We start from the raw sequence: 108,738 nt of genomic DNA on the forward strand, positions 1-108,738 counted from the left end.
ATAAGTTTCAAATTGTTTCTGTTTTTTTTTCTGTCCAAAACCCCTTCAAATTACTGACCAGCAAATATTCACATTGTATAAGCTGCAGCTGGTGCTAATCACCAATGTGGCCTACTCACAGTGTATGTGTGGGTGGTGGTGGTTGTGGTGTGGTTGTTGGGGTAAGGGAGAGGGAGAGGGAGAGGGAGATACTCACATTTTGATGCGGTGCTTCTGATGGAATCCAGTTCGCGTGAGTTCCGCGCTGTTTGTCCCTCTCCTCCTCCCGTACCGACTGGATGCTCATCACATGACCGGGCGGCTGCTGCTGCTGCTGCTGCAGCTGGTGCTGTCGAGCTGTCACATTCAGGGTGAAGTGTCAACAACACAGTCATAGTTGGATTCATTCTTATTGTGTAAGTATCGACGACTTTACGTGTTGATCAGCGTTCGTTGAAGTTATCGACCCCCTCGTTTCTAACAGCTTGTTTGGAGGGAGGTTGGATACAGAAGGCGAGACCTGCTACTGTTAGCATTGTCCAGCTAACGTCAAATTATCTGTTCAGTAGCCACAACAACGGCGACCAGCGTTACACGAATACAACAATACATAGGTTATATTTGAATACACAATGCAACGTTATATGCAGATGTTAGACACCAAGCAGAGCTAACCACAGCTGCTCGTACAGATAGGTTTGTATTTCGCTGACTGCGTGGGTTGGATAAACAACATGAGTTTGTTGGGGATATGAAGTAGTTCACGTTAGCTGGAAAAAACATGTAGCATGTTCATTTTAATGAGCATTTAATAGACGATCAGTCAACTAAGTTAGTGCAAGGCCAAACACTGTAAGATGTTTTATGTCCACGATTGGTGCAAATCGTAAAAGTGTGTTTGTTATATTTTAACCTAGTTACCCATAATTCAACCAGATGTAGCTTTCTGCGAGTGGATTGAATTCAAATCAAACTCTTTTGCTAAATGTGTACATGTAGTATAAATCTTATTATGTTTTTATAAAGTAAAAAAGAAGTAACTATAATTATGCATTAATAAAAGAGAAATGGTTGAAATACACTCTCCTATCGAGGGCACATGTCTGACTTCCAGTAAATCTTCTCTGTCTTACTCATCAGAGTCCCAGGATTTTCTCTGGCGCAATGGAGCTACTATGGGGTGGGCTGCAGCTGCACACCCCGTGACATGTGGACCAAAGCAGGACCCTCCCACCTTGCACCTCTTGTCCAACACCATCATATCTGACTGTTATCATGGCCTCCAGCTACCCCTCCCCCTTCGAGGGCACAGGTGAAGTGAAGGAGGGCTTCCTTTGCCCTCTGTGCCTGAAGGACCTCCAGTCTTTCTACCAGCTCCAAGACCACTACGAAGAGGAGCACTCTGGAGACGACCGCCATGTCAGGGGACAGCTCAAGAGTGAGTCATATTGTATATTGTGCTTGTCGACTTCACAGCCATATGAATCCAATGTGCGAAGCGTAAATAAATGAAAATAACAAAAAAGCAAGCAGCTCATTGATATAGATAAAAGGACACTGCAGTATAGTGACGAGCAGGCGAAGCTGCTGCCAGGATGAACTGGCAGAAAATGCTGCTGCAGCTTCTCAGGGAGAGAGAAATCACTGAAATAGTGATGATTGAGTGCATTCAAATAAAAATATTAATTGCCTCTGGTGTATACAATGTAATATCCTTTTTTTTTTTCTTCTTTTTTTTTTTACATTTTCTGCATATGAAGTCAGTTGTTCCCCCGATTTCTTTGTGCACAGGTTTGGTCCAGAAGGCAAAGAAAGCCAAAGACAAGCTGTTAAAGAGAGATGGAGAGGACAGACCAGATACTGGCAGTTATGAGTCCTTCTACTATGGAGGAGTGGACCCCTATATGTGGGAACCTCAGGAACTAGGTGAGACCATTATATTGTTTCCAGAGAATCTAATGGATTTTCTTGTTTTAAACTAAGTTAAGATATTTGTCTTAAAGAGTGCACTAATTGCTTTCTCTCTTTTATTTTGTAGGAGCAACTAGAAGTCATCTAGATGTATTTAAAAAACACCGGGCAGCCAGAATAGATCATTATGTCATTGAGGTCAACAAGCTCATCATCAGACTGGAAAAGGTGTGTTTAACAATAGTAAAACTCATTCAAACCATAATTTTCATCCTGTAATTAAATTAGATTTGAGATGGGTTTAAGATTGCCAGTTCATTTGCAATGAAAACTGTCGTTTCAGTTGACATCGTTTGACAGGACCAACTCAGATGCTGCAAAAATCAGAGGTTTGTTTCCGCCACAAGTATTAAATCTCTAAGTCTATGTCAGTAACGTTTATGCAATTTTATGAACTAATGGGCATTGATTCTCCTTTACAGCCATTGAGAAGTCTGTAGTTTCATGGGTGAACGACTCAGACGTCCCGTTCTGTCCCGACTGTGGAAACAAGTTCAACATTCGTAACAGACGGCACCACTGTCGCCTCTGTGGGTCCATCATGTGTAGGAAGTGCATGGAGTTCGTCCCCATACCTTTGGCCCGTACGTATGAGCAACAGGTGGCATTTTCAAGTGTGCTTTTGTCATAATGTGTGTGTCTCATTGGTTGCGACTTGGTCTTTACCTTTCGATCCGTTCACAGAAAAGCTGATCAATGGGACACGAGAAGCTCTGTGCGTGCACGGGAGCCCCGGTCAGTCCCAGTCTCCCCCGGCTGCAGGTGGCGGTGGCGGCAGCAGCAGCGGCGGCGGTGGTGGCATGGGCTCCAGGAGAGGCAGCATCAGCAGCCTGAGCAGCGTTACCTCCATGCTGGAGGAGAAGGATGACGAGAAGATCCGCTGCTGCCACCACTGCATGGACACGCTGTTGAAGAGACAGCAAAAGCTGGAAGAGAAGGACCACACGCCTGATATTGTGAAACTTTATGAGGTTGGTCAATTAAAGGGAACTCAACTCACAATCTACCACTTATTCTGGTCCCAGTTGCAGTGCAGTAAAATCTGTGTTTTCTATTCAAGCTGTCTTCGGTTTATTTTCCTATATCCTTCCCGTCAAGCCGTGTTTTTCTTTTGGGGTTTCCTGTTGTTCACTTGCTTAAAACTTGTCTTCCTGTCAGAGGCTGAGGATGTGCATGGAGAAAGTGGACGAAAAGGCTCCAGAGTACATTCGAATGGCCGAGTCTCTCAAGTAAGTCTTATATAAAAAAAGTAGTTATTGGATAAGCGTTTATCATTTTCACTGCTCACGGTCATGGCTGCATGTTCCCCCAGTGCCGGAGAAACCACATACAATCTTGACACTGCTGGTGGACTGAGACTGGAAGTACAGAAATACTATGAACTAATCGATGCTCTAAGGTAAATCTCTGTCCTGAATGACTGTTTCAGAATTGAACAATGTTTGTCAAACATTGAATTTTACAAGCTGCTTCCTGATGATTCTCTTTTATTTTCTTTTTTTTTAATCAGTAAGAGGATTTTAACACTGGGAGTTAAAAATGACCCACCACCACGTCCAAAGGCGGTCCAGCTGCAGAAGATGATCCGGTATACAGCCACACTATTTGTCCAGGTGAGACCAAGAAGAAGATATACTGTATGACTAGAAAAGCAATCACAAAGAAATGGCTTGAGCCAGACATCCCATCTATTGACGAATAAAATATTATTAATGATATATTTGTGATGAAAAGAATCACTTTCTCAATGAGGCTTCAACAATCTAAATTTGAAGACATCTGGAAGCAATGGGAAATGTATATTTCCCTGAAATGCCCTTCTTTTGTTTAAATTATTATTATTTTTAAATATATATATTAAGGTGTATTTGTTGTTTATTCCCCAGTATTATTATAATAGAAAACACCCCATGTTCATGTGTTATTTTATAAAATTCTTTAAAAAGAAAGAAGACATGCCACATTTAGACAGAAAATATTAGAGGAGAGTTCACAGAAGTCATCCTTCCTGCGTCTTTCTCAATGTTGATAAGGCGATGGGTTGATAGTAAGAAAGGCACTGGTGCAACAGTGTTAGACACATGTACTGTAGAGTTCAGCTTCACCAAAGTACAATAATTAACACCAAACCATCTATAATATGACACAACAGCTCAGTTGATAAGCTGTGTGGTCGTTGTAAAGTTTATTTTCCACGTTGTCCTCCATTGTATAAGTATAAGTCATCTATTAGGTCAGTAAAATCACTTTCTTCTAACTTGCAGCGTCACTGTAACACTTTGTGCTGAGCTTTGTTTAAAATTCAGACAAACACTTTATATCAGACTTGTCTAATGGGAGGATTGGAAAGTTTCTTGGAAAACAAACCAATGAATTTAAATCAGACCAACACAACTAAGGCTGAAATCAACCTACCTTCCTCAGAGAAATTAATTATGTATCCTCCAAATATTATTCTCTTGCATTTATACAGCATGTCTGCTACGTACATCTTTCTCCCTGGATCCACTTATTCTTTTCTGTTTATCCCCCCTGTTGTAGGAGAAGCTGTTAGGCCTCATGTCATTGCCCACTAAGGAGAAATATGAAGAGCTGAAAGAAAAGAGGAAACAAGAACAAGAGAAGAGACTTCAACAAGAAAGACTGGTGAGATTATGTACTGATATGACTCACTTGATTTATCGTTGGTCAAAAAGAAAAAAAAAGAGGAACTTATAGGGATAGTTCACCCAAAATTGAAATTTCACTCATTATCTACTCACCCTCATGTCGACTAAGGGCTGGGAGAAGTTTCAGAGTTATCCGTGGCTTCTCTGAGTTACAGGGGGTCTCGGCATAGCAGTGCATGTCCATATAACGGTTGCAAATGGATACCAACTGTCTTCGTAACAAAAAGACACACCAAAAAACATCCAAATACCTCCATGCTGCTTGTATGTAATGTCCGTCTTGTATTGAAGCCCCGAAATGCGAAATTGTCCCGAAAAAAATTTAATAAGTCTATATTTCAAGCTTGTTTTGTAGCGGAAGTTTCTCGAAGCTCCTCTTCCTGGTTTGTCAAATTTGGACGAACTGGGAAGAGGACGGACCCTGGCTCGTCCAAATACGGGAAGAGGAGCTTCCGCTACAAACAAGCTTGAAATATAGACTTATTTAATTTTATTCGGGACAATTTCGCATTTTGGGGCTTCAGTACAAGATGGACATTACATACGAGCAGCATGGAGGTATTTGGATGTTTTTTGGTGTGTCTTTTTGTTACGAAGACAGTTGGTATCCATTTGCAACCGTTATATGGACATGCATTGCTACGCCGAGACCCCCTGTAACTCAGAGAAGCCACGGATAACTCTGAAACGTCTCCAAGCCCTTAGTCGACATGAGGGTGAGTAGATAATGAGTGAAATTTCAATTTTGGGTGAACTATCCCTTTAATGTTTGTACTTCATGTGCCGTCTCGCCCCAACAGGCAGCTCAGGAGGCTTTGAAGAGGAGGCAAGACTCTGAGAGAAACCGTCCACCCGTCAGCAGCACCAACGGCGAGCTGCCGCAGCCGCCTCGAGGGCCGCCGCGCATGACCAAAGCCGGCGGCTGGTTGCCGTCCGCAGACTCTGTCCACACGCGCAGCGAGCTGGAGGACCCCCTGCTGCAGCAGATCGAGAACATCCAGTCGTTCCTCCGTCAAGCCCGGGAGGCGCGGCGGGCGGACGAGGTGGCCATGCTGGAGGAGAACCTGCGTCAGCTGCAGGACGAGTACGACCAGCAGCAGACCAGCCTGGCCATCGCGCTCTCCCAGAAGCTGGCGGCGGAGGAGACCCTGCAGCAGGGGGAGTTCAGCCGCCTGGAGGCCCGGGAGCGGGAGGAGCGGGAGCAGAGGGGCCCCGCCGCTCTGGGCTCCGCCCTGCCCCCCGTCTCCTGGGCGAGGTCGCTGGACATCTGCCCGGCCGGCGGCTTCCAGGAGGAGGAAGACACAGCATACGCAGCAGATGATCTGACGCCTACAGCTGAGAGGAGTCCGTCGTCGTCCCTGAGAGCGTTCCCTGCTCTCACGGCTCAGGAGGAGTCGCCGCCCAGGTTGAGGAGCTTGGGGGGCCACGTGACCCCCCCCGGTGGCGAAGGACAGAACAGCGCCTCCCTAAACCCTTTCGATGAGGACGAATCCCCCCTCGAGGAGGATCCGTCCAACCCTTTCTTCGAGGACATCAAGAAGGAGCACAAAGAAGTAACCAACGGGAAGAAAGAATACAACCCCTTTGATGAAGACGTGGAGGAAGAGCAACAGGCCGAGACCGTTCAAGGAAACCCGTTTGAGGAGGAGGACGACGACGACAACGCTGACTCGGGAAACCCTTTCATGGAGGCGGCGGGGAGTTCTCCGGGGGTCTCGACCAATCCCTTCGACGGAGACGACGACGACGAGGCTCTGCCCGATCTGGACATGATCGAGGAGGAACTGCTGCTGCAGCAGATCGATAACATTAGGGCCTACATCTTTGACGCCAAGCTCAGCGGCCGTCTGGACGAGGTGGAGCTGCTGTCAGAGAACCTGAGAGAGCTACAGCACACGCTGCAGGAACAGAAGAAGAAGAAGAAGAAGAAGCACTGACACCTTTTCTTCACCGATCACCTGCTACTTACCAAGTCCTGCGAGGCGAGCTACCTTCACATGACTGATGAGCCCACTGGTTTTAGTTTGGGTGAGGTCTGCTGCACCACAGGAAGGTTAGATTAGTCCTGAAATTATAGGGATAGCTCACCCAAAATTGAAATTTCACTCATTATCTACTCACCCTCATGTCGACTAAGGGCTTGGAGACGTTTCAGAGTTATCCGTGGCTTCTCTGAGTTACAGGGGGTCTCGGCGTAGCAGTGCATGTCCATATAACGGTTGCAAATGGATACCAACTGTCTTCCTAACAAAAAGACACACCAAAAAACATCCAAATACCTCCATGCTGCTCGTATGTAATGTCCGTCTTGTATTGAAGCCCCGAAATGCGAAATTGTCCCAAAAAAAATTAAATAAGTATATTTCAAGCTTGTTTTGTAGCGGAAGCTTCTCGAAGCTCTCAAATTCGGACGAACTGGGAAGAGGACAGACCCTGGTTTGTCGGGACAATTTCGCATTTCGGGGCTTCAATACAAGAGGGACATATTTGGATGTTTTTTGGTGTGTCTTTTTGTTACGAAGACAGTTGGTATCCATTTGCAACCGTTATATGGACATGAACTGCTACGCCGAGACCCCCTGTAACTCAGAGAAGCCACGGATAACTCTGAAACTTCTCCCAGCCCTTAGTCGACATGAGGGTGAGTAGATAATGAGTGAAATTTCAATTTTGGGTTGAACTATCCCTTTAAATGTACTACAAGATCAAGTAGTCTGGAGTGACTACTGTGTTAACTCCCAAACGTCTTTCTAAACCACTTATCCTGCACAGGGTCACCGAGGGCTGGAGCGCATCCCAGCATGCACAGTTTTTTTTAGCACCACAAGTAAAAACGCATTTGTACAGAAAGTGTTGCTGAAGATATTAATACTGTTGTATCAGTGCAAACAGGAACAAATCAAGAATGCCACTTTTTTTAAAAAAGGACAGTGGGTTGAGTCTTGTGGAAGTCAGGATGTGTGATTTGGCTCTCTGGCAGAAACTTTGAATGTTACAATAGCTCAGCTTTTTTTTTTTTTTTTTTTTTGCAGTTAAATTAAATCAAGAGCACTCGACCAGTTAAACGTTGCACTGTGACCAGATTGATGCATGAAAACCTGAGATGTGATCTTTAAATTCCATTCATTTTCTCAGAACGTAGTGCATACATCTATAACAGCACACCTATCACGGTTCAGAGATTTTTCTGTTACACTAGTTGTGGCAAATTTTTAACTCCCAACTTAACAGATTTAGTGCAGCTCCCTCTGGAGGCACAAAAGACTTAAAACACATTTTCACCTATCATCAGTACATACTTCTAAACTTCTAAAATCTGTCAAGTTCCTTTTTTAATTCCTACAACTTCAATTAATCTGTGGTTAATGAACTTCCTGCTGTTCATTTGACTGACGCCAAAGAACCAAACCATGCACAACTGTCCAAACAGGGCCACAGACCAAATAACCACCTCATTGATTAATGAGAAACAAATGGAATCTGACTTTTGAGACTGTTTTTCTGCAGCCTGGTGTTTGGAGGAATCGGATCATTACTAATTCAGTCACACCACTTGAACCTCTCATTGTTGCTGTGGGGAAGGGACACTAAAAGGCTCATTACACACACTATAAAGCCATTTTTGTTGCTGGTCAGTCATGTTGATAGTGATGCATCTTTATGATTGTAAGGGAACGCTTTCAATCAGTAATCACACTGCAAATAACTACAGGTACTTTTATGGTAGAAAACACATGATAAGTTTTTGTTCAAACAGTTTCAAGTTCAGTTTCAGTGATTTTTTTTTCTTCTTTTTTTTCTGCAAAACTGAATTCAAAGTGAATGCTAACCTGTTCCTGTTAGGCGACGCTTTCTGTCTGCATGGTTGAAACGATCTAACAGATTCAGTTTCTGTGCCTCTGGTTTTCACAGGGTTGCATTGGAGACCTTTCATTTTTCTAAGATGCCACAGAGAGCCAAGTGAACAAAAGGCCCCCCACCCCCCCTCCCCAAATGTCCCGTCCTATTGTGCGACCCCTGCTGGTTGTGATCTTGTTGTTTACAGTGGCACTACTGATCCAGCTGAGCACAGGTTGCATGATTCACGTGTCCGTGGCGTCTTTTGAAGTGCTGTTTGATGCCGGTCTTCAACATCCAGCTTGTGGCCAAGCTCGTCTTCCTGCTTTTGTTTTTCTATGAATTTAGACAAAGTGATAAAAATCTCAACAAGTTGCTCTTGTTCTGTACCGTTGACTTAAGATCTGTATGTAAAGCATGTTATCTGTTCAGTAGATTCATCTGACAAGTCCATTCACACATGTACATACTGAACACTATCTGCCAAGGCACACTGTAGGCAACTTCAAAAAAAAAAAATGCACCAGAAGTCACTGAAATTCCAGTGTGTACAGAAATGAAAAGACTAAATCAAAAACTCAAAGCAACATTTTAGACATATTTACACTACATGAATGCCAGCAAGTATTACTACTCACAGTGCCGAGTCCTCACATGAATCTCACTGTGCTTTTCCTGTCAGACTAGTGTCCATATTTCTCTTCATTGACCGAAGTGTTCTGTGTTGTCCGTTAAGCAGCGTGTGATCATCTGGCTGGGCAAAACATGTGACAATAAGTGTTTTGTGACGGTGTGAGTTTAAGTCGAGGAGCTTCTTACTGTTAGTTAGCAGCTGGTTTTAGCTTTGGAAATAATTTGACTAACGCCTCTGCATTTAGAAACAATAACTGCAAAAAATAAATAAAAACTAAAATTTTGGACACAGACATCGATTTATTAACTTTAGAAAAATCCATCTCGGCACCAATAAAAAGTTGTCTACGGTAAAATATGGTTGTTTCTCTTTTTTTATAGATGTGGTAAACCTCTGTTTAATCAATCTAAACTTGATGCTGCTGTTTAGATTAAAGATATTATGGGTATCATTTCTCAAATTTAGGTTTTATTTGAATGTTTACATCGCAATATTCAGCTCACGTGAATGTGAGGAGTCTTCAACCGGGTATCGTCACGTACAAACACAAGGTGTGATGTCAGGAAGTCCAAACCTGCCTCAACGTATCAACGCTGACAAGTGTTTGTGCTGGATTTATGATGGGATGAGGCCTGTCAGTCCAGGAACTGACGATCTTCAGTGCACGCTGAATAATGGTACCCAGTCACTTGTGCATATTTTTCAACGTGTTAGTCCTTTTATGTAACTGTACAAAATCAAACCCAACAATAATAATAATATAATAACATAGTCCAGTAAAGTCAACAAGAGACTTCTCTCCTTCTCAGCCTCTTACTCCTGTGACGCTGCCATCTGGGCTCGATATTTGCCCGTCATCTCTTTGGGCAGCGGCGTGGTGCCAGGACACGGTACTTGGCCGTCCACCTCACAGATACACTCCCTCAGACAGTACTTCTTTGGGCCGAAGTTGGCAGGATTGGACGCCTGCATCTTGGCACGAGCCTCAGCTTGTAGCACCTCTCTGTGGGTACGGAGAGAGTACAGTAAATACACAGACCGGTCCTCTGGTCACCATAGGAACAAGCCTTTTTCACAGGAAGACAGGTGTAAATAAAGAAGATAAATCATGGTTGAATTCCATCAGTGCATATATTTTATGTGTTACTTTTACTTGGGCTTCAAGGCTGAATCCCATTAAGTTACAGTATATACAGCGGGGAAAATAAGTATTGAACGCGTCAATAGACTTGCATGGTGAGCATGCATAGAGGCCATGGTGGTTAAATGCATTACTCATTGTTTTTTTTTTAAATAACTGTACCTCTCTAAATCTCTCTGTCAGGGCTCCTCAGCTCTTCGACAACTCTTCTTAGTTTTCTTGTGATTGGTCGTGGCCAGTTTATGGTAAAATGTTGTTCTTTTTAGTTCTGGATAACAGCACTAACGGATAAAACGGTGCATTCAGACACATCATCTGTAATTGATGCCATCAGTATGTTCTGCAAAATTAGTTTCTGAAGGTCTTGAGAAGCTCTTTGCTTTTCCCCATCATGAGATGCCTCTGGTGTGACACCTTGGTAACGAGAAAGCTTTTTATAGGCGTCAATTTGGACTAAACCAGCTGATATTACTTTACACGGATTAGGAGACAGGATTACTTTCTAAACACTGACAGACTCCAGCTGCTTTCTTGACTTTCCTTCTTTAGCTTTTTTGCACCTCCTTTTCTTCATGTGTTCAATACTTATTCCCTGTGTCATTTCACTTTATTACACATTACTAAATTTATGGACATAAATGTTTGGATTTCTTTGTATGTATGCATTAGTTGCTGACATCTGGTGAAAATTTCATGTCAATAGCTCTATTAGAAATATATTGAAATATATATTTGGAGAAAAATGTTGACGCGTTCAATACTTATTTTCCCCGCTGTAAATTACTGAAGTGATTCGCCTTAGCAAAGTGAAATGAAATTACAACCGCGTTACTCATGATAAAATAAAAGAGTCCTGATCACAAGTGTACAGTCATGTAGGTGTTAGGAAACATGGTCCACATTTAAATACTGAATATCTTACTCTGATTTTCCCAAAATCTTCTTCACATGTTGTGAAATTTGTTTTAGGTCCTTCCCTTCTACATCCACCAGCACCTGCTCTCCGTCATCTACAGGAGAGACAAGAGGTAAATGCATACATCTATTATATAACTGTAGAAATAATGATAACAATTGAGAAAACAAAAATGATGATGATGATGATTATTAGTGTTGTTATTGAACATGTTGAAAAAAAGTGCCAAACTACGAACCGAGGTAGAACTTCAAGAAGGGGGACGGCGTCATATTTTTGAACATCATCACTTGGACCCACGGGTTTTTGTACTGAATCTGAGGGATATTGAAGAAAACAAATTTTCTGCAAAACAAAAAGAGAGAAAGTTTTATAAAACAGGTGTTCAGTCTTTCTTCATCACTTTTACAAACAAACTGTTATAAAAAAATATATGTTTTTTAAAATTCCTGGACTCCTGAATAAACCACGCCATAAATGTTTAATTTACCTGCCTTGACCCATTTTTTTTAAATTATTTGACACAAACTATATCACAGTATTGAAACACACATAAAAATAATAACAATGCTCCTTTTTAGGGCAGACAGTGACAAGATTATACAACCCTGCTTAAAAACAACATGCACTTATTTTAATGAATTGACTTGTACAAAGGCCGTTGCATACTTGTACTGTAACAGTCATTTTGTCAAAATTCAAACAAATTAAAAAATCACGTCCACAATGCTCATGGGGATTAAATGGTCTTTTTAACACAGTGGTTTTTACGTCAATGATATAAAGATATAGAAAAAAAAAAAACAATAATAGCAGCGGCATGTGCAAAAACCCAGCAGAATACATCCAACATCCAGAATATCCAATGATTCTCAGTGGAAAACTTCAATTTGTGCTTCTTTATATATTTCATGTTGGATTTTTGTTGAGGTAGCCAGACTCAGAACTACATATGCATAGTCTGTAGTACAGACTAGAGTATAGCTTTTTTTCTGGGCTAACTGTGGTGCATTAGAGCAATGTTTATTGTTGTGCACTGTTAGCTGATAAAATAAATACATAAAATAAAACTCACTGTGTCATTTGCTGCCACTCAAACCCCAAGGCAGAATATTTCCATGTACATGCATTATGGTTGCAAAGGTGGCCAAAATGCTTAATTTTAACTTCATCTGTTCACAGCACGTGTTTCTTAAACAACTGTGGATTACCCAGATGTTTTTTGTACACTATAGACTCTGAATGTTGCGTCTCAGCTATTGGTTTTCCCTCTGATGACTCGGTCATGTAGATTTAGTTTGATAGTTTGTACATCACAGCACATCTCTATCAACTAAACTTCCCTGCTCCTTCGCAGCCAGGTACAGTTTCATCTTGACCTCCCAGATCTTGTTTTTTTTTTACTCCCACAGTATTTCCTACACTGCTATGTCTTGATGACATTTCACACAGTGGATATCTTGAACTGGTATCACATTGAACAGATGTTTGATTCAGCTTTGGTCCTAATTCAGTTTAAACCCAATGAGTTGCTGGTGTAGCCGTCAAACCTTTGCACAAACCACAATTACAGCTGGTTTTTTGTCTAATTAATTGTAAGTCAATGAAGTAAGAGCATTTAACCTCTTACAATGTCTCATCTGTAAATATCTGCTTTTTGCAGCTTTAGCCTTTAGCTCTGACCTTGCTCCGTCGCTCAGCTCTCCATGTGTGTTGTAATTCACCGTCATGATCTTGACTCTGTTTTTAAAGATGATGTCGCCCTTCTGCAGATACTCCAGGGTCCTGCGGATCGGAAACCTTCCTTTCATCGGCATTTTAAACGCTTTCTAAACTGATTATTTACACGATAACGTTTGAAACCTGCCACCAGCAGCAAGTCGCACAAGCACACGCTATCCAGTCGCGTTTTGATGACATCACAAGCGCGTTTCTTCCGGCAGAGGATTGTAGTTCTTTTCTTTTTTTTTCATTTACTGCCAAAAAACAGCAGCTCCCCGCTTGGAGACATGAAGACTAATGATAAAAAATAAAAAATAAATAAAAACAATTTTGTAAAAGCACAGTAACTGTCTTAATAATTGAATTGTTGATTGATTTTAACAAAAACTACAATAAATTCCTACATTCATGATCATTTCTTATACTCTTTATTTGTGTCATGTCCAACAAATGCATAATTACGACCCAAGAAATTCCATTGTGTCTGTTAGAGGGACAAATAAAATCCTTATTATGGCGTTTGTATCTATAAACCAAAAATAAAATTCATTCGATAACTGTTAAAAAAAAAAAGTAAATGTGAACAGACCAGACTCAGTCTTGTCATATTTCATGAATAATTGTTTATTTCTTTTATAATGTGTGGCTTCAGAGAAGCCGGCCCCAAAGACTGGAATGCTGATAAAGGAGTTCAGTTGTTAATACATTTGTTTTTATATCTTCATTGGAGTGAGGTAGAAATGTAGGGTTGTGACAAACTTGAGCAAAACATGAACGTTTAAATTGCTCAATCCAAAGGTCTGAAGAAATACATTTTAAATGAGCAGAGTATGTACATACGGTAGTATAAAATTTTACCCATGGGACACTCAATCCTCACAGCTGAAAAAAAAGCTCTAACATCCTCTAATGTGGGAGCTGCTCATAATAGATGTTTTAAAGCCACAACATTTAAATCAACGTTTTTCATACAGCATTTAATAAAATGCACTTAAGCAAGTTCTTCATGCATGGCAATGCACTATAAAAAATTATAACAATGCTCCTTTTTAGGGCTGACAGCGACAAGATTATAAAACCCTGCTTAAAAACCACATGCACTCATTTTAATGAAATTACACGTACAAAGGTCATTTCACACCAGTGCCTTAACGAACAAACCATCTGTATGGGTTTTAAACCCAATTCTTACATCTGACATTAAATTCACAAAGACATATTATTGAACCATAACCATTCTTTACATCTTCATTATCATTCATGTTGCTGTAGATAATTATTCTGAACCATTATACAAGTGTGTAGGCCGATGCATAACTCTGTATGGTCTTCAAGACACTGATGCACTAGAGACTGACTTTCCAGAAGAGCTCTTGTTCTTTTTTTTTTCTCTTTTTCCAGGGAAACCTGCCCAAAAGTACTTTAAGTACACTTAGTATGCAACAAGCAAATTTGTTCACAACAAATCAAAGTTTTTAGAAAACATACAAAACACAAACTTTTAGTCAGCATGAATGTAGTGGAACGCCACCAAAGCTGATTGATGTGCAGAATACAAATGCAAACACAAGTACAAAAACAGCAGCATAGCTACACATAGTAACATTTTTGAACCAATAATCTTTGAGATAATCTAATTCTTTAAAAGAAATAACTGCCGCATTAAATACACAAAATGCAGATTGAGACGAACAGTTGTGACACAGATGCAACAGAACTAAATAACATATGATTGATTGTCATGAAGAGAAAAGTGATGAGGTGAGGTGATTGCACGGCTTATGATGCTGCAGTAACATATTCAAAATAAACCAGAGATACTCGTGTACCTAAACATAAAAGACCTAAACTCTCCCCAAGATGTCATTCAATATTACAAAATGACATGCGATCAACTTAACTGCCTAATGTGGCTCACATGATTTTATGAATATCAATTGAATGTGGATCAAACCTGAAAAGCAGAATAAAATCAGACATTGTGAAGAGCTATGTAGTATATGTACTGTGTGGCAACTCAAATGTTGTGACAGCAAGTGCATATAATTACATAAAGGATTGAGGTTTGAGTTAGCTCTTGTACCTGACTGAAGGGCTCGTTCCAGCTATTAACTAAAATTAATAAGGGTACGGAACAGTTCATTCATGTTGATTGTGTCACTTACAAAATTGAAAAAACAAACAAATAAAATTACAATTACGTAATATTTTGTCATTGTTAAAGCCTGAATTCTCAAATTCAACAGCATAGCCATTAACCATATAAGATTATACTGGGCCAATGTTCACAGAGGCCAACATAAATAAATACTTAACAGTACAAGTAAATACTCAGATTTACTTTAGGTTTAAGATTAAATACATGAGATTCCACATGTAAATTTTCTATTTGTGATTTTTAGACTCTGGACTGTGTTTATTACTATACAGTATCTAATCTGATATCTGCAGGTTGTGTATGTGATCAACGTGGTAAGGTTTTGAAAAAAAAAAAAAACTGCAATCATCTGAAAGGCTTAGGACCAAAGGTTAAAGTTCGATAATGAGCCTGAAGTGCTATAAAGACATTAAAGGAGACGAGCAAAGTTGCAGCTGCAGAAAATCCCTCTTTCATTTAGTTCAGAGTGACTGAGCTCAGGCCAGAAACTCAAAATTACCACGCTGCGCCAGCTCCAGAGGACCTTCGTTCCAAGTGTCACGCTGGCTGCTCTCCGATGCCAGATAATCGTTATCTACCAAGGATTCCTGCATGACTTTGCACCATGCATCAGTTTTAAAATCGGGGGCTGCTGCGAGATTCTGGACTGGGATTCAACATCAAACCCCTCGAGAGATTACCATCTTTAAATCAACAGTTCTAGGTCCTGTATTGATGCGATGTCATTCTGCGGGATCAGAGTCCTGGCTGTTATACTCAGCCGTCTCCATCTTGAGGATGTAGGGAATGATGCTGTCGATAGAGACGTTACCTATTAAGCCGGTGAAGAAGAGCTCCTCCGTGATGCTTGAGTTCATGAGGCGCAGGGCAGGGAGACGAGTCAGGATACGGGTCAGCCTGAGGAAACACAAAACACTTACAGTTGCATTGACGATCTATGTTTGCTGCTTGTTTATTCTCAAAGAAGAGTCAAATTTGTGTCAATTTGCCACTTTTCATTGAGACAAGTAAAATCCACATCTGCATTTTACCTCAACAAACTCAAAGCACCACTGTGTACAGGCTGACGGTGGCTGGTGCAGCCACAAGACTTAGTGGTGGTTCAATCCCCCAAACATTATATTAAAACAGATTGTTTTAACAGGACTAGCTGTGTCGTGACAGATGGCACCTGAACACAGCATGCCACTAGTGTAATACTGGCAGATACCACTGTGGATTTAGTGGCATATGCTGCAGCTAAATGTTGTATGTCACTGCTCCGGTCCAGATAACTATCACTGATGTGATAAATACTATTCATGTCTGGTAGGTAGTGGCAATAAGCACCATTTCTTCATGGTGGAGAAAATTATTTTCTACATCTGTTTATAACATGTTTGTCCATCCAGTGATATGAGAAATGTGTGTTATCAAATAAATATGGCTTAAATTAAAGCAGATATCAGTGGAATGTTTTTGTTAATATAAGTCCTAAATAGTCCTCTTTTCCGTCAGCAATCACTTACATGAAGTATTTCAGCCTAAACACGAGTCTCTCCGTCACTCTGCTCTGCTGTAACCCGAGGAGAAAATTTTCCTTGTGGGATACAAGTGTTATCCAATGAGGGGAGAGAACGGCATGAAGGGCTGTGTGTGCAGCCAAGGGATGCGCGTGAATGTGGTGACGTAGCACGAGGACCAATTGATGCCTGACAAGGGCGGGGGCTGCTAACTCATGGTGCGTTCAAGGAAACTCGTACTTTGTGTTTTTCCTTCCTGTGAAGTCATACCAGTTCGATCTGGTACGAGTTCACGGGTCGGAAGTTACGAGTGGCCGTTATAGAGAACTTTCACAGACAACAGGACGGTAAAAACACGAGCTACGGGTTACCTGGAACGCTACCAAGTCGTAGTTGTGACTTGAAGCTGTAACTTACGGTTTCAAAAGCCTGCCTTGAACACAGCATTAGCCGAAACGGCCGTGCCGATGATATCTGCTTTAACTATAATTTTACTCTATTATTGGATTAAATAAATGCACGTCAGTAGCATATGACAGTAAAATAAACACCTAACCATTGTAAATCAGTGATACTGCTTTACAATGGGGTCAGGATGTTGTGCTGACTGGTTGGATTGGGAGCATGAATGTACCTGTATGTATCATCTGGATAGGTTTTCTGCACGTAGTCCTGCAGCTCCATCAGAGCCTTCTCCTGGAACTTCTCGATCTGCCCGCTGCTGTCCACCCCGGGGTGATCTGATGAGTCAAACACACAACTGTCATTAAAGGTGTACAGAAATGGCCGTTTGTCCTGTTTGTCGCGCCAAGTTGTCACGAGCTGCAACACGAGTTTACCCGAGTAAGGAAAACGAATTTGATTGGTCGTTATCGAGCAGGCGGGATATTCAAAGCTTGGGGCGAGCCCGAGCTCCGTGTGTGTGTGCGTGTCTCAGACGTTTGAATGACGGATGACGGATCCAATATCAGTGGCTGATGAATCGTGTACAGGCTGATGTATAATCCGTGCGCCTGCATTATCCAATGCGGAAAAAAAATACACACTTTCATCCTGGATTTACTCAAAAATAGAATTTTGCACAAAGTTTGGCCTACATCGTCTGAAAGATGAGTTATTACATTAATTTTATGATCCAGAGTGGGCTCAAATTCAATTTTCTTTTCTGTACACCTTTAAACAAAAACACAAATACAGGTTTTTTTTGTTTTTTTTTAAGTATATTTTTCGGCTTTTTGCCTTTATTTGATAGTGATGACAGTAGAGATAGACAGGAAATGGGGAGGCAGAGAGAGGGGGAATGACACGCAGGAAAGGTCTGCCCGATGCGGGATTCGAACCGGGGACGCCTGCGGCGAGGACTGTAGCCTCTACATGGGGCGGCCGCTCTACCCACTGCGCCACGCACCGCCCCACAAATACAGGTTATTTATACATTTTTTACACTTTACACTTAAAAAAAAAAAATCATAAAATAGAGCAAAGTCCGAATGAAATACAGCAATAAAACAGTATAAAACACACAGTTATATATTAAAATTATTAATTAATTTAAAAAGGTGAGTTTTGAGCATGGTCTTGAATGTTGGGAGGTGTGTGCAGGTCAAAGAGGACGGTTCTCAATGTTACGGCGTGTTCACACCAGGCGCAAGGCGAATTGTTCACGCGATAAGATTACATACAAAGTCAATTTACAGACGCGAATGGACGCAAATTTGTGCCGGCGGCGCAAATGATGCGAATGGCACGGCGAGAATGAAGCGAACGCGCAAAATTTGCCTGTTCGCGTAATATTTGCACGAATGCCGAGAGTAAAAACATACATTCCAGCGGGCAAACTCGAGCGAGTAGAGCGCGGCGAATATTTTACTCGCGCCCGGTGTGAACGCACTGTTATGCCTCTTATCAGTGATCAGATATCAACTTGATGAAGAAAAGACAGTCACAGACTCACCGGGGCTGAACAACACAATGGCCTTCAGGTAGGCATATTCGTAGCTGTCGGTCTCTAGCCTCGTCATGCTGTTGCAGAACTCCTGGAACTTCCAGATGTGCTCCATCACCTGCTTCACCCTCTCCCCTGAAAGTTTGTCTAAGATGGAAGAAAATGCAGAATTTGTAATTTGCTATTTATTATTAAATTAAGAGTTATTTAAAGAATCAAGAAAAACTTGTCATCACCATCAAAAGTTGCAACTCTGCCTCACTTTTTGTTCAAGACGCATTTTGCCATGTTGCTGAGATACAGTATGGTTTCTTCAATTAAACCATCAAGTCAGTTGTTGGGAGATGTATAAATTTCATAATTTTTCCAGTTTACAATCAAAATTCACCCTCTGGTATTGAAGCCAAAATGTCTTTTTAGAAGAAGTGTAATCCTGGAAATGTAACAACATGGTGGTAAAAATTTCCTATCTCATAATTTTTCATCATCTTATCAACAATGGCGACAATGTCACTACTCTTCAGGTTGAGTTGTTATGCAATAACTCTAAACAAAACATTTCTTCTCTCCTGTTTATAAATGTGTGAGTCCTACTGTGAAGGGATGACGGGGTCTGTGGTCCATACCATCCTGGATGGTGCTCTGAAGGTGATTGATGATGGCAGTGAGGATGGTCGACAGGTTCATCACATGAGCGCACTGAGCAAGACCCAGAGTGAAGAGCTCGTTCCAACAGGCCCGCACCAGACTGGTGTTTGCCTCCTGACTGAAAAGGGCAGACGAGGGAATAGAAGGAGGAAAGATGAGTGTGAGCTTGTGGATATGGGGATTACATAACATGAATAATAAATATGTTCTCACCCGAGAGCTGAGAAGGCAGGGATGGAGCGTGCCCAGTGCATGGAGAGAAAGAGAAGCCTGGAAGCCGACTCACAGATGTAGTGCACATTCAGATACTCTGGCATGGGGTTGGGCATCGTCAGCTACAGACAGAGGGGGACACAGGAGGATGATTTAAGGCGGGTAAAAACATTTGAGCTTCTAAGTATTTGCCAAATGACTACCGACAGATCTCAAGAAAACAAAGACCGAAAAGGGATCAAAGAGCATGTCATGCCACAGCCCTCTCAGCCCACACTTCCGGTCTTTATCCCTGCTTTTATCATCAAATAAAAAAGGCAAAACAATCCAATCCTATCCCATGGCCCAACACTACAGATGTGACAGACAGAAGCACCTCCTAAAGCGCGAGACTTTCTGGATCTAAACATTGAAATCCACATCATATCACATCGAGTCTTAATGGGGAGATGGATTTTTCTTCTTTTTTGTGAAATAATTTGAATGATATTTCTTGATAATGTTGTCTGCTGTGTTTATCTTTTAAATGTGATGTTTCTGATCACACCCTAACCCTTATTTTTTTGCTCCTGATTCTTAGGCTACATTTATACGTAAACGATCCGAACAGAAAACGCAAAAGAGGCGACGCATCTTCACTTTTTATTCCGCGTTTAGACAAGCGTTTTTGGGGTGGAAATCTGCGTGCATACGGTAACGCAAAAGTCTGTGGAATTCATGCACGCCAGGCGCCTAGGTGGCAATGTGCCACACAACACCACCAAGTCCGCACGCCTGTGTGTTTTCCTCTTCTTCTTCTTGATTTCTGGCAGGCTGTACGCCGGCGATCATAATGCTGCCCTCTGTGCCCTCCACAGGTCATAGCAATCAGAGCAGACTTTTTGCGTTTTCACCCTTTACATGGGGACGCAACGGCGGAGCGTTTTTAAGATTTCCACTCCGGAGGGTGGTTTCACTTTTTTGCATTTTCAAGCCCCCAAAACACCGTCGCCATCTAAATGAAAGGCACATCCGATGAAATATTTTGCCGTTTTCATCCGCGAGTGTTGTCGTGTAAACAGGGCCTTAGTATGGGCTCTATATGATTTAAAACACCTGTGTAATCCGTTGGCTCATATCCTGATGAAGACTTGTTAAGTCGAAACGCGTTGATTATCCCTGACAATTAAAGGATTTTTATATTACCCCAAAGTCCCTCGGACCTTTCCGTTTTGGACTGCCTTTTACTTTGAAACTCGATCTGCACTAGGACAGTCGTTTTGCTGTTTTCTTTTTTTTTAATCTATGATCCTATCTGTCCTTTGTCCTTGAAGAGCACCTGAGTGGCTGGTTGTTCTTACTCTGACCCAGGGCAGCACTCACATTTGTCTATTTTTCTACCATCTAATCCTAATTGATAAATAAGTTCTACTTTGTGTGAACAGACAACAACAAAGTGTCTGTTACTGTGGCTTTTAGCTAATTGGCATGACTCTGCCCACCTTGAAGCCAACATGGCTGTCGGTGAGCAGCGGCCCCTCCACCTCAATGATGGGGGTTTCCTGGTCTCGACCAATCAGCTGGATCGTTGTACCACCGACACACTGCAACTTATCCGCAAGACCCTGTCCACCTGTGTCTTCAGGGGGGTTGAAGACTTTGGCCAGAGTGTCAAAGGCACTGTGACACAACAAACACACACACAACATAAATATGTTATAAACGCACACACAGACATTATAAATGCATTCTTGAGTGAGTTGCATCAAATGATAATCTCTCACAATAACACTCTCCTCCTCCCTGTGCACTGCTGACTGACCGTGTTATCTCGCTGGCAGACTCGTCCTCGTGTTGGTTGTCTGAGGTGTCACCATTGTTTAGATTTTCTCTTAATGAGTCACTCAGGTTGGCCAGTGATGTTACCACGTTGGCTAGTGTCCCCAGGTCCCCCTGCCCAGACTCCATCTGAAGACAAAACATACAGTGCAGATTATTACACCAAAAAAGACCAAGATCACCTACCAAGCTATCCACTCCATACATGCAAAATCAGTGGCATGTTATGAAAATGATGGAAAATGCTTCTTAAAATGCACTGAGAGGCAAAATACAGACTGAATCTGCTGCAAATCAATTAAAAAACAAACCTGGCTTTTCTATTTCTTTCATATGGTTATTTTATTTAACTTGCATTGTTTTTGTATGATTTGATTCTGTATGATCTTGGCATTGTTTTTACTTTGATATTTACAAATTCATTTTTTTTTTTTTGAAGTGTTGAAGTGAATCCTGAAACCCTGACATTTGCTGTTAAAATGCATCCAAGGAAAACTCAATAAAAAGAATTTTGAAAGAAAAAAAAAAAACATGGCAAAAAGCATTTAAAGGGACAACGTGGAGTTTCTATTTGGTTATAAAAAAGTCTCACGTTAATGTGGATGAATCTACACTACCCACACTTGTTAATGGGCCCATTTTCGATAAATATATCGTTTTGTCTCTATCGTTATTTTGTTATTATTAGTGGTGGCGGAAATGCTGGTCGAGCTGACCAGCGTTTCTTTACTTTCGGTTTTGCGGCAAGTCATGAGAATAACGCCGCCGAATCGCCGTTTATGGTCGGAACTACGACGGTATCTGATCGTCTTCGAACCTCTGACTTTAATTCTTGATGAATGAAAACATGAGTCTGTCTTGCGCCGGTCAAAGAATTTCACGGTGCGCACGGAGGCTCATAAATGTAGTGTGAAAACACTTTGCTTTTCCAAAACTCCTCGTTGTCCCTTTAATAAAAAAATTTAAAAAACACGGATGCTATTTATAAAATAGACAGGAAGCAGAGCAGACAGATGTTATATTTACTGAGTCTGCACACACATCTGTACCTTTGGGTTTGTGGCCAGCAGCAAAGTCCCATCACTCTGGATAACGGGCTGCTGAATGTTAACCAGCATCCCCTGGTCCAGCAGGCTGGATCTGCACATGACAGAGCACACCATCAAAAACACAGCTGAGAAGTGGAACAAGCACAGAGCCACGGTGAGGTGAGGTGTGTCTAGTCCCGATTCCCACTGACCTGGAGCCATCTGTCTCTGTGTCAGAGATAAACGTCGGCGTGGCGATGAGAGGACTGTTCAGGTCCTTGCGAATGTAGATCTTTTGGGTGGAGGCAGCACAGTTGGTGTGCTTCTCTCTGGGCATTAGGTCAATGGGTTTTCTCTCACTCTGCACAGCTGAGGACCAACAGTAAACAGACAGACTCAAATTACTATTTTCCCAATAGTTAGATTATAACACCAAAAGTGATCCCAGAGGAATGTTGCTTTTTAATCGCCCTTAAACCCACATTAGTATCTGCAAATATAATACTTTATTAATCCCAAAGGGAAATGGGAAACAATAATAGAAACGCAGAGTTTTGCTGAAGGACACAAGGTCATTTTGGTCTGAATGGTTAGAGTTATTTAAATTTGTCAAAAAATGTAAGTGCTTGAATCTCGATTGCTTGGTGAAAAGCAGGCCTCCCTTCTCTTTTACCCAGTAAATGCAGAATTAAGGGTTTTTAAACACTGCAGAGGACTTTTATGGAGGAATATTATTTTGTGCCATTTTCAGTAACTTGTCAGTAAATGAGAGAAATCCAATTAGGAGAATAAAGTCTATGATAGTTTAATAAATATAACAAAGTTTAGTAGTAGTAGTATAATCAATGTAGCCTTTCTGTGATAGAAAATGGATAGATGTATTAAAGGGACAACGAGGAGTTTTGGAAAAGCAAAGCGTTTTCACACTACATTTATGAGCCTCCGTGCGCACCGTGAAATTCTTTGACCGGCGCAAGACGGACTCATGTTTTCATTCATCAAGAATTGAAGTCAGAGGTTCGAAGACGATCACATACCGTCGTAGTCCCGACCATAAACGGCGATTCAGCGGCGTTATTCTCATGACTCGCCGCGAAACCGAAAGTAAAAAACGCCACCACTAATAATAACAAAATAACGATAGAGACAAAATGATATATTTATTGAAAATGGGCCCATTAACAAGTGTGGGTAGCGTAGATTCATCCACATTAACGTGAGACTTTTTTATAACCAAATAGAAACTCCTCGTTGTCCCTTTAACCAATAAAATAAAATATTGTTGGTACAGATCTGATGGTGCCGCTTCCATTATGACTTCCTGTCAGACTGGTCTCATTAGTATGTTGTACAGTATGTGCATTGCATACATGACGAGCAGACTCCCTGATAACACCATTTCATTTCATTTCATTTATTTAGATCTCCATTAGCTTTGGCAAAGGCCATCGCTATTCTTCCTGGAGTCTACTTTCACAGATGAACTGTCCATTGCAGTCGATAAATACGATAAATACACCAAACTTCTTTGCAACTGTATCTTGTCTTCATGTGTAGTGTCCTGGATTGGGAAGCAAACTCACATTCAGTCTTCATCCCCATATTAAGGCATTTTCTCAACCGGCAGAACTGGCAGCGATTGCGATGGTGTTTGTTGATGACACAGTCCTGTTTGCTGCGGCAGCTGTAGGTCAGGTTCTTCCTCACGCTTCGCTTGAAGAAGCCTTTACATCCCTCACAGCTGACTGCTCCATAGTGACGCCCTGAACACAGAGAAGAAGACTCAGTCAGTCTCAGTCGGTGGATGTGAGTGAGGAGGCTGCTGACAATGTGAAGCTAAACATACAGTCATTTTATGTCAGGATGGATCAGTGAAAATACAAACTAAATACCACATGTGCAAGTAGTAGCGCAGTTATTGTTGTTATTGTGCAGTGCATGCCTACATATACGTATGTATGCATGCACTGAACTTGCCTTATTTTTCTATATTGTACCGTGGACATTGTCTTTGTATGTATGTATGTATGTGAGAATGGGACTTATACACCCACTGCTAAGTCTCCAATGTCTTGGTCCACTCTAAGCAGCAGGAGAGGGCCATCGCATTTGGATCCATCCATTTATCCATGCACTTTATCTATTTAAACTTGCACTTGCACTTTAAAAACTGGCACTTTATAGAATTCACGCTGACATTACTGCACTTTATGTCTACGTATGAATGTGTATTTGATGTGAATTACTGTTTAACTCTTTGTGTATTTTTTTCTTCTTCTTTTTAATTCTACCTCTTATTCCTCTGTCTGTCTGCGGATGTAAATTAGCAGGCTTGCTAACTTCGACACATTTATTATTTATTACATTTGTATTCACATACTGATGTGCATTAATGTGTATTGTCCCTTTCAAATAAATAAATAAATAAATAAGTAAAAAATAAGCTTTATTACCTGAAGCCTTGTCCCCACACACCAGACAGTACTCCACTGGCTGTGATCGGCTCAAGTCCCCCGACTGACCTAGCAACCGCTCCATTGACACTGGATCTGTGACAATCTGAAAAGCAAAGTCAAGCAGGTATGTGTCATAGTTAGTGTCTACAATGTCTGGAAATAGTAACAAGACCAAGATTTTGTCAATGGCATCACCACTTTATTCAGCAGAGGGTGATATTCCTGGGAAAACTGTACCTGTATCCTCCCTGGCATCAGGCTGTCTGCAGCAGTGAAGATGAGCTGCTTAGTGTTGTGGCTGTCTGGTGAGGCCAGGATAACCTTGCCCGCCCCTGAGCTGTCAGCCGTAGTGAGAATGAACTGCTGCTTGGGAGCATTGGACGGATTCATCGCTGTTACTATCTGGATCTTCTGACCTGTCTGCTGGTCAGTTACAATCTGGGGGAGGGGAGGGGTGGAGATGGAAAAGGAAGACACAGAGAGAGAGATGGGTGGTGGTGGTGGTGGTGGAAATGAACACAAACCAATGGTTTAAGGGAGGAAAAAGCAACACTGAAGACATTGGAGAGTTTAGTCACATGTTGTAACATCATCAGCGTGTTCATTGCTGCTGTTAATGCACCGAAAGAGGACAACAGACAGAAAGCAGCGTGTCTGAGGGCCAGCTGTGGTTACCTGTATTCGCTGTGGTGTTGTGGCAGGCTCAGTGGAGATGACCTGAAAGCGCTGAGGAGACTCACTCATCACCGACTCTGACGGAGAGGATGAAGCCTATGATTTGAAAAACATTTGAACAACATACAAATTAAAATAAATACCCCTACAACACAATTAGATTTCACTTGGGGGTCCTTGCATATTGTATTATTTTAAAAACACTTTTATTTAAATACAAGAGGGAACCGTCTCTACATGCAAATATCCAGAAACAAACAAATGCAGCATCTGCTAACAAGAGAGTTTCCTTCAAATAATAATAAAAAAAAACCTTCATTAGCTTTACATGGAACAACTTAGCAGGCCAGCAGACATGTACATCACAAATCTCTTTCTCTGCACTGCACACTCACCTCTGCCTCGTGCTCAGAATCCACTTTCTGCTGAGACAGCAGATTCGGGTTGGCTGTCATGATGATGTAAGGTCATTAGTGAGGTCTGTTTGGAAAGATGGCACACGCATTAACCAACCAGAAAGGTGCAAACGGTCACAGAGGAGCAGGAAAAGGCCGGGACATTTTTAGAAAAAAATGATATTAATGCTAAAGTAACATCAAGGATTATGACATTAAAAGTTAATGTGCAGAGATCTGTCTGTCTGTCTGTCTGGGCTTTTTGGGCAGTGGCCACATGGAAACCTCCCCTCAGTGATAGTTTACCAAAAAAAAACCCTAAAGGACTCCCAGACTGTGAAAGTGTGTCCCACTTTGGCCTGTGAGCTCTTGCCAGCAGTTTCCTTAACTTCACTGCTTGGTTTTTGCTCTGATATGTTGTATTTGCCACTGTGGAACCTTATATTGACAGTCGTGTGCCTTTTTCTAAATCGTGTGCAATCAATTGAATTTACCACAGGTGGTGCGGAAAGGTGTTAAGATGATCAAGAGAAATGAGAAACACCTGAGCTACATATCAAGAGGCATAGCAGCGGGTCTGGATAATACACTGCCTGTCACACACTCACACTTACATACGGCATGCATTTGCTGTGCCATCGTTTCAATAAGCTTCTGCAATGTCATAATATTTATTTCTGTGCAGAGTTGCATTCATTTTTAAAAGATTCTGGACTCTGTGGTCACATTGGACCACATTTCTTTTTTGAAGATGATGGTTCCCCACTGTCCTTCCAGTTTTTAATAATGCGTTGGACAGTTCTTCTTAACCCAATTTTAGTAGTCTCAGCAATCTCCTTAGATGTTTTATTTGCTTGATGCAGTAATTTCAATAATTTGACCCTGCCTTCTGAAACAGATTAACATATTTTCTACCACCACAGGATGTGTCTTCTGACATGGTTGTTGTGGTTGAAATGAGACTGCATCAGTTCGGGTTAAATAAGTTGTTGCCGGCTGAAACATAATCATCCATGCAGTAATTATCCAATGGGAGGCTTTTACCTATTAGCTTAGTTAAATCCAAGTGGTGACTTTTTTTTTTTTGGATGGGCAGTGTATAATGGGATATTCCAGTTAAAGTTAAAAAAAACTATTATGTTTTGACATGACAAGGCTACACTGATGTTTGTTTAAGGTGTCTGAACAGTTTTTGAATGGGCCATAGTGTATATCCACTACGCCTCACAGCTGCGTTCTCTACTACTGATGCTTTCATTTTTTTTCCTTCAGCAAACAGCAGGTAACCAAAACATGGTGTTGTTTTACTTCACACTCTATTATACAGTCAACCTGTTTAGTATGAGCTGCTGAAGATTTCTGTTCCCTGGAAACAACACTGACTGTTATTGTAAGCAGAAAAACTCTGCAGAGAAAAGTCAAGAGAGCGACGAGAAAATAACCAGACATCATTAAAGGGGTATAAGTGAACACAGACGGATGAATCACAGCCTCACTGCATTTCTTTGCCTTTGAACACAGCTGGTGCGAGTGTATCAGATAAGAGCAGACAGAAACGATAATGAAGCACTGTGTATATAATATACCGTACTGCTGTATGGAAAAAAAAGTGTTGCCACCCGTGAGCAAATAACAGCTTGTGTTGATTTAGAGGTGGGGAATAAAGGAAAAAAAGGAAAATACAGTACAGGTGACAGAATTTTTTTTTCCCTTTAGGTTAGGTTTATTAATTCTGCATAAAGAAACTGATTTACCACCAGGTCAAAAAAAAAAAAATCATACAGCCGACCACAACACATGATGCACAACAAAGACAACAAGGCCAATAAAACATGATCTAAATAGGACATAATTGAAAAAGAGAATGCACCGTTACATTTTACTTCACAACAAAGTAGTAGGCTATTTTTTTTTAAAGAAAAAGAAATAGTATAGTAATAGCTCCCATTAGTTCTCATATTTAGAGTCTGAAAAAACAATAACAATTTTGACAATACCACTATTTGCCGAATAGATTATTAAAAGTCAACTAATTGATTGAGCGATTCATGGTTTCAGCCATAATAGCAATAATGTCTTCCATCAACTTGTGACTGTCTTTATTGATCTGGGTGGTTTGGTTTCTAATGTACAATGACCTAGCCTTCTTTAGTTGAAGACTTGATTAATGTGCCTGCAGTGCTCCCAGACTGGGCTCTCTGACCAAAGGGCGCAGCCTGCTCTGCTCCATAATGTTCACTGATTGGTTGCAACACAGTGTCCATCAATACCTCCTTCCCCTGAACGCATCACCACAATACAGAACAAAATGGAGAATTTGGCAGACAGCCAGAAACACTGAGGAGGACGGTTCCTAATGTTTAATATGTTGCAGTTGCAGTTTTATATCCAGACACTAAAGCAGCAGACGACTCTCAGTGCACATGTAAAAAAAATATATATATATATAAAAATGCAGCTTTGTTAAATAAATCCATAGTTGTTTTTTTCCCCCAGCCCACTCCTGTCTGTTGTCTGTCTGTCCCCGGGATGGCAAAGGTAAAAGGGTCGAGTTCATCTGCAGTAGCTACATCTTTCCATGTTAGCTGCTGCTGCTGCGGCTAACGCTAAGTCAGCTGAGCACCAGTAAACCGAACAGCGTCTGCAGCAGCAGCGACACTCTCTGTCCCCGGCTCGATTCCCCCCTGGATGTGTCATCATGCCGGGGAGGAGGAGGAGGAGGAGGAGGAGGAGGGGGAGACTGGTCCAGGTTAAGTCGACACACACAGAAGTGTCAAATATTTCAACTATTAATACTATAAATCATCCGCGTAGGTGCACTGACTGAGCCCAGCCGCGTCCTTCCTTCCCCCGCCGGCTCCCGAGCTGCCGCAGACGGACAGGAAGGGAGCTCCGCAGCGGCTACCAGCAGCTAACAAGCTACCGCGGAGATTAGCAGCGCTCTTTTTTATCCTCCAGTATCTCCGACAGCTTTTTCTTTTCTAGGGTTTTCAACCAGGAGCTCAGACTTACCTCCGGGAAACGACGGTCTCGGATTTAGGGCGCTCTGTGATTTTTATAAAATAATTGTTTTGGTTTTCTTCTGTTAAAGGTCATAGTTCGTGACCCCGCACTGCCAGCGCGTTGATGATGGTTGAGGTTTTTTTTTTTTTTTCCCTCCTTCCTCTCTCGCGCCCCCCCCTCCCCTCCCCTCCCCACCCCCTCAGCGCGAGCCCAGCCAGACACCATGACGTCATTATGTCTGGGGGACTTTAATTGTCAAGTTGTAGAGATGATCAACAGTGAGTAAATTATTCACGGTGGGAAAATATGAAGCGCAATTAATGTGAATTAATGAATGTGTTTGTTTGTTTTTGTTGTAGGGAAAATAAACAAACACGAGTTTGCTGATGTCATTGTGCTGACATTTGTTTCACTGAAATTCAACATGGATTAGGCTACTGATAATAATGATAAAAACAACAATGTAATTGAAATAAATCGTTGGGTTAGGGTTTTCATCCTATGATCTACTATAAAGTCTAAGTATAGGCCTATATTAAGGTGGATTTTATGTTCTTCATATTTTCCTTAAGTGAAACCTTAATGTGAAAAGTCACTTTACCTGTCAGATATATATAAAGCAGCAAAAATAGGCTATTCTCTAAAAGAAACTTGAAATAGGCTATTAAAGTACAATAGGGCTACATCAAAACTTCAGTACTTGGGTAAATGTATTATCTGCTTTCCCCCACTGATGAAGTAACACGGTAGCTAATATTAAACTCAAAATCATTGTTCATCAATTGTCTAGAAGTATTTCTGGTCTGCTATCTTAAATACAAAGTCAGTGACAAATGTCTTTATTCGTATACGCTACTACAAACAAAATAACATTGGATGATGCAAAAAACGCAACCCAACACCCACTTTCAGTTCCTTTTCCGTGTAAAAATATTAATGCACTGTTGTCACGAGTCTGTACCAAATTTGTGCCAAATGCTGTTCCATTTTGTACATTTTGCCACTAACCCAAATGCTGTTGCATTTTGCCACTAACCCAAATGCTGTTACATTTTGCCACTAACCCAAATGCTGTTACATTTTGCACAGATAACATGTGTGTTCGATCTTTTAAATAATGTAGAATTCATGGTTCATGGTTGTGTTAAGTCTGGTCCGGATTAAAACATACCTCAGGCTGATTATGAGGGCGAAATGGCCACTGTAACAGGTCATGAATATAAACGTGTAGCCTATTAGTAAAACACACAATGGGTGCTTATTATAATAATGCCCTTTAGAGAATTGTACAGCTGTTTGTTCTAAGACTCAAAAGCATCTGATTGATCACATTTAAACAAATGTTAAGCAACCTTGAATGTCTTTTTTAATGTGAAGCACTCTGTGTACACGTAGGCTACTATGAAGGGTGCTATATAAATAAAGTTTTACTTACTTACTCATTATATTGGTGAGCCAAATGCACAGAGCTGCTGCCTGGACTTGTTGAAAGCCTCTGATTTCCTTTCTCTAGCATATATTATATGCTAGACTAGAGCAGTGTATGTGAACCTTCACTCAGATACATGTTTTACCCACTGCATGGTTTTGGAATATGATGTTTCTTTTTGTTTTTTGTTTTGTTTTCTTTCTTTTCTTTGTTATTTTTAGCCTCTGTGAGGGACTTTGTGTTGCGTTTAGCATGAAAGGTGCCATATACATAAATAAAACTTGAATTTGAATTGTATTCAACAAAGTGCATCAGTAGGCTAACACACATATGTGCTTCGGTTTTTCAGTAGCGATCTCAATTCAGTGTAGTGAATAGTGCGTTGAATAAGGCCTACAGATTAAATAATTTATTTTGATAGACGAGCCACTTTGCAAAACCTCGCTGATAAAACTAGAACACTATAACGATGAATCAGACAATGCAAATGTGCTTAGTTTCCTTTATTTAGCTTAAATCAAGTGCAGTATCATATCATATCTAGTATCTGTTCCACCTTCGCTGGATGCAAGCGCGCTCCCGCGGCCAGGGGGAACACTTCCTATCGGGGATACACACCTTGGCACGACACCTGTAGGCTACACAGTGTCTTCTCTCTTTCTCTCGCTCGCTCCCGATTCACATAAGCTACCGGTAAAAATAAATGTGTGAAAACATTACAAGTGAGAAAAAAAAGTAGGGATGCACGAAAAACATGAAATGGGAACATTGTAATAATTGTTTCTGCAGCGGTCTTTGTGCTCTGTGCGCGTTCACATAAAAGGGCACGTTTGGCGTCATATGATTCTACTTCCGCGTAAAATCGACACAGACGCTGATTTCAGCCAAGAGAAGTTGTTTTAATGGAGAGCATGAACAACACAAAAGATCACAGCCAAAAGCAACAGTGCTACAAATATGGGGGCTGCTTTTAATTTTTGACAGATGAACACTGCGTTACTTTTAAATATGAAGCTTTATCCATTTAAACAAAATAAACTAGATCAACAACAACTGTCATTTTAAAATTGGGTTTAATATTGTTTATAGGCCTACTAATCGCAATTATAGAATGCGAGTGTGTGTTTAAGCGAGGCTGTGTGTGCGTAATAGGGTACAGTGAGTTTTTTTTAGGTGCGTATAAATCTCATATTGTCTCAGTACAGTGACAACAATGACCTTTTTAACTGTGAATATAGCGTGGACATGGTTTACTTTTGGGCAACACTGCTATAACAGGAGAAACACTGAAAATAGTTTGGGCCATTCATATTCCATGAATAGCCACATAAAAGTGAATTATTAACTTTAGGCTGTATAGTTATAGGCTACTGATTAGGCTATCAGTCCTGCTGCGAGCGCACAACAATTTTCAGTGTCATCCACTGTATAAAAGTAAGATACACAGGCTATAGCCTATATAGTTAGGGAATGACCTCCTGATGCTCGGCTCAACAGGTGAGTAGATTAGTGTTTTCCCTCATCTGAACATCTGGGCGGAGACGCAGAGAGAAAGTAAACAGATCTGATCCAGCTCGACTTTCAAAGTAGGTGACAGGTGCCAGCTCTAAATGAGTTAAATTGTGAAACAGACGCGCTTTTATAGGCGATTTTAAGATGAAACTCTGAACATAACCTGGTCGAGGCCAGGTTATGAGCTATGGTGATCTAGACGGGTTAAAATAGAGCCAACTTTGTGATGGGTAGCCTATCAACATTTAGCTCCATAACGCACTAAACTCGCTTCGTGATATGTATCTGAGCCACGATCCGACCCTCCCTCACTCATATCCTGTATTCTGTGATTTTTCTATTAATTTCTAACCGGCTCATTTCAGTTTTTGCTGGTAGCCTACACGCACGGTCTCCCTCTGTCGCGCGCGCGCGCTCTCTCTCGATCGGCATAGGCTACCTATAAAAAATAAATATGCCTACATAACCTGCGAAACCATGAAATGGAAGCATTGTAATTGGCTTGCTGTGACCGAGGTAGGCTAAATGCTCAGAAATCGATTGTGTTTAATTTGTAAGCTTCAGAAACCATCAAACACATAGGCTAAGTCACTGACTGAGAGACCTGTAGTTTTAATGTAGGCTAAACAAAGCAATTCAAACAAGGAAAACCAAATGGACTGTCAGACCGTCTTGGTGGTTATTAAAGCCTGAAGAAAAAAATAGTCAGTTTTATATGAGACTGTTTTTTCTGAGTCCGTTTAGTCTTGACAACTTTTTTTTCTGAGGCCTTTTGGTCCGATTATTTTTTTTCTAATTCTGTTTAGTCTGACAACTGACAGAGGTTTCAGGGACCTTGTGCCTTTTCAACTAAGGATGTCAGCCAACTCGAATTTTATTGAATAACCGAATACTGAAACAACTCGATTTTTCTGCAATGAACAATAAGGAATCACTTCATATTTGCACCTCTTACATGTCCAACTTAAGCCCCCCTCCAAAAAAAAGAAAGAAAGAAAGAAAAGGGATAAGAGGAGGAACACAGGCTGAAAGAGGAAGACATGCCCTGACACAGCAAACTAGCAGTACCACTAAATAACCACCAAGTGTCGTCCTTAACCACCAGTCGTGGATGATATGCAGGAGGACAATGGGCACACGGGACAGATTCACAGTTCACACCATGGATGTATTATGGTTCACACCCAGTCTAATATCGGTGGTGAAATACTCAATGGCATTTTCTGAAGTGATCATAGTTTTACGATGTACACTATTTCACTGTGGATCCACATTAGGTTTCTTTACAGGTTTCACACCACGTGTTGGCGGTAGGAGGTCGTTCCGTGCACAGCTGCTGCAGTTTGACTGCGGGTTGTTCAGAGGGGCTGTATACCCCCATTTGGGCCCCATTGTTACACAATTAATTGGATTGTGAAAAAATAATCACGGTAGTACACAGCAGAAAATGTGCCAGCTTTAACTTTACATTTCCCATCATACCGACTTGTGGTAACTGTGACTAATGCAAGAAAACCGTCACGCAATGCGTAGGCGGAAAGGGGTGCACATGAAGCCTGATAAGAACATTGCTATGTATTTTCTTGCTATGATGTAAATTAAAATAGGGCACAAGTAACGATTTTTTTTTTTCATCTGCATCATGCTGTTTATGCATCCAATAAATGCTTCGCCATTGTTTGCCCATCTTGCAGCTGTAATCAGAACCGTCTGCTGGTAACAGGACCTAGATCAGCCAACCGCATTTCATTTCAGAAGCTGTCGCCTATGTGGTCCTTTAAGTGTCAAACAGCTAACGTTTTTTTTTTGTTTTTTTTGTTTCCAGCTAATTAAGTGACACCAGTGCATGCAAGCATGAATATCATTGTGCACTAGATCGACTCATCGATGGATTCCTGTTAAATGTGCGTGTGGACGGCTGGTCATGCAGTCCACTGGACGGTCGATACGCAGCTTGATGACCGGAAAATAAACGTGCTCATCAAAAGCAAACCTCGTCACATCGTCAGAGAGCATCGGGGGTGCGTTTTTACCTAAGGGTGGAGTATAGAGCAAAAATAGCTCCGGGCCGCTGGCGGATCGACCGCTTCATTTGCGCAGCTGCATATCCCACTTGAGTGGAACTGACTGAGCTGTAGCATCAACACAGGAGTTACCAGCGCTTTTACCGCATCCTCTCACTGGCACTGTCCCACGGCTGCTGCTACTGCTGCTACTGCTGCTGCTGCTGCGTCTGCGAGTCTGGATCCCTGAGCAGAGCAGAGCAGAGCCGCGACGCGAGAGCGGAGAAGACGCGTAAAAACGCAATGATAGACGGATAGAGGAGGGGGGGGGGGGGGCTTCACGTCGTGGAGACAAGGGGAGGACGGTGAGGGAGAAACGGGGGAGTTGCAGCAGCCATAGCGGTCTACAGAGCTGCGCAGCGGTCGTGGTGGAGGTTGGTCATGGTCGGACGGGGACTATGCGCCGGGGTGTTTAAGCCCCGGTTTGGGAAGAGGGGGAACCGGTTTGGACTCGTGCCATATGTGTGCGCGGCGACGGTGTGCGCAGCCGTGCTGGCTCTGCTCTTCGTGGACTTCATCGAGTCGTGGGTCACCTCGCTGAGCATGAACACGGTGGTGGAGCCGCACGCCGGCATCATCCCCCCGCAGAGCGTGCCTCCCACCAGACCCGAGGAGTTCCTGCTCATGCCCAGCCCGCTCGTGTGTCAGCGTGCCAAGCCTTACCTCATCACCATGGTTACCACGGCTCCTGCCAATCAGAGGGCCCGCCAAGCCATCAGGGACACCTGGGGAGGAGAGGTGGAGGTGAGGGGCCTGAGGGTCATGACCCTGTTCATGGTGGGTGTGGCGTCTGACCCGGGACTGGCCAAGCTGCTGATAGAGGAGGCGCGGGAGCGAGGAGATCTGATCCAAGGGCGGTTTTTGGACACCTACTCCAACCTCACCCTGAAGACCCTGTCCATGCTGGGCTGGGCCCGTCGGTTCTGCCCTCACGCTCACTTCATGGCCAAAGTGGACGACGATGTCCTGTTCAACCCCAGTGCCCTCCTGCACTTCCTGAACAAAAGCCGTAACCCCTATGAACAGGGAGACTTGTACCTGGGGAGGGTTCATCTCCACGTGGCTCCGGACCGTGACCCAGATAGCAAGCACTACCTCCCTGCGGGGGCCTACCCTCCCTCTGTCTTCCCAGACTATTGCAGTGGCACAGCTTACGTCCTGTCCCGCTCTGCACTGCTCAAAATCTCCCTGGCAGCCTCTGCTTCACCCTTGTCTACGCCTCTGCCACCGGAGGATGTGTTTGTGGGTCTGTGTGCTCGTACGGCCGGGGTGCTGCCTTCACACTGCCCCCTCTTCTCCGGTGGTCCGGGCGTTCCCTATGGACGCTGCTGCTATCAGGCCATGGTGTCCATCCACCACATCGCACCCAGGGAGATGCTGCACTTCTGGGCTGACGTTCACTCATCCCCTCCCTGCTCATGGCTGAGTCTGCGTGCTTCACTGGGGATGTGCAAAGTCAGGGCGATGCTCGGGTCAGCTCTGGGACTGGAGCAGGGCTTGTGACTGTGAGGTCTGCTGAGAGAGAGAGAGAGAGAGAGAGAGAGAGAGAGAGAGAGAGAGAGAGAGAGAGAGAGAGAGAGAGAAAACTGGTATCAGTGAGGCTGTGCCTTGCTTCAATACTGTGAACAGCACAAGTGCTCTTCAGATTGTGAAGCTACACTGTGTGCACTGAGAAAATGTCAGTTTATTTTTATAGCTTTATTTTTTTAAACACTACAATGCATTTTACTTCCTTTTTTTTTTTTTTTTTTTTTTGCAGAAATGGGGAAAGACCAGCGGGTAGTATGAAGAACTGTCACAGTTATCCTTACCCAACCTTTAGACTGTTATGGCATCCTGCATTATTACACTGACACATGCTGTAGATTTAGAACAAACAGCACAGGCATGCAGATAGTATTTGACCAGGAAATGCAGTTGCTTATGTGATAATTGCACATCAGAACCAGTTCTTCCAGTAAGAACCTTCCATTACGTCTGACATTTATAAGCTGCTACTATTATATACGTAGTTTATCACCAGGTACTTAAATTGTAGATCTTAGTCCAAGATGCTTAAATGCATGTCACCAAAAACCAGTAAAATATATATCAAATCACACGCTGCATATACCCAGTAGGAAGGAAGTAATAATTGATTAAAACCTCTCGTGTTCAAAAATAATCACCCTTATACATGAAAAGAATTCATGATGTTATTCAATAATAAAGACATGATCAGATGTGCAAAGACTGGGCATTAATTGATCTGCAGGAGACAGTGAGATGTATCTGAGCATCACGATGAGAGGGAAGACTCACCACTGAACAGCAGCCTTTCCAACTGTATCGGTATTAGACACTGAAGTGGGGTGTGACATGGTGTTTTGTGTGATTGGGTCCTGACTCGGTTTAGTCTCTGTTAAGCCGGTTTTGGAGGATCCATTTTTGAAAATATCAGAAGTTAAGACTCAGGCTGTCGAGCTCCTCACAACATGTAAAGAAAAGAGGAAGTCAGTGTGTGTACACTCAGGAAACATGTGTGAGTCAACTACCACAACCAATAAAAAAAAAACCCCTCTGTATCTTAGTTGCTTTGCCTGCTGTCGTTTCTTTAAGACACATGCACACACAGTTGCGACACATTTCTATAACACGTGTATTCTCACAGACTTCATAAAGAACATTGAAGCAAATTTACAACTTACAACAGTTTCCACAATCCAGAAGGAAACAAGAGTTGAAAAGTTGTCAGGCATCATAGGTTTCTTTCTATAGAAAACTATCACACATCATTGAATCATCATCACTTTCATCGTTTGTCACACTGAAAACCTGAAGGCAATTTACTTACAAAGCAACCACAGTATATGAAGTTATGTGCCAAGCAGTGGCACGGATCCACAAATAAATACTATCTTTCATTACAACTCTTAACTCTCTCAGAGCAGCAATGCATGCTGGGAACTTTAATTTATTAGGTTACTCAAGTTGTAAAGTGAAACCAGTCTTCCCAAGTTGGATCTGCTATGAAAAACCTTTCAGGATAATGCATGTTGTGACCTGTAATTCAACTTTCAACTCAACTGTGGTTGCGAATTTGATAAATGGAAACTTTTATCAGGCAGTGAAGATACAGCTTCAAGGCTTGTGTGATTCCCCTTTCCATCCTTCGCATCTAATATTAAAATAATCTTCTGACTATACTGTAAATGTAATGTAAATATTATAATCATTACAAAGTTCTTTTGCACAACCAATTATCATTGTTACTAGTGACCATACACCTGGTGAGTTAATGAATGGGCTTACAGTATTGAAGTATGTTTTTTATTCAAGCGTGCTTTACATTTAGACACAATGTCAAATAACACTATGTTTATTTTAAACATATTAATATAAAAACATTTGACATATGCTTAGTCAGTTCAGCCTCCAAAACACATAATTTGTAAAGGTCAGAAGCGGGTGAAAATTCTGTTTATCAGTACAGAAAAAAAAATACAATTTGACACTAATTCTCTGTGACACCCATGCCAGCCTCGGCAGCTCACATTTGTTGCCCAGTAAACAGAGAGTGCTCGAGGCTACAGACATTAAATAGAAGCGGCCCAACCACTGCACTCAACATTGATTGCGAATGAACTGCCAACCATTAGCAGACAACATCCAGAATGTCTGCAGCTTGTCTTTTGTTCCCATAGTGCGGGTTAAGTCTTCAAAAAGTAAGTCCTCTGTATGAAGTTCAAGAGGTCACTCCCACAGAACATTACTGGGGTTTGGGCGACACAAAGAGTCCTATTTTTCTATTTTTTGAATCTGTCCAGAGCAGACTTTGAGCTGGATAACACTGCCTTCTTTTTCTCCCTCTCCTCTCTTTCTTTTTCCATCTTCATTTTGTCCTCCAAACTTTGCCTGATTATATCCTGTGGGGGTAAAAAAGTCAAGAGATGAGCCAAGCAATGCAGACACAGGGGGAAAAAACAACATGCTTTAATCAAACTTCATTTTAGACTCTGGATTACTCACCCTCTGGTCCTCGTGAGCCACTTGCTTCTTGCGCCTTTCAACACTGCCAGCAGAACTACGACCTTTTTTCTTATACTTGGGAACAAATTTTTCTCTGGCAAGTGGGTCAAAGCCCTGAAAAGACAAAAAAAAAGTTGAAATCAATATCAAAGCAATTCATTTTAAATTGTGCAGACACGTAATATGCAGTAAGAATTTATCTTTGCAGACACTGACCAGAGCTTCAACCCTGTCTTGGTGCCTTTGTTCAAGGGTAGCTTGGTCAACATGGCCCAGCTCACTGGGGTCCAGGGTGATGAGCTCCGGCTGGATTTTCTCCAGCAGGGCTTTAACCTCCCATTCCTGCCTCTGCTTTGCACTGCGGTATGGATTTGCATCCAGGCCATCAAAGTTAGGTTCACCCGCACCTGTGAATTCAGACAGCAGGACAGCAGAGGTAAAGAGGGAAGGAGAAGAAAACAGATAAAAATGTGAAAACAAAACATGAGTCATGAGATTACTGGTGGTTTGTGTCATATGTTAATGGTTATTTTGACCTCGACCCATTTTGGTGGGTGAAATCAAGTCGGACCTGGTACGAGCATGCTGGTGAAACCATCTCCATGTCCGACGCCGAGGACGTCCTCAAAGGGACAGAAGTGCAGCCCCCACACTGTTCCCCGAGCTCTGTGAGCCATGTAGGGTTTAGTCACCGGACTGCTCCACACGTCCTTGTACACCTGCACAGAGGTGGGGAGTTTTCACAGACATAACTTTATTATCACGATTATTATGCATTAATTAATTTCACAACACTATGAATGTGTAAAATCAAATATAGTCAAAATATAACTACATTTCTCATTGTTTCCAAAAAATATTTCAAATGTCTATTAATATATGACCAATTCTTAATCCCCAGGAGAAATGTTTGAAATATTCAGGTCATGAATTGTTATCTATACCAAATGTTTGCATTTATTTTAATCGCTTTTCGTTTTGCTTTTTTTTTTAAATTAAAAATGACACGCTAACATTTAAATTCCTACCAATTCAATGTTACGTTAGTTAAATGGACCAGTATCTGTTCAAGTTCAACAACATTATTGTTCCCCAGTGGGGCAATCTGTGCATTTACCTTTATTTTTGCGCACATCTGCCAATAAGGTTCCAACATCAAATTTTTGTGAAAGTAACAGGATTTAGGAATCTTTACAATCAATTAATTGTGGCGTTTAATACCACGATTAATTGTGAAAACAAGTAATCGTGACATCCCTAGTAACCAGCATGTAAAGAGGTCTAATATGTGCCAACAGTGTGATGTTGAAATGTGATATGAGCCTCTGGGTATGTAACACAATTCAACATTTTGCTTTACCAAAGTTGCAGTTTTTGCTCATCATGGTATATATTCAGCTATGTGTGTCCGAAACAAAAACCCTCTTCAAAGGTTGACAGCACGATTGTTTCTACAGAGGCAAATCATTAACGGTGCAGTGTAGAGAGGATGAGCACCTGAACAACATCTCCTGTAGCTGCAGAGAGGAGCCCCCTCTGGCTCAGAGACAAACAGGAAGCTCCAGCTGGGAGGAAGTAGGACTTCAGGGGCTTGAAGGCTCTTATATCATATATCTTCAGCTTTTTATCCATTCCAGATGTCACCATGTATCTATCAAGAGAGAAGACAAAAACGACAGATTGCTCTCTGGTGGACAAAAGGGGAAACTGCAAGTCCAAGTCACAGCAGAAAATATAAGTTATTCATTGTGGAAAATGAAACCGATTATCATTGATCGATTATTTCTGCCATCTTGTTGATCATTAACCACCCAACACTGTGTATGGGGAACACTAGCTCTGTGCAGATATTTGGACTGATACAAAGACATGCAATTCACTTTACATAAACCCTTTTGGATTTCTGAGTAACTTGGTCATAAAATACCAAAATGTTGTTTCCGTATAAGTATGCAGTTCACTCTTTACACTATACATAGTCCTGACCGTTGTTACCAGTTTCATCAGTGCACACAACATTTCTCTAGGAGTGCTCAATGATTTTCTTAGTGTGCTGTCAAATTACAGTTTTTTTTCCAATTGCTAACAAGCATTTGTCAATATTGAAGCTACCTTTTGAAAATTATTAAAGGAGCTACATGTAAGTGCTGTGGCCAGAACTCTTACTGCATCAAATTCAAAATATTGCAGAGTACTCTTGAGGTCCAAAAGTAAAAAAGTTGAATCACTGGAAGTGACATCATAAGCTCATGGAGAAGTCGGATCCTGCTTCTCCTGCTTTTTCTTCCTGTGATTATCTTTAAAGTATATTTTTTGGCTTTTTGCCTTTATTTGATAGTGATGACAGTAGAGATAGACAGGAAATGGGGAGGCTGAGAGAGGGGGAATGACACGCAGGAAAGGTCTGCCCGACGCGGGATTCGAACCGGGGACGCCTGCGGCGAGGACTGTAGCCTCTACATGGGGCGGCCGCTCTACCCACTGCGCCACGCACCGCCCCTTCCTGTGATTATCATTGTATGCTTCACCTGTGTCTCATTAGGGTGAATGCTGAAAGCACTATGTGCCACAACGTGTACGTGCTTTTTCATGCTCATATACAACAGCAGAAGAATGTAGAGCTCCTTTAATTATTAGGTGACTGACAGGACTGTCACTCTGCCTTCTGCTCACTGACATGGTGACTTCCTCTGCACTCTGAGAAGCTGACAACTGCTCTTCACATCATGTAAGTAGATTTATTTTCTGTTGTTAGAAATGTTTTCATGGAGGACTGAAGCTTTCTGTTAAAGGGTGTTGTTCGTGGTATTTTAATGCAGCATTTTAAATGAAATTAAACATTTACATTTTGGTAAAAGTTGCGAAACTGTAGCACGCACAGTTGATTTGTTAGGAATTTTCAAAGTTTTTAAATTTAGATGCTTACTGTGCCCCTGGTAGCATAGGCTGCCTCGACCCCAGTAAACTGTGTAGCACAGATTAGCATGAAACAAATGTAGTTTTTTGCTGTTGAACCAGTACATTATGGGAAATGAAACAGGATGAATTTTATGGATGAAAATGTTTGAACTGATAGTGGAAACAAACAAAACAAAAAACAAGCTGACTCATTGATTTGTGAAAAATATCAACATTGTTCTTGATCAAGCCTTTAAATAAAACTATGTAGTTTCTCCACCTTAACTCTTTCGTGACCTTTGACGAGTTTTCCCGTCACTGCATGTCTGAACGTTGGTGACATTTGACAAACTCCTGTAGGAGTACATATGAGAACAGGCATATCCTAAAGTTCGCTGATGACTCTGTCATAATAAGTCTTTTAAAGGACAGTGAAACTGAGCATGGTGCTGTGGTAGATGATTTTATAACATGGTGCAATGATTTCTTCTTGTCAATCAATGTGCTAAAAACAAAAGACATGCTTATTGATTTCCGAAAATCCCAACCTAGCAGTACTCCTCGGACAATCATTCAGGACAAGGAGGTTGAGATTGTATCAGAATATAAATATTTAGGGACTCTCATCGACAATAAGCTGAGTTTTGAAGCAAACACAGTTCAGCAGCGCCTGTTCTTCTTAAGAAAATTGAATTCAATGTTTTATCGAGTCTTTTCTTACTTATGCACACTATGCACTTTAATGCATTGTGTAGACTGTTTACATTCTTACTTGCTCAGAGCATTATGTATTATTATTATTATCATCAACAGTAATTTATTAGTAGTATGTTTTTATTATTCGTACTGTTTTTTGATGTATTACTGCACTATGTTGTGGCTAGTGACATGTCGATGTCTTGGATGCTGTTTTTTTGTCTTGTGTTTGTAATGCTTGCTGCAAATCCAATTTCCCTCGGGATATGAATAAAAACCGAACTGAACTGAACTGAACTGAACTGAAAACTCGTCCAAATCGTTGCTTGGAGTTTTTCTTGGTTGATAGGATGAATCGTGCTGCTGCTGCAGCCAGAACGAGGTCTCGGCAGCTACAACTGCACTCTGCAACTTCCTAGCTTATTAGCTGATCAACATTGTTCTTGAACAAGCCCAGCTAGTTGATCCGGCTGAAATCTGAACGGGCAACTCACTAATCGTCTTTTATGTGCTATAGGGCCTCATACCATGCTCATCACCTATACGACAAACAGGGAATGTTCAGCACCAGCTCAGGTGAGACACCGCCCATCCCCTCCTTGGTGCGTGTCAGCAACATGGCCGCCACCTCTCCAGATGTTGCAGGTTTATCCTCAAAGTAAATCTCTGTATTTGTATCTCACAGACAGCCTCCCCTCAGGCTACGACTGTGGCCCTGGGCCGGGGCACCAGGGGTCACATGGTGTTCATAGAGGAGATCGCCATGGAGATAACCATGGAGATTATCATGAAGGCAGTCATAGGAAATGTAGCCATGGCCATGACCACGACCACCACCGGGACAACCACAGCTTGACCACGAACACGACCACAGCCCTCATCACCATGGGAGCGGCGGTGGTAGCCCAGATCGTGACCACGGCCCTCGTGGTTGCCATGGGAGCGGCGATGGAAACCCAGGCCGCGAACACGGCCTTCGTCATCGCCATGGGAATGGCGGTGGGAGTCCAGGTCGCGACTACAGCCCTCGTTGTCGCCATGGAAGCGGCGGTGAGAGCCCAGGCCGTGACCATGGTCCACGCTGTTGCCATGGGAGCGGCGGTGGGAGCCCAGGCCGTGACCATTGCCTTCGTTATCGTCATGGGAGCGGCGGTGGGAGCCCAGGCCGCGACTACAGCCCTCGTTGTCGCCATGGGAGCGGCGGTGGGAGCCCAGGCCGTGACCATGGCCTTCGTCATCGCCATGGGAGCGGCGGTGGGAGTCCAGGCCGCGGCTACAGCCCTCTATGTCGCCATGGGAGCAGCGGTGGGAGTCCCAGTCGTGGCAGTGGCAGCAGCAGCAGAAATGGGAGTGGAGACAGCTGCAGTGATCATGAGTTCATCATTCTTGACTTAGACAGTTATCAGATTTTTATGGATGTCTGCCTCATTTTCAAAGTTTTAAACGCACTTGCCCCCCCACCACTGAATAAATTCATTCAGAAAAAAAATAATGAAGGACGAAGAACCAGAGCCTTAACAAGAGGTGATTGTAATGTACCGAGGCGTAGAACAAAAAATTGTCAAATGGTTAGTTCTGTAAGAGGAACTCAGTACTGGAACAAGTTACCACCACACATCAGAAACTGCGATAACTACTTACTCTTTAAAAAAAATCTCAAACATTGGTTAAAAACAAATCAGACATGTACTCATATAGCTTAAATACTGTTTAATCTGATGTCTGTTCCCGGGCATATGGTGTATTGTTCTTTAACTGTGGGTTAAAATTGTCTGTTCTTATTTTGTATGTCTGCGTCTGTTTTGCCTTGGTATTGTCTGTCTGTGTTCTGACTTGTAATTGTCCATTGTATGACTTGTCATCACAAGGTTTTAAAGTCTTCTGTGTTTATGTCTTTTAGAAACCTGCCTTGGGACTGCGGCTGAAATTTAGCAGTTGTGCTAAGTCCGTCACATTTACACTAATGCTTAGTGCGTCAGTGTTGATGAATGTGCACTGTCCCAATTCAATAAATAAAGAAATGAAATGAAATGAAATCATGGACACAGACGCACACAGACGTAGGCGTGGGCATGGACGTGGTGAGAAGTCAATTAAATACCGTATTTCCTCTAATAAAAAAAATACAAAAACTCTGCCGCCTGGAACAAACTGACAAGGATATGATCAGAAACTCTTTGAAACTTTTGTGGTCTGTCTGTGAAGCCTGGCGGGAGTGAAGCTGACCTCATCCTCTGCTCCAGAGAGGGACAGCCTTGCACTGTCGAACAGCAGGTCCGACAACACTACCTCATCTCTAGACGGTGGTGGTGAAAAGTTTTTATTAAAAGCTTGTCTCGGGCTTCCCACTCCCACAATGTGCAGGTCACAACTTCTCCACAAGAGTGTTTTGAAGTTGTTGGATTATGTATTTGATGAGTTTAATGGGGGAAAACGAAAGTACATAACGTGCGCCTCCGTTGCGTTAGCTGAGCAGCTCGCGTCTCTGCCCCGGCGATCTAAAAACAGCTTAGGCTCTTGCACAAGTTGAATTATGCAGGAAACGTGTTTTCAAGGAGCGTGTATTATCTGTGAGTTACATTTAGCTTTGTTGAATGTTGTGAACAAATGCTGCTGAGGATGGATGGCTTATTTGCGAGGTTTTATTTGCTATGTAAAACCTGGCAAACAATATCTGAATGTTGTGCTCACAACAGCAGGTCAGGGGTTCCCATTAAACTGATAGTGAAAAACTCCCCTCATAAACCGAAAGTCCACATACAACCAAGCCCATGCACACACACAATAGTGCACAATAGTGGACCACAGGTCTGCTGAAAGGGGGCTGGCTAAGCTTATCTGAGAGAGGAGGTGGAGCGTTTTTGAGGACTTAAAAAAATGTTTCAGAACCTCTAATACTCTCAAGAAACAAAGTTTAACATAATTGTCAGCCTTTTTTATTTACAGTCTCTATGTAACCTGCCCCCCCCCCCTACCTCACAGACCTGCTCCATCACCACACCCCCTCCCGCGACCTCCGCTCATCCGAAGGAAACATCCTGTCACTACCCACACGGACCAAGCATCGAATCTGGGGGGACAGAGCCTTCTCCATCACTGCCCCCTCCCTCTGGAACTCACTCCCCAAACCCATTCGCACCTGCACTCACCTCCCAACATTCAAGACCATGTTAAAAACACACCTTTTTAAATCAGCTTTTAATACATAATTTCTGTGTGTGTTTATATTGTTTTCTATGTTTTATACTGTCTTTGCTGCTTTTAACTGAATTTATATGTCCTGTGTTCTTAACTGAATTTATTGTATGTAAAGTGTCTTTGAGCTCCTGGAAAAGCGCTTATAAATAAAATTTATTATTATTATTATTATTAAAGGTGTACAGAAAAGAAAATTGAATTTGAGCCTACTCTGGGTCATAAAATTAGTGTAATAACTCATCTATCAGACGATGTAGGCCAAACTTTGTGCAAAATTCTATTTTTGAGTAAATCCGTGATGAAAGTGTGTATTTTAGTGTAGTTTTTTTTTTTCGTATTGGATAATGCAGGCGCACGGATTATACGTCAGCCTGTACACGATTCACTAGCCACTGATATTGGATCTGTAATCCGTCATTCAAACGTCTGAGACACGCACACACACACGGAGCTCGGGCTCGCCCCAAACTTTGAATATCCCGCCCGCTCGATAACGACCAATCAAATTCATTTTCCTTACTCGGGTAAACTCGTGTTGCAGCTCGTGACAACTCGGCGCGACAAACGGGACAAACGGCCATTTCTGTACACCTTTAAATTGAACAAACGAGTACCCAAAGGTTCCTGCCTCTAAAAAAAAAGAGAGAGAGAGAGAGTTTCAAGGTGACTTACGTGCCCGTCTTATCGACAGCGACAGAGCGCACGCCGCCCTGGTGACAGAGCATCTTAACAAGGGCTTCTTTCTGGTTGGGCGACCACAGGGTGACTGTGCCGTTGGGGTGTCCCAGGTGGATGATGGCGTTGTGAGGGTTCTGGCACATCACGTCGAGCCGGCCGGTCTTGGTGCAGATGGCTGCAACCTCTTTTCCCACCGACACATCCAGGTACTGCAGGAAACCTGTAGCACTCTGGAGACAAGAGTGACAACAGGAAGGTTTAGTCAGAGGTGGTAGCTGCTGGTAAATTCAAGACAGTTTAAAGGGATAGTTCAACATTTTGGCAAATTGGCCCATTGCCATAATCGCTATAGTCATAGCAGTAGGTTCGTTACCTTTAATTGTCGGTATAAGCTATTTTTAGAATGGCGGAGTGGAGCAGCAGGCTGCTCAGGGCTATGCTATGGAGGCTAAGGGAATTTCTTGGTTTCCCTCATCAAACTCATCAAATACACAACCCAACAACTCCAAAACGCTTTTGTGGACAAGTTGTGAGCTGCACAATCACCACGCTATGAGATAATAACGGAACGTTATAAAACGGAGCCGTTTTAGAGGTAAATTCATGCAAAACCACTGATGTGCGTTGCGTTCAGGGACAGTTTTTCAGCAAGCAGACTCTGTATTTACCCTGTATTTACCTTGAAAACGGCTCCATTTGGTAACGTTCTGTTATTATCTCATAGCGTGGTGATTGTGCAGGTCACAACTTGTCCACAAAAGCGTTTTGGAGTTTTGGGATTTTGTATTTGATGAGTTTGATGAGGGAAACCAAGAAATTCCCTTAGCCTCCATAGCATAGCCCTGAGCAGCCTGCTGCTCCGCTCCGCCGTTCTAAGAATAGCTTACACCGACAATTAAAGGTAACAAACCTACTGCTATGACTGTAGTGATTATGGCAATGGGCCAATTTGCCAAACTATCCCTTTAAGAACAAAATAAACATGTTTCATTTGAAAAACTGTCAGAAATTAATTTGTAGGACATGGAGCAAAGTTGCTGCCATAGATGTATATTGATGCACTATGACAATCACTGTGCATCGCTAATACACAGCCATAAATCTCCCTAGAAATCAGATTAGATTAGATTATAAATCCCTTATGATTATTACGTTTGACGTTTTCTTAAGTATCAAAATACTCCAGTAACAGTTCTCTGTGCACATACGTGGGTACCCTACAAACAGGGACCACTATCAGCTAATTCAGCACACCTTAATAAAGAAACTGTGTTGTCTATGGGTTTTGAACTGTTATTTGATTTTACTGTTTTGCAGTGTTTAAAGTTGTCTGCTCATGTTATTTGCTGCCATCTTGGTCAGGTCTCTACTAAAAACACCCGATACAAAACATCAGTTCAGTGGAAAATTCAGCACTCACCACCAGAGGATAACTTTTTTATGACTGAATCTAAAAATGATATATTTGAAATGAACATGTCACACATCACATGCAAAAATGTAAAGCACAGTTTTACTGAACCCACCGCTGTGGCTAGCAAAAAGTGGTAGGGGAGGAACTGCATACGAAGGACGTCGTTGAATTTGCGGATGCAGTGAAGCTCTATTCCATTGGAGTCATAGATATACAGCCACTTCTTCTGAGCCACTGCATACATGGCTTCAGTGTGGAGCCACCTGCACAAAGTTACAGAGAGCATGTTCACAGCTGCTGGCAGGGTGAAGCATGACTGGAAATATGAACTTACTGGACTTTGTGTGGCGTTGGATGACTTACTTCACATCATTGACAGACTCCATCACGTTAATTTCACACGTCAGCTGTTTGGACACCCAGTCTATACAAGCAACATGGCCTCTCCTCCCACCGAGCAAAAGGTGCCTGCAGGACAGTGAACACAACATTGACGACGACAAATGTGCAACTCAAACATCTTTCCTTTATTGTCCACAATGTGGAACTATGTCTTTGGCTTCACCACATAAAACCACATAAAATCACACAATAACACACATTAAATAAATAACATGTCATTCAATACACAAAGAAAGAGTAAAAAGGTGGTGTACATAGCTCTAAAATGTCCTGGAATGCGTTCATGGATTTAATGTTGTAATTGCATTCGGTATGAATGACTTCTTATAAATATTTTTTGTTGTTTTGGCAGCTCTATAGCGCCTTCCTACAGATAGACACAGTTGATGACTAGCTGGAGAATAGTGGAGAACAGACGCAGAGACCGACAGGAGCAGTAAAATTTTGATGGCTTGTTTTCATTGCAGACGAAACACCACACTGCAGGTATATGTCACTTTTTCACTGCAGTGAGTCATTTAAACCCTCCAGTATTAAAGAAATGCAACCCTAGTATAGACTTTTTATTGATTATGTCACCAGACTTTTAAGTAATGTCATAAAACTATGGACCAATAAAGATATCAGGGTGACTTTTCTATAGTACACTAAGATAGCCGTTTGGTGATGTAAACACAAAGAGCAAGAGAGCAACTCAGTGACAAACACTTCATATACACCTCATGTAAATGCAGAGACTGTGAAACTGACCGTCCAGTTTTGCTGTAATCCAGTCGATAAGGTCCAAACTGAGACAGCTTCAGGTTAAAGTACTGAGGAGAGAAAAGGTAAAGATGTAATTTTATACGCTGCTGTCTTAATGAACAAAAACAAAATCTTACCATATTCTCTACTGCACATAGGGCAACTATGGTGTAAATAACTAATAAGGTCTATATATTATTGCCAAGAGGCTCCTGGGCCCAGTTGTTCAAAAAGTGAAATCTGGATCAAAACTATCCAGATTTTGAAATCCCTTGTTTTGCCATCCAGGATCAGGTAATCCATCTTACTTTTATCCCAGTTGTTAAAAGCACCGTTAGATTGGATCAGTCAGATCCAGATACAAACTTTTCAAGTACCAAATCCGGATAATGAGTGCCTTATTGGGACTACATATCACACCAAAGGCTGCTTGGAATAGCAGCATGGGATCACTCAAAGTGTATTTATTTTTGATAATAGGATTGTATTGATAGGAGTGTATTGTTTTCTGTGCTGTTTTTTGTTTCTTCAAAAACAGCCAGTACGTATCCCAATCCTACCAAAACATTTTCAACAACACAAATTGAGGGTTTGATCCAGATTAAAACCAAAATTGGATTACGTGATCTAATCTGATCTCAGATTCCGTTTTTGGTTTTGAACAACCCATTTTCAAGATTTGATCCAATCAATTATCCAAAATCCAATCCGATTACCTTTTAACAACTGGGCTCTGCTCTGAGGCACTGCATGTTTCTTATCATTATTTTCATCTTCCATTTTCACTGATATTTCTGACCCCTTTCCCATATATTTATATGAACTCTCTGTCAAACACAACCACACAGGCAAATTTATGTGATAACAGTTGGACTGTTTAAGCTGTAAACCTGAATTTGAGAGGAACATTAAAACTGAATCTCACTCAGTAAAAAGTACAATCACCATGGCAAACTCTAAGGACAGGCTGACACTTCTGTTTTATTAGACAGACTTAATGTTACGTGGTGTGATGCCAGCCGTTAGCAAAATGTTAGCAGTTTTGGTTACAAAAGTGCTATATAAAGTTATTTGTTGTTATTATGTCACACTGGAGACTGCTTTCAGGAAAAAGGAAACATGAACAAGATGCACTGCTGCAGCATGAAGGGTGGTGCTACCAGAAATGTTGCCTGTCTATCACTTGTCATCGGCCGACACGCCCTGTTGACTGAGTATGGGTGAGTATTATCTCCTGTCATGTGGCTAGACAAATAGATCAGACCTGCTCAGGGTGGTGAAACAGGTCTGTTCCAAGTTTGATTTACTCATAGGTCACATACCAGAGACACAACCTCACACAACATTTGAGAGGTACATTTCAACTGAATCTCACTGCTTTTAATTGTAATTAGTTTTCTCACAAAAACTAAGCAAGTACAATCACCATAGCAACCTCTGAGCACACACACATGTGGACATATAGGGTGTGTGTGGTGTTTATTGCCTACTTGACTTGTCAAAGTCCAACACATACACACACTGATATACAAATGAAAACACACACGGGTTGACAGCTCCTTAAAGGAGAATTCTGGTCATTTTCTAAATAACGCTCTACAGCTCTAGGTCCCTGAGTGCAATCAAAGGAAAAAGTCCGAGAAAAATATGTGCAGACCGGACCTAGCTCTCCTCCTGATAGCTGCAGTACACTGCAGTTAACCAGCGAAGTAATGGGGGCAGTTCTTCTAACTGTGACTTTGGCCTCTATAATGCTCAAAATATCACTACAAAAGCTTTGCAGCATCCACCACTTCCTCTGTAAACGTGGGCTTTTATCATACATCTGTTTACTCTAGCTTCCAGGGTAGACCTTACTAGTCGACTGTCGAGCTCAGGACTGTTTCCATATCAACAAAGACTAAAACGCGAGGAAAACATGGATTTAGGAGGGGAAAAAAAGATTTTAGATGGGGAAAAAAGCAGTTATATTCATATTGATGCTATTTTTCCCATCCAAAATTATTTTTTTCCCCTCCCAAATCCATATGATATTTTGAGCATTATATAGAGGCCAAAGTCGCGGTTAGAAGAACTGCCCCCATTACTTCGCTGGTTAACTGCAGTGACATATCAACTCAACATGTTTGTTGGAAAACATCACATTATACAAGTCCTAATAGACGGAGATCGTGTTCTGGGCAAGGAAAATAGGCTAAGCTTAGCTACATATTTTTGCTAAAGCTTCTAGCATAAAGATTGTTGTATCTTCAATGGCCCACTATAGCTCCTCTGGTGCAAATCAAACACACATTTGATTTGGACTCAAGCTTTCACGGTCTTAAATAAATGGGTGTGAGCATGTGCTGTGTCTTGTTCATGCACTTAGTTTATTCACCTACAGCTGATGTAGGTTGTACTACTCCTGCTTTGAAGAGTTCACATGCAGACTAGTGTCTAGAAATGCGGTGTGTGTGAAGAAGAACCTTCTCTGTCTTATTGATCTCAAGGACAAACAATGAAGAAGGTTTCTCTTTACGACCAACTAGTTCATCACAGAGTTTAGCTATAAATCATCTTCACTCAACTGGATGTTTTTTTTTTTTTTTTTAAGTAATAAGGTCTATATATTATTGACAAGAGGCTCCTGGGCCCAGTTGTTCAAAAAGTGAAATCTGGATCAAAACTATCCAGATTTTGAAATCCCTTGTTTTGCCATCCAGGATCAGGTAATCCATCTTACTTTTATCCCAGTTGTTAAAAGCACCGTTAGATTGGATCAGTCAGATCCAGATACAAACTTTTCAAGTACCAAATCCGGATAATGAGTGCCTTATTGGGACTACATATCACACCAAAGGCTGCTTGGAATAGCAGCATGGGATCACTCAAAGTGTATTTATTTTTGATAATAGGATTGTATTGATAGGAGTGTATTGTTTTCTGTGCTGTTTTTTGTTTCTTCAAAAACAGCCAGTACGTATCCCAATCCTACCAAAACATTTTCAACAACACAAATTGAGGGTTTGATCCAGATTAAAACCAAAATTGGATTACGTGATCTAATCTGATCTCAGATTCCGTTTTTGGTTTTGAACAACCCATTTTCAAGATTTGATCCAATCAATTATCCAAAATCCAATCCGATTACCTTTTAACAACTGGGCTCTGCTCTGAGGCACTGCATGTTTCTTATCATTATTTTCATCTTCCATTTTCACTGATATTTCTGACCCCTTTCCCATATATTTATATGAACTCTCTGTCAAACACAACCACACAGGCAAATTTATGTGATAACAGTTGGACTGTTTAAGCTGTAAACCTGAATTTGAGAGGAACATTAAAACTGAATCTCACTCAGTAAAAAGTACAATCACCATGGCAAACTCTAAGGACAGGCTGACACTTCTGTTTTATTAGACAGACTTAATGTTACGTGGTGTGATGCCAGCCGTTAGCAAAATGTTAGCAGTTTTGGTTACAAAAGTGCTATATAAAGTTATTTGTTGTTATTATGTCACACTGGAGACTGCTTTCAGGAAAAAGGAAACATGAACAAGATGCACTGCTGCAGCATGAAGGGTGGTGCTACCAGAAATGTTGCCTGTCTATCACTTGTCATCGGCCGACACGCCCTGTTGACTGAGTATGGGTGAGTATTATCTCCTGTCATGTGGCTAGACAAATAGATCAGACCTGCTCAGGGTGGTGAAACAGGTCTGTTCCAAGTTTGATTTACTCATAGGTCACATACCAGAGACACAACCTCACACAACATTTGAGAGGTACATTTCAACTGAATCTCACTGCTTTTAATTGTAATTAGTTTTCTCACAAAAACTAAGCAAGTACAATCACCATAGCAACCTCTGAGCACACACACATGTGGACATATAGGGTGTGTGTGGTGTTTATTGCCTACTTGACTTGTCAAAGTCCAACACATACACACACTGATATACAAATGAAAACACACACGGGTTGACAGCTCCTTAAAGGAGAATTCTGGTCATTTTCTAAATAACGCTCTACAGCTCTAGGTCCCTGAGTGCGATCAAAGGAAAAAATCCGAGAAAAATATGTGCAGACTGGACCTAGCTCTCCTCCTGATAGCTGCAGTACACTGCAGTTAACCAGCGAAGTAATGGGGGCAGTTCTTCTAACTGTGACTTTGGCCTCTATAATGCTCAAAATATCACTACAAAAGCTTTGCAGCATCCACCACTTCCTCTGTAAACGTGGGCTTTTATCATACCTCTGTTTACTCTAGCTTCCAGGGTAGACCTTACTAGTCGACTGTCGAGCTCAGGACTGTTTCCATATTAACAAAGACTAAAACGCGAGGAAAACATGGATTTAGGAGGGGAAAAAAAGATTTTAGATGGGGAAAAAAGCAGTTATATTCATATTGATGCTATTTTTCCCATCCAAAATTATTTTTTTCCCCTCCCAAATCCATATGATATTTTGAGCATTATATAGAGGCCAAAGTCGCGGTTAGAAGAACTGCCCCCATTACTTCGCTGGTTAACTGCAGTGACATATCAACTCAACATGTTTGTTGGAAAACATCACATTATACAAGTCCTAATAGACGGAGATCGTGTTCTGGGCAAGGAAAATAGGCTAAGCTTAGCTACATATTTTTGCTAAAGCTTCTAGCATAAAGATTGTTGTATCTTCAATGGCCCACTATAGCTCCTCTGGTGCAAATCAAACACACATTTGATTTGGACTCAAGCTTTCACGGTCTTAAATAAATGGGTGTGAGCATGTGCTTTGTCTTGTTCATGCACTTAGTTTATTCACCTACAGCTGATGTAGGTTGTACTACTCCTGCTTTGAAGAGTTCACATGCAGACTAGTGTCTAGAAATGCGGTGTGTGTGAAGAAGAACCTTCTCTGTCTTATTGATCTCAAGGACAAACAATGAAGAAGGTTTCTCTTTACGACCAACTAGTTCATCACAGAGTTTAGCTATAAATCATCTTCACTCAACTGGATGTTTTTTTTTTTTTTAAGTAATAAGACATCAGCAGTTGGATGTCAGAGGTGAAATTATCCAGCACTTTCACCAGTTTCCTCACCTTTGCTCCAGATGTTATATCCACAGCTTCTGCGATATCCTCCTGAGAGATCGTACACGTGTCTTCATCCTCATCTCCTTCTAGAAACCTGAGACCAGAGAGGAACACATTCACGATCAAGCTCTTAAACAAACCTCATACACAAGTGTTAAGAACAAAAGTGACACTTTTAGTAGAAATTACCCTGCTTCCTCTGGGAGTAGGAGGTCAAACCGGGCGGCTTGTTTCTGGGCCATCTCTGAAGCTTCTTCAGAGCGAGCTATCGCATCTCTCAGCTTGAACTGGTGACGCCGATCCTAAGAGCAGACAGGGAGAAAAAACTGAGATGCTGGCTACAAGTGAACTCCACTTACTTACCAGACATGGGATAATAGAAAAAAAAGCATCATGGTGTTTACCTTTTTAATTTTCTCTTTCCTCTTGAACTTCTCCATCCTGTCTTTTGGGATTGGAGCAGGACCAGGGAAAGGGTCTGATTTCTGAGAATGAGTATGAACAATATTAAGGATTTACAGTACTAACACAAGAATATGGGGCAGTTAATAAACATTTGAGAGATAATATAATACCTATTTACATATGATGTTCTAATATGAATAATAGAATATAAAAACATAGAACAAAATGACAAATTAAATGAAATAGAAACTCTTACCCCTGATATGAATTTCTTTTGATTTCCATGACTCTCTGTTTGCTTTCCGTTTTTTCTTTTCCTGGTTTTCTGAGTCTTTTGCTCCCCCTGCTGATGAACCTCTCCGCTCTGCCCTCCGTCTTTTCCCACTTTGTTTTCATCTCCTCCCTTTTCCTTCTGCTCCTGCCAGTACCGAGCTGGAGGCTGCTGAGGAGGAACAAACAAACAAACAAACAAACAAACAGAGACTTTAGTTTGTGTGTGTTAGGGTGGCCAAACGACCTCTTTTGCCCAGACATGTCCACATTGTAATCCCTAGGAAGCGTCTGAAATAAGTTAGTGTCTCTGGTTATAGAGAGATATTTTGTCGTATAGCTGAATTTTCTATCAGTACAGGCGAGGCATACTTATTGTATATGTATAAATGAGTCGTCTTTTTTTGTAAACATCAAGTATCATTTAAGTAGGAGCCGAGTGTCCTCTTTTTTGGAAATTAAAATATGGTCACCCTAGTGTGTGTGTGTGTGTAGCTACCCATCCAGGACACTACAACAGTTCAACTGTTAACAATCGTCCACTGTTACTTTCTGTCTGTCATCATGTGTCCGGAGATCAACTCGACCCACCGACGACGTTTCAGTCGTGACTTTCACTCACAATTTAATCGCAGTTACCTTTTTCTTTTTTCCCACGTGTGAAACGTTCGCCGTTGCCTCGCTGGGGGCCGCCATCTTTGTTGTGTATGTTTTTCCACTTCCTGTGATGTGTAGCCGCAGTAGCTACGTCACTTCTGGTTGAACTACCGCTTATGGACTATCATCATTATAGATCATTATTTTTATTTTTTTTCATATACTGTATATCTATATCTATATATTTAATTTAAAAAATGCATTATGTATATTTTGCCCGCTATTTTCTTTAAATAAATATGTTAATGCTGTATTGAAGGATCATTATGTTGAATTAATTTACCTTTTATTACATAAGAAAGAAAAGTACGTAGCCTATACACTGTATAGTACATTTATAATGTGAATTGTCGTGTTTTTTTGTTTTAAATTTATGATAAAAAAAAAAAATTAAATTACACCATGGTAACTGTAGTGGCCTTCCTCCAAATTAACCATGAGGAGCAACATTTTTGTCGCCATGCAGCAGGTGTCAGTTCAGTTATCTAGCTCAGTGGTTTTCAAAGTGGGGGGCTGCCAGGGGTTGGGGGTCCTCAGCAAATTGAAGGGAAGATGAGAACAAATGCAAATAATAGGCAAAACACATAGTCTGCACACCAGCTCCAAGGTAATTGTTTGTTATCACATTGATAATAAACAGTTACCTTGGAGCTGCTACTGGTGTGCAGACTTTGTGTTTTGCCTATTTCATGCATTTTCTTTTGTCTGGTACCCAGCTTTTAGATTTTGTGGATGTGCATGCATTTTCTATTGTTTTTCAACAAATGCAAATAACAAAATAAAATTGAATTATTGTATTTTGGGCCTTATTATAAAATCTAATTTAACCTTAGGCCTATTTGCCATGCTCATCTTACCTACATCCATGCATCTTACAGATTATCATTCATGACGCCATGACCATTAACTGCTAACTGTTTCAAAACTCAGTGGGTTTGCAAAGGGGGTCCCCGGCCAGGCCTTGCCATGGAAAAGTTTGGGAACCCCTGATTCTAGCTCACACACTGAGACAAATCTACCTCTATATGTATGAAGCCTCTGTCTGATTTTGTCCTCGAGTTTAGGCCCTATACATTTAACTTTTAATAATACCACTCTTACTTTAGCCTCGGTAGTCTTATTTAGTGTGTGTTTTGGGCAAGACCAGACTCAGTCTTTACACAACGTTGACAAACTAAACATTGTTTTAAAGAACTAAGTTTCCTGATTTCATCGTATTTACCTTATCTTTGTTTGTTCATATGGGGCTATGGCTCTCAAGTATTTTCAACACAAAAGGTACAACTCTGCATTTTATTTCCCTGTTGTTTACCAATAAAGGCCAAGCTATAAAGAACAAAAAACTTTCTGTCATGAAGATACTGTGAAAACGCGAAATAATTTGTTAATGGAAGGAAGAGAGTGACTGCAGTTGTATTTAGGCTCCCACCCATTGAAAAGCATGTATGGAATCCACCAAGATTGTTTATGGTCCAAAGGGAGTTCTCTGAGTCATAGCATTTTGTACTATGAGAATAAGAAAAAAAACATACTTTAGTATTGAAAAAATATAGTTTTAATCCTGATGCAGAGTTTTATCTTTGCATCTCTACCCTTCAGAGTACACACAAACATGAACCAGCATGGCTCTGTTGCCAACATGCCAATGGTTGTATAGTGGGTTGAGAGAGGTTGATTGTGATCATGTCAACACATAACAATATCTTCACTGCACAGTTATGTAATATAGTACGTGCTTGGGAAAACAGGGACTGGAGTAAAAGTCCCCGGAAATCTGGATGGACAGGGAGGGGGCTGGAATTTCACCTCACATGTGGTGCTGCTCGGTGTAGTGTTACAATGGGACAGTGTTATGCAACAAGAAGAAAAAGAGGAAGGTAAATTCTTTGCAAATCTGTGGAGAAGAGTGAAACATCATTAACACAGCAAAGAAACCAGCAGAAACCAGCGAGTCACTTCCAGTCAATCCAGTCAAGGTATGTGTGTTGTGTTTTCTTTTTTTCCTTTCCTCTTTTCTTTAAGGAGCTGCAGTGAAATTTGGCTTTTTGGCTTTTTCTTCTTGAGAACAAATTAAGACTTTTCTCTTTAGGTGAGAAGGCTATTTATTGAGAGAATAACAATACACATGGTTGCCTCTTCTCATGAAATGATTATGATAATGTGATTTATTCTTGATAGATAAAGTGTAGCCTATATATTTTCAAAACTATTCTCTTCCAAACAAATCACAGTTTAAAACCGCAATTAAATATAATAGGAATAAAAAGGGGAATGTGTCTGAAAACAAAATTATTCCAACTTTATGGGCAACCATGATTAATTTTAGAAAATATCATCTATACTTGGATCTCACATCCGTGTACAGTTGTGGGATGAATGCTAAGATTTTTTATCCCTACTAATCACTCCCAAGACCATGTGAAAATACTATAAATTCAGCAATTTTTTTTTTTACCGCTGCCAATAATGCAAAAGGATGAAGCTGTGTAGTGTCATAATGTAGCTTCCTTCTTCAGGGAGTGCTGTCATGAGTCATGATGTTGGCTCACTCCCCTGTTAACCAATCACAGACTTTCCTCTGTGAAGGGTCTCGGTCATCCGGGTCATAGTACTCTGATGAAAGTTGAATCCAATGCAGGTCATTTGGACTTGTAGATCCTGAAGACATTTAACCTCTCATCCACTAATGTCCTTATATCACCACACCAATGCCACATTTTGGAAAGGTAAAGACGGTTTGGAAAAGGAGTTAAGGAGGTTATCTATATCAAAGCAGAGAAACCATTCCTCAACAGAAGAAGAGGCCTCAGCCACAACTTTTCCCCCACCTACAATGCTGCTGCCCTTTCATCCCTTAATAAACAACCATCCACCTGACCTCAGGTGACTTTATGACGGTCGTCACACCAGCCAAGCGGTTGAGGCCAAATACTATGGTGTCCCCTCTAGTCAGTCAGAACTGAAGAAGGCCTCTTGGATGAGAATTTACAACTAAGTCTGGAGGGTGTTATTGTTTTTTTGTTTTTCTTTTTTGTTGTTGTCTGACCAGTTTGCAGCTATTTGTTAATGTGCGAACGTCTCTTCTTGTTCTTTCCATTCTGGCAAGATCGTCACCTCCTGATGTTATTTTAGAAGGAACACTGTGAACGAACGTCTTGTGCCACTATGTCGTATGTCACTGTTACATGTCAAGTTAACTGTCGCTATGTTGTATGTCACTGTTGTATGTCCAATTAAGTGTCACTATATGTCACTGTTGCCTACTGTATGTGTGCTTTTAAATGTCTATATTTCAATGTTGTCTTTTGTGCTCCCCCTCTCCCTTTAGCCCCCTAGGAGGTCTTTCACTTCCTACCAGGCCATTGCCTAAATACGAATTCCTTCTTAGCAATTTTTTGCCAAAGGTCAATAAATGAATGAATGAATGTGTGCTAACCCTCCTGTTAATGCACACACAAACACACACACAACCTCTCCCCATTCTCTCAACCTCATCTATAAAGTGCGTGTTATGACTTTTGACAAGAACATTTTTGTTTTTGGGCAGAAGTGGAAGGAGCTGGATAAAATTCACATGCATATGTGTCGCAAATGGTCGCTTTTCTGAAATATGACTCGTATTTAAAGCAGAAGTAAGCGATCCAGTCGTTTTGGCTAACTTCCTGTCAGCCGATGGAGTTAGCAGTCCCCGCCCTCGTCCCTACGTCACCACATTCACGCGCATCCCTTGGCTGCACACACAGAGAGGACCGCCCCTTTTGCCGTTCTCTCTCCTCATTGGATAAAGGTTGTAGGATACAAGGAAAGTTTTCTCCTCGGCTCAGAGCAGAGTGACTGACAGACCCGAGTTTCGGACTAAACACTCTATATAAGTGATTGCTGTCGGAAGATAGAACTATTTAAGACTTATATTAACACAAACATTCCGCTTACTTCTGCTTTAAGCATGTTGAATAAGTGGTAGGCTCCTTGTTAGCCTCACAAAGAAGTTATGTTAATAGCTTTATAACTTACAAAGGCTTGCATCTGAATCATTCAACCTGTTTATTATGATACAGTAAAGTTGACTAAAGAACATGGTGGAAACCAAATCATCGACATCTGTAGCCATATGAGCTGATTTGACCTGGCTTGACTCTGACCTGGAAATGTGCTTTATTGTGTTTGACCAGTCAGACTTAATGCTGATTAAATTACTTAGCGTCCATGCATGCATACATTCAGTGCAGGAAGTTGTGCAATTGTTTCACAGGGGGTGTTGCAAAAGAAAAAGACCTTTATTCGGTGCATGGTCCAGACACAATCATTGTTTTGGGAAGTAATTACTGGGCAGGTTGAGTGTGCAATAAGACAGTATAACTACAGGAACATGGCAGAGCTTTTATGTTTTTGTTTTTTTTTCAAATTGCACTTAAATGATGTTTGGCATGTGTATTTTGGATTAATGATTAAAATGTTGAGGCACAAACCTCATCATCAACTCAGTAGAGTACCTGAGTTAGCAGGAGCATTGTAGGCCTATAGGTTACAAACACCACATTACACTTAAGGAAATAAAGACCAAAGGATTAAAGGGAGTATGTTTTTTACCTGTACAAGTTCCATTCAATGAGTAAACAAACAAATGAATGGAAGCTGGCATTGTTCTTTTGTGTCTTTCAGTGTGTTGTACTTGGTGTGGCCAGAAACTCTTTGCTGAATAGGAAATGTTGTAATGTTGGAATTTCACTGCTTTCGTATCATTCTATGCAAAAGGCAAAAGGAGTGATGGTTTGATTGGGAAAATAGGGGCTTTTTTCCTTCAAAATTGAATTAACAAAAAACTATCAGTGAAGTTCTGGTGCCATAAAGGAGGTCACATCAACACAACTAAACATGTGTTATGAGGCAAATTACATCAGTTACAACTGAAAAAACACGCACAGAAAAAAACAAACATTAATCAGGGTCAAAAGTATCCAAAACATAAGTCTAATGTAATATAAGAACTGCAACTTAAGTCACTTCCTGGCGTGGTGGGCGCTTAAAAGCCTTATTGGCACTTCCTGAACTTACGACCACAGCTCACCAGTCTGGGCTGAAACAAAAACATTTAGACATTTAAAGGTGAATCTTATTTTGACACTTTGGCCAATATTGAAAATGTTGTATTGTCTAACAGATGGAGCTACCACCTCGGCCAACACTGTTTGACTTCCATGGAGTCTCTATGACCAAATATTTCACGGACAACTGGGAAAACGTACAAAACTTCAAAGCAAGACCAGATGATGTTGTAATAGCTACTTATCCTAAAGCAGGTAGAGTTGGTTGTATTAGAGCAATGTATGTATATTTGTACTTTTATTATTGATCAGTACTTTTGATTTGTTTGTTTCCGTTATTCACAGAACAGCTTGTGTTTTCATGTGTTTTAATCTCAGGAACCACATGGGTCTCACACATCCTGGACCTTCTGTATTTTGGGCAGACGTGTCCAGAGCGTCAGACATCCATCCCTATTCACGAGAGAGTGCCCTTCCTGGAGCTCTACCTACCTCCTCTTGATGCAGGTTGAATAATGTTGTCATAATCATATTTACACACTGGAAAAACAGAATTAATTCTGCATGCAAATTCCAAGAGATTAGTGCACTTCGTTAGACTGTTATCACTGCCTCAGGAACATTGATGCACTGTTCTTAGTCCTGGGCACATTAATCTTTAATCTTTAATGGACTGACACAGAAGACACCGAGACAGCCAAAATCCAAAGAAGAACTATGACAAGTTCTCCAAGATGCCTAAACAACCTGCCAGTCAAGTACAGTGAGAAACTGTGTGCAAGTGTTCAGACTAAATTATGATTTGATACAGATCTTTTCTCTCGACTGAACTTTGTATAAGGTTAATCAAAAATAAAGATTAATCATGGCATGTTTTTTTTAAAGCATCTTCACTTTACTTATAGTGCCTGTAGTAGCCTCCTGTACTGCATGTGCAGGTCTCAGAATATCACTGGGCTGCATATAGCCCATGATATTCTGGAGACCTCCCCAGGATGTACTCTGCCCTATATCTGCTGGCTCCAGCCCCCCCGGAGCCCTGCACAAATAAGTGGTATAGAAAATGAATGAATTGACATTAGTCTTTGTGTACATGCACTCAGTTGTGTCTTTCATATGCTGAAAGGGCTGCTGCCAGAATAATACCCTCATTCAACAGCCTTGAAAGCTTATAATTCTGTACTACAGTAGTTGCTTAAAAAGATACAGAAAGCTTTTTCTGTGAACGGTAATGAAATGGATGGACCCTGAATTATATTTGAGTGTGAGCCCACACTGATTAATCCACTGGGGATTTTGACCCCATTTCCCTTAACTTATTTGTGTTTACTTTTCCAGTTCATTATTTGCTCTACATCAAAAGTTCCAAATGTTGGTTCACTTGTGAGTGATTCTCACAACAACAACAAAAAAAAGAAGTCCTTCTGCTTTTTCCTCCAGCAGAGGGAACCAGAACAGTGAAGTTGTAGGCAGGGCAGCTAAGCAAATTGAGAATATTCTTTTCTTAAATTCCCCTGGACTAATACATGTTGTTTGAAAATTATTTTTGCTTGATCATATCCTATGAATGTTTTCATCATCTGTGTGTCAGTGTGTAAGTTCAAGAAGCCATGATAAATGTAAAATGACTATCGCTATAAAACTATATTTTCCATTAGGTATGATTTTTTTTAGAATCTATTCATGCTGTCAGTCAACAACAAACTCTTCTCTTCACAAAGGTAAAGATCTTGCAGACCAACTTCCGACCACTCCTCGCATTATTAAGACACATCTACCTGTCCAGTTTGTGCCCAAGTCCTTCTGGGAGCAGAACTGCAGGGTAAGAACCACCTGTGAAGTGTAGGATTTATGAGTCACATATCGTAATTCTGACTCAGGTTAAAATTAAGTGTTGTGTTTTCGCTCTCTCTGCAGGTGGTCTATGTAGCCCGTAACGCGAAGGACAATGCAGTGTCCTATTTCCACTTTGACCGCATGAACTATCTCCAGCCAGAACCAAAAGACTGGAGTTCCTTTCTACACAGGTTCATGGAGGGAAAGGGTGAGTTCATTAGTTTTGGTATTATTTCCACTATTTTATCTTATGCCTGTTTACTGTTTTTCTGTATGATGTTTTCTTACTTTCTAATTGCTTTATTGTTTCAATGATATTGTATTTGTATTTTGTGAAGCACCTTGTAACCTTGGTTTTGAAAGGTGCTATAGAAATAAAGCTTATTATTATTATTATTATTAAATGAAGGTTTTACTTTATTTCCTGTCTAATTGTCCTTCATGCTTTCCTCTGTGGCTGCAGTGGTGTTTGGATCCTGGTATGACCATGTGAACGGCTGGTGGGAGAAGAAACAGGCCTATTCAAAAATTCACTACATGTTCTATGAAGATCTGATTGAGGTGAGCTGAAAGCTGCAAACAGTCTGTGATTCACTTGTCCTTTTGACTGATGTCAGCGCTAGGGACAGGATGGTTTTGAGAGAGAGCAGCTTTAGGTTAATACAATCCAAAGGCACAGAAGGCAACCATGAGAGTGCCTCTAAAACACTCCCTCACAAAACACTCCTTCTTGTTATCTTTATTGGTGATGGTGTGCCACCAAGTGGTAGCAACTCCAAATGAAGTGTTTAACATTAACTGAGGAAGGAGAGAATTAGGCAGGCAGGTGCCTGTGGGAAGTCTGGTGGCTGAGGGGCAGGACTGGGACAAATGCCTGAAAACGTCCATGTAGCTGGATGGAGATTATCAGTGCAATGACGGAATGACAAAAGAGCTGAGACAAAAAAAACTGTAAGAACATGTTAACTTTGGTAGCCTACACAGTTCTCAAGTGAGTTATCCCAATGCTCTATTTGTTCCTATATGGTAGCGTAACATATAGCCGTTGGATGTTATGCTACCAAACTTAGCTCCAGCTATATGGAACATTTGTTATAGGAACAAATACAGCATTAGGTTAACTCACTTGAGAACTGTGTACCAAAGTGATCTCAGACTTTAGAGCACAGGCATTCAAGTTTTTCTCAGAGGTTTTGTACATACCTGGTACAAATGAAATGTTCAAAATAATCAAAGATAATCAGTCTTCAACTGTCTTTTAGCAAGAAAGTAACTGAGAATATCCCATAAATCCAAACTACTCTTTTAAAAACCTAGAAATCCTTATTGGACAGAGATAATAAAGCTTCTTCAAGAAGATTTATTATCTCTTCATTCAGGAAAACTCTCATCATTGATTAAAACCATTTAGTGCAACATATACAGTTCCTGGATTTGACTTCCTTTTAATCTATGTATCCGAGTCTGACACTGAGAATCTTTATTGTGTGCAGGACACTGGGCGAGAGATTGACCGACTCTGTTCCTTCCTTGGTTTGTCTCCCTCTGCTGAGGAGAAAGAGAAAGTCATAACTGGTGTGGCGTTTGACAATATGAAACAAAACAAAATGACCAACTATTCCACTGTCAACATCATGGATCAAAAGGTGTCTCCATTCATGAGAAAAGGTACAATAAAAATATGGGAGTAGAAGTCTGGAAACAATGAAATTAGTACTCACATTGTTGATCATTGATTTGATTAAATGGTCTAAATGATTGTCTCCAGGAAAGGTTGGTGACTGGAAGAACCACTTCACTGTGACCCAGAATGAGCAGTTTGATGAGGACTACAGGCAGAAAATGAAGAACTCCACATTAAAGTTTCGTACTGAAATTTAGAGGTCAGACCGTATTACACTGTAAGGGACAAAGATCATGTTGAATCTTCTTTTTCTGTTTGTGGAAATTATTCAGATGTAAGTCCATTAACTTTCTTCATTTTTGTGTAATACCTGCAATTAACAACTGTGTAATGTCAGTTTATAGATGATCATTGATTGATTGATTGATTGATTGATTGATCTTCAGTCTAATGAATTACAAAATTCTGTAAAACGACAAAGGACAGAAAACATGAGACTGTCATTATAGCAGTAGCCTATTGATTTATCTATTCATTTAAGTTCATTTTTTTATACAAACGTTTTTTGTTTTTGTTTTTTTTTGTTTTTTTTTACACATTTTGTATATTTGTGTGTCAACTAAACTAATCTAGCTAAATCATAAAGTTTTTATATATGCAGTTTTGTGATCAGGGTATTTGGTGCTCTTTTATACGATTTTGTTATGATTCTAATGTTTGTTTGTTTTTTTTGGAAGGGGGTAATATGAAAACTTAATGTATGGCTTTTACATGAATTTCCCCATATTTCAGATATACCTCTTTTGCCTCAGACACGATTTCTATTGCAATTTCTTTTGTGTGTGTGTATTTAATTGTTTTCAAATTGGTCATTTGGCTGACCTGCTCACAGTGCGCACACATCACCAAGACCTCATGCAGGTTTTCAGAATGTCAGACACATTTAAATGCAATAAATAATCACAACAACAACTATTTAATGTAACTATCTGAATCAGCACATCAATTCTCCCATCGCATCTGATGACAGATCAAAGGTGGTTGGCATGCATAATGGAAACTCGACCCGTTTGTTACACGGGTTGGTTTGTGAGCGTTTTGTTTTACACTGGGCAGTGGTTCTCAGTATGTCAGAGCAAACCTGGTTTCAGTAACCTTCTCGCAGACAACTTTTGCATCATCAGCCCGTGGAGGTTTGATTGCATGACCTATTCGGACACTGCGAGCTTGGACCTCCTGGACCAGAACATCAGTTTCCTTCTGGGAAAAGTTTGGCCGTCACACTGCTGTCTCCTTCTTCCATGGTGAAATTAAACTTGCACTGCGCCTCGCCCACGGCGCATTTAAAGGCGAGGAAAGGAGCTAATTTGATTGGGGAAGAACAAACTTGGCTATGTTAAACTCACTCCACACCTTCTCTCCTCCCTTTTTGCCACTTGCGCCGGTGGGAGGGACAGAGGCAGGCTTGCGCCGTGCATGATAATAGCAAAGTGCGCCACGCCTGCGCCTGGTCTACAAAATTAGAGCCCATGATCTAGTTTACCATTATTTGATCGGATGGTGTAAAGGCATAATTTTTACACATTAACAAAAGCATACCCTGAAGGGACAACTTGTTCTGGACTCAGTGTTCAGTTTAAAGGGATACTTCACCCCAAATCAATAATTCACCGGTTTTCTACTCACCGTCATCCCAAGGAAGCATTCTGAGAACTTTCAGAGTTATCAAAAATGCTTTTGGAGTTCCAGGGGCGGTCCAGCTGGCAACAGATTTTCATATAATGGATAGAAGACGGATAGAGTTCACTTTTTAATCGTCCAAAACACACACTATGATACCTCCAAATACCTGAGCTAATAGCTATAGCATACAACCTCTATCAATGAGGAAGTAAGAGGAGCCAATGTCAAATGTCAGACGCTATGGTTGCCCAGAGGGGCAATCTACTACCTGCACATTTTTTAGTTAAATGTTCATCTTTTACCAAGAAGAGCTTGGGATCACTTGTTGTCTCAAGATCATGTGACTTAGTTAGGATAATTAGAAAAATGCTGCATAAATGCTGGTAAGGTTGTAAATGAACCAATAAGAGAGGACTTCAGAAATCTGACCAAAGTATGTGAGGTACAGTATATCTTCAGAAATAAGCTGGGAAGTCATTTATGAAATGTGCTCATTGATCACTTAGCACAAACTGATAATAGCTTTGAATCTTTCCTTCCTTTTTTCTTTTGAAGATGAATTTCCATCCTCGGCCAGAATTATTTGATCAGATCAACCAAGGTCTCTTGAAAGGTATGAACAAACTAAATGTTGACAATAGGCTACTTACATTTCTACTATACAATTGAGACACTACAGCTCTTTGGAGCTTTTAAAAGAGGGTTTTTATCAGTTTAATTGGATAAATGGGATAATGTATTCAGTTATTAGTCCCATAGTAAACTAAAAGCATGTTGTGAATGTATTATCAATTAAATTTGATTCACCCTCCCATACAATGATCCCAAACAAATTGTTTTTATATTTTAGGATAGCACATGTCTCTACTCTGCCCTATCCTCGAAGGTATGCACATGCATATTGTGAATGTATCACTACCAATCAAACTGAATTAAATGTTTGTATTTTAAACATTTCTCCCCCTTTAGTGCTAAAAATGTACCCTTCTGAATAACTTTGATTTTTTGGGGGGGGGCTTAATTTAGGGAGGAAGAAAGAGGGCTTCAAAGAGGCTAGCCTTCAATGGAGGCAATGATAAAGCGATCAGACAGCGATGACAGTCTTGTGGATTATGGAGAAGGAGGAGAGATGCCATTCAACGAAGACGGCTCGTTCATTGGAACCAGAAGAGATGTAAGGGACCAGGTCTTGAGCTTCACTCGCCATTGAACACCATCTATTCCCTGGCATGAAACTCAGCACTGAAACATTCTCTCTGACTATATAGCTCAACTATTTGTCATGTAACTTTACCTGGCTTGTACCCTCCACCCCAAAATTAAGAATCTGGAGGAACCTGCTGTGCTTGCAGCTCGTCTTGCAGGAGGGAAGAGCTGGAGGCCGGAGCTGTTACACCCTTTGTGTCATTGCAGCCATCACGGCACTCACATTTCAGGAAGAAAACGGTGGATGGTTAGGGCAATATTTTTTAGAAATAGGCTTTATCATCTGACAAAAAGGAGGCTTGACCTTTTATTTTGTAATAAAAAGGCTGTGTTTATGCACATGCTCAGTTCTGGAGAGAGACCTGCTGCACTAGAGACAGAAGTGGATCAGTTTATCATGTTGATAAAATCAGATGCAATGACCCAGCTTATTTTGTTTTATTTTTATTTATGCTAATTTAAATAATGGCATTTGTATTATTACTTTTGTATGTTGATTGACTGAAATAAGGGTCAAAGTTTCACTATCAGGTGAACAACATGGTAACCTCAGAATTTAAATTGCCCTCCCTTGGCCACACAAATCTTCAATGTACAAAAGTGTTGCTGGTGACTGGTGTACGATAATGTAATATTTCTAGGGGCTGAATATTCATCTGCACTGACAGATTCAAAATTATGGCCTGATGTGAGGCATGAGGTGAAACCATTTGGGAAATCAGCAAGAAGCTATAAACCAGCTGTAAATATGAAGTTGTTCATTTTTCTCTATGAACAGGTCTCCCCATCTGATTCACTTTTGACATAGATATTATTAATCCTTATGTAACCGTTTTTCATTATTTGACTCCATAACATCAAATATCTATTACTACAGTTATGTCCTAATGTAAATAAAGAAGAAATATTTATTTCTATCATATCTGATAAGATTGTGAGTGTTGATGATTTCTGACGTGATTTATTTGAAGCGTGTAACAAGCAATGGTTTATGATGCTTTGAATATAAATCGTAAATTACAGTTTGTTTGTTTTTTAATCTTTTGGGGGAGGTTTGCAGAAATATACTTGTTTGCTTTTTTTTTGCCAGTGGTGAGAAGAGCCCTAAAATGAGAAGATTCTTAGATATAGAATGACCAAACACACAATGGTAAACCTCACAGGCGGCTGTAGTGCTGCCAGAGCAAACTGAAATTACACAAAAATAATAATGCACTGATTCAATGCAATGATTCTTAAGATCGCATGGTTTGATTGGCTGGGCATGGATTCAGAGTATCCTGGAGCATAGCAAGGCCAGTGGTCACCAACCTTTTTAATTTAATGCAGCACCCATCCGCTAAAAAGAAAAAAAAAGAAAAAAAAAAAAAAAAGCAATCTGAACATTAATCGGGCATGAACTCACTTCTCCGGTATAGCGAGAGCGACTGGAACTCTCCAAGATCGACCAGTCGTTCGTGATCGACGGGTTGACGACCACTGTAGGCTATGTGCCATGGGTTCTCTCCTGGAGATGTGAGGATATGGAGACTGGTGACCTGACCGCGTGTGCCCCGCCCTCTCCCCATATCACCTGAAATACTGCTGCTCCTCTGGATGTAAGCTGCATCCATGGTCTCAGTCCAGAACTTTGCTGCGTTTTGTCTCACCGAGGTCCACAGGTGCATGTGAAGGCAAAGAGAGGAAGTCATCCACAGCAGACAACCCAACAGGTGGTGCTTTACAGTAAGTGCATTCAATATGATTGGCTGCCAATTAATATGCGTAAGATATTATATAGGATTTATATTGTGAACCTTTATGGAGGAAGTCTTTGCTTGTTGTAGTTGCAGCTGCTGCGCAATCAGCGCATAGGCCTACTGTTTACAATTAGCCTACCTAGATGGCGCAGAAGAGGGCTTGTTTGTCAACCAAGCTCACCCCCGGTTGAGTCAACTTTGTTTGCACATTTTATTCATGATTCAACATGTTTGATCTGTTATGCAAAAATGAAAGCTACATTAGTTCCAGAGTCACATCTGACATCCCAAATTGCTTGGATACAACAACAACAACAAACTGTTCAAGAGGATTAGGGTGATGAGAAAAAGTCTTGATATGATAGAATTTGACTTATAAAATGCAACAGACCTTTGTAGCTACTTCCTGTTCATGCTTCTCTATGTTGGGTGTTGTTGCCAACTTTAGACAATTATAGGCTATATATTATAGGCTACAACAAGATGTGACACCTGTGTTTGGTGCATAGCACGGGGAACGATTCAGAGGAAAAGAAGGAGAATGTGTGGATGTGTCATCATGGCATATGTTCCTCCTGTGCCTAATGGTGATTGGTCACATCAGAGGGTACAGTAATTGTGAGATAAACCTCACTCAGTTACCAGAGAAGCAGGGTAACCCACGCGTAACCGTTTCTTTGTGGGGTCAAGACCTCTCTTATTTGACTTACCTTGATGTAGCAACAGCTTTGAGCCCCAAACTTTGGATGATCCAGTTTGTTCTCGGTCAGTGATTATCATGGTGTGTTTATTTTCCAGCGGTTAAAAGAGAGTTCTTCTGTGCTCTGATTTTGACTCTGCAAGAACTTGTCAGAGCACAATCACCATGCACAAACTACTTCTAATCACAGGTAAGGCACAATGAAAAGCCATTATGGTATTAATAATATTAATTTTGTCTATTTTTTATTTTATTTTTATTTTTACAAAATATTTACTGATTTAATCTGATTTGAAAGGTTTCTGTCTTTCCCTTGGCAGTCTGGGTGAGTTCATATCTACACTATAAACCAGATTTAACAGTCCTCCTAACCACAATTTCTTGTATTTAGTCGATTATTATTTTCAATGTTTAATGAGAATAATCTCCTTCTCTCTGTGTTTAGTCTCATGCTCCAGACTGGTGTGTTATTTCACTAACTGGGGCCAGTACAGACCTGGTGAAGGCAAGTTTATGCCTTCAAATGTAGACCCTAACCTTTGTACCCACCTGATCTATGCCTTTGCTGGCATTAATGATGCAAATGAGTTGGTCACCATAGAATGGAATGATGACACCCTCTATACGTCATTTAATGCACTCAAACAAAGGTCAGTGCAAAGTCCTCTTAGTCCATTATCTTGTGTAAAATATTTTGTTACTGTAAGTAATCCACACCAACAAAATATTCCCACAGGAATCCCAATCTTAAAACACTGTTGGCCGTCGGAGGCTGGAATTTTGGAACCGAAAAGTGAGATATTTAACACGAAACAATCAACAAGAATCAGTATGTTTTGTATTATGTCTATTTGAGATCACCTCTGTTTCTTCCAAATTCTGTACAGATTTACAAACATGGCGTCAACACAAGCAAACAGAAATACGTTCATCCAGTCCTCTATCGCACTGCTGAGAAAATACAGTTTTGATGGATTGGAGCTGGCCTGGGAAAACCCTGCGGCTAGAGGAAGTCCTCCGGAGGACAAGCAGAGATTCACAGCGTTGTGCAAGGTCAGATCCACAATTACTGTTCTGATGTTCAGCTCAACTTTAACACATATATGGTTATTTACATCCTCCCATCCATCCATCTAGGAACTCCTGGAGGCCTACACGGCAGAGGGAACGACAACTGGCAAGCCCAGATTAATGATCTCTGCTGCTGTGTCTGCTGGCAAAGGAATCATCGATGCTGGTTATGAAATTGCAGAGATTGCTAAGTACGTTACTATTCGAGTTGTTCTTGTGGTTACTCCTAAATGATGTTTTGGTGAAGTTGACCTCACTTACATTTTATCAGGTACCTGGATTTTATAAATGTGATGACATATGACTTTCATGGCACATGGGAGAGTGTGACGGGACATCATAGCCCCTTATACAAGGGATCCCAAGACACCGGGGATCATGTTTACTTAAATACTGTGAGTACAAGGGTTTATTCTTTAATGTCATGAATCTAAATATACTTTATTGTCTTTCAATTCTAACTTTCTGTTTCATCCTCAGTGAGTGGGTTTAGTTCTTTCATGCACATTTTTATATGTCATCCATAAAAATTCATATCTGTGTAGAGCAATGGGGAGACAGTACTTTTATACTTTTTATATTTCCATCATAATTTGATTTTCCATTCCCTCTTTTGGTGTTTACTAATAATTATTAATAACTTACAGGTCTTATGACAAATTGATACATTTGAATTGAAACTTCATTCCATCTTTTTCAATTTTAATCTCAGAACTTTGCCATGAGGTATTGGCGGGACAAGGGAACACCTGTAGAGAAGTTGAACATGGGATTTGGTACATATGGGCGCACATTCCAACTGTCTACTCTACAGTCGAGTCAGGTTGGAGCGCCAGCCGGCGGCGCCGCAGCAGCTGGTAATTTTACGGGGGAGGCTGGCTTCTGGTCCTATTATGAGGTGAACATTGCAGCTATTAAATGAACAGAACTCTCAGATTATGTTCTACTAATAATAGTAAATATTTGAAATGTAATCCTCTTTTCAGATTTGCATTTTTCTTCAAGAGGCCAGTGTCCGTTTGATTGAAGACCAGAAAGTTCCTTATGCAGTCAAACAAAATGAGTGGGTTGGATATGACAACAAAGACAGTTTTGGGACTAAGGTAGTCAGCTGTATGTTTCTATAAAAAATATTGTTCAAAGTGTGGTTAAAGACAGTGTTTAAGAGCAACTAAAGCTATTTAACCGTTTCTATCATTGTTCATAAGGTCCGTTACCTGAAGGACAACAGATTTGGAGGAGCCTTCGTTTGGGCTCTGGATCTGGATGACTTTAATGGTAATTTCTGCGGACAAGGAAACTACCCCCTCATCTCCTATCTGAGCTCTCTTTTGTCTCCAGGTAAAGCAGAATAAGCAATTTGCTATGATATTTTGCTTCATATGCACCAAGCGGTGATTTCCTTAGCTTCCCTTAACTTTCTTTTTTTCCTCCAGACCTCCCGCCCTGGGGCGCCGAACAGGGGGGGTATTAGGAGACGGATTCTAGGGGCCCATGATTGAGAGGGGCCCAGAGAGGCCCCTAATGATGTTGAAATGATAATACAGAAAAAAATAATGACACTAAGTTATTAACTAACATATAATCACAAATGTTTTATTTTCAATGTCCTGGTAACAATAACTTTATTTGTTTCGGAAACATCAATGCTAGCTCACTTTCCTCACCATGTTAGCTCAAGAAAACTCTGGATTTTTACATTTTACTGTTACATGTTATGTGTCATAAGTAAAAGAATGCTATATCAAAATGTAAAAAAGAAAAAACAAACGAAAATATTATGATATGATCGGCATACTACCTATTGCTGTAACATGTTATGTCAAATGTCATAAGTAAAAGAATTTTATATCAAAATGTAAAAAAGCAAAAACAAAAGAAAAAGATTATGATATGATCTGATTATGAAAAAGATTTTATTCTGTGGGTAATGGGGGCGGGACTAGATAAGCTTTTGCTTCTCCCGCTTTCCCTTTCGGCCATGTGTATTGTATTATTTGAACTAAGATGAAGTGTGATGATGATTATTTAAATTGACATGCCCGAAATAAACAAATTGATTGATTGATTGATTGATATTAGTTAAATAATCAATCCAGGACCCACTTAACCACTGTTGTAACAGCTTATTTTGTTTTATTTTTATTTATGCTAATTTGAATAATGGCGTTTGTATTATTACTTTTGTATGTTGATTGACTGAAATAAGGGTCAAAGTTTCACTATCAGGTGAACAACATGGTAACCTCAGAATTTAAATTGCCCTCCCTTGGCCTCACAAATCTTCAATGTACAAAAGTGTTGCTGGTGACTGGTGTACGATAATGTAATATTTCTAGGGGCTGAATATTCATCTGCACTGACAGATTCAAAATTATGGCCTGATGTGAAGCATGAGGTGAAACCATTTGGGAAATCAGCAAGAAGCTATAAACCAGCTGTAAATATGAAGTTGTTCATATTTCTCTATGAACAGGTCTCCCCATCTGATTCACTTTTGACATAGATATTATTAATCCTTATGTAACAGTTTTTCTTTATTTGACTCCATAACATCAAATATCTATTACTACAGTTATGTCCTAATGTAAATAAAGAAGAAATATTTATTTCTATCATATCTGATAAGATTGTGAGTGTTGGTGATTTCTGACGTGATTTATTTGAAGCGTGTAACAAGCAATGGTTTATGATGCTTTGAATATAAATCGTAAATTATAGTTTGTTTGTTTTTAAATCTTTTGGGGGAGGTTTGCAGAAATATACTTGTTTGCTTTTTTTTGCCAGTGGTCAGAAGAGCCCTAAAATGAGAAGATTCTTAGATATAGAATGATCAAAAACACAATATGGTAAACCTCACAGGCGGCTGTAGTGCTGCCAGAGCAAACTGAAATTACACAAAAATAATAATGCACTGATTCAATGCAATGATTCTTAAGCAGTGGCGTGCACAGACTTTTTGAAGGGCAGGGGCGAAAAGGAAAAAAAAGGGCACATATAACCCGTCCTCACCAGTGGCGTCCCTAGGCTAAAACATTCGGGGCTAAAGCCCCGGATGTTTTTTAATTAGCCCCGAATATTAATTTTAAGATCACATCCTCAAACTACGGTTATCTTATGTTGATGCTTCGATAAAACAGTGTTTTTGGACAGGTGAGTAACAATTAATTATATTTTTAAAAAGCCACTACTTTGGCTTTGGCACACAAGTGGTTAACACCTCCAGGTCGCACTTGACGTCATTCACCCAAAACAGCGGCGCATTTAAAGGTGTACAGAAATGGCCGTTTGTCCTGTTTGTCGCGCCGAGTTGTCACGAGCTGCAACACGAGTTTACCCGAGTAAGGAAAACGAATTTGATTGGTCGTTATCGAGCGGGCGGGATATTCAAAGCTTGGGGCGAGCCCGAACTCCGTGTGTGTGTGCTTGTCTCAGACGTTTGCATGACGGATTACGGATCCAATATCAGTGGCTGGTGAATCGTGTACAGGCTGACGTATAATCCGTGCGCCTGCATTATCCAATGCGAAAAAAAAAACTACACTAAAATACACACTTTCATCCCGGATTTACTCAAAAATAGAATTTTGCACAAAGTTTGGCCTACATCGTCTGATAGATGAGTTATTACACTAATTTTATGACCCAGAGTGGGCTTAAATTCAATTTTCTTTTCTGTACACCTTTAACTTGACAACAAATACCTGACAGCAGGCAGGTTTGACAACAGCAAGCTGCAGCTGTCTTTTGGTAGCTAGTAGCAGCTAAAGTGTATCAAGATGCCACAAAAAAGATTTCCATGTTTTCCCTCAAAGGTGGTCAGCAATCAAAAAGGTAATGGGAATAGAAATTATGTAAAAATGTATAATTTCGAAAAGAGTGTTGCAGCTGGAACTACAAGAGGGTAGTAGCTAACGTTAGCTAGCTAGCAGCTAGTTGATATTGCTCTGGTTGATATTACATGAGAAAAAAAGCAATCTGTAATTATTGGCATCTGTAAATGCAATTGTAGGGTGTGAGAATTGTGTACCTAGAAATAACTAAGTTTGGGCTTCTTCTAGAGGGGAAAGTTGCTGAAGTTAATGTGCTATAACATCGAACCATCTTGTTTATTTTCTTTTTCATGCATGATAGCAGCTAGTTAGCAGACAGGGATCCCGCACAGCCTGCCTCTTTTACTGTAGCTGCTAATGTGTTAAATGGAAACACAATGTGTTGTTACGTAGCTAGCTAATGTCAGTACATAGAACTAAATTCAAAATGGGTCATTCATTTGATGATCTGTGGATTGCATCGTTTTAACCTTTTTCACCAATGATGGAGAATGTCTCTATGCCTAAAAATTTCGGCGCATATATTGCATGTGTCACTCTTCCGGGCTAAGCCCCGGATGTGTCAAAATCCTAGAGACGCCCCTGGTCCTCACCACTGAAGAGGGCACTTTAGCACACATTTTGGCTCCTAGAGGGCACTTTCAGGGCTGCCAAGTTTCAGAAAATGATAAGAGTGCGTGTGGTTGGCGGCGAAAAAAATTTGTCCTATTTTAACGTTGATTTGGCCTGTTTTAATATCGATACCTTAAGACTGATGTCCTCACCTCCATGCCAGCTGCTCTCCCTGCACTGTGGCCTCCTAATGCTATTCTTAATTAACCAGAAATTAGAAATGAAAATTGTAACAAGAATTTTGACAAAGTCAAGTCAAAAGTCAAGTCACAGGCACAAAGGACTGATGGATTGGTTATCTCGGTCAGTTACTCAAACTCGAAGTTTATGAAAAAAAAAAATAAGAGTATTGATTGGGGAAATATAAGCATGAGAAATGTCAACTGTGGCGTGAGAATGGGTCACTGCGTGACTGTCACACTCAAAGCGTGAGGCTTGGCAGCTCTACACTTTAGCACACGTTTTGGCTCCTAGAGGGCACTTTAGCACACGTTTTGGCTGCCATGAGGGCACTTTAACACGTGTTTTGGCTTCCAAGAGGGCACTTTAACGCGCATTTTGGCTCCCAGGGGGCACTTTAGCGTGCTTGTTTTCAATGATTGGGCCATGAGCCCTCCCACCTACCCCCCTGCACGCCACTGTTCTTAAGACCGCATGCTTTGATTGGCTGGGCATGGATTCAGAGTATCCTGGAGCATAGCAAGGCCAGTGGTCACCAATGCAGCACCCATCCGCTAAAGAAAAAAAGAAAAAGAAAAGAAAAAAAGCAATGTGAACATTCTCCGGTATAGCGAGATCGACTGGAACTCTCCAAGATCGACCAGTCGTTCGCGATCGACGGGTTGACGACCACTGTAGGTCATGTGCCATGGGTTCTCTCCTGGACATGTGAGGATAGACTGGTGACCTGACCGCGTGTGCCCCGCCCTCTCCCCATCTCAACCTTTACTCAACCTTTATTTTACCAGGAAAGTCCCTTGAGATTAAATCTCTTTTGCAGGGAGACCTGGCTGCACTGGTGCAGCGTAGAAGCAGGTTACATAACAGTATAAACACTTACATATAATGATACAAACATATCATCATTCAAAGCAGGTGCACTTTTCTATTACTTTAAAATTTATAAGGGTTTTGAATTCACCCAGGGAGATAAAATTGGATAACTGAAGTGTGTTCTGAGTGGTGTAACAGATCGCGAAGAGATAGGCTACTGCTCCTCTGGATGTAAGCTGCATCCATGGTCTCAGTCCAGAACTTTGCTCCGTTTTGTCTCACCGAGGTCCACAGGTGCATGTGAAGGTGAAGAGCAGACAACCCAACAGGTGGTGCTTTACAGTAGCCTAGTGCATTCAATATGATTGGCTGCCAATCAATGTCCGTAACGACCGTGTCCCTCCCTACCGTTATCATGTGTTTACACAGGAATCATAAACATACGGAACTGCGCCACTTCAGGAAATCACAGCAGGTCAATAGCCAGAGTAAAAGTAGAATAAAATGTTTTTTCATACTTAGAAAACACAAATCTATTTAAGGATTTATATTATGAACCTTTTCCCCACGGAGGAAGTCTCCACCGGATCAATATGTACCTAAACAGAGCTGGTGAGTGGGTCAGCGTCGAAAACAGATAGGAGAAGCCATGGTGGTAATAGCCTGCCTACTAAGCCGGTGCATATTCTCATTTGCCCAGGTCATAGTATTTCAAAGGAGGTTAAATCGAAAGCAACTGGACTTAGTTATTTGTCTAGGAAGACGTTTCACCTCTCATCCAAGAGGCTTCATCAGTTCATGTACGCATCTGACCAGGCTGGGACTGGTCAGATGCGTACATGAACTGATGGATGAGAGGTGAAACGTCTTCCTAGACAAATAACTAAGTCCAGTTGCTTTCGATTTAACCTCCTTTGAAAAAAAAAAAAAAAAGCCTGCCTACTACTTAATGGAGTTAATGGTAATGGAGACTATTGAAATATTAGACTATAATAACATAAAACAGCTGTACGAGCTTTGTAGTTGCAGCTGCTGCGCAATCAGCGCATACTGTTTACAATGCAGAAGGCTTGTTTGTCAACCAAGCTCTGAGTCAACTTTTTTGTTTGCACATTTTATTCATGATTCAACATGTTTGATATGTTATGCAAAAATGAAAAATCTTGAGTACATTTGTTCCAGAGTCACAGAGTGACATGCTAAAGATTAGACATCCAAACTGCTTGGATACAAAAGAGGGGGAAAAAGGCTGCCAACTGTTCAAGAGGATTTAGGGTGATAGCCTAAGAAAAAGCCCAAGGTAAAGTTTTTGGTTTTTTCCACCCATAAAGTCTTGATATGACAGAATTTGACTTATAAAAATGCAATAGACCGTCGTAGCTACTTCCTATTCATGCTTCTCATGTTGTTGTTGCCAATTTAGACAATTATACAACAAGATGCTACACCTGTGTTCGTTGCATAGCAAGAAAGGGAGAATGTGTGGATGTGTCATGACTCATATGTCCCTCCTGTGCTTAATGGTGATTGGTCACATCAGAGGGTACAGTATAATGTGAGATAAACCTCACTCAGTTATCAGAGAACCAGGGTAACCCACGCGTAACCAAATGTTTTCTTTGTGGGGTCAAAACCTCTCTTATTTGACTTACCTTGATGTAGCAACAGCTTTGAGCCCCAAACTTTGGATGATCCTGTTTGTTCTCGGTCAATGATTATCATGTTGTGTTTATTTTCCAGCAGTTAAAAGAGAGCTCTTCTGTGCTCTGATTTAGACTCTGCAAGAACTTGTCAGAGCACAATCACCATGCACAAACTACTTCTAATCACAGGTAAGGCACAATGAAAAGCCATTATGGTATTAATACTTTTTTTTTCTTTCTTTCTTTTTTTAAACAAAATATTTACTTATTTAATCTGATTTTAAAGGTCTCTGTCTTTCCCTTGGCAGTCTGGGTGAGTTCATATATACACTATAAACCAGATTTAACAGTCCTCCTAACCACAATTTCTTGTATTTAGTCGATTATTATTTTCAATGTTTAATGAGAATAATCTCCTTCCCTCTGTGTTTAGTCTCATGCTCCAGACTGGTGTGTTATTTCACTAACTGGTCCCAGTACAGACCTGGTGAAGGCAAGTTTATGCCTTCAAATGTAGACCCTAACCTTTGTACCCACCTGATCTATGCCTTTGCTGGCATTAATGATGCAAATGAGTTGGTCACCATAGAATGGAATGATGACACCCTCTATAAGTCATTTAATGCACTCAAACAAAGGTCAGTGCAAAGTCCTCTTAGTCCATTATCTTGTGTAAAATGTTTTCCATGTTTTTCCATACCAACAAAAGTTAAATATTCCCACAGGAATCCCAATCTTAAAACACTGTTGGCCGTTGGAGGCTGGAATTTTGGAACCGCAAAGTGAGATATTTAACATGAAACAATCAACAAGAATCAGTAGGCTATGTTTTGTATTATGTCTATTTGAGATCACCTCTGCCTAATTCTGTACAGATTTACAAACATGGTGTCAACACAAGCAAACAGAAATACGTTCATCCAGTCCTCTATCGCACTGCTGAGAAAATACAGTTTTGATGGATTGGACCTGGACTGGGAATACCCTGCGGCTAGAGGAAGTCTTCTGGAGGACAAGCAGAGATTCACAGCGTTGTGCAAGGTCAGATCCACAATTACTGTTCTGATGTTCAGCTCAACTTTAAAGGGATACGCCAACATTTTTTTTTTCGTGTCTTGCCTCACTCCCAAGTCCATGACAAGCAGATAGACACCATCCTTTCAACTGTGCGTGCAGTAACAAGAGAGATATGGGCAGAGCTAGCGCACCGCTAATTAGCTTAGCTCAAACGCTGGAAGTGCATGGGTAGTGTTAGCCTGCCTCCACCTAAACTCATCAGAGAAACTCTTCAGCAACTCTAAACGGTCCGGTGTGCTTGTTGTGACTCACGTTATGTTTCTCTGATGACTTTAGGTGGAGGCAGGCTAACACTACCCATGCACTTCCAGCGTTTGAGCTAAGCTAATTAGCAGTGCGCTAGCTCTGCCCATATCTCTCTTGTTACTGCACGCACAGTTGAAAGGATGGTGTCTATCTGCTTGTCATGGACTCGGGAGTGAGGCAAGACACGGAAAAAAAATGTTGGTGTATCCCTTTAACACATATATGGTTATTTACATCCTCCCATCCATCCATCTAGGAACTCCTGGAGGCCTACACGGCAGAGGGAACGACAACTGGCAAGCCCAGATTAATGATCTCTGCTGCTGTGTCTGCTGGCAAAGGAACCATCGATGCTGGTTATGAAATTGCAGAGATCGCTAAGTACGTTATTATTCGAGTTGCTCTTGTGGTTATCCTGACTCCTGAATCACGTTTTGGTGAAGTTGACCTCACTTGCATTTCATCAGGTACGTGGATTTTATAAATGTGATGACATATGACTTTCATGGCACATGGGAGAGTGTGACGGGACATCATAGCCCCTTATACAAGGGATCCCAAGACACCGGGGATCATGTTTACTTAAATACTGTGAGTACAAGGGTTTATTCTTTAATGTCATGAATCTAAATATACTTTATTGTCTTTCAATTGTAACTTTCTGTTTCATCCTCAGTGAGTGGGTTACCATCCCCAGTTCTTTCATAGACATTTTCTATACAGCCATAAAAAATCATATCTGTGTAGAGCAATGGGGAGGCAGTACTGTTATACTTTTTATATTTTTTATATTTCCATCATAATTTGATTTTCCATTCCCTCTTTTGGTGTTTACTAATAATTATGAATAATTTACAGGTCTTATGACAACACAGTAAAGATTTGTGATAAATTTGAATTGAAACTTCAAAAATCTCAGGACTTTGCCATGAGGTATTGGCGGGACCAGGGAACACCTGTAGAGAAGCTGAACATGGGATTTGGTACATATGGGCGCACATTCCGACTGTCTACTCAGTCGAGTCAGGTTGGAGCGCCAGCCGGCGGCGCCGCAGCAGCTGGTACTTTTACGAGGGAGGCTGGCTTCTGGTCCTATTATGAGGTGAACGTTGCAGCTATTAAATGAACAGAACTCTCAGATTGTGTTCTACTAATAATAGTAAATATTTGAAATTTAATCCTCTTTTCAGATTTGCACTTTTCTTCAAGGGGCCAGTGTCCATTTGATTGAAGACCAGAAAGTTCCTTATGCAGTCAAACAAAATGAGTGGGTTGGATATGACAACAAAGACAGTTTTGCGACGAAGGTAGTCAGCTGTATGTTTCTATAAAAAATATTGTTCAAAGTGTGGTTAAAGACAGTGTTTAAGAGCAACTAAAGCTATTTAATCGTGTCTATCATTGTTCATAAGGTCCGTTACCTGAAGGACAACAGATTTGGAGGAGCCTTCGTCTGGGCTCTGGATCTGGATGACTTTAATGGTCATTTCTGCGGACAAGGAAACTACCCCCTCATCTCCTATCTGCGCTCTCTTTTGTTTCCAGGTAAAGCAGAAAAAGCAATTTGCTCATAGGCACCAAGCGGTGATTTCCTTAGCCTCTCTTAACTTTCTTTTATTCCTCCAGACCTCCCGCCACTTCCCACTGCAGGAACTTCTACAGCTCACGTAACTTTGCCAGCAACACAAAAGCCTCCTGCGACGGTCCAACCTAGACCTACAATCCCACCCAAAGTACCGGACAGCAACTTCTGTGCTACAAAGACTGGTGGTATTTATGCAAAACCTGATGACCCACATTCTTTTTACAGTTGTGCCAACGGCATCACCTGGATACAAAACTGTCCAGCTAATTTAGTCTTTAATAATAGCTGCAAATGCTGTAGCTGGCCAGTATGACAGTATGACAGCGAGGGAAAACATTCATGAATGAATGAATTTAAATGAGTGTCTTTGGTGATAAATCAGTTGACCAAAGCACCTGGTGTTAGGTTTCTTTCCATTACCCTGCAATATTAAATATATTGGAATTGACCAACCAAGTACCATCTGTGAGATTTTGTAGTAGGGTTTAGAAAGTGTTTGGCAGTAGTGCATTATTTCTATTAACATGTAAAATGAATGGTGGTTACTCCTGTTTTTCTATTTTTGTCTATGTGCTGTTGAACCTGCATAATTTGCACAGACAAAATGTTCTACTCTGACTCTATTTTACAACAAGAGAAACAAAACAAAAGTCTAAATAAAAGAAATCATCTGGTAGGCTATTGTCATTTATTGAGATCCTGAAAAGGGTTTGGGATTCTAAATGTTCACCTCAACACAAGGACACACTGATTATAATTTTGTGGCATTTTGTGGTCAAAACCTCACAAATCATTGTGAATGTACAGTAATACCTCAAGAACAAGGGGAATTCTTCAAATTTTAAAGAAGGAAGAACTGATAAGATTTTGAGGGTCAAAGGTCAAGAGTGTGGTGACCAGTTTTGGCCTCATGAACACAAATTCTCAGTAACGCCTTGAAGGATTTTTTATAAATTTAGTACAAATATTCAGTTGGACTCAAGGACAGATGAGATTTTTTGTGCTCAAACATCAATGATTCAACATTGCATTTATGTTTATGCATTTATATGGGACACCCATCTGTCTTGTCAGAGATTTTTTAAATCACCATTACTCATTTGAGAATTGAGTCTGTATGCCTCTGAAGAAGCAGAGATGTGATGTGAAAGGTAGAGGCAGACACCCTCGAGGTAGAAACTGTAATTGGTCAGAAGGCAGATGTTGAGCACTGATTAAAATGTCACTTCTCCAATGTTACAGTGGTTCTATAGATGCCAATTGTGCCAATTACCTAAAATATGCAAGAAAATCCAGGTCATGTTCTCATTTTCACACACACTTACACAGGTGAGTGTTTTGCAGTATGTTGTCCCTGACACCTGAGAATTAAATGACGAGGCTGTGTTTTCGAAACTTAGGCCTACACTAATGGCAGGAAGGAATGCTTTAAGTGCAAATGTCTCTTCTTAATGACACCCAGTATCACTCAGTAAAGAGTATTGAATTGCAATTCATAGGTACGGTTTATCTATGTGTCACATCTGCTGCACATTTAACATTCCTACATTTTATGTGACCTGGTAGGAAATGTGACAGTGATATGAAAGTAAGCAAAGGGTAATTAACAAAGTTCACACACCACTGTCCCCTAAAGATCATTCTCCATTAGAAGTGGCATGTGAAGACAAAATGGATTGGGACAATGAGTCCAGCATACACATGTGTTATAGCAGCTGGACCTCCTTTTGCTTTCAGTCTTTGTGGCATAAATTCAATAAGGTTTTGGTCAATATTGACATGATCACACCGTTGCTGCAGATTTGTCAGCTCTATGAGTGAATCTCCTGTTTTACCACAACCAAAAGGTGTTCTTTGAGCCCATTTGAGTACAGTGAATTCATTCTCAATGTTTAAAATAATAGTAGATTTGCTTACAGAACTGGTAATTGGAATTCGGTTTCAAATGTTGTTGAACCTATAATAAAATAAAGTTTTATTACATAAATGGTATAGTTTAGATTTTTATTTTTATTTTACTTTTATGGTTGAAAAATATGAAAATTGTTCTCACCTGAGATGGTCACAAGATTGTTACAGCGAGTAGCCTAATGCGTGCAACTCTTGGATTTTCTACATCGAAATTGACCTCAATAAGAACAAGAAACTCAACAATGTGGTATGATTGCTTTGTAAATTAAATTATTACTGCAGTCAAAAAGGACTGATAATAAGGGGGCTTATTAGTGTTTAATTGCTTCAAACAAGGAAAAACATCCCCAACCTGTTAAACCCTGTTTAAGTGCCACACCCTGAGCAACATCTACCCATATATTATGAACAAGAGCATCCAGTCATCCATAAGTCACAGGAGGGAGACAGACAGTGTATGCAGTTGCATTTGTCTTTGTAAGTATACTCGATCAGTTTTGCAGATTTTCAGAAGTGTTGCTATTAACATGTCTTTGTGCATCTGTTCTGAACCTTAAACTAGATTGCTTGCTCAGTAAACTAAACTCATTGAAGAGGAGTTGAAGAAAAGCCTTCTCTCTTCAATTTGTGTATACTGTTATTATAATTGTGTGTTATACCTCTTGCGACCATGTTTTGACTATTATACAGTAAGCCTGCTTAAGTAGCATTGGTGAAAAGCATAACTGATTGATCAAACCTGAATTAAAGTTGTGCAGATTCCTCACTTAAAATCTTATCAAACTGTTTCTTTTTAGTTACACAGTGACACCATGTGCAAGCTACTCCTTACAGCAGGTAAGCCACAGTTATTGAGTGAATGCTTCCAGAATGGGTCAACTCACCCAAATCGCAATACTTGCGTGTTTGCACTATTCTATTCATATAGGTAGTTTTGTGTTGAATTAAAATTGTTGTGCCTTTACCTTACTATGAAGATGAATGGAATTTTGTTGCTGTTGCTTTGTGAAAATGTACATTAGTGCCTGCCATTACTCTGGATAATTCAAACAATATGAACAGTGAGATCTGTGGATTACCACGAAGATTGTAGCAATTCTTTGTTGCCCCTGTTTAACATTTTCATAGAAATCCCATTCATCTTCAATAGTTTGATTGTTTTCTTTCTTTTCGTTGTAAAATCGTAAACCTCGTGCTTATCAATTCTGTCACTTTGAAGGTCTGTGTTTGATCATCACCATCTTGGGTAAGTTTGTAATTTTATTACAGACAGATTTACTTAAATATACTGTACATAATGTTCTTTCTGCAAAAAACTAAACAAATATATTGATTTTTCCCCCCTATTTCTTAGTCAAGTCTCAACAGTCTTCCTCCAGGCTTGTGTGTTACTATAACAGCTTGGCTGAGGACAGACATGTGGGTGGGAAGGTCGGAATTTCGGACATTGATCCAAACCAGTGTACCCATCTGATATTTGCCTTTTCTAGCATCAGCAGTCAAAACAACCTGGTTGTTAGCAGAGCATCTGACATAGACCGCTACCAGTCTTTTAATGCACTCAAAACCAGGTCAGACCCCTCAAAACATTTGGAAATACAAAATACAAAAGTCTATATTTGGTTAAAAGTCATTACTAATCTTGATTCTTCTGCAGAAATTCACAGCTCAAAACCCTGTTGGCAGTTGGTGACACTCTAAGGTTAGTCACATACACAAATATACAAACTACAATATTTTTTATAATCAAATGGTATTTAAATGTATTAAATGTGATATACTGTATATTATACTTTTGTGAACGTAAATGTTAAAGACAATTTTTGCACCAATCTTTACCAGATTCAGTTCAATGGCATCAAGACAAGAAAGCAGACAATTGTTCATCCAGTCTGCAATCACACTACTGAGAACATATGGTTTTGATGGGCTCAGCCTGGACTGGAGATTTCCTGCAGAAGCAGGGACCCAATCAAACAACAAGCATAGATTCACCTTGTTGTGCCAGGTCAGATCTTTTCTTTTTGGAGAGAAATGTTCCACACAGTACATTTATGTGGGTGGCTAAAGATTTTAATCTTGATTGGATTTGAACCATGATTTCTTCCTGTGTAGGAGTTCAAACAGGCCTTTGTGAACGAGGCAGCTACAAGTGGCCAAGACAGATTAATCCTCACTGCAAGTGTCTCTGCTGAAAAAGCAGTGATTGATGCCAGTTACGAAGTTGCACAGGTTGCTAGGTAAACTATTTGAATGTCACTCTTCACATTATACCTGTCATCAAGTGTTGGGGAGCTTTGGTTGACTTGATATTCTCTGCATTTGATCAGAAACCTGGATTTCATCAATGTGATGACATTTGACTTTCGCGGCTCCTCTGAAACTCTCACAGGACATCACAGCCCCTTGTACCAAGGGTCCCAGGATATTGGAGACAAAATCTACTCCAACACTGTAAATGGCAGGATTCCTATTGACCTATTTGGACACTACACAGCCACATTTCTATTTTGCGATGCCATTTCATCCAAATGTGTCTTTCTACATACTTCAGGACTTTGCTATGAATTACTGGATGGACCAAGGAGCACCTGCACATATGCTTAACTTGGGTATTGCATTCAACGGGCAAGTTTATACTGTTGACTCCACTTGCAGTGATGTTGGAGCACCAGTCAATAGTCCTGGTAACCATGGCATTTACACCCAAATGGAAGGACGGTTGGCCTATCATGAGGTAAAACAAGTTAACAAATTAAGAAATTTCTATCATTTTTTTTACATCAATATCAATTATATTCTAACTTAGAGTTTATTTGGTTTGACAAATTTAATTTGACAATTTTGACAATTGACCCTACTTTTCAGATTTGCCCTCAACTTGTCGGGGTCCGAGTCCAGCTGATCACTGATCAGAAAGTTCCATTTGCTATTGTGGGCAATAATCAGTGGATCGGATTTGATAACAGAAACAGCGTTGGAACAAAGGTAACCATCTGTTTATTTCAATTAAATAAAAAATATAAAAGTAGCTGATATTATGTAAATTTGATGATACGCAAGTTTTATCAACACAACATCAGCTGGAGAAGTATTTTCATCTTCATCCTCTCAGGCCAATTATATAACAACACACCACTTTGGAGGAGCATTTGTCTGGTCTCTGGACCTGGATGACTTCAGTGGACAATTCTGTAACCAAGGCAACTATCCGCTCATTAGCGAGCTGCATCACCGCCTTGTTCCAGGTGAGAAAAATACATTAGGTGTCGTGTGGTGAAGTAGTATTTTTTTTTTTAATGCCATTTAATGTTAACACCATTGATTGTCATTACTACTTTTGGTTGACCATAGTGCAATTGTAAGCTCTTTCTGTTTAACAACCTAAGAAGTCTCGCTCATGAATATTAAGGATGATGCAACGGTCAAGTGGGGTTAGGCAATAATTAACCAAGTATTTCTATTCCCTATTGTTCAGATTTTCCAGGCTTTACCACAACCACAACCATACCAACTACCACAACTGATCCTGACAATTTCTGCAGTGGAAAGGCAGATGGGATTCATGCCAACCCTAATGACCCAAGTTCTTTTTACAACTGTGCCAATGGGATCACACATATCCAACAATGCCCCGCAGGTCTTTTCTTTGACCGAAATTGTGAATGTTGTGACTTTTCTACCGCACCAATTACCACGCTAACTACTACACTGACCACTCCTCCAATTACTACAACTGATCCTAACAATTTCTGCAGTGGAAAGGCAGATGGGATTCACCCCAACCCTAATGACCCAACTTCTTTTTACAACTGTGACCATGAAATAATGTACTTGCAACAATGTGCCACAGGTCTAGTCTTTGACACAAATTGCCTATGCTGTAACTTCCCCTAAAGAGTTTTATAATTTCATTCTATATGAGTAGTAATATTGATCTGTAACGTGGAGTTGTCAAAATGTGTTATTCTCACAATTTTGACAGATGTTTTTTTGTTAGAAAATATTTAATAATGTAATGTTTTTTTTTAAGAGTATTATTATTAAGCTTCACTCATCAACATGTGACTTTTTTATTGGAGGAGACATTGTATGTAATTCTATCACACTATATTTATATTTTGCACACATTGTTAAAGTCTATATTTGTATTTATTATTATCTTTTGGGGATGAAAATCTGTCAAATGAATTAACATGATTAGATAGGGTGGGATATTGTGATGATAATGTTTGTATAATTCCACGACCTGGTGTTCTTTTATACTATTTTACTGAATTCTGTTATTAAAGGAGACATATTGTGCCCCTTTTCCACAAACTAAAATGATTCCCAGGTGTCTTTAAGACATGTCTGTGATATGCTTCGGTCAACATGCCCCAAGGATCAAACATCACAGCACTTTTTGTCCTCTCAAAACAGCCCTGTTCAGAACGTCTTGTTTCAGTGCCTGTCCCTTTAAATGCAAATTAGCCACTGCTTGCCCCGCCCCACCCCTTCCACTGGTACCAGGTAGGGATGGGATTACGCAAATTCGAAAACTAATTAGGCTACATAATTGTAAAACATCTGAGGGAACAGCTTGTAAAACCACATGGATTTTAACCTGGGGAGCCTGGAAACTACAGATTTTTTGTCAATTCTCGCATTTTGGGGGCTGGAAGGCAATTCACCCAAACACAAAGAGCCTTCAAAAATTGATATTTGGGTCCACATTAAGTCCACCTCAAATACGCACGGACATCGCAGACGGGTGCTGCGCTGTCATCTGGGGGGCCGAGGGGAGTCGGTTTGGTTGAAATCGGGCCAGTGGTTTTGGAGAAAATGACCATGGCGATTCTCGAAATGCCTGCAGTGTCGAAAAACTTTTTTTTTTTTTACCAAAAATCAAATTTCTCCAAATTCAAATATGTCGTCTGGGGTGCCGAGGGGAGTCTGACGCAGAAGGTTTGGTTGAAGTCGGGCCAGTGGTTTTGGAGAAAATGACCAAGGTGATTTTCGAGGAAATTTGGCCTCTTGCCTGCAGATTTGTGTTGCCCATGTAATCAAATCAAACTGGGAATTTAGTTTTGTTTTTTGTTTTTTTAATCAAATTCAGACATTTTTCCATCGTAAATTAAACGTAAATTAAATATGGTCCGTGATTAAACATGCCAGTTTGCTCCAGAGTTGTCTGATGTGAACCCAGAGTAAACTTGAAGAATACAGTATGTAGGTCGGCTCAGCTGTCATGTCCGCGCATGCGCAGTCGCGCTTGTTTTGTTTACATCAGTGTCCTTGCCTGGCAGAAGTAGAAGCAGAAGCAGCACGTCCAGGCCTGGCCCGGCACGAGTCGGACTTTATCAACAGCTTAAATTACCTCCACACAGGTAAATTATGTCTGTGAAACACGCCATCAGCCGGGGGCTCGAGTTGGGCCGCTCGGTCTTCCAGGTGGGGCTCCTTAAAGCCGGGGGCCGAGTCGCAGCAAAGCTCCGAGCTGACCGTTTCCGTGTAGGCCCGTCGGTCCGCACCGCTCAGCCTCAGGCTTTCCTGCCGGCTCGGTACCGCTACTACCGCACCTCTCTGCGGGGCCTGGCGGCTCAGCTGCAGTCCGCCGGCTTCAGGAGGAGGTTCACCGGCGGCTCCCCGAGGAACAGGGCCGTGTTCCTGGCTTTCGGTCTCGGCGTGGGGCTCATCGAGCAGCAGCTGGAGGACGACCGACAGAGCGCGGCGACATGTCAGGAGATCCAGGTATTATACTGCTGGAAATTATTATCATAGGTATTATTACAGGTGATGCACTTAAATGTAGGTTTGTGCGTCTTGTACTTTACCTGAGTAACGTTATAATTTTACACTCCTGCATGCTCATAGCAGACTGTACCATAACCTCCTCCTGCAAATTTATATTTTACATGCAAATTAAATTAGATTAGATTAGTAGATGATTAGTAGATGATTTTCAGTTATATTCAAAATAAACCTATAACGTAGAAATGTTGCTTACATTTTAAAACATAAAATAAATCAAAAATAAAACTTTTTTTTTTTTTACAGAGGTGAATATTTTAATGCAGGACACTTACTAGTTTCACGCTGTAGGATAAATGTGGTTTTGTTGAGGTGTGGTATAAAGAGACAATAGTTATGATGATTATTTTATAATATTATGGATTTTATGACGTACTCTAATGACCAGAGCTGTCAACCTGCTTTGCACAAACGCCTGTGTGTGATTCCTTCTTACTGCTAATAGGATGAGACCTAGGCTATTTGTTGTTTCCACTTGACATAGTTAAGCCCGCTTAATAAAAAGATTTTGTTTGACAGTGACGATTCAGACAAATCTGGGCAAAGAAATAGGATTTCTGCATTAAATCTCCCAAAACCATAGAGGACTTCTTAATGTTTTATAACAAAGACAATTCATACACACACACACACACAACAGAAAGACATTCGCCAGGAATTACAGACTACATAGTCAACTTTCTTAGGCAATCACTGTGTCAACATTGACTTTCTACCTACAAAACTGAAATGCATATTCATATACTGGCTGTATCATTAACAGTCATTCTTGAAGTGCATTTCTCACATTTATGTGTTGTTTAATGAGTGTCCAAGGTCCATCTGACCATCTCTATACAGATCCTGTAGATACAGGACATTTTGATTTTACTAGTATAATGACAAAAGTTTTAAATGTGTCATTAAATAAAATTGTTTGCCACGTATGTTTATGAGTTTTAATTAAAAAGTCATTAAATCATCTTGTCCTCTGCAGGCCGTTTTCAGGAAGAAGAGGTTCCAGACTCCACATAGACCCTTCACCTCTGGATACAAACTGGAGGATTACATCATCGGGAACCAGATTGGAAAAGGCTCCAACGCCGCCGTGTACGAGGCTGCGGCTCAGTTCGCTCCTCCGAAGGAAAGTGACAAGAAGTGCTCACTGGTGCAGCTGAGAGAGGACGAAGAGGATGGAGAGAAGACTCGATCTCTGACCTGCTGCTCGCTGAGAAACTTCCCACTGGCGATTAAGATGATGTGGAACTTCGGGGTGGGTTTTCAATTTCAACAACAGAGTTTGTTTTCAGGCATTAAGTAGTGGTGTGCATCTTCACTGGCCTCACGATTCGATTCTATTACGATTCACAAGTCCACGATTCGGTTTGATACGATTATATGATGCATCACATCCTTAGTTTTCTATGTTCCCACACAGGACATGTCTGTATGATGATACAAGTCAGCAGTGTAAAACTCAAGGATGTGGGACATTGAAACATCTCTGAATACTACAAGTGACATGCAAACAGCCAATCATCTAACAGCTGTGTAGTTGGGTTGCAGCGCCGTATCCATGTGTGTTTATTGACAGTAGAGGAGATTTTAAAGCGATAGTTCAACAGTTTAGCAAATTGGCCCATTGCCATAATCCTAATCCTCATAATGTAGTTTTAGCAGTAGGTTTGTTACCTTTAATTGTCGGTGCAAGCTATTTTTAGAACGGCGGAACAGAACCGCGAGCTGCTCAGAGCTACGCTACGGAGGCTAATGGGATTTCTTGGTTTCCCTCATCAAACTCATCAAATACACAATCCAACAACTCCAAAACGCTCTGGTGGACAAGTTGTGACCTGCACATTCACCATGCTATGAAATAATAATAGAACGTTACAAGACAGAATTGTTTTAGAGGCATATATTGTATATAAAAGCAGAGACTGCTTGCCGAAAAACTTCCCCCGACAAATTTACTTCTGCCATTCTAAAAATAGCTTGCAGCGACAATTAAAGGTAACAAACCTACTGCTAAAATTATAGGGATTATGGCAATGGGCCAATTTGCCAAAATGTTGAACTAACCCTTTGTATGTGAACAACATCATCAAACTTGAATGAATTATTTGAATTTAAAAATCGATTATGTGACATAACTGCAGCGATTTAGAATCGTCCAATTAAGAATCTTGATGCATCGTTGAAACGATTACCTTCGACGTCCCTAGCATCAGCTCTACGTATATGTGGAAGCTGCACAGAACAGCACTGACCGGTCTGTTTGTTTGCAGGCAGGTTCGTCGAGTGAAGCTATATTAAAATCCATGTCACAGGAGCTGGTGCCTGCAGGACCGGTCGCCTTGAAGCAGGAGAGAGAACAGATAACTCTGGATGGGTAAGATGATCTTTTTGTTGTGCGACAGTACCACAGTATTAGAAAAGAACAACAATTATTCTTAACACATATCTTATCTCTTTCTACCTGCAGGGAATTTGGCATCGTGGCGAAAAGAGTGTCGGCTCACCCCAACGTGATCCGAGTGCACCGGGCTTTCACAGCAGATGTTCCACTGCTGCCGGGGGCCCAGGAGGAGTATCCAGATGTGCTGCCGGCCCGGCTCAACCCTGACGGCCTGGGCAACAACCGCACACTGTTCCTGGTGATGAAGAAGTGAGAAGCCGCCATCTTTCACCCTCATGTTCAAAATCTGGTCAAACAGGATGAGACAGAGAAGACTTAAAGGGGACATATTATGGAAATATCACTTTTTGAAGGCTCTTTAACATATATTTGGGTGTTTTTCTTGCCTTCCGGCCCCCAAAATGTAAGTCGTTTTGTAATGTAAGATTTCTTGGTTTCCCTCATTAAACTCATCAAATACACAATCCAACAACTCCAAAACGCTCTGGTGGACAAGTTGTGACCTGCATATCCACCACGCTATGAGATAATAACAGAACGTTACAAGACTTACAAGGTAAATTCATGCAAAACCGCTGATGCACGTGCCCATCGGGGGCAGTTTTTCGGGAAGCAGTCTCTGCATTTGCCTCGAAAACAACTCCATCTCGTAATGTTCCATTATTATCTCATAGCGTGGTGAATGTGCTGGTCACAACTTGTCCACCAGAGCGTTTTGGAATTGTTGGATTGTGTATTTGATGAGTTTGATGAGGGAAACCAAGAAATCCCATGAGCCTCCGTAGCGTAGCTCTGAGCAGCTCGTAGCTCTGAGCAGCTCGCAGCTCTGCTCTGCCATTCTAAAAATAGCTTGCGCCGACAATTAAATGTAACGAACCTACTGCTAAAACTTATTATGACAATGCACCAATTTGCCCAAATGTTGAAATATCCCTTTAAGTGTGACAAATATGCAAAAGAGTAAGAAATCCAGAAGGGGGCTAATACTGTACTTTTTCACAGCACTCATATACATAAGAAAACTAACACCACCCACCATAAATATCATTTACTAGATCTGATTGTATGACAGTTGTGAGGATGATGGCTATGAAAGGTGACATATGGCCTGTCTTCCTCTGTGCCTCAGCTACCCGTGCACGCTGCGTCAGTACCTGGAGGTGTCCACGCCGAGCCGCCGGCAGGGCTCTCTGATGACGCTGCAGCTCCTCGAGGCGGTCGACCATCTCTGCAGACAGGGCGTTGCTCACCGAGATCTCAAGTCGGACAACGTGCTGCTGGAATTTGACTCAGGTGAAGTAAACAGCAGCAGGTGGAAGAGGTTAAAGCAGAAGTAAGCGATCCGGTCGTTTTGGCTAACTTCCTTTCAGCCGATGGAGTTAACAGTCCCCGCCCTCGTCCCTACGTCACCACATTCACGCGCATCCCTTGGCTGCACACACAGAGAGGACCGCCCCTTTATGCCGTTCTCTTTCCTCATTGGATAAAGGTTGTAGGATACAAGGAAAGTTTTCTCCTCGGCTTACAGCAGAGCAGAGTGACTGACAGACCCGTGTTTCAGACCAAACACTCTATATAGTAAGTGATTGCTGTCAGAGGATATAACTATTTAAGACTTATATTAACACAAACATTCTGCTTACTTCTGCTTTAAATCAAACATAAAAGGCAGATTCCATCAATTTTAGATTTGACTCTCTTAAAATGTTAATTGATTTTGCCTCGGTGCAGACGGCTGCCCCCGTTTGGTGATAACTGACTTCGGCTGCTGTCTGGCTCAGAGCAACTCCAGTCTGCTGCTGCCGTTCAACACCATGTGGGTCAACAGAGGAGGAAACGCGTCGCTGATGGCGCCAGAGGTAAACATCAGAAGCCGACAGTTACCGAGCCATCTGCTCTTCACCCCTATACACACAGATGTATAACATTACAGGCAACATATGTTATATCATGATCGTTTTCCATGTTGTGTTGGCCCACAGGTGGCCTCAGCCGTGCCAGGTAGCGGCGTGGTGATCGACTACAGCAAAGCGGACGCCTGGGCCGTGGGCGCCATCTCCTACGAGATCTTCGGCCAGCGTAACCCGTTCTACAGAGGGGTGGGGCTGGAGAGCAGGAAGTACCAGGAGAAGCAGCTTCCTGCTCTGCCCTCCACTGTTCCAGCTGATGTGCAGCTGGTGATCAAACTGCTCCTCAGGAGGAACCCGAGCAAGGTAGAGCAGGTGTTGGGAGGGATTTATAAGGACACTGAGCTCAGTCAGTGATTGATATGATTCTATGAGTGTGAAATCTAATTATTTAGGCATTCATTTGAAATATAATCATGGAGGTGTGTGTTTGTTTTGTTCTACAAGTAATGGTCACGTTCAGTACAACTTTGTCACTGTTAATGCCTCTGAAAAGATCTTAAACCTGAGAATATGCAGCACTGATCTGTAGTATTATTTCCTTAAAATTTGTTCATATGTTAACAAACAGGTATCTATTTTTTACATCCAACATATAAACATCAACATTTATTTGTTAAGACAGAGAATACATTGATCAAAAGTGGAAATTGTCACAAAAATCTCAAGAGAACACAGATATTGATCTACAATATTGTAAAAAGAAAACAAAAAAATAACTAGAAAGAGACCTGACTCAAAAAAACAAACATATATTGTATAATAAGGATTCAAGGAGGCTTTATTGTCATTGCCACAGCATGTGCAAAACATGACGAGAAACAAGATACTGTTTTCTCTACACTCCCACACATAATAAGACATTCAACATTAAAAATCAAATAAGTTATTAAAGGTGCATAAAATAAATAAATAAAAAATACTAGAGCCTGGGGATATTTTCTTCATGGTTGGTGCAAGCTAACATCTACCTATAGCAATTACAACATGATTAATTAGGGCTTACAGACACCGTATGGATATAATCAATTGGATATTTATGTTGAAACATGTACATTTATAGTTATCTTGACATGAAATCAATGCGATTCCTCTACCTTCCTCTTTTTAAATGGTTTTGGTATAAATCAACTCTTTGGTTCGTCAGTGCTCACTGACCTTGTTCTGTCTCTGCAGCGCCCCAGCGCCCGTGTCGCAGCTAACATGCTACACCTCAGCCTGTGGGGGAGGAAGGCTCTGGCCAATCAGGACAGCGCGGGCATGAGGGAGCTGGTGGATTGGCTGCTGTGCCAGTCGGCTGTTGTTCTCCTGAAGGGCTGCGGCGGACCCAGTGGCCACAGGGTGGAGGCGGAGCTTCAGAGGGGTTTTCTGTCCAACCTGGAGCTGGAGGACCTGCGCACGGCCGTGGGCTTCCTGCTGTACGGACGGGAGCAGCCTCAGGCCTGCATACTGTCTGCATAGATACAGTGAAACATCTGTATCTGTAATATTTGGAGTCTGAGCCTTGATGCTCTGCATTCTAGCACCAATTAGACATCATGTGTGGCTGTTAGTGAATCCCAGCATTTATTGTGAATTGTCAAATGGTGTAAATTCACCTGTTTGATGTTCCCGGTCCATCCTAACCCACTGCTGGAGTCTGATCTGCAAATCCCAGATTGAATTTCCAAAGTATTATCAATAGAAGTTTTACCAGTGATTCTAGTGCCACTAATATAAAATACAGATGCTGCTGTAGTCAGAGAAATAAAGCTGGCATCCCTGTGTTTTCTATGTTTAATACCAAATTATAAAGAAAACACTAGCAACAGGTAATTCTGCTATAGGATCAGATATTTTCTTTACAGGCTCTAATGCACTTTTTAAATATATTTACTAGAAGCCACACAGACGTTACCTGTGTGTTGGATGAAAACTGGCCTTTGTGGAGGTTATGGACTGATGATGGTACACGCCAATTCTGATATTTTTAAATTAAAGTAGCAATAAACTGTACTTGTTTGACTCTACTGTGTAGGGTGAAAGTAAGTTTTAGGTCTTCACTGGACGTCTGTGGGAGGTTTTTGAGTCAAACAGTCACTTCTACTCTAATTCTGTTTAATGTAACGCATGCAATGATCTCCCCCATCATGTTGTTGCATTGTAAACACAATAACGACCTCTTGGATGTGTTTTTCTGGCCCCATGGTTTTGCACTTTATGTCCATGTTTGCACTTGCTCAGAGCCACTGTTATTGGCTGTTTGTATCAAGCTTATGCAGAACATTATATTCTGGTAAATTGCTTTGAATAGAGTGATTTAACCTTTAACACACTACCTTCTGTTATCAAAACCAGTCAGTTAAGTCTATAATTTAAGCATCTTAGATACCAGGTAATCACATGATGGAGAGACTAGAGTGTATATTGTTTTCATACTTATAGACGGTGAGAAATATTTTGGCTATATGTAGATTTTTCTGCCGTGTTTCAGAATAAAGGTTTTCTCTCTGAAAAAAGCTCTGAGCCTCGTTCCTCTCCTCCTCTTCCAGAGTTTCTGCAAGTTAACTGAATTTAGCTTAATTTGTCGGTTGGTTACATAAACAAGAAGATTGAAGAGCAACACTTCAGGGTCCTTATTACACAAATTCAACTGAAAACACTGCAACATCAATTGCAGGCTTAAGGCTTTAACTTAATATACATTAAATCCTCCCACCCCTGCTGGGTTTGAGATGTGGTGAGGAAAACCATGGCTTGGATGTGCAGACTAGTTGTTACCTATAAATACTTTTAAAATAAACCTATGAGGATGCATCTAATTTGTATATGAATCCTGTAAAATACTAATTAAATAATTGAAAGAAAATGAGAAAATAAAAAATATATCTGTGTTGTACCCCCCAACAGCACCAATGTTTACCTCTTATGTTGTTTTTTATCCTTTCTCTCTTTCTTCACCTATTTCGCCTTTATACATACTCATACTAACACAAAGACACACTTTATAATGACAAAAACTATTTGCAGGAATGCTATTATTATCATTCTGATTCTGATTATTTATTTAATTTATTCCATTTATGTTCATGTTGTTTTCTTGTTGGGTTATTGTCTGGTTCTGTTGTCACTCTTGTTTCTATTGTCCTGTGTCACATACTATGTGTTGTCTGTTAGTCACTCATCTTGCACCATAAAAGAAAAAAAACCCTCTAATGGCTAAATTGGAGTTAGTGTTTCGAGATGATGCTAGAGAAATCATGGTTCATGAACGACACAAACAAAATGTTCTTGTTTCAGGACATTTATTTAGGACAGAGCCAAAGTGGTGTTTTATTGATTTCACTCTGAATGTGCTTTAACTGGTTGATTAAGACAAACATTTCTGTTTGGAGTGTATTCAGGAACAAACTGCTCAGATGTTTTCTGTTGTTCTCTATCTCCTTACTGTCCCTTTTCAATATTCCTCTCCTTCCTCCTCTCCCTCACCCTCGATGGAGTCGACTCCCACCTCCTCGTAATCCTTCTCCAGAGCTGCCATGTCCTCCCTGGCCTCGGAGAACTCCCCCTCCTCCATACCCTCACCTACATACCAGTGAACAAAGGCGCGCTTGGCGTACATCAGGTCGAACTTGTGGTCGAGCCGCGCCCAGGCCTCGGCGATGGCGGTGGTGTTGCTCAGCATGCACACGGCCCTCTGCACCTTGGCCAGGTCTCCTCCAGGAACCACGGTGGGGGGCTGGTAGTTGATGCCCACCTTGAAGCCGGTGGGGCACCAGTCCACGAACTGGATGGAGCGCTTGGTCTTGATGGTGGCGATGGCGGCGTTGACGTCTTTGGGCACCACGTCTCCGCGGTACAGGAGGCAGCAGGCCATGTATTTACCGTGGCGAGGGTCGCATTTGACCATCTGATTGGCTGGCTCGAAGCAGGCATTGGTGATCTCGGCCACGGACAGCTGCTCGTGGTACGCCTTCTCTGCTGAGATGACGGGGGCGTAGGTGGCGAGGGGGAAGTGGATACGGGGATATGGCACCAAGTTGGTCTGGAACTCGGTCAGATCAACATTGAGGGCGCCGTCGAAACGGAGGGAAGCGGTGATGGAGGACACGATCTGACTGATCAACCTGTTGAGGTTGGTGTAGGTGGGACGCTCGATGTCGAGGTTCCTACGGCAGATGTCGTAGATGGCCTCGTTGTCGACCATGAAGGCGCAGTCGGAGTGCTCCAGCGTGGTGTGGGTGGTCAGAATGGAGTTGTAGGGCTCCACCACAGCGGTGGACACCTGAGGCGCGGGGTAGATGGAGAACTCCAGCTTGGACTTCTTACCGTAGTCGACGGACAGACGCTCCATGAGCAGGGAGGTGAAACCGGAGCCGGTGCCTCCTCCGAAGCTGTGGAAGACCAGGAAGCCCTGAAGACCGGTGCACTGGTCGGCCTGAGTACAGAGACGGAGACACACCGGTTCAGGTTCAGGGAGATTGACACAATATCTTTGATATTTTAGAGGTGTTCATAAATGGCCGTTAGTCCTGTTTGTCGCGGGGAGCATACGTAAGTCCGACCGCCCAAAAGTCCGACCGCTCATTTCTCCAACTACCCATTAATCCGAGTTATTCTACAGTGTTAGGGTTAGGGTTCGGGTTGGGCTTAGGGTTACTTAAGTCAGAGAAATGGAAGGTCGGACTAATGGACGCAAAAATAAAGAAATGTATGGTCGGAGAAATGGGAAGTCGGAGAAATAGGAAGTCAGAGAAATCGGTAGTCGGACAGACGTCATGTGCCCATTTGGCGCGCCTCCTTCCACGAGTTTCCACCATAGAGGTTTCCACAAGTTCCTGCATGAGTTTACCCGAGTAAGGAAAACATATTTGATGGGACGTTATCGAGCAGGCGGGATATTCAATGTTTGGGGCGGGACGCAATACTTTTTTTCCCAGTATGGCCACGCCAAGACCCGCCTTGCTCCGCCTCTGATTGGCTGCCTCTGCAAGGCTAAGCCTGTACCTGCATCTTACCCTAACCTTAACCACTCCCTTCTTCATGCCTAAACCCAACCGGCAGAGTAGAGGGCATCGTGATAAGCCAATTGAAGGCCTAGTGGGGCGGGTCTTGGCGTGGCCATAGTGGGAAAAAATTATTTTTGTGTGTGTGCGAGTGTGTTTAGCTTACTAGTAGGCTTGCTACTAGTAGGCTTGCTAACTTTGCTAGCGAGGCTAAGTGATGGAACGTAGGGATCTGGAGGAGGAGAGAGCAGTAGGGACGGAGGAGAGTTTGTGTCGGTGGTGGTGGACGAGTCTCCTCGTTTTTCTCAGACGTTTGATTGACGGATGATGGATCCTGATATCATTGGCTGATGAATCGTGAGCAACGTGACGTATAATTCGTGCGCCTGCATTAAAAAACGACCCCACTTTCATCACGGATTTACTCGAAAATAGAATGTTGCACAAAGTTTGGGCTACATCGTCTGGTAGATGAGTGATTACATTAATTTTAAGAGATCAAATTCAATTTTCTTTTCTGAATACCTTTAATCATTTTCTGATGTGAGGTTTTACCCACCAGTTTGCGGATTCTGTCCAGAACCAGGTCAATGATCTCTTTGCCGATGGTGTAGTGTCCGCGGGCGTAGTTGTTGGCAGCATCCTCCTTACCGGTGATCAGCTGCTCAGGGTGGAACAGCTGGCGGTAGGTCCCAGTGCGAACCTCATCTGAAAAGACACAGAGAATCACAAATGACTTGAGATTTCGACTCAAAGGAAACCATGATATCTATCTCTATGGAGGGGGAGGGGGTTGGATGGGGGTGGGGTTAGCTACCGATGACAGTGGGCTCCAGGTCCACAAACACGGCTCTGGGGACGTGTTTTCCAGCTCCGGTCTCGCTGAAGAATGTGTTGAAGGAGTCGTCTCCTCCACCGATGGCTTTGTCGCTGGGCATCTGCCCGTCCGGCTGGATCCCATGTTCCAGGCAGTAAAGCTCCCAGCAGGCATTGCCAATCTGGACTCCTGCCTGACCGACGTGGATGGAGATACACTCACGCTATAGGAGAGGGGGAGCGAAGGGAAAGATTTGGATTAAGATGCATTTCTGAAATAGTGAAGAGAATTAGCACGACAAATGCTTTCATAAGAATCACAGTGATGGAAAGAAACAAAGGTTTTTTTTCAGATTTTAATGCATCTTTAAACACAGAAGGTGATTTTTTTATATAGGCTACATATATAACGTTAAATCATTATATTGTTAACAGAAACTGTATCAGCTAATTTTCCCATTTACTTTCCACCATCTTTTTTCCTAAAAGAAAAGGCGTCTATAGCTGATCATTTGTGTCAGTGGAGCCAGTGCGCCATAAGACTGTGTCTGCTGCGCATGGGATTATAGGCGGAGAGGATTATCTAGGTCAGACATGTTGCAGTGTGCTGTCTCTTTAAAAAGACACATTAAGATCACACAATGACGTTATGTGCAAATAGATTTACACATTATTATATATCAATTATATATTTTTGATATATTATAAAATTGGGTCATTACAGCTGCCTTGGTTTTAGGTAACACATAAAGACAGTCATATGGATTTATCATTTCACATAGAAATGTGATTAATAACAGAGAAATGAACTGATGTGATATAAATGTGACTAAAATTTGAATTAATTGTCAGAAAATGAGGTTGACGGACTTAGTGTGAAGCAAGTGGTTGGTATTGGCATTGGTATCTAAGCTGATTTAGATGAGAATGTGGGAAGAGGATTAGGTGTTTGCACCACAGGAATGTATCAGACCACATTGTGAAGACATGCAAATTGTGGAAATGCATTTTTTTATAGAAATGTGTGATTGCAGGGATGCGAGCGATTAATTAACAGCGACAAAAGGCAAAAGGAACACACAAAGGCAAGCGAATTTAAGGAGGAGCAATGTCACATTAACGAGCTAATTTCCTCACCACCTGCTTATTATTACTGCAGGTCACGGACATTCACAGCAACAGACGGAGGGATGCGCGTTAGAAATGAGATGTAATAATGTACTCACCATGATGGCTTGTCGTTATTATGCAATGTAATGAGACAAGTCTGTGGAGTGTGTGTGTGCGTCCGAGATGTAAGGCGGCTCGAGCTGGTCTGATGACGCACCGGTGCGCGCGCCCGCTCTCTCTCCCTCTCGAGGAGGAACAGGTGAAGTGCGCAATAACATCCTCCTCCTTCTCCTCCGTCTGCACAGCACCAGGCACTGTTTCACATCCAGAAAAACGTGCACGAGCCAAGATCTCGTGTCGATCGATGATGATTATTTGATCTGGATCATTTGTGATTATGAGGCTCTTTTATATTTTGTTTTGTTGTTAATTGAGGCTGTTGCTCGTGCACCATAACTGTGACGTGTTTACCATAATGGGTCTACGTAATTATTGAAATGTATTTTTTTAATATGGTGCAGCCATCCCTGAATTGTATTGACTGCAACTGACATTAGTATTATTATCAGTTTATTATGATCAGTTTATTAATCATGTTAAATAATGTTTTAGACATTTCCTATGTAATTACTGTGTTATGTCTGTGTAATAACAGCTACCCAACTGGTTGTGTTGAACCTTCAGGTCCACCATAATATTATCTCACATTACACCTCCTGATTATATTCAATAGCCACAACTGCATGTTCTGCTTCCGATTACAAATTTATTTTCGCAACTCATTATAAGAAAGCAACATCTTCATATGCAAACCTTGTTGACCCGAGGCAAAAATTAGCTGTGACTGGGATTCAAACCCTCAGCCTCCCAATCCAATAACAATGCCATTACCCACTGAGCTATCCGGCTGAATGTGTTGACTGGGGACTCTTCTGACTACACTCCTTCACACAGACACACGGACAGGTTGACAGCTCCTTCATGTCAGTGGTCAGAGAGAGTGAGATGACCATGTTGACGGACACCATACCTTGGCAATGTGACAATGGTACAATGACATTACTTTATAATGCAGTCCTGCATTTGGAAGATAAAAGAACCAGTGGTATAAATGAAACCTACAGTCTTTACACCTGGCATTAACATGCATTTTTTAGTTTATTTTTTAAAATTTAGATAGAATCTATAAAAATTTGACGACTCATTGGTAATGATGACCTCCACCTGCTCAATTTAACCAGACAGTCAGCTCTACCCTGCTGGAAAATATGTGATAATGACTTTTATGCTGTTTCAGTTTGTCTCTGTTACATTTCAGATGATGAATGAGGGTAAAAGCAAAATTAAGTTAAAGCAGATATCAGTGGAATGTTTTTGTTAATATAAGTCCTAAATAGTCCTATTTTCCGTCAGCAATCACTTACATGAAGTATTTCAGCCTAAACACGAGTCTCTCCGTCACTCTGCTCTGCTGTAACCCGAGGAGAAAATTTTCCTTGTGGGATACAAGTGTTATCCAATGAGGGGAGAGAACGGCATGAAGGGCTGTGTGTGCAGCCAAGGGATGCGCGTGAATGTGGTGACGTAGCACGAGGACCAATTGATGCCTGACAAGGGCGGGGGCTGCTAACTCATGGTGCGTTCAAGGAAACTCGTACTTTGTGTTTTTCCTTCCTGTGAAGTCATACCAGTTCGATCTGGTACGAGTTCACGGGTCGGAAGTTACGAGTGGCCGTTATAGGGAACTTTCACAGACAACAGGACGGTAAAAACACGAGCTACGGGTTACCTGGAACGCTACCAAGTCGTAGTTGTGACTTGAAGCTGTAACTTACGGTTTCAAAAGCCTGCCTTGAACACAGCATTAGCCGAAACGGCCGTGCCACTGATATCTGCTTTAATCAATAACTGGGCACAATGGAAACAGCATGAGGTTTAAAAATATCTATAATTTGACTGTAACATTGTCGATTTACAGTGTCATCACAATTCTTTAAGTTCACTTTTGGTTTGATATTTAACATTAGCCTAAATAAACAGTAAATTAGTGAATAGTGTAATGTGGTTTCCTGGATTTAGCTTAATGCTGTAATATTTGTTAATAACTAATGTATCCCAGTTAAGACATTATAATATGACACCTGTACCAGTGTCACATTTACGTAGTAAGCCTCCATACAGATATTTTCAATCATTATCCATCGGTTTTCTGTTTGTGAACTCCCACTTGACCTGTTGCTGCCTTCAAGTTCACAACTGTGTCGTATCTTTGACACACGCACCACGAGACAAAAACAAACAAATAAATGTCTGTCTTGGGGCGATATTATTCCGTGTGTCGTTTCTTAAAATACGTAGACGTGCTGCATATAACGTCACAAAGTATGACCACTTAATTAAAACTTCCACTCAAACTTGGTGTAGCTACTTTTGGTCACAGTGTTGAACACGAAGCTGGAAGTTACGAGCATGGAGGGAAACACTTTAAGTAGCAGTGCAAGTCCGAGCAAGAAGAATCACAACAGCTTCATAACTCCGTAAATATGTTTTCACTTAGAAGGACCCTGAATGCAACTCGCACTTTTATTCCACCACCGTGTTGCAGAGCGGCGGGTTTCTTCTCTCTGCGGCCGAGACAGACGCTGTTCCTCTGCGGCAGCGCCGCGTTGGTTTCACGCACGAACCCGCACAGAGAGTTATCGGGGGAGAAACGCTTCAATGTGCCACCGAGCGCGGAGTTTGTGGCTCGGGTGTCGGGTATCCCCACCATGGCCAAGCTGCCCTACCAGGAGACGGCGGACGGACTCGATGCGGCGTTTGTGGGTGTCCCGATAGACACCGGGACCTCGAACCGACCCGGAGCGAGGTTTGTCTGTGCAGCTCCTGTGTAATTTAACAGTGTGGGTCTGTTCCTGCTGTCAACACGAACATGTGTCTTGTCATTTTGATACAGTGAAGTAGGCTACAGATTTGAGTTTCTCTGGGGCATTTCTGAAACTTTTATTGTGAAAGGATACAGACAGTGAAATTAAAGATCAACTGCCTTCACTGTATCAAAAATAAGCCCTGTCAATAAAATGAGCTTACACAGGCACTACATTATGCTGTAACTAGGCTACTAGTTTGTGGTTAATGTAGCCTACAACACCATTTAAATAGTTTTACCAACATTTAGCTCAGGATTTTGCAACTGCAATTTCATTTCTAAAGTGAATGATTCCATAATACATGATTTATGAACAGTCAGCTGATCACATGTTAAAGCAGAAGTAAGCAGAATAATTGTGTTAATATAAGTCTTAAATAGTTATACTATCTCCCGACGGCAATCACTTATAGAGTGTTTGGTCTGAAACACGGGTCTGTCAGTCACTCTGCTTGGCTGTAAGCCAAGGTGAAAACTTTCCTTGTATCCTACAACCTTTATCCAATGAGGAGAGAGAACGGCATAAAGGGGCGGTCCTCTCTGTGTGTGCAGCCAAGGGATGCGTGTGAATGTGGTGACGTAGGGACGAGGGCGGGGACTGCTAACTCCATCTGCTGACAGGAAGTTAGCCAAAACGACCGGATCGCTTACTTCTGCTTTAACACTTAATGTTAATATATTACACTTAAAACTTAAGTTCAACACTGGGTTGGTTAATCTATAAGAGTTCTTTGTGTTTTGTTGATGATTTGTCTGTAAAGTCTGAACTTGATTTTGAATTTACAACTGCAACTTCCACATTAATGTCTGACTTTTCTGAACATGAAATAGAAATAACAATACAAGACAACTTTCTGAAGTCAGATTCAAAATTAGAAGCACTAACAGCACATATTTTCTGCACCACCGCAGGTTCGGTCCCCGTCACATCAGAATGGAGTCTGCTCTATTGAGATCCTACAACAGTGGCACCAGGGCGGCGCCTTATGAGTCCCTCATGGTGGCCGATATCGGGGACGTGAACGTGAATGTGTACGACCTGAAGGACACCTGCAAACGCATCAGGGAGGCCTACAGGAAGATCCTGGCTACCGGCTGCATCCCTCTGACCATGGGTGAGAGTGACAGGAAGCGAGTGCTTGTGCAGCCTCGTAAAAAAAAGAAAGTGAAGTTACGTGTTGGATCAAAGGTCAGATGCTCAGTGAGTTCTGGTGTCTGCAGGTGGCGATCATACCATTGCATATCCAATCCTGCAGGCTGTTTCTGAGAAGTAAGTAGGTTATGTAACGTTGAATGTTGCAGGCTTCACATGACCCAGATTGATTATTATTCATGGGAAAGTAGAAAGTAGGCTTTGTCATGTTTTGTCCAATAAGCAGAACCAAAACAGATGTATTATTTTTAAAATGATTAACAACTAAAATGAATTCCATAATAACCAGTGGGACTTTTGCATGATGATGATATGACAACAAAACACCTATTTCCTACACTGTGTGTTCTGTTGTATTTTCTCAGACATGGTCCGGTGGGTCTGGTCCATGTGGACGCTCATGCCGACACCAGTGACGTAGTCTTGGGGGAGAAGATCGGACACGGGACTCCGTTCAGACGTTGTGTGGAGGAAGGATTACTGGACTGTAAGAGAGTGGTCCAGATTGGCCTGAGGGGCACGGGCTACTCTCCAGACTCATACGAATGGAGCCGGGCTCAGGTTTGGATAAACTGACCACTGAAAAAATATTAAAACTTCATAAACTATGGGCCCATGGGCTACCACCACAGTAGGGGCCTATATGGATCCTGGATGCAAGCCACATATGGAGCCCACAATTGCAGCCGAAGTGGGGCCCATATGGACCCCATGTAGCATTGCTGGCTGGGAATTTTCAAATTTGACATTTCAAATTGAATTTTGGTAGCTTTTTACTGGAGAATGTTTTGAAAATTGAATGTCCTCATCTTTATCATTTTGATGAAGTCACAGAATGAGCAGTCTTTAAGAAGAAAATGAAAATGCAGTTTGGATTATTGATTATTCATTTTATTTATGAGTCAAAAAATGCAGCTATATTTTGAAAATGAAAATGCATTTCTGTTACGCCATTTTAAAGGGATAGTTCACCCAAAATTCAAATTTCACTCATTATCTACTCACCCTCATGTCAACTAAGGGCTGGGAGAAGTTTCAGAGTCCTCCGTGCCTTCTCTGAGTTACAGCGGGGCTCCGTGCAGCACTCCATGTCCATATGACGGTTGAGAACGGAGCTCACTTTTCTTCGTCCAAAAAGACACACCAAAAACCATCCAAATACCTCCACACAGCTCGTCTGTAATGTCCGCCTTGTATTGAAGCCCCAACATGAGAAATTGTTCTGAAAAAAATTAAATAAGTCTATATTTCAAGCTTGTTTGTAGCGGAAGCTCCTCTTCCTGGTCCATCCAAATCGCGCAAGATTTGGACTTCTCCCAGCCCTAAGTCGACATGAGGGTGAGTAGATAATGAGTGAAATTTGAATTTTGGGTGAACTATCCCTTTAATTTGAATTATGAGACACATTTGCTTCGATACAGGTTCTGTAGATCCAGTTTTAACAGACAAAGGCCAACACTATAGTTTCATTGCACAGCTAATTTATAAGTAGGACGTTTTTAAAAGTTATTAAAAGATCTGAGGAACTAAAACCAGTTTGCAAACCATCTAACAAACCTCTCTTGTTTGTCATTTGCGCAGGGTTTCCGTGTGATCCAAGCAGAAGACTGCTGGTTCAAATCTCTGGCCCCTCTCATGGCTGAGGTCAGGGCTCAAATGGGCAGCGGTCCAGTTTACCTCAGTTTTGACATCGATGCCCTCGACCCAGGCTTTGCCCCCGGCACAGGAACCCCAGAGATTGCAGGACTCACTCCCATCCAGGTAAACAGGCTGTAACAGATTTTAATCCAACATTTTCATCTTAATATTCTTTTACTTTACTTTTTAGCTATGCCACTTTTTTTTGGTTGTAATTATTATTTATTGTAGTTTACAGAATGAATTTTAATACATATGCATTATCTTTTTTTCAGGGTGTTGAGATTATTCGGGGCTGTCGTGGTCTGAATCTGGTCGGATGTGATCTAGTGGAGGTGTCTCCTGCCTACGACACTACAGGTACTTCAAAAACATTTCATTTCTCATCAAAATAATATATATTATACTTACACTTTTCTTTTCTTTACCAGGAAACACTGCATTGACTGGTGCCAATCTCCTCTTTGAAATGTTGTGCGTCCTCCCCAAAACCAAATATTACTGAGTGAAACAAACAGGGCAGACTGTTTTTTCTTAACAATCAACACAGTTGGGGCGGTGTTTGGCTCGGTTGGTAGAGCACCCGCCCCATGTGTTGAGGCTATAGTCCTCACTGCAGGTGGCCCCGGTTCGAATCCCGCGTTGAGCAGCCCTATCCTGCGTGTGATAAATCAGTGCAACTGTAAATCAAATCAATGCAACTGTGGCTCATATGATTATGTATAATCATCTATCAACATCCCCCTATAGCAACACATTTTACCGTCTATGTTGAAACTAAACCACAGCAACTAATAAATAAACCACACTCACTAAGTTTGACTTTGTTGTAATATGTCTCATTAATCTGTTTTATACTAATATGATAATGCATCTATCAATCATTGACAAATGGAAAACACTCAGAATGACTTTTCTTATAGTGTCAAACATTAACGGGCAGTTTAAGTGCAGTGACATGTATGAACATACAGTATGTACCTGTGGTATTCCCACGCTCTACTTGTTCTGCATAAGGCCATGAAAGATCGTCACAACTGGTTGCATTTCATTTTAATATGAGTACAAGTAGAGATTTGTTCAACATCAAAACATTAACCTGCAGCAAACAAATACAACCATGCATAAAAAAGAGCAAGGTAACATTTTAAATGTACCTAATTCATCAGGTGGATAGCAGTAAATCATAAAATAACATTTTAGAAAAATATAACAGAAGAGATTTTTTTCTTTTCTGCAGCCTAGAGGACTCTGAAAAGTCCTGGTCCACACAGCTTTTAAACAATTATATATTATATATTTGTCTTGGGAAGCTTTTAATACATGTGGTAATACTTGGTGACCTAACTGAAGTAGGGTTGAGTTATACACTATTGTTGGACACCAAATGAATGAATGCATTATGTATACGCTCAGCTCTCTGAACCATAACAAAGATCAACATGACAAATTAAACAAAGAGCACATGTTTTTGGCAGCACAGCTCAGTTTAACAGCTTATATAGACAGATCAATTCACTCCTAATTTGATTTGGCCTGAACCACAACACAGCAAGTATTCCTGCACAGCAACAGAAAGAGAGAAACCAGACACCACCCTGGGACTCAGCTGTTAACACATTCACATCACTAAATGTTAAAACCCTTTAAAATCTAGCCTATTTTTTAGGCCTTTTCTCGAAAATTGCATATCCATAATAAAATGAGTATATCTCTGCAACCACAAGGTATATTTGAATACTTTTGGTGTCATAGTAAAGGGAAAAAAATGAGGAATTGCTGAGATGTGTAAATTTCAGTATATCTGTTACTGGTAAAGAGTAAATGAAGATGACACACAGAAAAAAATTAATAAAAATTAATATTCGCCTAAAAAAAAATCATATTTTTGATGAGTGCCCTTTAGAATAATGCTGATGAAGCTCAAACTCTCTATAAAATCATTGTACAACATGTGAACATTGTCTCTGCAGTGGTTGATTCTGATTAATTGAAGCAGGACAAAATTATTGAGATTTTACTACAAAATATCCAGGCGAACTTTCCAAAATGTCCATTTTTGGCACAGCTTGGAACCACCTGCTACTATAAACTATTGTTTAATCTTTATTTTCACACAATTTGGATAAACTAACTGAAAATAAATCTACTGGAACCGATTGTAAATAACTAACATAGTGGATTCAGTGTCTCTGCGTACTGCTGCACTCAGAGCAGCTTGTTTGGGTGGGTTTGGCTTTCAGCCTCTATCTCTGCAGCGGAGTGGTCGATTCGAGTGAGGGGCGGCTCATTGTGACCATTAGAGAGAGAGGAATGACGCTAGACCCAGGTCGATGTGATTGGCCGCACTGGCAGCCATGTGCCAGCCATGAACCAATCAGATCAGCAGATCCACGTGCAGGCCAACGTGGGGTTGTATGCGCGCGCACCAGGCTTCCGTGTAGGGTCCTAGAGCCGTCGGGTTTCGGCCCGGCTGATTCAGATGTAAACACTAGGCAGAGTTCAACTGGAAATATTGTGGATTTAGGCCTACCCATAACACAACCTTTTCACGGCAAAACAGCAAAGGTAAGAGCAAATGTACGACCATGTTTTGGCCACGCAGCGTCTGTTTTTGCTCGACTTTGCTGGTTGTTGTCTTCTCCCTCTGCCGTGCTGCTGCTAGCTGCTGTGTTAGCAGCTGTTGTTCAGGGACGCCCCGATGTTCACGTTCAGATGAGCGGTCGCTGATGTGTTTTGCATAATGTACAGTTGTATACGAGCCAGAAATGTGGCGACTGGGTCCACACAGAGGTGCTTTATGAAGTTTGATGTCTAGTTGTTTGTTTGAGTAGTGTTTGGGCTGTGTTTGGGTCATATAAACATGTTTTTTACACGTTGTAGCCCAGCTTCTGCTGTTTAATTTGACATATAATATGACCATATTCTTTCATAATCAGTGCACTGGGGGCTTTGTTATTGTTATGCATGTCTTCAAGTCCCCCAAATGGGGGACTCTGGATTTTAACAATCCAAACCCCAAAAGCTTTGGGCTGCAAAAACTAACAAAAAATAAAGTATAGGATAGAAAACCAAACCCGTCCTCTTGGTTTCTCCCAGTGATGTCACCATGACATCACAGAAGATTTAAAAAACCAGGAAATGGTCGGTGGCTCCCTCCCAAACTTTAGACCTGCAGAGGATCACAACAAATGGACTGACAACGGAAAATATGACGGAAGAACATAACAAAAGTAAGTGACACTAGTTTATTTCAGTATCTGACTGCGCTTGGTGTGAACTCTAACATAACATGACATAACACAAACATAAAACATGATCGTAGTAGGTGATGCAGTGCTGAAGAAGCAGTGGTAACTGATAATAAACTGAACACATGTGGAAAATGATGCAACCTGTTGAAATGTAGATTTCCTGTCAAACAGCATCCATTTATATTGAGAAGTGTTTGTTTCAGAGAAGTTTAATTTCTTGGTGCAGATAGTCTAACATCCACTGACCATAGTGTAAAACAGCAAACAGGCAGATTCAATCACTAACTTTGTATCATAAAGGAAACAATGGTTGTATGTTATGGTGCCAGTGGACATTTGTATAGCAATACATCAACGGTATTAATTAATTCACTTTTATTAACAGTGTCAGTCATGTGATGCTCAGTGTGTTTGTTTTATCTCAGTGGGCAGAGAACAGGTTTTTTTATTTGAAAGGAAAACACTTTTCATTAAATTAAAAAAACAAAAAAAAACTTTTCAACTGTCTGATGCTCTTGTTGTTCTACATCTGTGCTGAGAAACTGCAGCAGATGTGAGCTTCACTTCCAAGTTAGTTAGTTAGTTTATTTTCTCTTGTGGAAATTCATTTTCATGGTTCTGTACACATATGAAGCGCCTTACCTACAATAGCAACAGCAGTGACACTGGACAACATTCACAAACACATGGCATGCAGATTTACAAAGCTGACTACTGATTCAGTGCTGTGATGGCTAAAGGCATGAGGCTGTTTTTAAACCGTGCTCTTTTATATGTCTGCGTCCAGAGGGCAGTAATGTGAAGTAGCGGGTGTGTGAGGTCTTGTATTATGAGCATATTGTAAAAACATGTGGAACAAAACATGAGAACTGGTTGAACACCAGTCACCTTTCATTGATGCGTTTTGAAGAAATGTTTCTCACTATTGTACTATAAAGAACTGTTTAAAATGTCTTGTTTTTTGCCGTGAAATGGAAAAAGTGTCATATATTTGTATGATACATTTTCATAGGGATGCTGAATCCACCCCCGGCCGATCGAGTGCATGAATGGTTTTGAGCTTGTAAAGTGACATTCACAGGTCATAACAAAACTAGTATTTGTAAATCAGCCAGAGTTTGTGAACCAGTACAATAAAGAAAGAGAAATTGAAGTTTGTGCATGTAAAAAAAAAATCTGATTTCCTTTTTGTTTCTTGACATTTAACACAAATTCATGTTTTTTCCCTCCCAGAACACCTGACAGAGGCCATGAGGAAGAAGACAATAGGAGAATATCCAGGTACCATTTATATCATAAACTTTATAACCAACAGGAATTCAGACAGTTGTTTTCTTTTTTCAATATGTTTTAAATCTATATACAGGACTGAGATCAAAAAGGTGTTATTTTGTTTTCCTCTGACATGCTGGTGTAATCAAGACCACAATAAAATGTGATATATCTCAGAGTTGTTGTTGCATGGTTTAATATTTTACCAGATACTACTGTAATAAAAGGGGAAATCTGCCAGTTTTATAGATTCAGACTCAGTTTATGGTTTTATGCCGTCGTGTGTTATATAATTAGTTGTGGAGAGAGTTTATATTCACGTCTGTATCGAACACTGGGATGCAGGAAATGTTCTTGAACATCTGTTTGAAAGAAAAAGTAAAACTTGTAGGCTATAAGAAGAAGACCAAATTAAACTTTTCAAGCTACGATGTGGGTGTATAGTAGGCAGGGAGAGTCTCACAGGAGAGGGAGTGCAAGTTGCATTATGGGATGTTGGCGGATGTTTAGCTACGTTTGGGGGATTGACTCATAT

The 108,738-nt window shown here is 41.1% G+C and overlaps 12 protein-coding genes and 1 long non-coding RNA gene across 17 annotated transcripts; 8 read left to right on the forward strand and 5 right to left on the reverse strand.

The window, feature by feature from the left end:
• The first annotated feature begins 253 nt into the window (after positions 1-253).
• rbsn (rabenosyn, RAB effector) lies at positions 254-6,569 on the forward strand. The gene is made up of 12 exons (XM_085782695.1): positions 254-395; positions 1,120-1,417; positions 1,771-1,905; positions 2,018-2,118; positions 2,234-2,279; positions 2,373-2,534; positions 2,635-2,921; positions 3,109-3,179; positions 3,263-3,349; positions 3,461-3,563; positions 4,492-4,596; positions 5,420-6,569. The coding sequence occupies exons 2-12, from the start codon at positions 1,255-1,257 to the stop codon at positions 6,554-6,556; spliced, it is 2,397 nt and encodes a 798-aa protein (XP_085638821.1). The 5' UTR covers positions 254-395; positions 1,120-1,254; the 3' UTR covers positions 6,557-6,569.
• Positions 6,570-9,540: 2,971 nt separating this feature from the next.
• mrps25 (mitochondrial ribosomal protein S25) lies at positions 9,541-13,062 on the reverse strand. The gene is made up of 4 exons (XM_085782696.1): positions 12,831-13,062; positions 11,386-11,492; positions 11,154-11,241; positions 9,541-10,093 (listed from the first exon to the last, which is right to left on the reverse strand). The coding sequence occupies exons 1-4, from the start codon at positions 12,962-12,964 to the stop codon at positions 9,904-9,906; spliced, it is 519 nt and encodes a 172-aa protein (XP_085638822.1). The 5' UTR covers positions 12,965-13,062; the 3' UTR covers positions 9,541-9,903.
• Positions 13,063-13,477: 415 nt separating this feature from the next.
• Positions 13,478-28,902, reverse strand: nr2c2 (nuclear receptor subfamily 2, group C, member 2). Of its 2 annotated transcripts, none has more exons than XM_085782697.1 (15): positions 28,720-28,902; positions 25,708-25,792; positions 25,313-25,408; positions 24,875-25,075; positions 24,635-24,740; positions 23,765-23,944; positions 22,394-22,550; positions 22,203-22,293; positions 21,137-21,282; positions 20,817-20,994; positions 19,336-19,457; positions 19,101-19,240; positions 18,484-18,621; positions 17,164-17,269; positions 13,478-15,924 (listed from the first exon to the last, which is right to left on the reverse strand). In XM_085782697.1, the coding sequence occupies exons 2-15, from the start codon at positions 25,765-25,767 to the stop codon at positions 15,750-15,752; spliced, it is 1,896 nt and encodes a 631-aa protein (XP_085638823.1). In that variant the 5' UTR covers positions 25,768-25,792; positions 28,720-28,902; the 3' UTR covers positions 13,478-15,749. The 2 variants fall into 2 exon arrangements, 1 of the variants encoding a protein (XP_085638823.1); XR_015036185.1 differs by having other exon boundaries at positions 14,262-15,924; positions 19,069-19,240; positions 28,720-28,886.
• A 4,613-nt stretch (positions 28,903-33,515) lies between these two features.
• Positions 33,516-36,259, forward strand: b3galt4 (UDP-Gal:betaGlcNAc beta 1,3-galactosyltransferase, polypeptide 4). Of its 3 annotated transcripts, none has more exons than XM_085782699.1 (2): positions 33,516-35,224; positions 35,279-36,259. In XM_085782699.1, the coding sequence occupies exon 1, from the start codon at positions 34,096-34,098 to the stop codon at positions 35,215-35,217; it is 1,122 nt and encodes a 373-aa protein (XP_085638825.1). In that variant the 5' UTR covers positions 33,516-34,095; the 3' UTR covers positions 35,218-35,224; positions 35,279-36,259. The 3 variants fall into 3 exon arrangements, with proteins under 3 accessions (XP_085638825.1, XP_085638826.1, XP_085638824.1); XM_085782700.1 differs by having other exon boundaries at positions 35,295-36,259; XM_085782698.1 differs by having other exon boundaries at positions 33,517-35,224; positions 35,283-36,259.
• An 81-nt stretch (positions 36,260-36,340) lies between these two features.
• Positions 36,341-54,195, reverse strand: wdr46 (WD repeat domain 46). 2 transcript variants are annotated; one of them, XM_085782703.1, is made up of 14 exons: positions 54,130-54,195; positions 53,477-53,659; positions 53,220-53,300; positions 53,005-53,117; positions 52,822-52,909; positions 47,759-47,820; positions 46,970-47,074; positions 46,719-46,869; positions 45,187-45,422; positions 39,220-39,373; positions 38,294-38,441; positions 37,939-38,129; positions 37,723-37,836; positions 36,341-37,619 (listed from the first exon to the last, which is right to left on the reverse strand). In XM_085782703.1, exons 1-14 carry the CDS (start codon positions 54,184-54,186, stop codon positions 37,500-37,502), a joined length of 1,803 nt encoding a protein of 600 aa, XP_085638829.1. In that variant the 5' UTR covers positions 54,187-54,195; the 3' UTR covers positions 36,341-37,499. The 2 variants fall into 2 exon arrangements, with proteins under 2 accessions (XP_085638829.1, XP_085638827.1); XM_085782701.1 differs by having other exon boundaries at positions 53,477-53,662.
• Positions 54,196-55,989: 1,794 nt separating this feature from the next.
• On the forward strand, positions 55,990-63,045 carry sult1st4 (sulfotransferase family 1, cytosolic sulfotransferase 4). Its single transcript, XM_085782706.1, has 8 exons — positions 55,990-56,123; positions 59,309-59,447; positions 59,571-59,699; positions 60,914-61,014; positions 61,110-61,236; positions 61,492-61,589; positions 62,522-62,696; positions 62,797-63,045. The coding sequence occupies exons 2-8, from the start codon at positions 59,309-59,311 to the stop codon at positions 62,907-62,909; spliced, it is 882 nt and encodes a 293-aa protein (XP_085638832.1). The 5' UTR covers positions 55,990-56,123; the 3' UTR covers positions 62,910-63,045.
• Positions 63,046-68,016: 4,971 nt separating this feature from the next.
• LOC146984995 (acidic mammalian chitinase-like) lies at positions 68,017-70,686 on the forward strand. The gene is made up of 11 exons (XM_085782705.1): positions 68,017-68,170; positions 68,279-68,305; positions 68,426-68,630; positions 68,717-68,773; positions 68,868-69,033; positions 69,118-69,242; positions 69,323-69,446; positions 69,764-69,949; positions 70,038-70,154; positions 70,260-70,392; positions 70,488-70,686. The coding sequence occupies exons 1-11, from the start codon at positions 68,146-68,148 to the stop codon at positions 70,523-70,525; spliced, it is 1,203 nt and encodes a 400-aa protein (XP_085638831.1). The 5' UTR covers positions 68,017-68,145; the 3' UTR covers positions 70,526-70,686.
• A 5,571-nt stretch (positions 70,687-76,257) lies between these two features.
• LOC146984996 (acidic mammalian chitinase-like) lies at positions 76,258-79,716 on the forward strand. The gene is made up of 11 exons (XM_085782704.1): positions 76,258-76,321; positions 76,419-76,445; positions 76,566-76,770; positions 76,858-76,914; positions 77,008-77,173; positions 77,712-77,836; positions 77,923-78,046; positions 78,375-78,557; positions 78,646-78,762; positions 78,868-79,000; positions 79,082-79,716. Exons 1-11 carry the CDS (start codon positions 76,297-76,299, stop codon positions 79,351-79,353), a joined length of 1,434 nt encoding a protein of 477 aa, XP_085638830.1. The 5' UTR covers positions 76,258-76,296; the 3' UTR covers positions 79,354-79,716.
• LOC146984997 (uncharacterized) lies at positions 79,369-81,119 on the reverse strand. The gene is made up of 2 exons (XR_015036186.1): positions 80,882-81,119; positions 79,369-80,770 (listed from the first exon to the last, which is right to left on the reverse strand). It is a non-coding gene; the product is annotated as an uncharacterized LOC146984997 (long non-coding RNA).
• Positions 81,120-81,165: 46 nt separating this feature from the next.
• On the forward strand, positions 81,166-84,881 carry LOC146984998 (chitinase-3-like protein 1). Its single transcript, XM_085782707.1, has 11 exons — positions 81,166-81,788; positions 82,171-82,197; positions 82,306-82,522; positions 82,609-82,653; positions 82,794-82,959; positions 83,067-83,191; positions 83,282-83,405; positions 83,506-83,688; positions 83,820-83,939; positions 84,067-84,199; positions 84,430-84,881. The coding sequence occupies exons 1-11, from the start codon at positions 81,764-81,766 to the stop codon at positions 84,846-84,848; spliced, it is 1,584 nt and encodes a 527-aa protein (XP_085638833.1). The 5' UTR covers positions 81,166-81,763; the 3' UTR covers positions 84,849-84,881.
• Positions 84,882-86,205: 1,324 nt separating this feature from the next.
• On the forward strand, positions 86,206-93,559 carry pink1 (PTEN induced kinase 1). The gene is made up of 8 exons (XM_085782708.1): positions 86,206-86,684; positions 87,721-87,996; positions 89,012-89,115; positions 89,209-89,391; positions 90,272-90,435; positions 90,874-91,001; positions 91,125-91,355; positions 92,226-93,559. Exons 1-8 carry the CDS (start codon positions 86,328-86,330, stop codon positions 92,508-92,510), a joined length of 1,728 nt encoding a protein of 575 aa, XP_085638834.1. The 5' UTR covers positions 86,206-86,327; the 3' UTR covers positions 92,511-93,559.
• Positions 93,560-94,316: 757 nt separating this feature from the next.
• LOC146985000 (tubulin alpha-1B chain) lies at positions 94,317-98,208 on the reverse strand. Its single transcript, XM_085782710.1, has 4 exons — positions 98,077-98,208; positions 96,852-97,074; positions 96,594-96,742; positions 94,317-95,466 (listed from the first exon to the last, which is right to left on the reverse strand). The coding sequence occupies exons 1-4, from the start codon at positions 98,077-98,079 to the stop codon at positions 94,486-94,488; spliced, it is 1,356 nt and encodes a 451-aa protein (XP_085638836.1). The 5' UTR covers positions 98,080-98,208; the 3' UTR covers positions 94,317-94,485.
• A 2,283-nt stretch (positions 98,209-100,491) lies between these two features.
• Positions 100,492-104,329, forward strand: agmat (agmatinase (putative)). The gene is made up of 7 exons (XM_085782711.1): positions 100,492-100,826; positions 101,799-102,001; positions 102,108-102,156; positions 102,405-102,600; positions 103,621-103,800; positions 103,953-104,037; positions 104,109-104,329. Exons 1-7 carry the CDS (start codon positions 100,504-100,506, stop codon positions 104,180-104,182), a joined length of 1,110 nt encoding a protein of 369 aa, XP_085638837.1. The 5' UTR covers positions 100,492-100,503; the 3' UTR covers positions 104,183-104,329.
• Positions 104,330-108,738: the final 4,409 nt, after the last annotated feature.

The sequence above is a fragment of the Trachurus japonicus genome, chromosome 7, assembly GCF_045865225.1.
Source record: "Trachurus japonicus isolate A0001 chromosome 7, Traja_1.0".
In the NCBI taxonomy this organism is placed as follows: domain Eukaryota; kingdom Metazoa; phylum Chordata; class Actinopteri; order Carangiformes; family Carangidae; genus Trachurus; species Trachurus japonicus.

Coding starts and splice junctions, on each gene's coding strand:
- LOC146985000 (XM_085782710.1), bottom strand. Junction 96,743..96,851: donor CCTGGAGCCCACTGTCATCG/GTAGCTAACCCC, acceptor GTGTCTTTTCAG/ATGAGGTTCGCACTGGGACC. Junction 95,467..96,593: donor TGGACAGAATCCGCAAACTG/GTGGGTAAAACC, acceptor CTCTGTACTCAG/GCCGACCAGTGCACCGGTCT.
- LOC146984996 (XM_085782704.1), top strand. CDS start 76,297: ATGCACAAACTACTTCTAATCACAG. Junction 77,174..77,711: donor GATTCACAGCGTTGTGCAAG/GTCAGATCCACA, acceptor CCATCCATCTAG/GAACTCCTGGAGGCCTACAC. Junction 79,001..79,081: donor GCGCTCTCTTTTGTTTCCAG/GTAAAGCAGAAA, acceptor TTATTCCTCCAG/ACCTCCCGCCACTTCCCACT.
- sult1st4 (XM_085782706.1), top strand. CDS start 59,309: ATGGAGCTACCACCTCGGCCAACACTGTTTGACTTCCATGGAGTCTCT. Junction 61,237..61,491: donor CAGGTTCATGGAGGGAAAGG/GTGAGTTCATTA, acceptor CTGTGGCTGCAG/TGGTGTTTGGATCCTGGTAT. Junction 62,697..62,796: donor GTCTCCATTCATGAGAAAAG/GTACAATAAAAA, acceptor GATTGTCTCCAG/GAAAGGTTGGTGACTGGAAG.
- LOC146984995 (XM_085782705.1), top strand. CDS start 68,146: ATGCACAAACTACTTCTAATCACAG. Junction 68,631..68,716: donor TTTAATGCACTCAAACAAAG/GTCAGTGCAAAG, acceptor ATATTCCCACAG/GAATCCCAATCTTAAAACAC. Junction 69,034..69,117: donor GATTCACAGCGTTGTGCAAG/GTCAGATCCACA, acceptor CCATCCATCTAG/GAACTCCTGGAGGCCTACAC.
- wdr46 (XM_085782701.1), bottom strand. CDS start 54,186: ATGGCGGCCCCCAGCGAGGCAACGGCGAACGTTTCACACGTGGGAAAA. Junction 53,301..53,476: donor AAAAGAAATTCATATCAGGG/GTAAGAGTTTCT, acceptor ACTCATTCTCAG/AAATCAGACCCTTTCCCTGG. Junction 46,870..46,969: donor GAGTCTGTCAATGATGTGAA/GTAAGTCATCCA, acceptor AACTTTGTGCAG/GTGGCTCCACACTGAAGCCA.
- rbsn (XM_085782695.1), top strand. CDS start 1,255: ATGGCCTCCAGCTACCCCTCCCCCTTCGAGGGCACAGGTGAAGTGAAG. Junction 2,535..2,634: donor CGTCCCCATACCTTTGGCCC/GTACGTATGAGC, acceptor ATCCGTTCACAG/AAAAGCTGATCAATGGGACA. Junction 4,597..5,419: donor GACTTCAACAAGAAAGACTG/GTGAGATTATGT, acceptor TCGCCCCAACAG/GCAGCTCAGGAGGCTTTGAA.
- pink1 (XM_085782708.1), top strand. CDS start 86,328: ATGTCTGTGAAACACGCCATCAGCCGGGGGCTCGAGTTGGGCCGCTCG. Junction 91,002..91,124: donor CGTCGCTGATGGCGCCAGAG/GTAAACATCAGA, acceptor GTTGGCCCACAG/GTGGCCTCAGCCGTGCCAGG. Junction 91,356..92,225: donor TCAGGAGGAACCCGAGCAAG/GTAGAGCAGGTG, acceptor CTGTCTCTGCAG/CGCCCCAGCGCCCGTGTCGC.
- nr2c2 (XM_085782697.1), bottom strand. CDS start 25,767: ATGACAGCCAACCCGAATCTGCTGTCTCAGCAGAAAGTGGATTCTGAG. Junction 22,551..23,764: donor TATGGGGATGAAGACTGAAT/GTGAGTTTGCTT, acceptor GTTGGTCCTCAG/CTGTGCAGAGTGAGAGAAAA. Junction 17,270..18,483: donor CATTGTGTTGTTCAGCCCCG/GTGAGTCTGTGA, acceptor TTGACTCATCAG/ATCACCCCGGGGTGGACAGC.
- b3galt4 (XM_085782699.1), top strand. CDS start 34,096: ATGGTCGGACGGGGACTATGCGCCGGGGTGTTTAAGCCCCGGTTTGGG.
- mrps25 (XM_085782696.1), bottom strand. CDS start 12,964: ATGCCGATGAAAGGAAGGTTTCCGATCCGCAGGACCCTGGAGTATCTG. Junction 11,493..12,830: donor GAGCTGAGCGACGGAGCAAG/GTCAGAGCTAAA, acceptor TTTGTTTTGCAG/AAAATTTGTTTTCTTCAATA. Junction 11,242..11,385: donor CTTCTTGAAGTTCTACCTCG/GTTCGTAGTTTG, acceptor TCTCTCCTGTAG/ATGACGGAGAGCAGGTGCTG.
- agmat (XM_085782711.1), top strand. CDS start 100,504: ATGTTTTCACTTAGAAGGACCCTGAATGCAACTCGCACTTTTATTCCA. Junction 102,601..103,620: donor ACGAATGGAGCCGGGCTCAG/GTTTGGATAAAC, acceptor TCATTTGCGCAG/GGTTTCCGTGTGATCCAAGC. Junction 103,801..103,952: donor CAGGACTCACTCCCATCCAG/GTAAACAGGCTG, acceptor TCTTTTTTTCAG/GGTGTTGAGATTATTCGGGG.
- LOC146984998 (XM_085782707.1), top strand. CDS start 81,764: ATGTGCAAGCTACTCCTTACAGCAG. Junction 83,406..83,505: donor ACAAAATCTACTCCAACACT/GTAAATGGCAGG, acceptor TACATACTTCAG/GACTTTGCTATGAATTACTG. Junction 84,200..84,429: donor GCATCACCGCCTTGTTCCAG/GTGAGAAAAATA, acceptor CCTATTGTTCAG/ATTTTCCAGGCTTTACCACA.